This window comes from Salmo salar, chromosome ssa01 (assembly GCF_905237065.1).
Source record: "Salmo salar chromosome ssa01, Ssal_v3.1, whole genome shotgun sequence".
NCBI classification, from domain to species: domain Eukaryota; kingdom Metazoa; phylum Chordata; class Actinopteri; order Salmoniformes; family Salmonidae; genus Salmo; species Salmo salar.
Genome location: NC_059442.1, coordinates 45,206,915 through 45,328,810, shown reverse-complemented (window position 1 = coordinate 45,328,810; position 121,896 = coordinate 45,206,915). Strand labels below are relative to the sequence as shown.

At 42.7% G+C, this 121,896-nt stretch overlaps 2 protein-coding genes across 7 annotated transcripts in view; one reads left to right on the top strand and one right to left on the bottom strand.

Moving 5' to 3' along the window:
• Nucleotides 1–267: 267 nt before the first annotated feature.
• Nucleotides 268–94,842, bottom strand: efcab11 (EF-hand calcium binding domain 11). Of its 4 annotated transcripts, none has more exons than XM_014196395.2 (6): nucleotides 94,657–94,834; nucleotides 73,337–73,432; nucleotides 70,351–70,399; nucleotides 67,419–67,520; nucleotides 53,047–53,137; nucleotides 269–1,082 (listed from the first exon to the last, which is right to left on the bottom strand). In XM_014196395.2, the coding sequence occupies exons 1-6, from the start codon at nucleotides 94,732–94,734 to the stop codon at nucleotides 1,001–1,003; spliced, it is 498 nt and encodes a 165-aa protein (XP_014051870.2). In that variant the 5' UTR covers nucleotides 94,735–94,834; the 3' UTR covers nucleotides 269–1,000. The 4 variants fall into 4 exon arrangements, with proteins under 4 accessions (XP_045574376.1, XP_014051870.2, XP_045574379.1 ...); XM_045718417.1 differs by lacking the exon at nucleotides 269–1,082 and adding an exon at nucleotides 33,935–34,068 and having other exon boundaries at nucleotides 94,657–94,839; XM_045718420.1 differs by lacking the exon at nucleotides 73,337–73,432 and having other exon boundaries at nucleotides 268–1,082; nucleotides 94,657–94,842.
• Nucleotides 94,843–104,061: 9,219 nt separating this feature from the next.
• Nucleotides 104,062–121,896, top strand: part of tdp1 (tyrosyl-DNA phosphodiesterase 1) — an 81,335-nt gene continuing 63,500 nt past the window's right edge. For all 3 annotated transcript variants that reach the window (XM_014196409.2, XM_014196417.2, XM_045718414.1), the window contains exons 1-10: nucleotides 104,062–104,310; nucleotides 104,979–105,661; nucleotides 105,759–105,802; nucleotides 105,913–105,968; nucleotides 110,043–110,139; nucleotides 110,631–110,665; nucleotides 114,540–114,632; nucleotides 117,232–117,402; nucleotides 117,588–117,666; nucleotides 117,818–117,994. In XM_014196409.2, the coding sequence (XP_014051884.2) occupies nucleotides 104,986–105,661; nucleotides 105,759–105,802; nucleotides 105,913–105,968; nucleotides 110,043–110,139; nucleotides 110,631–110,665; nucleotides 114,540–114,632; nucleotides 117,232–117,402; nucleotides 117,588–117,666; nucleotides 117,818–117,994 (1,428 nt within the window). In that variant the 5' untranslated portion in view covers nucleotides 104,062–104,310; nucleotides 104,979–104,985. The remainder of the gene's footprint in view (nucleotides 104,311–104,978; nucleotides 105,662–105,758; nucleotides 105,803–105,912; nucleotides 105,969–110,042; nucleotides 110,140–110,630; nucleotides 110,666–114,539; nucleotides 114,633–117,231; nucleotides 117,403–117,587; nucleotides 117,667–117,817; nucleotides 117,995–121,896) is intronic.

Below are 121,896 nucleotides of genomic sequence, written 5' to 3'. Positions count from 1 at the left end.
TGTGTGTGAGTGAGAGTAATTGAGTGTGTGTGTGTGTGTTAGAGAGAGACTTGTGGGTGTGTTTGTATACAAGTGTGTAAGACTGTTTGTGTTTAAACAACAATGTATGTGTGTTCATATGAGAGTGCATGTAAGCTTTTGACTGTGTGTGTGTATGTGTGTGTGTGTGTATCCCTTTGACTGTGTGTGTATGCATTTGTATGCCGTGTGTGCACTTGCGTCTCTCTGCGTCACACAGATCCAATACTCGGGTACTTTGATTACAAAAACAAATTAATCTTTATTCAGACGGGAGTGCCATCGTCGTAAATCTCTCCAGAACACAAACATTGTATTTACAGTCCTGTAATTGGCGGGAACAAGAAGAGCGCTGGCAAATCCCCTCTGGAGCAGCAGCCCTGGGTCCTGTTCATCAGGCACCAAATGTACTGAAACCTGGGAGGGACTACCTGAACATGTCAAATAAGCGATTTTTTGGATGTTCCATTGCAATGTGTTTTACTACTTTGTGCACTAATGAATATAACCCTGTTCACCGGGGCTTTATAATACAAAGAAGCTATGCAGGCGCAGCTAGGGCCATCCTGGAGCCCTGCCTGATTAAAAATCCAATATTATTACTACCAGGGGTAATATTCAATTTGGATGCAACCTACCCCTTCATCCCTTCTTCTCCCCTCTCTCTCTCCCTCCCTCCCCCTCTCTCTCACTCTTTCTCAGATGGAAGTACATTTGGGAGAGCAGGGGATTATGGATGGGACCTGCTTAATGGGGTTTAGAGAGAGAGAGAGACAGAGAGCAAGGAGGGGGTAAAAAGGGAGACAGAGGTGGCTGGGTCACTGGTTCTCGGTCAAAGTAGCAGAGGCGGCACAGAAGCACGTCAACAGTGGGCTCCAAAATGCATTCTGCACATGTTGTTCCATAGTTGATTTTTATTAGACGTTGGCCAGAACGAAGCTGTCCAGTCCAGGGAGGAGAGGAACGGCGTGTCCACTCTCAGTTAGCTGTTGGCCTGTCCATAGCTGATGACACACTCAAAGTCTCTGAAGCTCACGTGGCCATCACTATCCTGGTCTGCCAGCCTGTAAGAGAGACAAATAACACCGTTAGAGAAGAGGGGCGGGGAAGAGATGGGAGAGGAGATGAGGGGGGAAAAGAGGAGGACAGAAGGAGAGGAGAGAGGAGAAGAAGCAGCCAGTTGTCCAAAGTTGGTTTTTATTCTCTACCCCTGGAGAGCACAGCTAGTCAGCCACAGTACAGCGAAGCTCTGGCACACTGGCTCCTAGCACCACAGGCTGCAGGTCTTTTACAATGGTCCTATTACTCTGTTCTATATCCATAAAATAGCAGTTTTACAAACACATTGACACACACACACACACACACACAAACAGACACACACAATCACACCAGAGGATGAGCCACTCCACTCCAGAGCCAGTGTATGAAGAAGTCGCCACAGCAAATTCAATCATGTCAATGGAGAAATTACAGTACAATAGACCTGACTCTCTCTCTATTTCTCTTTCTTTACATCTCTCATCCCCTCCCCGGGCTCTCTCTCTCCTCCATGTCGCTCTGCCACACACACACCTTCTCTCCCTCTGTGTGATCTCGCCATTCCTTGGCTGTGCAGAGTGTGCGTGTAAACACAGCAGCTGTGTGGAGATGAGGATCAACAGGGAGGAGAATTAGAGCAGCATTAAACAGCCAGCCAGTGGAAAATCACACTTCCTCCTCCCTACCTGTGTCTCATCGTCTCGCTCTACTAACCAAAGCTCTAACGGGGGCTCTAAATGAGAGCACTGTGAGGATCCAATTTGGACTCTACTGCAGGGGGTCTATCTGTATTGTAGAAGAGGGTTAGATAGTGTGACACCCCCATTCACAGCCCATTTATCACTCCTCCGCCGCACCCTCCCACCACCAGGGATGTAGTGGAGGGTGAACTCACCTGCTGCGTCATTTCCCGAAATACCTCTTTACCTGGTGGACCTACTGTACACCTGCAACAGCTACTCTGTGAATACAGGGTTTCCCAAACTCGGTCCCGGGGACCCCAGGGGGTGCACATTTAGGTTTTTCCAGAAGCACTACACTACACAGCGGATTAGTGAGGAGTTGATTAGTTTAATCTGCTGTGTAGAGGCCGGGCAAAAAACTAAACGTGCACCACCTGGGGTCTCCAGGACCGAGTTTTTGGAAACGCTGCACTGCTACACCTCACATACACCCACCCATCCCTCTTCACCCACTCGTTTCCCTCAAGCCCTCTAAGCTCTGCTAAGAGTGTCTAGAACTGTCTACTATGGTTTAGTAAAGACTATCTGAATCCCTGCAGGAGAGCAATGAAAGACGATAATAAAGTGACAAAGAGAGAGAGAGAAAGTGATATGGAAAGACAGCGAGAGAAAGAGAGAGATTGATATGGAAAGAGAAGAGGCAGGGAGGGAAAGAGAAGACCAAACAGGGGATACTGATAGACAAAGATGATGAGGGTGAGCCTGAATAACAAAACTAAGAGCCCACTTTATGTAGAATTAGATGGAAGACGAGAGAGCATCATGACTTAATGCCTGCGTGCTGCTTGTGTGTTTGGGTATGAGTGTGTGTATGAGTGTGTTAGTGTCATTTAAACAAACCACTTACACAGCGACATTTAAACTGACAGAAGCTACGACCATAATCAAGAACGTACCATTAAGACGTGATTAGTGTGTGTATAATCACACATTTGGAATGGCGTGTGTGTGTGTGTGTGTATGTTGACAGTCTAATTAAAGGCCTGACACTGACCGTTCTTGAAACCCTGTGTTGTAGTGACAACTATGAAATTACCATTACTGCTCAGGCTGTCAAACACAGAGACTGATAGTGGGTCAGAGAGAGGGGGATGGAAAGGGAAGGGAGCAAGGGGGCTGGATGGAGAGGGGGAAACAGAGTTGGAAGGAGATTGAGAGAAGGGCGGGGGGGTGGAGAGAAATGTGGTGAAAGAGTGGGATGGGGAGGGAGAGAAAGAGTTGAAGAGAGTGAGAGGAAAAAGGTGGTGTGAAAGTCAACTCCTAGAGGGCAACAGAGTCTGCTGCTTTTCATACTTTCCTTTTAATTAGTGAAACCAGGTGTGTGAACTCCCTAGCCAATCAGTGACATTAAGGGATCAACTAAGTGCCAGAGGGAGAGGAGACCCACCTGACAGACCCTGTAGCGTAGCTCCTGGAGGACTTCAGCTTGATACCATCCCTGCTCTAAGTGGTATGAGCTTGGGCCTGTGGGCGGGGCTGAATATGTCTCACTCACTCACTGCAGTCCGCTTCCACAAGGGGAGAAAGACAGCAACTCCCAGGGGCCAGTGGAACAAGCAGGCTATGACATCATCAGCATGCACCGGAGGCCCAGGAGCATTAATCACAGTATTGTCATTGCTCTAAAACAGGATGGGTAACTCCAGTTGTCGGGGCCGGAGTGGTGTCTCACTTCCCCCCCCCCATCCCAAGCAAACACAGCAGATCAAACTAATTGCATTCTAAACCAAAGATCGTGATTTGTTGATTATTGGAGTCAGGTGTGCTAGTTGAGGCTGGGGCAAACTTGTGACACCAGTCAGCCCCCCGGGGACTGGAGTTGGCCATCCCTGCTCTAAAAGACACACACACAAAGCTCATACACACACAAACACACCATGAGCATAAAAAGAGAGCATGCCCCCCCCAAAAAAAACAGTTTCAACTCCGTCAATGTTGAATAGAGCGGACTCAGTGGTCCAACACTGACTACAAAGAGAAAGAGAGAAAGACTGCTCAGTAGTTGACTGTTCATTCAGTCCATTACAACTGGTTACACCAGACTGGATCCATTCATACCTAATTATATTATCAGTGTGTGGCAGCTGTGTGTGTGTGTGTGTGTGTGTGTGTGTGTGTGTGTGTGTGTGTGTGTGGAACCCCAATCGGGATATTGATGCTCTCATGAGAGCATCTGCCCCAGTTTCTGGCTGTGCATCACAACACACACACAAGCACGCACACAAAGACACACACACACACATTTATGGCGTGCAGGAGCCCAGGGTTTCAACCTAGTCAGTCAGTAACTGCCAAAATAAAGGAAACACACCAAAATAAAGTGTCTTAATTAGTGATGCACTGATATGACATTTTTGGCTGATACCGATATCCAATATTTTCCCTGTTCAAAACAACGATACCAATAACCAATATTTAAAATTTGAGCGGCCTTTTAAGCATTCTAGTACACACAACGGTCTAAGGCACTGCATCTCAGTGCAAGAGGCGTCACTACAATCCCTGGTTCGAATCCAGGCTGTATCACATCCGGCCGTGATTGGGAGTCCCATAGGGCAGCGCACAATTGGCCCAGCGTCGTCCGGGTTTGGCCGGTGTAGGCCGCCATTGTAAATAAGAATATGTTCTTAACTGACTTGCCTAGTTAAATAAAAAGGTTACACACACAAGTTATTTTGTTGGCATTTACATATGTCCCCAATACCAGTAAAACATAATCAAAACCTATTTCTTTCACTTACTTGCTGTGCTGTTTCGTTGTTCATTTGTTCAGTCGTTTCATTCTCAACCAGGATTCCATCGCAGCTGCCCCTAAACCATGCTTGAAACTCCGGTTGTAAATTCATTTTTAAAACAATGCCATACACACAATTGTATGAGAGGTCTTTTTAACAAAGGACAAAAGTGCTTTCAAAAGTGTTTTGCCTAGATTGCATTAAGAAATGTTGCACGTTGGAAAGATACATCCTGAATGGTAAAGTATAAGCTTTGAATTACATTGAACAAAAATATGAACGCAACATGTAAAGTGTTGATCCCATGAGCTGAAATAAAAGATCCCAGAAATGTGTGCCTTGTTTCAGGAAACTAGGCGTATGTCGCGCATCACTACTTTACAGGAGAGACATTTGAATGTAGACATGTATTTTTTTGTGAACTTTCATGTGCCTTAATAATAACAAACTAGTATGCCATCAGTAAATACGAATAATAATAAAAAAATATGAGCCTAGTTGATTTAGACATGGAAAAAGTCTGGAACCTTCCCGCTAGCCATGTTTGGCTGAGATAATGGATGGGCTGGACATGCCGAGATGAGTTTGTATTCGTCTGACATGTAGTACGCTTCTGTCTATAACATGAGCTGCTCAGTATGTGTAGTTGATCCTTTCTAACGCAGCTTTTTTTGACATATCACGAAGAACTGCAAGAAACCCGTCTCCGGATTACATCTTCAAACTAAGGGCAACCATGACATCCGTGACAGAGGGAAAAGCGCTCATCCATGTCTACGAGTAAGACAGTCTAGCTAGCTACATTTTCAGATATTATACATTTGTATTTTGTCAGAAAGTCAAATTCATTGCAATATAAAGCGTACTGTTAGATAACTCGCTAATGTTAGCTGGTTGGCTAGCTAATGTTACGTGTATGATTTGTGTACTAATATTATTCGTATCCCAGAGCCATTTGCATTGCTAGTTATAGCTAGCTAGCTAACATAGAACCTAGTTGGTTAGCTTTAGCCACCTGTAGATTCATACAGGATAGTAGCGTTATGAGTTGGGATTATGGTTCATTGTTTAGCTAGCTAGCTACATGTCTAAACAAAAGACTCCACTATGCAAGTAACCATTTCACTGTACCGGTTATACCTTCTGCATGTGACAAATAAAATGCGATTTTAATTTATATAGTGTGTGTTTACCAGTGACGGTAATGTGACAAATAACATGACCTGCATCAAAGTCAAATTGTGGCTATATCCGGGAAAGCCAAAATTCCAAAAGCTGGACCTAAAATAGAATATAAGAGATCATACATAAGATCTGGCTGTGAGTCTTATGTGGATGATGTTAAAAATATTTGTTGGTCTGATGTGATTAATAAGGAGCATCCAGATGCTGCACTTAATGAATTGATGAAATTCCTTCTTCCAAGTATTGATAAACATTCACATGTTAAGAAACTGACTGTTAGAACTGTTAAGGCTCAATGGATTGATGAGGAATTGAAAAACTGTATGGTTGAAAGAGATGGGGCAAAAGGAGTGGCTAATAAGTCTGGCTGCACATTTGACTGGCTGACTTACTACAAATTGAGAAATGATGTGACTAAACTCAACAAAAAGAATAAGAAACTGTATTATGAAGCCAACATCAATAATATAAAGAATGATGGGAAAAAAAACTTGAGTACTTAAAATGAAATTATGGGCAGAAAGACAAATTCAAGTCATCAAACCATTTTGATGTTGGCAATTATTTTAACGATTATTTCATTGGCAAAGTGGGCAAACTTAGGCAGGAAATGCCAACAACGAACAGTGAGCCATCATCCTCATGCATAAAAATAAAAAAAACAATGAAAGAAAAGTCTTGCAAGTTTGAATTATTTTAAGTTAAGTGTGGGAAAGGTGGGGAAATGTTTGCTATCGATCAACAATGACAAACCTCCTGGCATTGACAGCTACTGAAGATGGTAGCTGACTCTATAGCTACTCCTATCTGTCATAGCTTAAATCTGAGCCTAGAGGAAAGTCTTTGTCAACAGGCCTGGAGGGAAGCCAAAGTCATTCCGTTACCCAAGAATGGTAAAGAGGCCTTTACTGGTTCTAACAACAAACCTATCAGCTTGCTGCCAGCTCTTAGCAAACTGTTGGAAAAAATTGTGTTGACCAAATATAATCCTACTTCTCTGTAAACAAATTAACAACAGAATTTCAGCATGCTTATAGAGAAGGGCACTCAACATGTACTGCACTGACACAAATGACTGATGGTTGGTTGAAAGAAATTGATAACAAGAAGATTGTGGGAGCTGTACTGTTAGATTTCAGTGCAGCCTTTGATATTATTGACGATAACCAGTTGTTGAGAAAACATTCACTACCGTTCCAAAAGTTGAGTCACTTAGAAATGTCCTTGTTTTTTAAAGAAAAGCTAATTTGCTTTCCATTAAAATAACATCGAATTGATCAGAAATACAGTGTAGACATTGTTAATGTTGTAAATGACTACTGTAGCTGGAAACGGCAGATTTTTTAATGGAATATCTACATAGGCGTACAGAGGCTCATTATCAGCAACCGTCACTCCTGTGTTCCAATGGCACGTTGTGTTAGCTAATCCAAGTGTATCATTTTAAAAGGCTAATTGATCATTAGAAAACCCTTTTGCAATTATGTCAGCACAGGTGAAAACTGTTATTCTGATTAAAGAAGCAAAGAAACTGGCCTTCTTTAGACTAGTCGAGTATCTGGAGCATCAGCATTTGTGGATTCGATTACAGGCTCAAAATGGCCAGAAACAAAGAACTTTCTTCTGAAACTCGTCAGTCTATTCTTGTTCTGAGAAATGAAGGCTATTCCATGCGAGAAATTGCCAAAAAACTGAAGATCTCGTACAACGCTGTGTACTACTCCCGTCACAGAACAGGGCAAACTGTCTCTAACCAGAATAGAAAGAGGAGTGGGAAGCCCCGGTGCACAACTGAGCAAAAGGACAAGTACATTAGAGTGTCTAGTTTGAGAAACAGATGCCTCACAAGTCCTCAACTGGCAGCTTCATTAAATAGTAACCGCAAAACACCAGTCTCAACGTCAACAGTGAAGAGGCGACTCCAGGATGCTGGCCTTCTAGGCAGAGTTGCAAAGAAAAAGCCATCTCAGTCTTGCCAATCAAAAGAAAAGATTAAGATGGGCAAAACACAGACACTGGACAGAGGAAGATTGGAAAAAAGTGTTATGGACAGATGAATCTAAGTTTGTGGTGTTCGGTATCACAAAGAAGAACATTGAGACACTGAAAAAAATAAAAAGATGCTGGAGGAGTGCTTGACGCCGTCTGTCAAACATGGTGGAGGCAATGTGATGGTCTGGGGGAACTTTGGTGGTGGTAAAGTTGGAGTTTTGTACAGAGTAAAAGGGATCTTGAAGAAGGAATGCCATCACTCCATTTTGCAACGCCATGCCATACCCTGTGGATGGTGCATGACTGTAGGGTACATAAGAAGTGCCCATCAAGACAATCCAACTTGTGGGAGGTGCTTCAGCAAGCATGGGTTGAAATCTCTTCAGATTACCTCAACAAAATGACAACTAGAATGCCAAAGTTCTGCAAGGCTGTAATTGCTGCAAATGGAGGATTCTATGACGAAAGCAAAGTTTGAAGGACAATTATTATTTCAATAAATAAAAAAAAAAAAGTATAACCTTGTCAACATCTTGACTATATTTCCTATTCATTTTGCAACCCATTTCATGTATGTTTTCATGGAAAACAAGGACATTTCTAAGTGACCCCAAACTTTTGAACGGTAGTGTATGTGTTATGGCTTTTCAACTTCTGCCATATCATGGATTCAGAGCTATCTATCTAATAGAACTCAGAGGGTTTTATTTAATGGAAGCTTCTCTAATGTCAAACATGTAAAGTGTGGTGTAGCGCAGGGCAGCTCTCTAGGCCCTCTACTCTTTTCTATTTTTACCAATGAACTGCCACTGGCATTAAACAAAGCATGTGTGTCCATATATGCTGATGATTCAATCATATACGCATCAGCAACCACAGCTAATTAAGTCACTGAAACCCTTAACAAAGAGTTGCAGTCTGTTTTGGAATGGGTGGCCAGTAATAAACTGGTCCTGAACAGCTCTAAAACTAAGTTCTAGACCTCAGCTGAATCTGGTAATGAATGGTGTTGCTTTTGAACAAGTTGAGGAGACTAAATTACTTGGTGTTACCTTAGATTGTAAACTGTCATGGACAAAACATATATATTCACTGATTGTAAAAATGGGGAGAGGTCTGTCAGTATTAAAGAGATGCTCTGCTTTTTGACACCATACTCCAAAAAGCAAGTCCTGCAGGCTGTAGTTTTGTCTTATCTTGATTATTGTCCGGTCGTGTGGTTGAGTGCTGCAAGGAAAGACCTAGTTAAGCTGCAGCTGGCCCAGAACAGAGCGGCACGTCTTGTTCTTCATTGTAATCAGAGGGCTGATATAAATACTACGCATGCCGGTCGCTAAGAGTTCACGAGAAACGGACTGCATCACTTCTCCATTCTATAAAAAACGTGTTAAATTCAAAATTGTTTGCATAGTCAACTTACACACAGCTCTGACACACACACTTATCCCACCAGACATGCCACCAGGGGTCTTTTCACAGTCCCCAAATCCAGAACAAATTCAAGAAAGTGTACAGTATTATATAGAGCCATTATTGCATGGAACTCCCATCTCAACAGCAAACCTGGTTGAAAAAAACAGATAAAGCAACACCTCACAGCACAACGCCTCTCACCTATTTGACCTAGATAGTTTGTGTGTATGTATTGTATGTATATTTTTAATTGATGCAGTTCTGTCCTTGTCTATTAAAGTTCTGTATTATGTCATGTTTCATGTTTTGTGTGGACACCAGGAAGAGTAGCTGCTGCTTTGCAACAGCTAATGGGGATCGTAAGAAAATACACTCAAAACCATAAGCTATTTTCAATAATTAGCTTTTAAATAATGATCTTGTTGTGAGTTTATTTTCCTGTTATAATGAATACAAATTAGCTAAAGTTAAGACGTTGTCAGCTATGGTCATTATTTGAACTGGCTAGCCAGCTAACTTAACATTAGCTAGCTAGCTAACAAGCTAGAAACGAACCAAAAAATTGTTTAGAAAGAAACTTTTAGTTGCCTGGTTTGCTAGATTGTCATATACTAAAATCATTTTTAAATGGATGGGTTTATTGATGTTATGCTATTTGGACCACCAAGCTGCTGATGTCATGCAGCCTGTCATTTTTGTGTTTCTACTTTTTAATAAAGACAAATTTGATGTCGGACGACAATAGAATGTTCATGATGTCATGGACTGTATACAGACATGTCGAAAGACGTTGTATAAAGCAGCCATTAGTCTTGAAATCTTTGGTTGTTTAGTACACTACCGTACTCACTCTGCTTAGCCCATTGCCTCACATGTGAATACTTAAAGATGTGGGGCTAAGGTTTAACATCTATGGGCTAGGTGGGACGTTAGCGTCCCACTCTATTCAACAGCCAGTGGAATCGCGTGGCGCGAACTACAAATACCTCAAAAATGCTATAACTTCAATTTCTCAAATATATTACTATTTTACACCATTTGAAATATAAGACTCCCGTTAATCTAACCACATTGTCCGATTTCAAAACATTAGATTATGTTAGGAGAGTACATAGCCAAAAACAATCACACAGCCATTTTCAAAGCAAGCATATATGTCACAAAAACCCTAAACACAGCTAAATGCAGCACTAACCTTTGATGATCTTCATCAGATGACACTCCTAGGACATTATGTTATACAATACATGCATGTTTTGTTCAATCAAGTTCATATTTATATCAAAAACCAGCTTTTTACATTAACATGTGATGTCCAGAACTAGCATACCCACCGAAAACTTCCGGTGAATTTACTAAATTACTCATCATAAACGTTGACAAAATACATAAATTATTTTAAGAATTATAGATGCAGAACTCCTTTATGCAATCGCCATGTCAGATTTTAAAAGAGCTTTTCGGCGAAAGCACATTTTACAATATTCTGAGTACATAGCTCGGCCATCACAGGCTAGCTATTCAGACACCCGCCAACTTCGGGCTCACTAAACTCAGAATTACTATTAGAAAAATTGGATTACCTTTGCTGTTCTTTGTCAGAATGCACTCCCAGGACTACTTCAACAACAAATGTTGTTATGGTTCCAAATAATCCATAGTTATATCCAAATACCTCCGTTTTTTTCGTGCGTTCAAGTCACTATCCAAAGGGTAACGCGCGAGCGCATTTCGTGACAAAAAAATTCAAAATGTTCCTTTACTGTACTTAGAAGCATGTGAAAAGCTGTTTAAAATCAATTTTTATGCTATTTTTCTCGTAAAACAGCGATAATATTTCAACTGGACAACGTTGTATTCATTCAAAGAGGGAAAGAAAAAAATGGCGAGGTCTCGTGAACGTGCATCTCCAGTCTCTCTGTCACCAGGCAGTCCACTGACAAACTCTGCTGCTGTTATCTGCCCAGACACAGGAGACGCGTCAATCCGGTTTCTGAAGGCTTTAGAGAGCCAATGGAAGCCTTAGAAAGTGTCACGTAACAGCACAGATACAACAGAAGGACTACAAATTGTCAGACAGGCCACTTCCTGCTTGGAATCTTCTCAGGTTTTTGCCTGCCATATGTGTTCTGTTATACTCACAGACACCATTCAAACAGTTTTAGAAACTTCAGAGTGTTTCTATCCAAATCTACTAATAATATGCATATTCTCGTTTCTGGGCAAGAGAAGTAACCAGTTTAAATCGAGTATGTTTTTTATCCGGCCGTGAAAATACTGCCCCCTAGCCCAGACAGGTTAAGAGGGTGTGAACGATGTTGAATAGGTGTAGACAAAGAAGAGCTCTCCACTAGGTGTACCAAAAATTTCAAGGGCCCTTTTCTCAAAAGTGGGGTTAGAAGTTAATCAACTTTCAAAGCAAAATTACTTTCCATTGTTCCTCAACTGTAGTGTATGATATACTATGTTTTAGCTCGGAGTCTCTACTTTTATCCAATGTAAAAAACACCAACTCAAATTTTGCTGCATAAGACCAAATTGAGCTGGTCGGTCACATTTTCCATATGCACAAAATACTTATTTCTCTCAAATTGTGTGCACAAATTTGTTTTTCCATCCCTGTTAGTGAGCATTTATCCTTTTCCAAGATAATCCATCCACCTGACAGGTGTGGCATATCAAGAAGGTGATTAATCAGTAGTATGATTACACAGGTGCACCTTGTGCTGGGGACAATAAAAGGCCACTCTAAAATGTGCATTTGTCACACAACACAGTCACAGATGTATCACATTTTGAGGGAGGGTGCAATTGGCATGCTGACTACAGGAATGTCCACCAGAGCTGTTTCCAAAAATGCAATGTTCATTTCTCTACCATAAGCCGCCTCCATCGTCGTTATTGAAAATTTGGCAGTACGTCCAACCGGCCTCACAACCTCAGACCACGTGTTTGGCGTTGTGTGGGTGACCGATTTGCTGATGTCAACATTGTGAACAGAGTGCCCATGGTGGCGGAGGGGTTATGGTATGGGTAGGCATAAACTATGGACAACGAACACAATTGCATTTTATCGATTGCAATTTGAATGCAAAGAGATATCGTGATGAGAGCTTGAGGCCAATTCTCGTGCCATTCATCCTCCACCGTCACCTCATGTTTCAGCATGATAATGCACGGCCCCATGTCGCAAGGATCTGTAAACAATTCCTGGAAGCTGAAAATGTCCTTGTTATTTTATGGCCTGCATACTCACCAGACATGTCACATATTGAGCATGTTTGGGATGCCCTGGATCGATGTGTATGACAGCGTGTTCCATTTTTTGCCAATTACCAGCCACTTTGCACAGTCATTGAAGAGTGGGACAGCATTCCACAATCAACAGCCTGACCAACTCTATATCGAAGGAGATGTGTCACACTGCATGAGGCAAATGGTGGTCACATCAGATCCTGACTGGATTACTGATCCACGCCCCTACTTTTTTTTTTAAGGTATCTGTGACCAACAGATGCATATCCGTGTTCCCAGTCATGTGAAATCCATAGATTAGGGCCTAAATTATTTATTTCAATTGACTGATTTCCTTGTATGAACTGCAACTCAATACAATTTTGGAAATTGTTGCATGTTAAGTTTATATTTTTGTTCAGTATACTTTGCCAGCAGGTAGAGTAGGCGACACACTGGTGTTTGAGTTGAGCGCTGCAGTGGTGCTCATAGAATATTTAATTCCCTTCATCTGAACGTCAGAGTGTCAGCAACAATCATGCATGTCAGTTCAGTGCACACAGCGTAACAGAGAAAATTAAATATTTGAGAATACATTTGGGAATTTATTTCATAGAACAGACATGCTTCTGTATTAGGCTATACTGTATCATCTCCAAACCAGCCCCCAGAGATGTTTTATTGCGGATCTACATTGATCTCAAAAAAGACCTCTCCAGAATCCAATGACAGAACTTTTTTCTAGCCATGGTAGCCAAAATAATGGGCAACTGGGCATTTTTATACATGACCCTAAGCGTGGTGAGACGTTAATTGCTTAATTAACTCAGGAACCACACCTGTGTGGAACCACCTGCTTTCAATATACTTTGAGTAAATGAGGGATACAATGCCAAAAAATCCCAATGAAATATATTAAATCCCACTTTGTAACACAACAAAATGTGAAGAAATCCAAGGGGGGTGAATATGAAATCCAATCAAATGTTATTTGTCACATGTGCCAAATACAACAGGTGTTTACTTACAAGCCCTTAACTGCATTGTTGGGTAAGAAAGTAGTTACTAAAATAAACTGAAGTAAAAAAAATTATATTAGAGCATAAAGTAGCATTTACTGTAATCTCTGAACACACTGTCTGCAGTATGTGTGTAATCCTGTAGCTGCTTAAAATGAGAATAAGGCAGGAAGTACAAACCTCTTGTGTTTCCTTATATGACATCACAGATTAGGAGAAAAGATAGGGAAGGTGTGGGGATGGATAGAGGGATATTATGTGCCTGGGTAGCAACAGTTTGTGTGTGTGTGTGTGTGTGTGTGTGTGTGTGTGTGCGCACAAAAGGAGTACGCTCTAAGGTGGGTAGTGAGATACTGCTGGCCCTGTAATGTGAACGCAGAGGAGGAATCAGCCCCCTGCCGCCATTGAAATGACCCACCCCTGGAGGCCATGCTCTAAAAAGGGGGCTGCCCGGCTTTCTCTAGCCCAGGAGACAGGCCCCTGCCTGGGATGTGTCTGGGGAGAGGCAGGGGGTCGCTTGGGTCTCACACAGACTCCATTACTAACTCATTTCACTCACCTGGGGGGGTGGGGGAGGACGACGACATCAAATCACACACATAAAGAAGATGAGGAAAAGGAGGGAGATACAAAGTGAGAGAGGAGGGATGGAGAGTAGAGGGAGAGAGTCTGAATCACTGAGCAGTGAAGAAATACTCTCGCAAGCACACACTCACTCTCTCTGTTCCAATCAGAGGGGACCGGTGCCACTGTGCACATCATACGTTGTTCAGCTCCTGCTAACACAAACAGCTCCATGGGTACCCACAATCTATCAGTGTGGGGGCAAGCCTCTCTGATCAAATGAGAAATATACTCTGAAACAGCCAAGAAGTGAATGGGGGATGAGAGGAAAGGGGGTACGTTACTCTCTTTGTACCCTAAAACACATCTCCATGCCTCCTCGCTGAAACCGTTTCCTTTGTCACAGTCTGAAGGATGAAAAGCCTTCATCTTCACCCACACACACACACACACAGGAGGATGAAAGACCTTCCTGTTCTCCGTTGGGCCCTACAGACCCCAAGGGAGGCCTGTCTGTCACATTTGGTTGGAACCAATGTTCCTTCTAAGCTGCGTCCGTGCAGCTCCCTGGGACTGCCGAGCAGAAATATCAACCCACAGAGAGAAGCACGAGATTGAACTTTACTCAACTTTCTAGAACAGTGGTCACCAACCGGTCGATGGCAATCGACTGGTTGATCTCCAAGGCATTCCTAGTCGATCGCAAAACATTTCTGAAAAAAACCCAACAATAAAGCCGTTTCTTCCAAATTTTTTTATTTATTTGTCATTGTCACACCTGCTCCCCCTCTACCCCCCTGGTGCTTGAAGGCACCAGGCTCCCCAGCATTACGCACTCCTGCCACCATCAGTACGCACACCTGCCTTCCCCCGTCACGTGCATCAGCCATTATTGGACTCACCTGGACTCAATCACCTGGGTCATTACCTCCCTTATATTTGTCTGTTCCCAAGCTCTTCTCTGCTTCAGGATTAATGTTCGTTTGTCTTTGCATACCCGGTTCTGGCGCTGTCTCTGTCGTGTTTGATGTCTGTTCCATATTAAAATGTTCTACTCCCCATACCTGCTTCTCTTCTCCAGTGTCGGTCATTACAGTCATGGGCTGTTGGCAGTAGGTGCACCCTTGTGCGCTGGGTAGGCAAACTGTTGCCATTTTGAACCATTTCATGTGTATGAAGGTAAAACTCTGCCTTCCCCACGGGCCCAGAGATAAAATCAAGCGCACTATAAGCCTAACGCTGACCAATCGGATGGCTCAGATTACCATGTCTGCAGTAAAGTAGCAGGCATAAGAAATCTGCAGCAAAGTTAATACTGTGAAATTTCAAAATGTTTAAAACCATGACTAGAGAGAGACAGTCTACAAATACAGCAAAGAGCTGCTGTTTTTTTCTTACTCAGCATTGTCAACACATTGTATTCAACACCTTTATAAGCCATACCTTTTTAATGGCCTGAACAATAATGCATTATCATTATCATCGCTACAGTACTGTTTTTAATTGGTTAATGTTGCATAGGTGTACGTTTCTTAAGTCACGTTAAAAAAAAAGATCTCGGCTCGCATTTTGACTCAGTGATTTTGACTCAGAAAAGGTTGGTGACCACTGTTCTAGAGTTCTCCCAGTTAACCCTATTCACATTTCCCTTTACTGTGGCAACTGTGGTCGAATCAACACAATATTAGCCACTTTCAATGCAAGGGTTAGTTTTAGGGTTAAGGTTAGGGGTTAGGGAAAATAGGATTTTGAATGGGACTGAATTGTGTGTCACCACAAAGTTAGTTATACAAGACTGTGTGTGTGTGTGTGTGTAGTCGCAGCAGCTCCGGGGGCTTAGATAAGGATTGACATGTCCCCTAGAGGCCTCTATCCAATAAGAGGAGGAGGAACACCCTGCCTTAGGCTATCTGCTTGTCTACTGCGCACGCACGCACACACACCAGAGCCACTCCACAGGAAGAAAGATCTACTTCAGAGGAAATGTAATTACAACAAATGACACTATTCCCTGTTCTGATTACAACATCTTGGACTGTGTTCTTCCGCAGCATTTTAAAACTATAGAGGGCTAGTTAATTACAATGGGAGTGTATTCAGAAAGCCGCTCAGTAAGAGTGCTTGGACAGGTTCCCCCTGTCCATTGTATAATCTTATTCATTATGATCTAAAAGGCTAAACTGACCCTAGATCAGCACTCCCAATCTGAGACGCTTTATGACAGTCATCATCTGAAACGAGTCTGCACACTGGGCAAATTTATATTTTTTCCTTATTTGTCGTTTCTCGTATTTGTTATTTGTTTGTTTGTATGACTCCTTTAGAGTGAGTTCTGGAGGACTTTTATAAAAAGTTAAAACAGAGAGAGATAAAAGATAAACACAAGTAGTAATTAAAATAATTTCAGGGCTGAGTTTCACACCCAAAAAAAATGGGTGTTCGTTAGTGAGCATTCTGGGAGAAGTTGTTGCCTGGGAGCGATCTCAGCATGATCTCTTCTATACACATCTGTAGGAGAGGGAACGGATGGAGGAGGGAGAGAGAACATTTGTTTGTGCACACGTTCATCTATGTGTGTGTGTGTGTGTGTGTGTGTGTGTGTACATGCACCCCATCATGACACGGCTGGCTCTCCCTACAATCAGATACAGAAGCTGGTTCCAAATCTATTGATGTCAATCACTGACAAACCCAGCTACAGTACATTTTACACCATTTAGCAGGACGCTCTTATCCAGAGCGACTTACAGGAGCAATTAGGGTTAAGTGCTTATGCGCACACCTAGTTGGCTTGGGGGGGTTCAAACCAGTGACCTTTCAGTTACTGGCGCAATACTCTTAACCGCTAGGCTACTTGCCCCAGGTACAGCAAGCCCCTGTCAGTGAGACTGCTTTACTCTGTCACAGACATCACGCTAGAGAGAGAAACATGACATTATTGCAGCAAGGACATAACAGGAGCATGACATAGCTAGTCATCTGAAACAGACTTCGTAGCTGATCTGATGTTACTTCCTGTCAACAGATCTACACAGACGTGTCACTTTTATAGAACACACACACTCCCCTCACTCGTCACCCAACCTGGCAATGCCGACACGTTGTTTACCTTACAGGGCCGTGGCTCCAATGCTATTTCCATCTTGTGGGCCAGACAGAGGGCTGTGTGTGTGTGTGTGTGTGTGTGTGTGTGTGTGTGTATATGTTTGTCTGGTACAAAGCTGGTGCAGGGGGTTTAAACAGGCTTCGCTAGGACACGTGCCTGATTGAGTCCTTGTCTGCTCCCATTATTGTTTTAATAAATCACACAACACACACACACACACACACACACACACACACAGAGCCTCCAGTGTTACCCGGGCGTTACGTAAAGAAAAACTTCTGAACGCAGCTCGCTTACTTTGAAACACAACGGGAATCCTGCGATTAGTTCATTAGAATGTTAATTACAGCTATTCAGCAGATTGGAACTACTGTAAACAGAAAATCTGAGTTAAGGAGAAAGGAGAGAGAGGAAGGAGGAAAGGGGGGAGGAATAGGAGCAAGAGAAGACAGAACAACTGAGTTTCTGGAACTTTGGCTTTGATCTTTTTCAAAAACGACATTGGTGGAACCGTATTGGTTTTCCACAGTGGCACAGTATATGCTGAGATACAGTTTGTGATGCAGCACCTTGTAATTACATGGCTGTATCAGCTCATTCATGGGGGCACAGTATACGTTGAGGTACCGTTTATGATGCAGCACCGTATCATACTGTGGTTCAGTCAGAGGGTACTGTGCTGTTTGGTCCCAGGTGCAGTTGAGGTCTTTGTGGATTACCTCAGGCTTAGCTCTGCTGCCGTGATCTCAGCTCTGATACCATTACACACTACCTAACAAATATCATCCCTCTATAGAGTACCCCAGTACGAGTCATAATACCTAGAGGTAATACCTTGAGGTCAAACAGGGAAATGGTTCCAATCATTGTTCCACTATTCATTTTTTTTAGAAACTGGGTTTTGATAACCATGTAAATCTCTCTCTAAAAAGGGGCCTTTTATTAATATATTCGCCTGTATTTACCCCCCAAAATGAAATGCTAATTAGCTGCTAATGTGGCTATCATAAAGAACTACAAATGCCATGATGATCTGAAAGAGACTGCTGAATCGAGGCAAAGGTAAGAATCTATGGATTAACTATCTAATGTTAGCTAAATGTAGTAATGAATAAATTGGCTACATTTCTTTAAATGGACAATTCTGTGAACTGTCTTTGGCGAGTTTTAAATTGACACAATATCTGTTAGCAAAGTTATCAGCTAGAGATGACATACAGGAGCTTGCAGGGATTTGTCGTTTTGCATGTTGTCTACTTTGACGCTAATTAGCATTTTCAAATCTGAGAGTAAAGAGATCCAAATATATTGATAAAAGGCACCTTGTCCTAGAGAGATTTACTAGGTTATAAAAACATCACGCCAGGGTAAGCCTATACGAAACAGCCCTTATTTTAAGTGTTTCTAAAGTCCCCTATAGGAAAAATGAAAGGTGGAAAAACGATTGGAACCATTTCGTTGTTTGACCGCTAGATTTTATGGGTATTATGACACCACTGTGGGGCTCTATCCCTTTCCCTCTTTCTTTTTATGTGTCCCACCCCCTCTTCATCTCTCCCCCTGTCCTTTATCTGGCTACACTGCATCACTTTCTGTATCTGTCATTTTTCTGTTTAAACTATATAGCTGCCTGCTATATCTCTATATCAACTTCTGAATACTGTATTTTACTCCAACACCTCAATCTATCAGTCTCTCTTTCCCCCATATCTATCTCCCCTCCCTCCCTCCCTCCCTCTGGCTCTCTGTATCTGACCCATAGTGCCCACAGTGTATGACCCTATATCAGAGATTAGAAGGGGATAGAATATTTAACGGGCTTCCTGATTTTGCCAACACAGATGCATAATCTCTTGTTGCTATGGCGCAAGGGAGCCAGAGGGCACATGGGCATTCCGGAATGTGATAGGACGACGCGACAGTTGGACGATGGTGCCAGAGCTGACCCCACTCACACATGAGACATGAAAAAACATATACATTGCACGTGCACATACACATTACAGAGAGACATAAACCATGTACACAAACACACAGTAGCAGTGCGTGGGTAAAATCACTGGGGAAGTCAAGCCAGGGGGGAAAAAGCAGTGGTCAATCAAAAGCCACATTACAACCATGGTCAATCAAGTTGATGTTTCCGACATTTTCAGACTAGTAAACAAATATTGATTTAGAACACAGGAAATTCGCAGCCTCTTGCGAATTTAGGGAAAATTATGAAACACCGAGAGATGATTATCTTTGTACATTTTTGGGGGAAGCTTGGCTTTCATGAATACACGCCACTGCATACACACACACTCCCTGTCCTGACCTGAGCCCCTTGTTTCAACTAGAGTGCAGAGATCAGATATGCTAACGCAAACACGCAATCCACTGGCTGCTCAGCTGTCACAGGGCATGGCATTCTTCACATCCCTTCACCCAACCTGTACACTTCAATTCCCCTCTCCTTCCCTCTGTCCATCCCTTATTCCCTTCTCTCCATTATGTCACTTTCCTCATTTACTAAACACAACCCGCCTTCAATCTCTATTCCATACACATTCCCTTCACCCTTATCTGTACATCACATCACCTCTCTGTATCTCTCCCTCCATCGCTTTCTCCCCCCTGCTGGCCCACCTCTGAGTGAGAGATTTTACTCTCAGAGATTAAGAGAAAGGGCTGTGACGGTCATGGAATTTTGGATGACGGTTATTAGTCATGCAAAAATGACAGCGGTCACCATAATAACAGTTTTTTTTTTTTACACACATTTTGCCCTCTCCTTCGCTCCTGACTGCATGTGCTGACACTGAAATCGAATGAATAGAACGGGTGTCCCCATTCAAGTCAATGATGGCCTAATGGGTGGACTAAAAGCAGGAAGTGTACCCATCAATATGTGCTGTGATTTGTTGATTCAACTCAATTGACATAAAAAAATACATTCCATTGCATGAGCCTCATGAGTTTGAATGAACAGTCTACATTACCATGGAAATTATTACCATCACAATACCAGGCAGCCATACTCTGAGTTGATATTCACATAATAATAAGGAATTCCCCTCGACCACACCCACAAATTGGGGAAAAACAAACATTCTTTCCGATTGACATCCATTGTAAAAGAGCCAACTTCGCTGTAAATTGTTTGTTATACAGAAACACGCCTAAAAGCTGCTGTGTGGTTCAATGTACATGTAAACAGGTCTAAAATTCCGACCTACGGTTCACAATGCTCCCACGTAGGGAAAAAGAGCCTGCGAGAAGAGCTCTGTGGCTTCAGGCTATTCTACGTGGGAGAGTGGGAAATGTGGGGACCCGGTGTCTGTGTGCGTGGAAAACATTTCATCACAGGTAAGATATTTTACACCGTCATGAAAAGGGGATACAATATTACGTTTTCTATGTAGTGAGCAAGCAATGTTGAAAAGTCATCTTTAGACATGTACTTTTCATAAACGTAGTTTTTGTAAACAAATCAAAATAGATTTTAGATTCTTCAAAGTAGCCACCCTTTGCCTTGATGACAGCTTTGCACACTCTTGGCATTCTCTCAACCAGCTTCAACTGGAGTGCTTTTCCAACAATCTTGAAGGAGATCACACATATGCTGAGCACTTGTTGGCTGCTTTTCCTTCACTCTGCAGTCCAACTCACCCCAAACCATCTCCATCGGATTGAGTTTAGGAGATGGTGGAGGCCAGGTCATCTGATGCAGCACTCCATCACTCTCCTTCTTGGTCAAGTAGCCCTAACACAGCCTGGAGGTGTGTTGGGTCATTGTCCTGTTGAAAAACAAATGATAGTCCCACTAAGCGCAAACCAGATGGGATGGCGAATCGCTGCAGAATGCTATGGTAGTCATGCTGGTTAAGTGTGCCTTGAATTCTAAATAAATCACAGACAAAGCAAAGCACCCCCACACCATCACACCTCCTCCTCCATGCTTCATGGTGGGAACCACACATGTGGAGATCATCCGTTCACCTACTCTGCATCACACAAAGACACGGCGGTTGGAACCAAAGATCTCAAATTTGGACTCATCAGACCATAGGACAGATTTCCACCGGTCTAATGTCCATTGTTCGTGTTTCTTGGCCCAAGCAAGTCTCTTCTTATTATTGGTGTCCTTTGGTAGTCGTTTCTTCACAGCAATTCGACCATGAAGGCCTGATTCACGCAGTCACATCTCAACATCAACTGTTCAGAGGAGTCTGTTACTTGAACTCTGTGAAGCATTTATTTGGGCTAGCAATCTGAGGTGCAGTTAACTCTAATGAACTTATCCCCTGCAGCAGAGGTAGAGCAGTTTCATCATAGTGCTTGATGGTTTTTGAGTTCTTGAAATGTTTAGAATTGACTGACCTTCATGTCTTAAAGTAATGATGGACTGGTGTTTCTCTTTGCTTATTTGAGTTGTTCTTGGTCTTTTACCAAATAGGGCTATCTTCTGTATACTACCCCTACCTTGTCACAACACAACTGATTGGCTCAAAGGCATTAACAAGGAAATAAATTCCAGAAATTAACAAGGCACACCTGTTAATTGAAATGCATTCCAGGTGACTACCTCATGAGGCTGGTTGAGAGAATGCCAAGAGTGTGAAAAGCTGTCAGCAAGGCAAAGGGTGGCTACAAGTGTTTAACACTTTTTGGGTTACTACATGATTCCATATCTATTATTTCATAGTTTTGATGTCTTCACTATTATTCTACAATGTAGAAAATATTAAAATAAAGAAAAACCCTTGAATGATTAGTTGTGTCCAAACGTTTGACTGGTACTGTATAAATATACACTAAAGTATGTGGACACCTGTTCAAATCAGTTGATTCGGCTATTACAGCCACACCCGTTGCTGACAAGTGTATAAAATTAAGCACACAGCCATGCAATCTCCATAGACAAACATTGGCAGTAGAATGGCCTTACTGAAGAGCTCAGTGACTTTCAATGTGGTACTGTCATAGGATACCACCTTTCCAACAAGTCAGTTCGTCAAATTTATGCCCTGCTAGAGCTGCCCCGGTCAACTGTAAGTGCTGTTATTGTGAAATGGAAACGTCTAGGAGCAACAACGGCTCAGCCGCGAAGTGGTAGGCCACACAATCTCATAACAGAACCGAGTCCTGTAGCTCGCAAAAAAAAAAACAAAAAAAAAAACAAACAAAAAAAAATTAAAAAAAAAAAAAAAAAATCGCCTGTCTTCAGATGCAACACTCACTGCCTCTGGAAGCAACGTCAGGACAAGAACTGTTCATTGGAAGCTTCATGAAATGGGTTTCCATGGCCGAGCAACCGCATACAAGCCTAAAATTACCATGCACAATGCCAAGCATCGCCTGGAGTGGAGTAAAGCTTGCCACCATTGGACTCTGGAGCAGTGGAAACGAATCACGCTTCGCCATATGGCAGTCCGGCGGACAAATCTGGGTTTGGCAGATGCCAGGAGAACGCTACCTGCCCCAATGCATAGTGCAAATTGTAAAGTCACGGTTCGGGCCAGGCCCCTTAGTTCCAGTGAAGGGAAATCTTAACGCTACAGCATACATTCTAGATTCTGTGCTTCCAACTTTGTGGCAACAGTTTGGGGAAGGCACTTAACTGTTCCAGCATGACAATGACCCTGTGCACAAAGTGAGGTCCAATGGTTTGTCGAGATCAGTGTGGAACAACTTGACTGGCCTGCACAGAGCACTGACCTCAACCCCATCGAACAGCTTTGGGATGAATTGGAACGCCGACTGTGAGCCAGGCCTAATTGCACAACATCAGTGCCCGACCTCACTTGGAAGCAAGTCCCTACAGCAATGTTCCAACATCTAGTGGAAAGCCTTCCCAGAAGAGTGGAGGCTGATATAGAAGCAAAGCAGCATATTAATGCCCATGATTTTGGAATGAGGTGTTTGACAAGCAGGTGTCCACATACTTTTGGTCATGTAGTGTATTTTTTTGAATGGTTATGATGGTTAATGAATTTTCATGACGTTCTTCATCCATAACCGTCGGTTAAGCGGGTCTACGGCAATTGTGCCAGCCATACTTAGAAATACCATGTTTAAAACAACAAACCATGCCTTTTATTTCTGTCTTAAACATTTTATATTTCACCTTTATTTAACCAGGTAGGCTAGTTGAGAACAAGTTCTAATTTGCAACTGCGGCCTGGCCAAGATAAAGCATAGCAATTCGACAGATACAACAACACCGAGTTACACATGGAAAAAACAAAACATAGTTAATAATACAGTAGGAAAAAAAAGAAAAAAAAGTCTATATACAAATGAGGTAAGATAAGGGAGTTATGGGTAAGATAAGGGGAAACATTGGAATGGTAGATGTGCAGAAGATGAATGAACAAGTAGAGATACTGAGGTGCAAAGGAGCAAGATAAATAAATAAATAAATAAATACAGTATGGGGATGAGGTAGATAGATGGGCTGTTTACAGATGGGCTATGTACAGGTGCAGTGATCTGTGAGCTGCTCTGACAGCTGGTGCTTAAAGCTAGTGATGGAGATATGAGTCTCCAGCTTCAGTGATTTTTGCAGTTCGTTCCAGTCATTGGCAGCAGAGAACTGGAAGGAAAGGCGACCAAAGGAGGAATTGGCTTTGGGGGTGACCAGTGAGATATACCTGCTGGAGCGCATGCTACGAGTGGGTGCTGCTATGGTGACCAGTGAGCTGAGATAAGGCGGGGCTTTACCTAGCAGAGACTTGTAGATAACCTGTAGCCAGTGGGTTTGGCGACGAATATGAAGCGAGGGCAAACCAACGAGAGCGTACAGGTCGCAGTGGTGGGTTGTGTATGGGGCTTTGGTGACAAAACGGATGGCACTGTGATAGACTGCATCCAATTTGTTGAGTAGAGTATTGGAGGCTATTTTGTAAATGACATCACCGAAGTCGAGGATCGGTAGGATGGTCAGTTTTACGAGGATATGTTTGGCAGCATGAGTGAAGGATACTTTATTACGATATAGGAAGCCGATTCTAGATTTAATTTTGGATTGGAGATGCTTAATGTGAGTCTGGAAGGAGAGTTCACAGTCTAACCAGACACCTAGGTATTTGTAGTTGTCCACGTATTCTAAGTCAGAGCCATCCAGAGTAGTGATGCTGGACGGGCGGGCAGGTGGGGGGCAGTGATCGATTGAATAGCATGCATTTAGTTTTACTAGCATTTAAGAGCAGTTGGAGGCCACGGAAGGAGAGTTGTATGGCATTGAAGCTCGTCTGGAGGTTAGTTAACACAGTGTCCAAAGAGGGGCCAGAAGTATACAGAATGGTGTCGTCTGCGTAGAGGTGGATCAGAGAATCACCAGCAGCAAGAGCGACATCATTGATGTATACAGAGAAGAGAGTCGGCCCGAGAATTGAACCCTGTGGCACCCCCATAGAGAGTGCCAGAGGTCCGGACAACAGGCCCTCCGATTTGACACACTGAACTCTATCAGAGAAGTTGTTGGTAAACCAGGCGAGGCAATCATTTGAGAAACCAAGGCTGTCGAGTCTGCCAATAAGAATGTGGTGATTGACAGAGTCGAAAGCCTTGGCCAGGTTGATGAATACGGCTGCACATTAATGTCTCTTATCGATGGCGGTTATGATGTCGTTTAGGACCTTGAGCGTGGCTGAGGTGCACCCATGACCAGCTGGGAAACCAGATTGCATAGCGGAGAAGGTACGGTGGGATTCGAAATGGTCGGTAATCTGTTTGTTAACTTGGCTTTCAAAGACCTTAGAAAGACAGGATAGATATAGATCTGTAGCAGTTTGGGTCTAGAGTGTCACCCCTTTGAAGAGGGGGATGACCGTGGCAGCTTTCCAATCTTTGGGAATCTCAGATGATATGAAAGAGAGGTTGAACAGGCTAGTAATAGGGGTTGCAACAATTTCGGCAGATAATTTTAGAAAGAGAGGGTCCAGATTGTCTAGCCTGGCTGATTTGTAGGGGTCCAGATTTTGCAGCTCTTTCAGAACATCAGCTATCTGGATTTGGGTGAAGGAGAAATGGTGGGCGCTTTGGCGGGTTGCTGTGGAGGGTGCCGGGCAGTTGACCGGGGTAGGGGTAGCCAGGTGGAAAGCATGGCCAGCCGTAGAGAAATGCTTATTGAAATTCTCAATGATAGTGGATTTATCAGTGGTGCCAGTGTTTCCCAGCCTCAGAGCAGTGGGCAGATGGGAGGAGGTGCTCTTAATCTCCATGGACTTTACAGTGTCCCACAACTTTTTTGAGTTTGTACTACAGGATGCAAATTTCTGTTTGAAAAAGCTAGCCTTAGCTTTCCTAACTGCCTGTGTATATTTGTTTCTAACTTCCCTGAAAAGTTGCATATCACGGGGGCTATTCTATGCTAATGCAGAACGCCACAGGATGTTTTTGTGCTGGTCAAGGGCAGACAGGTCTGGAGTGAACCAAGGACTATATCTATTCCTAGTTCAACATTTTTTTGGAATGGGGCATGCTTATGTAAGATGGTGAGGGAGGCACTTTTAAAGAATAAACAGGCATCCTCTACTGACGGGATGAGGTCAATGTCATTCCAGGATACCCCGGCCAGTTCGATTAGAAAGGCCTGCTCTCAGAAGTGTTTTAGGGTTTTAGCGTTTGACAGTGATGAGGGGTGGTCGTTTGGTCGCAGACCCATTATGGATGCAGGCAATGAGGCAGTGATCGCTGAGATCTTGATTGAAAACAGCAGAGGTGTATTTGGAGAGCGAGTTAGTTAGGATGATATCTATGAGGGTGCCCGTGTTTACGTATTTGGGGTTGTACCTGGTAGGTTAATTGATAATGTGTGTAAGATTGAGGGCATCAAGCTTAGATTGTAGGATAGCCGGAGTGTTAAGCATGTCCCAGTTTAGGCCACCTAGTAGCACGAGCTCAGAAATAGATGGGGGGCAATCAATTCACATATGGTGTCGAGGACACAGCTGGGGGCAAGAGGGTGGTCTATAGCAAGCGCAACAGTGAGAGACTTGTTTCTGGAAAGGTGCATTTTTAGAAGTAGAAGCTTGAATTGTTTGGGTACAGACCTGGATAGTAAGACAGAATTCTGCAGGCTATCTTTGCAGTAGATTGCAACACCGCCCCCTTTGGCAGTTCTATCTTGCCGGAAAATGTTATAGATAGGGATGGAGAATTCAGGGTTTTTGGTGGTTTTCCGAAGCCAGGATTCAAACACGGCAAAGACATCCGGGTTGGCAGAGTGTGCTAAAGCAGTGAGTAAAACAAACTTAGGGAGTAGGCTTCTAATGTTAACATGCATGAAACCAAGGCTTTTACGGTTACAGAAGTCAACAAATGAGAGCACCTGGGGAGTGGGATTGGAGCTAGGCACTGCAGGACCTGGATTAACCTCTCTAGGGGAGGTGGGACGAAATCGTCCCACACTATTCAACAGCCAGTGACAAATCAGATCGCCAAATTAAAACCACAAAATGTCATAATTCAAAGTTCTCAAACATAGGACTATTTTACACCATTTTATAGATACACTTCTCCTGAATCGAGAGTACATAGACAAAAAAAACACACAGCCATTTCCAAGCAACTTGCATGCATCACAAATACCCAAAACACAGCTAAATGCAGCACTAACCTTTGATGATCTTCATCAGATGACACTCCTAGGACATTATGTTATACAATACATGCATGTTTTGTTCAATCAAGTTCATATTTATATCAAAAACCAGCTTTTTACATTAGCATGTGATGTTCAGAACTAGCATACCCACCGAAAACTTCCAGTGAATTTACTAAATTACTCACGATAAATGTTGACAAAATGCATAACAATTATTTTAAGAGTTATAGATACAGAACTCCTTTATGCAATCGCTATGTTCGTGCAATCGCTATGTTCGCTTTTCGGCGAAAGCACATTTTGCAATATTCTGAGTACATAGCTCGGCCATCACAGCTAGCTAATTTGATACCCACCAAGTTTGGGACAACCTAAACTCAGAATTACTATTAGAAAAATTTGATTACCTTTGCTGTTCTTCGTCAGAATGCACTCCCAGGACTTCTACTTCAACAACAAATGTTGTTTTGGTTCCAAATAATCCATAGTTATATCCAAATACCGCCGTTTTGTACGTGCGTTCAGGTCACTATCCGAAGGGTAACGCGCGAGCGCATTTCGTGACAAAAAAAATCAAAATATTCCATTACCGTACTTCGAAGCATGTCAAACGCTGTTTAAAATAAATTTTTAGGCTACTTTTCTCGTAAAATAGCGATAATATTCCAACCGGGCAATGTTGTATTCATTCAGAGAGAGAAAGAAAAACATGGAGAAGCCTCGTGAACGCGCATCTCAGTCTCACTGTCCCCAGGGCTGACCACTCACAAACAGAGCTGCTGTACTTTGCCCAGAGACAGCAGACACCCCATTCCACTTTCTGGCGGCTTTAGAGAGCCAATGGAAGCCTTAGAAAGTGTCACGTTACAGCACAGATGCTGTATTTTCGATAGAGATGCAACAGAAGGACAACAAATTGTCAGACAGGACACTTCCTGTATGGAATCTTCTCAGGTTTTGGCCTGCCATATGAGTTCTGTTATACTCACAGACACCATTCAAACAGTTTTAGAAACTTTAAGGTGTTTTCTATCCAAATCTACTAATTATATGCATATTCTAGTTTCTGGGCAGGAGTAGTAACCAGATTAAATCGGGCACGTTATTTATCCGGCTGTGAAAATACTGCCCCCTATACCACAACAGGTTAACCTCTACATCACCAGAGGAACAGAGGAGAAGTAGGATAAGGGTACGGCTAAAAGCTATACGAACTGGCCGTCTAGGAAGCACACAGGAGACAGTACCTGAAATGTCAACCACAGAATGCGTAGAGCTATCTAATGTAATCTATTACAAAAATAAAGCATATGGAACATGGAGAAAAATCCACCAAATTCTTCCTGAATCAAAATCATTTGCAAAAACTCATGACTAAAGATGGAGTCATCCATGATTCCCCGAATTATATTTTAAAAGAGGAAGCTAATAGATGTTTTCTTTTCTGTCTCATCCTCACCCTCTGGATGACGATTAATAAAACAAATAGAAAATTAACAAATGAAAAAAAAGATCAGTGCGAAGGTCAAATTACAGAGGAATAACGTTTTCAGGCTATTAAATCCTTTCAGTCTGGAAAAACCCCAGGGCTTGATGGTACAGATATATCAAGCCTTTTTTGATATACTTAAAGCTCCATTATTAGCTTGTTTTAACTACTCCTATAGAAATGGTCGTTTGTCAGGTACTCAGTAGGAAGGTCTGATTTCACTATTATTAAAACAAGACCCAGATGGTAAATATAAAGATCCAGTCTAACAAACTGGAACCCCTTACACTTCAATGCTGTGATGCAAAAATACTAGCAAAATGCATAGGATTCAGAATTAAAAGGTTTTACCAGGTACTGTTCATCCTGATCAGAGAGTTTTTTTTTACATGGGCGACACATTGGAGATAATATACGACAACTACTGGAAATAATAGAACAACATAGAACAACATGAAACATCTAAGAGGCCAGGCCTGGTAATCATAGAGGATTTTGAAAAGGCATTTGATAAAGTAAGACTGGATTTAAACATTTTGGTGAGTCTCTTATTCAATGGGTAAAAGTAACGTATAGCAAAACCAGGTGTAACATAGTAAATAGCGGCTCCTTCTCAGAGAGTTTTGAACCATCAAGAGAAGTTAAACAAGGGTGTCCGCTGCCACTATATTGATTCGTTATAACCATCAAAATGCTAGCTATTAAAATCAGATCAAATAACATTAGAGGATTAGAAATCCAAGGCTTAAAAACAAAGTTGTCCATGAATGTCGATAAGTTTTATATGAAGTCCACAATCTAGATCCCTGCAATGTCTCATTGAAGATCTAGATAACTTTCCTGGCCTCGCTGGACTAAAACCTTTGATAAGTGTACAATATTACTTATTGGATCTTTAAAAACACAACATTTATATTACCCTACAGTTTACCTATAAAATGGGCTGACGGTGAGGTAGACATACTTGGGATTCATATCAGAAAATATGTAAATGAGCTCTCCACAATGAATTTCAATAGAAAACGAGTAACATAGACAAGATCCTGCAACCATGGAGAGGTAAATATCTGTCTATTTATGGAAAAATGTGACTGGTTAAGTTCTCACTTATGGCGCTGCCTACTCCTGATGATTCGTTTTTCAAATTATATGAGCAAAAAATATTTAGCTTTATCTGGGATGATAAACCAGACAAGATAAAGTGTGCCTATCTATACAATGAATATGAACTGGTTGGGTTGAGATGATTAAATCTAAAAACACAACCTCGCTCTAAAAGCTTCATTTTTTCAAAAGTTTTATTTGAACCCTAAATGGTTCTCAAGTAGATTACTAAGAAAAGCTCATCCATTGTTTAAAAATTGCCCTTTTGCAGATTGCCATGTCTCATTTTCAATTACTTTCAAATGAAACCTTGTTCAAATTATCTCTCTTTTTCAAACAAGCATTGCAGAGCTGGTTACAATTTCAATTTCATCCGCCAGAAAAGACAGAACAAATATTACCACAAATATTATGGTTGAACTCAAATGTGCTGGTTGATAAAATACCTGTATGGAATGGTAGACTTATGTCTTTAATGGAGTTGTGTGGGAAGGTCTGCTCAATCCAAGATTACAACCAATTGATTTTAGCATTACCCCAAAAATGGAGGCAGGTGTCAGCGGTAGGAGGTAGGGAACTGGTCTGTCTGTCCAATATACTGTAAAGGCTCAAAACTGGCAGAGGAACAAAAATAGCATAAATAGTATACCAGTTTCATATGAGGAACAGGATGTTGACAGCTGTGCCATACAGTTTGCAAAATTGCTGGGAAGAGATTTTTGATTAACCGATTCCATGGCACAAGGTGTATGAGTTGATATATAAAATGATACAAGATTCAAGACTTCGTGCCTTTCAGCTAAAATTATTGTACAGAATTCTTGCCACCAACAAGGATATAGGATATAGAATCAATAGACCATTTGTTCTGGTATTGCCCTCAGGTAGCCTGTTTCTGGAATGGCTAAAAGAAGAATAACAATAATGTAAAATTGACCATAGAAATAGCATTGTTGGGAGATCTGGAGAGACCTAGTCAGTCAATTACTAATACTCTTAGTAAAAGTATTTATCTTCAACTCGCAATCTGTGGATTCTATTCGAATAGATTCAAATTGTATGTTAAACATCACAGCATAGTTGAAAGATATATGGTGTGTAGAAAACCAAAGAGGATTGCCAGCAGAGATAGGTGAGACGGGCTGAGGGAAACTGAGGGTTGGGATGTGGAACTGGAGACAAGTTGGAGTGCAGTTGCTGGGCAGGGGATAGAATGATGGTCAAAGATAAAAGTAAAACATATGGTTGATGGGCAGCTCTCAGGGAACTGTGGGAGGGATCTTGAACGGTTGGTGGTCTGGCAGTTGTGAGCTGGTTCAGACCCCCATTTTGACTTGGTGGGAGATCTGTCGACTTGCCCTTGGGTGGGGCGCTTGACCCTGGTTGCTCTGGATGGGATTCTGTTAGATAACGGAATGTAATGTAATGTTGAGCGGCTTCACTGCAGGTACATTGTATGTTTTAATATTTAATAAAATAAAAGTTATAAAAAATGTATATGTGTGTGTGCACCCTGTACCTTTGATCTAAGAGTAACTCCTGTTTTACTTCCTCCCAGCAGGAGGGGGGGATTCTTGTCTTTGGGTTTTTTGTTGTTGTTCCTGTTTTCTAAAACACACACGGTACACACAAACGTACACACACACAGTGCTCAAGTGGAAAGCCCTCCTTGACCAGGGTTTCCCAAACTGTTTTTTGTCCCAGCACTACACAGCTGATTCAAATAATCAACTAATCATCAAGCTTTGATAATTTGAATCAGCTGTGTAGTGTTAGGTCAATAACCAAAACGTGCACCCTTTGGGGTCCCGAGGAATGAGCTTTGGAAAGGCTGACCTTTTCCAAAAGCATCCCAGGCAACTAAACAGCCTCAGTTAGAAGATGGCAGTGTTTAATATCAGGTGACAACACACACACACACAAACGCCACTTCCCAGCGCACTGACAGCTGTGTGTTTGATAGGGAGCGACCAATAATCTTTCATCACCCACAGAAAGGTGAAATCTCAGGAAAAGTCAATACCGTGAGTTTGTGTCTCACTCTTACTGTCTCAAACTCTATTGTCACATTTCCTTCTCTCTTCCACAACGTATTTTCTTCTCCCTACCCGTCGCCGTCTCTCCCCCACCAATCTGTCATTACGTCAATCTCTCGATCATACCCTCTTCCTTCTTCTGTCGTTCATCATCTTTGGCTCCCTCCTTCACCCTCTCCCAGCGGCACATACACGTCAAAACACACACGCATGCACACCAAAACACACATAGTGTGTGTCCAATGGGAGCACTGTGTGTTTTATCACCGACCAGCAGCAGTATTTCCATGGATCTACTGGACGGATTAACCACACTGCTAAATGTCCAGGAGAGAGGGATGAGAGAAGCGGAGTAACAAAACGAGAAGAGACGAGAAGATAAGCATGCGCTCCATGTCTAAAGCCCCTGAACAGCGCTCATTGAGAACAGAACTCTGTTACCAAGACAACAGCTCCCAAAGCCAGACAGACAGTGCATGCTAAAGCTGTCTCTGCTGCTAGGCTAAATCCTGTTTTTAACTGGGCCAACACTCCAGGACCATCATAATAAGCACATTGTCCCAGTCCACACAACCATCCAACACTTCCTTCTCCTCTTGAGACATTCTCCTTTGAAAGCTATCCACGGGCTAATGTGGCTACGCTGACCAGTTCTGGCCTGTTAAGGGATTTTACTGGATTTTTAGACTTTCAGAAACAGGGAGCTTTTTTCTGAGGGAAGAGAAGTATATTGGGCTGAATTGTTATGTTGGACCTCTCTCTCAATCAGTTTCTTCCTATACATGATTAACCTATGTATATCTGCTCCTGTGTAGCTACCGGTAACTCACACTGTGAGGAATGGCTTCCAGTCAGTCACTTTACATCTACTGCTCCCCTCACAAAGAAAGCTGGTCTCCAAACATTCGCAAGTCAGAGAACTCTGATAGTATACTCATGTAGCCAAGACCAATTGGTTTCTCATCCATCGCTCTGTAAACTGGCATCCATGTTGTTCGGCACCAAATGTCCCATAGATTTGGTGCAAACATAGCATAAAGGTTGTGTTACACAGAGGACAGAGTAAAAGGACTGATGGAGTAAAAGTTAAAACTAGTTGAGTGCAGTGACAGATCAGCATTGACCTTCGGAGGGCAATGGCTGACGCAGCTCTGACCAAGCAGAATTAGTCAAATCAGCATAGACCTCCCGCCAAGATCTAAGAGGCCACCACACCTCTGGGAGAGAGGTTTAGAAAGACAGAGAGAGAGTAGAAAGAAAGGAGAGAAAGGTTTAAAAAAAAACAGTATAAAAAGAAAGAGGGCTAGAGAGTGTGAGAAAAAGAGGAGAGAAGAGAGATAGCTAGGTTTCCATCCAATTGGCGACAGATTCATGTACATATAAAAAAGTCTGCATATAGAAAATAGGCGAATATTCCCACCAGTGGTGTGTTTCCACCAAACTGTCGTGTTGCAGATAAGTTAAAGTTTTCAAGTAATGAAATAAAAATAGAATGTTTAATGCGTTTCCATCACATCACTCATTTTCAACTCAACTGATAGTCGTCACAAAAACGGTTGCGTTAAATAGCAAAATGTGTCTACTCTGTTCTTGGCATGTGCACTTTAGTGAACATCTTGAAGATACAGTGAGGGTAGGATAGTCTATATGATGAGATTGTGGATAGAGCGAGATTGTTTTTATTTGTCAAAATGGCCGTCAAGCATCGATCATCATGTCACCAGAATAAGCCCCTCGACATTTATTGGAAAGGAGCATCAAGCTCATACCATGCACTTTCACCACCCTGTGAAGTTCATCATAACTTAAAAGGTGGCTACTTTGAAGAATCTCAAATATAAAATATATTTTGATTTGTTTAACCTCTATGGGCTAGGTGGGACGCTAGCGTGCCACCCGTGGTGCACTCCATCAACAGCAGGTGCATTTCAAGAGCGGCAAATTTGAATCCAAATAAATGTCAAAATTCAAATTTTGAATGCAGGCCACTTCCTGCATGGAATCTTCTCAGGTTTTGGCCTGCCATATGAGTTCTGTTATACTCACAGACACCATTCAAACAGTTTTAGAAACTTTAGGGTGTTTTCTATCCAAAGCCAATAATTATATGCATATTCCAGTTACTGGGCAGGAGTAGTAACCAGATTAAATCGGGTACGTTTTTTATCCAGCCGTGTCAATACTGCCCCCTAGCTCTAACAGGTTAATGGCTGCTGGTTCACAGGAAGTTGTTTAATTTTAAATAACTTACTGTCAACTAGTTGCAAGTGGATTATTGTAAAATGAACAGTAATTTACAGTAGCTAATCCATCACACTCACTGACCTGATGGTTTGGTAAGGAAGTGAGACCAAAAAACGCCTGCAATATTCTGATAGGCTGCTGCTGCTACAGTATGCTGCCAATCAGCAAGTGATGTGCATGTTGCCAACAGAAGATTCTGTGAAGAAAACATGCAACAATTTTAAAGATTTTACTGAGTTACAGTTCATATAAGGGCATCAGTCAATATAATCAATAGATTAGGGCCTAATTAATTTGATTTCACATGACAGGAAATACAGATACCATAAAGAAATGAGGTGCGTGGATCAGAAAACCAGTGAGTATCTGCTGTGACCACCATTTGCCTCATGCAGCGCGGCACATCTCATTCGCATAGAGTTGATCAGGCTGTTGATTGTTGCTTGTGGAATGTTGTCCCACTCTTCAATGGCTGTGCGAAGTCGCTGGATATTGGCGGGAACTGGAACACGCTGTCGTCCGTCAATCCAGAGCGTTCCAAACAAAAACGCCCCTTTTAAACAATTAACAGTTAAAGATAGCTCATACCCTTGGTTTTCTTCATAGTTATCTAAGCTCATTCAGAGAAGAAATCAGGCATGGGCCAAAGCAAGGAAAACTGACTTTGTAGTTGACTGGCAATCTTTCAGACAATTGAGAAACAGATGTACTGTATCGATTAAGAAAGCTAAATCAAGCTACTTTTTAAGCTCTGACTGCTGGTGATCCTACAAAATGTTGGAAAACAGTAATTGCCCTGAAGTGTAGAAATTCCTCTTCTTCCCTGCCTAAGCAAGTCTGTCTGACTCTGTCATCATAACTGAGAAGAACGGGATAAGAGATGCTCTTAATATTAATTTTATAATCTTGGCAGGTTTTTCATTTGAGAGAAACGGTGGTGTAGTTGACCCTGGTCAGTCAATCGACTGCTCCTTCCTCTGCCAGCCTCTAGCTGACTCGACGGTTAACCCGTCAACTTCTAGTGAATATTTGTTTTCAATACACTTAACTATGTGTTATGTCCTAGATGCCTTGCTTAAGATTGATGTAAAAAAAAATATTTAAAAAAATCCACTGAAGCTGATATGCTTGATCCCTTTTTGCTGCAGCTCTCTGCCCCCCGATTGCTGAATCATTAACCCATATGTTTAACCTATTATATCTGGTACTATCCCCAAGATTTGAAAGGCGGCCCATGTACTCCCCCCTTCACACAGGTGGTGACCCTTGTGACTTAAATAATTAATCTGCCTATGTCTAAACTTTCTTGCCTAGCTAAAATATTATAATCCTTGATTCATTCTTTCCCACTAGTAATTACCAGTTGGAGATGATTCTTCTCAGTCATGTGTGGTAAATTTCCACTTGGTTACCAACACAGAAATTACGCTGCGTTCACGTGCTAGTCGAAACTAGGAAATGTCCGACTTGCTAACTGTTTGTAGTTAATCGCGTGCCGCGTTCAACGAATTAGCAAATTGGAAATTTCAGAGCTTCCTAGCATGTGAACGGGGCTATAATAGTGATGTTACGTTTGATACCGGAGCTCCGAGGCATGCAACTAACTTCGAAACAAATAATTAAAATCGGCCTATTTCTAAACTTTGTTGCCTAGCTAAAATATTAGGGTATGGGCTGCTCTACACACACACACACACACACACACACACACACACACACACACACCTACCTGGAGTAGTGGAATGCTTTTAATAAAGAACCTTAGACATCAAAGACTTGAGCTCACGTTAGTGGGCGTGTGTGTGTGATGCTGGAGGGCATATCAGTGCGAGACGAGACACACGCAAGCGCTGCAGAGCACTGTTCACATAACAGCCATCTGATCCACTCCGCGTCTCACACACACACACACAGGTTCTCTAAAAGAGCACTGCAGTGGTTTCTAGGATCCATCAGATATAGATGCCCTCTCTTTCCCCTCTTTAATTAATGTATTCACTCGTTTATCTGATCCCTTCTTCCTCTCAGGCTTCTCCACTCATCTCTGTGATTAGAATCTTTCCTCACAGGTGGACTGCAGGAGGAGGGAGGGTGGGAGAAAGGGAATGGTGAGAAAGAATGGGGAGAGAGGAAAGAAGGGGAGGCGAGATGGAGAGAGGACGAGATCTCTCGGAGCCTAAGGCAGGTAAATAGTATTCTCCACACCTTGTTATCATGTTATACGCGTGTTAACGCACACACAGACCTGGGGTTCAAGAGCTCAGAGAGGACAGAAGACACACACACACACACACACACACACACACACACACACACACGTATCAGGGAGCAGGAAATGGGGCAACTCCTCTGGGACTTGTTCGCTACTGTACGGAGTTACCATGACGATTACATTAGCCTTCTACCACATACCCCCACCACACAGGAATTCTAATGAGATGTGTGTGTGTTTTACTGCCTATTGGGATCCCAAGCCAGGGAAATTGTCAGCCTCAATGAAGACAACACATCTGGAAAAAGAAGGGGGCGACCTTGATAACAAAAGCTAAAACCAGCACACTTCTAGTTTTAGAAATCTGAACATGTTCAAGACAGACTTAAACCTATCGGAAATATTAAGTTAGCCGGAAGAAGACTACTGTGATTGCTAGCTTCTACATCAGAGATGCAGGTGTTTTTTTTTAATAGACTGATAATAGGCTAGAGGAAGCTGCTTCCCTACAAATAACCAGCAAATGGAAGAACAGACATCTGCTAAACAAAGGGACAATTCAATCATAAAAATAACAAAATCGGATAGGAAACTGATTAGACAAACAAAGGAATACCTTGAAGATTAGGGAGCAGAGGAAACATTAATGAAAGAAAAAAAGGGGGAGACTGGGCTGGGCTGTGCTGATAGAGACATCTCCTGAGCAGGTAAATAGGAGAGGTTTGAAAGACAGAAAGAGAAAGTGAGAGAGTGATAAAGATCAGCTAATATCTGCCCCATTAAGAGCACTCACTGATGAGGAATGGAGAGAGTGAAGAAAATAAGAAACATTTATTTCCAGAGGATAAGTCAATTCCATAGCCATGGTAATCAGGTTCAAGGTTTTCCTGAGAGGCTTTACATCCTTCCTTCCTTCTTCATCTCCACTAAACAAAACAATCACGTAAAAGAGCATAGACCCTAACATGGGAGGCACATGGCTGGTTCTATATGGTCGAGATGGCCAACCATCTCTCTACCCCCCCCCTCTGTCTTTCACACTCATACTGTATGCACAGAAAAAGGAGAGGAGGGGGGAGAAGAGAAGAGGAACTTAAATAGTGAGGGGAACAGAACGAAGGGAATAAATAGTTGCAATGTAGCGGCATTAGCTAAGTTTGAGAGGTACTCCGTGTAACCTCTTAAAGTAGCTGGAGGGGTAGAACTGATGGTGGGGGAAATTAGCATATTCTCTCTTTCTACCACACAGTTAACAGAGCAGCCTCCTCATTGCACTGCTTTAATAGGACCCAAACTACAGCAGAAAGTTTAATTTAGGAATGATAATTAATTCACTTATTCATCAGGCTCCATTTCCTGCAGATTACACACACACACCAGTTTTAGTCTTTGGTTAAACTTCCACTAATCTTTCCCACTCAAGTGCTGCACTCAGATATAGTCAATTAAAACCAGCCACTGATAAGAGTGAAATGTTTCAATTCACAACAGTGTAATGTGATCCATTCTCTTCACTACAGTGGATTTGTAATAACAACAGTTAGCCGAGGGGTCTGGAGAAATCATGTTTATGAAAAAGTAGAAATGAAGAAATTGTAATTTGTTCATTTTAAAAAGGAACATGTTTAAAGTGAAGGTACCCTGAAGTTCAATCTCCACTGTAGAAAGTCCAATTTAACTGTTCATTGGGTCCTCAGTGTATGAATAGCGTGAGTTTTTCTGCAAACAATTTGCAATGTCGATTTAATTCAATTAAGGAGTGAGAGATGAGAAAGGAGAGAGGGAGAGGAGAGAGGTGAATATCCCTCAGTGCAGTAGGTGTTTAACCCTTTATACTTGTGGGAATTAGTCTATATGGACAGGGCTAAATGTAAATGTTTCTTAAAGAAGAAATATGAAAAGCATATGCATAACCATGGTAGCAATTAAAGGGAACAGTTTGGAGATAATGGGCAAATGATTAGACCAAAGGTGAGTACGTAATAGTTCACCTGAAAAGACTGGATCCAAACATTACACTGGATTTTATGTAATATGGACACATTCAGTAACATGATAAACTCTAGACCATCTTTACGCCACACACAGAGGTGCATACAAAGCTCTCCCTCACCCTCCATTTGGCTAATATGACCATAATTATATCCTCCTAATTCCTGTTTACAAGCAAAAACTAAAGCAGGAAGTACGGAAGTGGTCAGATGACACGGATGCTAGGCAACACAACTGTTTGCGAGCACAGACTGGAAAATGTTCTGGGATTCATCCAATGGCATTGAGGAGCATACTACCTCAGTCACCGGCTTCATCAGTAAGTGCATCGACAACGTTTTCCCCCCACAGTGACCATACGTATATCCCAACCAGTAGCCATGGATTACAGGAAACATCCGCACAAAGCCGGCAGGGGAGAGATACTCGGAGTGGTCTTCTTGTCCGACTTACACGGAACCCAAACCGGTTGCGCGCGTGTGCCATCATGCATAAATGTATTTTGTCCCCCCACACCAAACGCGATCACGACACGCAGGTTAAAATATCAAAACAAACTCTTAACCAATTACATTAATTTGGTGACAGGTCAAAAAGCATTAAACATTTATGGCAATTTAGCTAGCTAGCTTGCACTTGCTAATTTTTCCTATTTATCTAGCTTGCTGTTGCTAGCTAATTTGTCCTGGGATATAAACATTGAGTTGTTATTTTACCTGAAATGCACAAGGTTCTCTACTTCGACAATTAATCCACACATCAACCGAATCGTTTATAGTCATCGCTCCTCCTTCCAGGCCTTTTCTTCTCTGGACTTTATATTGCGATTGGCAACTTTCATAAATTAGGTGCATTACCGCCACCAACCTCGTTCGTCTTTCAGTCACCCACGTGGGTATAACCAATGAGGACATGGCACATGGGTACCTGCTTCTATAAACCAATGAGGACATGGGAGAGACAGGACTTGCAGCGCGATCTGCATAACAAATAGAACTGACTTCTATTCTTGCAATTGGCAACGCAGACGATCGTTGGTGCGTGCGAGCAGTGTGGGTGCAATAATTTAATAATATAGATCTCTAAATGTATTTTGTAACACTCGCGCACGGTGTAGTTAGGGTATTAGAAAGTGCGCACACCACCCACCGCTTCAGAGTATATTACTCACGAATGTTCAGTCTCTGGATAATAAAGTTGCCGAGCTCAGGGCGAGGATTTATTTCTAGAGAGACATCAGGGATTGTAACATACTCCGTTTCACGGAAACATGGTTCTCTCGGGATATACTGTCTGAATCCGTCGAGCCAGCTGGGTTCTCAGTTCATCGCGCAGACAGGAATAAATATCTCTCCGGGAAGAAGGCAGGCGGGGGTGTATGTTTCATGATTAACGACTCATGGTGTGATTGTGAAAACATACAGGAACTCCTTTTGTTCACCCGACCTAGAATACTTCACAATCAAACGCCGACCGTATTATCTCCCAAGAGAATTCTCTTCGGTTATATAGTCACAGCCGTATATATCCCCCCTGAAGCCGATACCATGATGGCATTTAAGGAACTACACTGTAGTTTGTGCAAATTGGAAACCACATATCCTGAGGCTGCATTTATTGTAGCTGGGGATTTTAACAAAGCAAATTTTAGGAAAACGCTACCGAAGTTCTACCAACACATGACTGCAGTTCTCACACTGCTAAAACTCTACCACTGCTATACCTACAAGGCCCCCCGCCACTCTCCTTTCAGCAAATCTGACCAATACTCCATTTTGCTCCTCCCTTCCTATAGGCAGACACTCAAACAGGAAGTACCTGTGCTAAGGACTATTCAACGCTGGTCTGAACAATCGGAATCCACGCTTCAAGATTGTTTTTATCTGCCACCAGAGATTCTGGGTTTGAGCCCAGGCTCTGTCGCAGCCGGCTGCGTCCGGGAGGTCCATGGGGCGACGCACAATTGGCCCAGCGTCGTCCGGGTTAGGGAGGGTTTGGCCGGCAGGGATATCCTTGTCTCATCGCGCATTAGCGACTCCTGTGGCAGGCCGGGCGCAGTGCACGCTGACCAGGTCGCCAGGTGTACTGTGTTTCCTCCGACACATTTGTGCAGCTGGCTTCCGGGTTGGATGTGCATTGTGTCAAGAAGCAGTGCGGCTAGGTTGGGTTGTGTTTTGGAGGACGCATGGCTCTCGACGTTCACCTCTCGAGTCCGTACGGGAGTTGCAGCGATGAGACAAAACTGTAACTACTACCAATTGGATACCATGAAATTGGGGAGAAAAAAGGGGTAGAAAAGAAAAATAATTGTTTTTATCACGCAGACTGGGATATGTTCTGGGTAGTCTCTGAGAATAATATTGATGACTATACTGATACGGTGACTCAGTTTATCAGGTAGTGTATAGGAGAAGTTATACCCACTGTGACAATTAAAACCTACCCAAACCAGAAACCGTGGATAGATGGCAGCATTCGTGCAAAACTGAAAGCGCAAACCACCGCATTTAACCATGGCAAGGTGACTGGGAATATGGCAGAATACAAACAGTGTAGTTATTCCCTCCGTAAGGCAATCATACAGACAAAAACATCAGTATAGAGACAAAGTGGAGTCGCAATTCAACGGCTCAGACACAAGACATATGTTGCAGGGTCTACAGACAATCACGGACTACAAAAGGAAAACCAGCCATGACGTCTTCCTTCCGGACAAGCTAAACACCTTCTTCGCTTCGCCCAGACGTGGCCCGCTACCAACGACTGTGGGCTTTCCTTCTCCGTGGTCGACATAAGACATTTAAGTGTGTTAACCCTCGCAAGGCTGCCGGCCCAGACGGCATCCCTAGCCGTGTCCTTAGAGCATGCGTAGACCAGCTGGCTGGGGTGTTTATGGACAAATTCAATCTCTCCTTATCCCAGTCTGCTGTCCCCACATGCTTCAAGATGGCAGCCATTGTTCCTGTACCCAAGAAGGCAAAGGTAACTGAACTAAATGACTATCGCCCCCCGTAGCACTCACTTCTGTCATCATGAAGTGCTTTGAGGGAGTAGTCATGGATCATATCACCTCTGCCTTACCTGTGACCCTAGACTCACATCAATTTGCTTACAGCCCCAATAGATACACAGATGATGCATTCGCCATCATACTGCACACTGCCCTATCCAATCTGGACAAGAGGAATACCTATGTAAAAATGCTGTTCATTGACTATAGCTCAGCATTCAACACCATAGTACCCTCCAAGCTCATCATTAAGCTCGAGGCCCTGGGTCTGAACCCTGCCCTGTGCAACTGGGTGCTGAACTTCCTGACAGGCCACCCCTAGGGAGTGAAGGTAGGAAACAGCACCCCCACTTTGCTGATCCTCAACACTGGGGCCCCACAAGGGTGCGTGCTCAGCCCCCTCCTATTCTCCCTGTTCACCCATGACTACGTGGCAACGCATGCCTCCAACTCAATCATCAACTTTCCAGACGACACAACAGTAGTAGTAGGCATGATTATCAACAATGACGAGACAGCCTACAGGGAGAAGGTGATGCTCTGGGAGTGTGGTGCCAGGTAAATAACCTCTCACTCAACGTCAAACAAAACAAAGGAGATGTTCTTGGACCTCAGAAAACAGCAGAGGGAGCATCCCCCTATCCACATCGACGGGACCTCAGTGGATAAGGTGGAAAGCTTCAAGATCCCCAGCGTACCCATCACTGACAAACTGAAATGGTCCACCCACACAGACAGTGTGGCGAAGAAGGCGCAACAGCGGCTCTTCAACCTCAGGAGGCTGAAGAAATGTGTCTTGGCACCTAAAACCCTCAAACTTTTACAGATGCACAATTGAGAGCATCCTGTATCACTGCCTGGTACGGAAACTGCACCGCACGCAACCGCAGGGCTCTCCAGAGGGTGGTGAGGTCTGCCCAACGCATCACCGGGTGAAAACTACCTGCACTCCATGACACCTACAGCACCCAATATCACAGGAAGGCCCAGAAGATCATCAAGGACATCAACCACCCGAGCAACTGCCTGTTCATCCCGCGATCATCCAGAAGCCGAGGTCAGAACAGGTGCATCAAAGCTGGGACCGAGAGACTGAAAAACAGCTTCCATCTCAAGGCCATCAGACTGTTAACCTCTCTTGGGTAGGGGGCAGTATTTTCACGTCCGGATGAAAAGTGTGCCCAAAGTAAACTGCCTGTTACTCAGGCCCAGAAGCTAGGATATGCATATAATTGGTAGATTTGGATAGATAACTCTAAAGTTCCTAAAACTGTTCAAATAATGTATGTATGTGAGTATAACAGAATTGATAGGGCAGGCAAAACCCCGAAGACAAACCATCCCCCCAAAACAAAATTCAGCCTACCACTATTTTCAATGGCTGTCACTGGCGCCAGCTAAACTGAATTTTTATGCATATAAAGGACATTATCGAACAAAAGGACCATTTGTGATGTAACTGGGACCTTTTGGAGTGCCAACAGAAGAAGATCAAAGGTAAGGCATTTATTATATTGCTATTTCTGACTTTCGTGTCGCACCTGCCTGGTTGAAATATGTTTTTCATGGTTTTGTATGCGGGGCGCTGTCCTCAGATAATCGCAAGGTGTGCTTTCACCGTAAAGCCTTTTTGAAATCTGACACAGCGGCTGGATTAACAAGAAGTTAAGCTTTATTTTGATGTATTACACTTGTGATTTTATGAAAGTTAAATATTTATAATTCTCTAATTTGAATTTCGCGCTCTGCAATTTCACCGGATGTTGGCCAGGTGGGACACTACCGTCCCACCTGCCCATAAGAAGTTAAACACCAATCAGTAGCACATTAGAGGCTGCTGCCTATACACATAGACTTGAAATCCCTGGCCACTTTAATAAATGGAACACTAGTCACTTTAATAATGTTTACATATTTTGCATTACTCATCATATACACTATTTTTCAAAAGTTTGGGGTCACTTAGAAATGTCCTTGTTTTTGAAAGAAAAGAAAAATGTCTATTGTAGATGGAAACAGCAGATCTTTTAGGGAATATCTACATAGGCGTACAGAGGCCAATTATCAGCAACCATCACTCCTGTCTTCCAATGGCAACGTTGTGTTAGCTAATCCAAGTTTATCATTTTAAAAAGGCTAATTGATCATTAGAAAACCCTTTTGCAATTATGTTAGCACAGCTGAAAACTATAGTTCTGATTAAATAAGCAATAAAACAGGCCTTCTTTAGACTAGTTGAGTATCTGGAGCATCAGCATTTGTGGGTTCTATTACAGCCTCAAAATGGCCAGAAACAAAGACCTTTGTTCTGAGACTCGTTAGTTTATTCTTGTTCTGAGAAATGAAGGCTATTCCATGCGAGAAATTGCCAAGAAACTGAATATCTCGTACAACGCTGTGTACTACTCCCTTCACAGAACAGCACAAACTGGTTCTAACCAGAATATAGAGAGTGGGAGGCCCCGGTGCACAACTGAGTAAGAGGACAAGTACATTAGAGAGTCTAGTTTGAGAAACAGAAGCCTCACAAGTTCTCAACTGGCAGCTTCATTAAATAGTACCCGCAAAACACCAGTCTCAATGTCAACAGTGAAGAGGCGACTCCGGGATGCTGGCCTTCTAGGCAGTTCCTCTGTCCAGTGTCTGTGTTCTTTTGCCCATCTTAATCTTTTCTTTTCATTTCATTGGCCAGTCTGAGATATGGCTTTTTCTTTGCAACTCTGCCTAGAAGGCCAGCCTCCCGGAGTCGCCTCTTCACTGTTGACGTTGAGACTGACAACGATGAGACAGTCTATAGGGAGGAGGTCAGAGACTTGGCAGTGTGGTGCCAGGACAACAACCTCTCCCTCAAGGTGATCAAGACAAAGGAGATGATTGTGGACTACAGGAAAAGGAGGGCCGAACACGCCACCATTCACTTCGACGGGGCTGTAGTGGAGCAGGCCGAGAGTTGCAAGTTCCTTGGTGTCCACTTCATCAACAAACTATCATGGTGCAAACACACCAAGACAGTCGTGAAGAGGGCACGGCAACGCCTTTTCCCCCTCAGGAGACTAACAAGATTTGGCGTGGGTCCCCAGATACTCAAAACTTTCTATAGCTGCACCATCGAGAGCATCCTGACTGGTTGCATTACCGCCTGGTATGGCAACTGCTCGGCATCCGATCGTAAGGCGCTACAGAGGGTAGTGCGTACGGCCCAATACATCACTGGGGCTAAGCTTCCTGCCATCCAGGACCTATATATTAGGCAGTGTCAGAGGAAGGCCTAAAGAATGATTCCAGTAACCCAAGTCATAGACTGTTCTCTCTGTTACTGCATGCAAGTGGTACCAGAGCGCCAAAGTCTAGGTCCAAAAGGCTCCTTAACAGCTTCAACCCCAAACCATAAGACTGCTGATCAATTAACCAAATGGCCACCCAGACTATTTACATTGACACGCCCCCCCCCTTGTTTTTACACTGCTGCTACCTGCTGTTTATTTTCCATGCAGTCACTTTACCCCTACCTACATGTACAAATTACCTAGAATAACCTGTACCCTCACACATTGACTCGGTACCGGTACCCCCTATATATAGTCTCGCTATTGTTATTTTATTACTTTAGTTTATTTAGTAAATATTTTCTTAAAACCAAACTACAGTTCAAGAAATAGAGTTAAGGCCTCGTAAGTAAGCATTTCACAGCTAGGTCTAGATCTGTTGTATTCAGCACATGTGACAAATACAATTTGATAAGACTGTTCCTGGAAGCTTCCCGAGTGGCGCAGCGATCTAAGATGTAACTACAGTCCCGGGTTCAATCCCAGGCTGTGTCAAATCCGGCCATGACCGGGAGTCTCATAGGGAGGCGCACAATTGGCCCAGCATCGTCCGGGTTAGGGGAGGATCTCTTTGTAATAATGACAATTACAACAATACTGAATGAACACTTATTTTAACTTACTATAATACATAAATAAAATCTATTTAGTCTCAAATAAATAATGAAACATGCTCAATTTGGTTTAAATAATGCAAAAACACAGTATTGGAGAAGAAAGTGAAAGTGCAATATGTGCCATGTAAAAAAAGCTAACATTTAAGTTCCTTGCTCAGAACATATGAAATCTGGTGGTTCAATATTCCCAGTTCTTCAATATTCCCACTTAAGAAGTTTTAGGTTGAAATTATTATAGGAATTATGACACGTCGACTATTTCTCTCTATACCATTTGTATTTCATATACCTTTGACTATTGAATGTTCTTATAGGCACTTTAGTATTGCCAGCCTAATCTCGGGAGTTGATAGGCTTGAAGTCATAAACAGCGCTGTGCTTCAAGCATTGCTAAGAGCTGCTGGCAAACGCAGTAAAGTTTGAATGAACGCTTACGAGCCTGCTGCTGCTGCCTACCACCGCTCAGGCAGATTGCTCTGTCAAATATCAAATCATAGACTTAATTATAATATAATAAACACAGAAATACAAGCCTTTGGTCATTCATTTGGTCAAATCCGGAAACTATCATTTCGAAAACAAAACGTTTATTCTTTCAGTGAAATATTGAACGAACCATATTTTATCAAACGGGTGGCAACCCTAAGTCTAAATATTGCACAACCTTCAATGTTATGTCATAATTATGTAAAATTTGGGCAATTAGTTCGCAACGAGCAAGGTGGCCCAAACTGTTGCATATACCCTGACTCTGCGTGCAGTGAACGCAAGAGATGACAATTTCCCTAGTTAATATTGCCTGCTAACATGAATTTATTTTAACTAAATATGCAGGTTTAAACAAATATACCTCTGTGTATTGATTTTAAGAAAGGCATTGATGTTTATGGTTAAGTACATTCATGCAACGATTGTGCTTTTGTTAAATCATCAACCTTTTGGCGAAGTAGGCTGTGATTCGATGATAAATGAACAGGCACTGCATTGATTATATGCAACGCAGGACAAGCTAGTTAACCTAACAATATCATCAACCATGTGTAGTTAACTAGTGATTATGTGAAGATTGAATGTTTTTTATAAGATCAGTTTAAATGCTAGCTATCAACTTACCTTAGCTCCTTGCTGCACTCACGTAACAGGTGGTCAGCTTGCCACGCAGTTTCCTCGTTTTTGGACGCCATAATCGGCTTCCAAAAATGCTGATTACCGATTGTTATGAAAACTTGAAATCGGCCCTAATTAAAATCGGCCATGCCGATTAATCGGTCGACCTCTAATTTGCAGCGATTGGATCACAATTGGATATAATGAAATTGGGGAGAAAATGTGGGGTTGGTGCAACAGAAGACAAAAAAATACAATGGTTTAAATGAGAGGAATAACTGGTGCCTCCAAGTGGCCACACACCTTTCCAAAGTGTGCACAGTTCCTAAGCAATTTCAATGCACTTTTATGACTCATAGAAAAGTCTTCAACCGAGGAACTTTTTTTTAGCTCTCCTAGCTGTGCCATTGAGGAACTACAGCAAGCACACTTGTAGTTGTTTAATCTGGAACACAACCCTGCTCCCCAGCATCACACAATTACCGTCGTTGTATACATAATCCAAAAACAGTCCATTAAAAATTGCAATCTGGGTCATGTGGGCATGATATGAAAGCTTGTTCTATTGCCAACATGACTAGCTAAGTTTTAAAATACGATGTCAAAGTTTTAGCCTTTCACAAGGCAATTGGTCATTTTGGTGGGCATAGAAAGGAGTCATGAGTGCATCCAGGTGTGTATGCAGCAGTGAATTTCCTTCAAACAAACAAACATTGGCTCATTCTGTTCAGAACAACCCAGGGTATAGTGACATGTCATCTTGTATAGTGACATGTCATCAAACATACTGATCCTAAACATTGACACTATATATGACATGAAATGTATGATTTGGAGGTGAAGTGGACATTTGGACTCACATGCGTTTGGCTTGCTTGTATGACACCAAAGCTGTGTTCATTATAATCCTCAATATCTTTTCTTTCAAAATACATCGAGCCATCTTACATCGAGCCATAGCATTTCCATCACTCAGACAACAAAAACATTTGCAAAAGTTGCCCAATTAGCGGGAGGGATGGGGGCAACTTCTTGTCAGGTGCGGTGCTCAAGTTCAGAACGGCTGTCATTGAGAACCCATACAGCAGAGCCAGAGCTCTGACGCCTTGTACATATGTTGCTGTACAGCCACTATGTTCCAATTTAAGAGCTTATTACCGCCCAAATCTGTCATGTTTAACCCGTATAAGGTTACGAGTGTAAAGGGCTACCACAAGACTGATAGTTGCTGTGGAGACAGAGAGAGGAGCAACAAAGGAGAAGCAGAGGAAGAACAACAAAAGAGGTAGAGAGAAAGATCGAGAGGGATGGGTGAGGAAAACAGAGAAGAAAAAAAAGGAAGGAAGGGGGGAGAGGTAAGAGAAAAAAAATAAAGGAGGAAGGATAGAAAGAAAAATAACAAACAAAAAAGAGAGAAAGAAAAGAAAGGGTCAAAGAGAGAAAGGAAAAGGGGGAAAATAACTGCAGGTTCTGCTGAAGGTGCGATGGTAGGCACTGCGTTGCCACGTTGTCATGGAGACAGTAACCAGGCGAGCGGTTGCTGTGTTAATGGTGTGTGTGAGCAAGAGCTCGGCGGCACGCGGCCGTAAATCTGGAGCAAATAAAAAGGAGGCAGCAGGTGCACGCCGTAAATGTGTGTGTGTATTTACACGTGTGTGTGTGTGTGTGTGTTAGAGAATGTTTGTGTGCACAAACACACACACTCGCTTGTGTGGTGTTAATGGTGTGATTCTGTGATCCATTGTTCTGTGATTATGACAGAAAGAACATGGCAAGGGACTGAAAGGACAGAGAGAACACACACACACACACACGATACACACAACACATTGCTGCACACACACTTAAAACACACACCGCAACACATACGAACTGCTTTAGTTCTATTCCGAGGTGTATGAAGAACAAGCATGTTCTCTCTTCCTCCCTCCTTTGCTCCTTCCCTCAGGGCAAGTGTTATTATTTATCACTTTGGAGAGATAATCTGGACTAAACACAGCCCTAGGCACACAGATAAACTCTATGCACACGCATATATACACAAACACACTTTAAAAAAGCTAAACTCCCCACTTTCACACTAAATATTACTCTTTTCCCTTTCTTTTGCTCACTCCCCCTTTCTCCTCCCCCTTTCCCTGCCAGGCCCCCTCCCTTCTCCTCTATTCATTCCCTTTGCTCTCTGTCATGCTGTTTTAAAGATAGCCTAACTGAACACCGGGGAGGAGAGAGGGAGGAGGAGACCAGGGAGGAAGAAGAGGGAGAAGGAGACCAGGGAGGAAGAAGAGGGAGGAGGAGACCAGGGAGGAAGAAGAGGGAGAAGGAGACCAGGGAGGAAGAAGAGGGAGAAGGAGACCAGGGAGGAAGAAGAGGGAGAAGGAGACCGGGGAGGAAGAAGAGGGAGAAGGAGACCGGGAGGAAAGAGGGAGAAGGAGACCAAGAAGGAAGAAGGCGACAAGGGATGAGAGAGGGAGGAGAGGGGGAGAAGGAGACAGGGGGAGGCAGACACAGAATGAGCTCAGCATTGCCTTCTATGTCTGCGTCCGAAATAGCACCCTATTCCTTATTAAGATTCCCATAGGGCTCTGGGCCTGGTTTCGCAATAGCGATGGAATTTTAGTTTACGAGTGTTTTAACGATGCATCGTTGCTATAATGGCAGAACAACTCGCATGCGTTTCCCAAAACACTACATAAGGAGAACTTTCACTAAGTGCGTCGTTGGAGCAATAGCAGCGCTGCTCCCTGATCAGCTTTCTCCATTCACATCTTCAATACTGACATGTTAAAATCGCCACTTTTGATGACAGATCAGCTGCTAGATATATTATCCCTGATGGCTGCAAATATTGAGGTGGCTTATTCTAATGCTTACGCTATAATAATGCACCATCGTAGATTTCGCACATCATTGCGCATATGATTTTACACAGTAGCCTACAATTACAAAATAGAACTCAATTGAATGGACATTAAATTGATCCCAATATGATTGAAATATACTGCTCAAAAAAAATAAAGGGAACACTTAAACAACGCATCCTAGATCTGAATGAAAGAAATAATCTTATTAAATACTTTTTTCTTTACATAGTTGAATGTGTTGACAACAAAATCACACAAAAATAATCAATGGAAATCCAATTTATCAACCCATGGAGGTCTGGATTTGGAGTCACACTCAAAATTAAAGTGGAAAACCACACTACAGGCTGATCCAACTTAGATGTAATGTCATTAAAACAAGTCAAAATTAGGCTCAGTAGTGTGTGTGGCCGCCACGTGCCTGTATGACCTCCCTACAACACCTGGGCATGCTCCTGATGAGGTGGCGGATGGTCTCCTGAGGGATCTCCTCCCAGACCTGGACTAAAGCATCCGCCAACTCCTGGACAGTCTGTGGTGCAACGTGGCGTTGGTGGATGGAGCGAGACATAATGTCCCAGATGTGCTCAATTGGATTCAGGTCTGGGGAATGGGCGGGCCAGTCCATAGCATCAATGCCTTCCTCTTGCAGGAACTGCTGACACACTCCAGCCACACGAGGTCTAGCATTGTCTTGCATTAGGAGGAACCCAGGGCCAACCGCACCAGCATATGGTCTCACAAGGGGTCTGAGGATCTCATCTCGGTACCTAATGGCAGTCAGGCTACCTCTGGCGAGCACATGGAGGGCTGTGTGGCCCCCCAAAGAAATGCCACCCCACACCATGACTGACCCACCGCCAAACCGGTCATGCTGGAGGATGTTGCAGGCAGCAGAACGCTCTCCACGGCGTCTCCAGACTCTGTCACGTCTGTCACGTGCTCAGTGTGATCCTGCTTTCATCTGTGAAGAGCACAGGGCGCCAGTGGCAAATTTTCCAATATTGGTGTTCTCTGGCAAATGCCAAACGTCCTGCACGGTGTTGGGCTGTAAGCACAACCCCCACCTGTGGACGTCGGAACCTCATACCACCCTCATGGAGTCTGTTTCTGACCGTTTGAGCAGACACATGCACATTTGTGGCCTGCTGGAGGTCATTTTGCAGGGCTCTGGCAGTGCTTCTCCTGCTCCTCCTTGCACAAAGGCGGTGGTAGCGGTCCTGCTGCTGGGTTGTTGCCCTCCTACGGCCTCCTCCACGTCTCCTGACGTACTGGCCTGTCTCCTGGTAGTGCCTCCATGCTCTGGACACTACGCTGACAGACACAGCAAACCTTCTTGCCATAGCTCGCATTGATGTGCCATGCTGGATGAGCTGCACTACCTGAGCCACTTGTGTGGGTTGTAGACTCCGTCTCATGCTACCACTAGAGTGAAAGCACCGCCAGCATTCAAAAGTGACCAAAACATCAGCCAGGAAGCATAGGAACTGAGAAGTGGTCTGTGGTCCACACCTGCAGAACCACTCCTTTATTGGGGGTGTCTTGCTAATTGCCTATAATTTCCACCTGTTGTCTATTCCATTTGCACAACAGCATGTGAAATGTATTGTCAATCAGTGTTTCTTCCTAAGTGGACAGTTTGATTTCACAGTGTTGTTTAAGTGTTACCTTTATTTTTTTGAGCAGTGTATATAAGCCTAACCTATACTGTATGTCTTTTAATGCAGTCACCTCGATTTTCATTTGAAGCATATTTTTAACAATTGCAAAGACATTGGCAACTTTGTATTTGTAGTCAACTTTGTTCTGTAGTTATCGGCGGACACAGAGAGATTATGTTTAGCCGAGATCTTCTGTATATAAAGTGATGCGGAAGGGCAAAAAATGATTTAACGATGCACTTAGCTGTTCGACGAGTGGTCTGAGGCAGTCCGTAAACAACAAGCATTTTCAAGTGCAACTTTAGTAACGATGGTTTGGGGAAACATCTGAGATTTAATTATGCTCCTACAAAAGGTTCTTACAATGAACTTAGCCTTGATATGCTTTAGGGAAACCGGGCCCTGGTCACAAGTAGTGCACTATGTAGGGCAGGGGGTACTATTTGAGAAGGTCCGGTCACATACTGTAAATGTCCTAGGTGGCAAAGGTCCGGATGGATATTGTCATTTATCGGCATAGTAACAAACCCCCATCTCGCAACCCATGCAACCCCAAACTGTTCACACCCCTATTTTTGGCAGAGATATATTTTAGCAGTTTTAAAGCCAATTTCCTGCAATTCTACACATTTTGCCATGTCTTATATGATACCAGAAAAATGTGTTAAAAATAATTCACAGCTAAATAAATACAAAGTATTTGACTGGACTGAGAACATCTGTGTGAACAACTAAACCCACCATTTGGGACACAGTGGCCATGTCTACCAACATTGATTTACAGTAAGAGAGAGCCTGATGGCATTCCCAACCCCTTTCCAAAACCATTTCCCATCCCAAAAACCCTTTCTATCCCCTTCTTCCCATTTACATTCCCAAACCTTTCCCAACCCATTACCAACTCCTTCACATTTCCATACCCAATCCCCTCCACACTGACTCTCAACACATGGGCCCCTAAGGCATGCGCCCTCAGCCCTTTGCTGTACTCCCTGTTCACCCACGACTGCCAGGCTAAGCATGACACCAGCTCCATCATCAAGTGTTCTGATGACACCATGGTTGTAGGCCTGATCACTAACAATGACGAGTCAGCCTACAGGGAAGAGGTACAGTGCCTTCAGAAAGTATTCACACCCCTTGACTTATTTCACATTTTGTTGTGTTACAGCCTGAATTCAAAATGAAAACATGTTTTTGATGCGGCCACCACTATGCCTGAAAATATGGAGAGTGGTACTCAGTAATGTGTTGTATTGGATTTTTCCTAAACATAACACTTTGTATTCTGGAGAAAAGTGAATTGCTTTGCCATTTTTTTATTTTTTACAGTATTACTTTAGTGCCTTGTTGCAAACGGGATGCATTTATTTATTTATTCAATTTGCCAAGTAACTGAAGATCAGCTGTTTCCAGCTACAATAGTCATTTACAACATTAACAATGTCTACACTGTATTTCTGATCAATTTGATATTTGAAAATGGACCCCAAAAAAAGTGCTTTTCTTAAAAAAATAAAAAATAAGGACATTTCTAAGTGACCCCAAACTTTTGAAAGGTAGTGTATGTGTGGGGTAAAGAGATGAGGTAGTCCTTCAAAAATCATGTTAAACACTATTACTGCACACAGAGTAAGTCCATGCAACTTATTAAGCACATTTTTGGGCTTGCCATAACAAAAGGGGTTGAATACTTATTGAGGAGACACTTCAGTTTTAAAATAATATATAATTCCACATGACAGCATATTTTTGGGCTGTGTAGGCTGTTGATACATTTTAAATTCAGGCTTTAACAACAAAATGCAGTGGAGAGAGTCCGCAGTTTTAAGTTCCTTGATGTACGCATCACTAAGAACTTGATATGTACCAACACCACTATCACTCTTGTCAAGAGGGCGCAACAGCACCTCTACTTCCTAAGGCAGCTGAAGAAATTCGGCACGCCTCCTCTCCAAATACTACCACTGCACCATCTAGAGCGTCCTGCCTGGCTGCATCACTGCCTGGTATTGGACCTGCTCCGCCCACAACCGCAAGGCCCTCCAGCGAGTTGTGAAGACAGCCCGGTACATCACTTGGGCCGTGCTCCCACCCATTCATGACATCTACTCAAAATTGTGCCTGAGGAAGTCCCGCAGCATCATCAAGGATCCTACATACCCCAGCCACAGACTGTTCACTCCCTTACAGTCGGACAGAAAGTATCGGACCAACAGGCTCAGAAATATTTTCTATCCACAAGCCATCAGACTGCTGAACACTGACCACCTACACTGACTCTCCGTACCTTACCATACATGCACTCACTCAGGCACACACATATAGTACGTTCATCACTCACACGACTTTTGCTACTAGAATTGTACTTATTTCTAAATACCGCACAATTTAAAGATTTATCCTCCAGTCCCCCACACATGTAAATATTGTACTATAAATTGCTGAGTGTCTTCCTGTATTTACACTAAATGTTTTATTCTACTCTACCGCGCCATTTACTTTTTATTCTTTTACTTTATTATTTCTTACTGCATTATTGAGAGGGAACCTTCAAGCATTTCGTTGGACGTTGTATATCATGTGTATGCTGTATATATTACTAATGAAACGTGAAACTTAAACCCATTCCTAACTCCTTCCCAACCCTATCCCCATCCCTTCTTCCCATTTCCATCCATTTTCCCAACCAATTTCCAACCCTTTCCCATCCCCTTCCCAATCAATTGCCATCCCCAGTACCTGAAGGCCTCCAGGACAGTCCTCTCAGGCAGACGAGGAGCCACTCTACTGAAGGCTGCTCTAAAGTCCTCCAGCTTCAGGAAACCACGACCTGCAGAGAAGAGAAAACACAGGAGTAAACACACATAGTGTACGTACGCACAGGCATGCATGTGCACACATACGCATGGGCGCACACACATACACACGAAGTGGTAGTGCGAGGGAGAGAAAGAAAGAGAGCCGAGTTGGCTGTGGAACAGAGACATCCTGTCTGTCTGAGATAGAGCTACAGTGCCTTCAGAAGGTATTCATACACCTGAACTTACACATTTTGTTGTGTTACAGCCTAAATTCAAAATGGATTAAATAGATTTATTTTAATGACAAAGTGAAAAATAGTTTAAGAGTTTTCTGCAAATGTATTGAAAATGAAATACAGAAATATCTCATTTGCATAAGTATTCACACCCCTGAGTCAATACTTTGTAGAATAACCTTTGGCAGCGATTACAACTGTTAGTCTTTCTGGGTATTTAAGAGCTTTCCACAATTGGATTGCCCATTATTCTTTTCAAAATTCTTCAAGCTCTGTCAAATTGGTTGTTGATCATTGCTAGACAACCAAACACATTCTGTATTTAGGACAAAAAGTTAATTGCTTGCCACATTTTTTGCAGTATTACTTTAGTGCCTTGTTGCAAACAGGATGCATGTTTTTGGAGTATTTTAACAAAAGTTCTGAACCTTTCTATTGTCATAGTTTCTACAGATTGCAAAGTAAAGATACATTTCTGCTAAGTGTATTATTGATCGATTGACTATGACTTTCCAAATCACCCAGCAGTGCTATTATCACACCAACCTTCGCTTTGGCAACCCCTCCTGTCCAGCTCAGGCGTTGCCGGCCTTCTAGCGGTTGCTGAACCTGCTGCTAGCAAACGCCCTTCACTCATCGACCCCATACTTGTCTCATCAACATTACACACACACACACACACACACACACACACACACACACACACACACACACACACACACACACACACACACACACACACACACACACACCTGATTCCAATCCCCACTCTATATATACACTCCCTGTCATTTGCTTTGTCGGTCATTGTAAATGTTGCTTGTTTTCCTGAGAGGAATCTCTCCTACTATTTCCTGAGTACTTATTATTTTTGCACTTTGGGTTTCGTCCCGCTTTTTTGTGTGTGTGTGTGTGTGCATGCATATGAGTGCTTTAATAAATTCAGTAGTTCTAAACCTGCGACTGCCTCCTGCCTACTCCTCTCAACACTTGTGACAGCTATTTGCAGAGCTCCAGGTAAATGTTGCAATTCTTCAGCCATTCCTGGACCTGCGACCAAAAACAAGCTACATATGGACAGTACCAGAATAAATGATCTAGACTCTGCCTCCTCGCAGCAAAATCTGCAGAGCTGGGATGGTTGTATCCCCCAAATACTGTATGTAAAATCATTTGGTTGCAAGAATAATGTAAAATAATTAAAACTGAAAACCTTAAAGTTTTGAATGTGCCATGGAATCGGTACATCGAAAATCTCTTCCCAACTATTTTGCAATCTGCATGGCACAGCTGTCCATTTTTTGGTCCTTAAATGAAACTGGTATCGTTTTTTATTTATTACAATTTTCCTTAACCAATTTTGGTCTTTAATGCAGGGCCGACAGAAACGCTCCTTACTTTCTCCCCCTTCCACTTGCCTTTTCCATTTTTCTGTTTTTTATTTTTATTTAACCTGTTGGGGCTCGGGGGCAGTATTGAGAAATTTTGAAAAAAATATGTGCCCATTTTTAACTGCCTCCTACACCAACTCAGAAGCTAGGATATGCATATTATTAACACATTCGGATAGAAAACACTCTGAATTTTCTAAAACAGTTTGAATGGTGTCTGTAAGTACAACAAAACTCATATTGCAGGCAAAAACCTGTGAAAAATAGATCAAAAAAAAAAATGTGAATTTTGTGACTGTACTATTTAGTGTCATTGTTTTATAGATACCATAGTGAGAAAGGATTCATTTCGCAACACCTACGGCTTCCACTAGATGTCAACGATCTTTATAAAGTTGTTTGAAGCGTCTATGATAAACAGAGAGCAAATTAGAATGCAAGGAAGTTGACATGTCATCACTTCATTTTTTTGCGCCTGCGCATAAATCTGAGAAGCGTGAGTTTGTCATTATTGTTTATCTAGACATAGGTTGTGTGAAAATATTACTGATGTTTAACGTTAAAAATGGACCAAAAGATGAATGCTAAACAACGTTTGACATGTTTGAACGAACGTAAATAGATTATTTACTAGGTTTTTTTAGCTTTTCGGCGTGATTTTACAACCCCCCACCACGTTTTGTGGGAGCATAATGAACGCTAACTACTTGGTGTTATTTGGACATAAATTATGAACTTTGTCAAAAGAAACCACATTTGTTCCGCACCTGGGATTCCTGGCAGTGCCTTCTGATGGAGATAATCAAAGGTAAGGGGATATTTACAATGTTATTATCGATATTAGATGATGCTAACTGTATAGCATAGCTTATTGTTCTTAGCATACCACCCCGTTTATTGCAAAATGTGATTTCCCAGTAAAGTTATTTTGAGATCTGGCCATTCGGTAGCAATTACGAGATGATAATATATAATTCTTTGAATGACAATATTATAATTTACCAATGTTTTCGAATAGTAATTTTGTTATGTTCACCGGAAGCATTTCAGAGAAGAAAAAAATCTGAATTTCACGCTACTGTAAAATGCTGTTTTTGGATATAAATATGAACTTGATGGAACAAAAAATGCATGTATTGTATAACATAATGTCCTAGGAGTGTCATCTGATGGAGATTGACAAAGGTTAGTGCATAATTCTAGCTGGTTTCTGCTTTTGGTGACGCCTGACCTTGAATTGAAAATGGATGTTTGTACATTTGTGGCTATGTACTGTCCTAACATAATCTAACTTTATGCTTTTGCCGTAAAGCCTCTTTGAAAAAAATCGAACAATGTGGTTAGATTAAGGAGATGTTTATCTTTTAAATTGTGTAAAATAGTTGATTGTTTGAGAAATTGAAACTATTAGATTTTTGATGTTTTGAATTTCCAGCCTTGTTAGCAATCCCGACTCGGGGTTCATTGCTAACCTGTAGCCCCAACAGGTTTTAACTAGGCAAGTCAGTTAAGAAGAAATTCTTAATTACAATGACGGCCTACCGGGAACAGTGGTTTACTTGCCTCTTTGGGGATCTCAGATGATATGAGAGGTTGAATAGGCTAGTAATACAGGTTGCAACAATTTCGGCAGATCATTTTAGAAAGAGAGGGTCCAGATTGTCTAGCCCAGCTGATTTGTAGGGATCCAGATTTTGCAGTTCTTTCAGAACATCAGCTGGATTTGGGTGAAGGAGAAGCAGGATTTGGGCAAGTTGCTGCAGGGGATGCTGAGATGTTGGCTGGGGTAGGGGTAGCCAGGTGGAAAGTATAGCCCAGCCTTGGGAAAATGTTTACTGAAATTATCGATTATCGTAGCTTTATCGGTGGTGACAGTGTTTCCTATCCTCAGTGCAGTGGGCAGCTGAGAGGAGGTGCTCTTATTCTCCATGGACTTTACAGTGTCCCAAAACTTTTTGGAATTAGTGCTATAGGAAGCAAAATTCTGTTTGAAAAAGCTAGCCTTCGCTTTCCTAACGGACTGTGTATATTGGTTCCTGACTTCCCTGAAAAGTTTAATATCGCGGGGGCTATTCGATGCTAATGCAGAACACCACAGGATGTTTTTGTGCTGGTCAAGGGCAGTCAAGTCTGGGATGAACCAAGGGCTGTATCTGTTCTTAGTTCTGCATTTTTTGAATGGGACATGCTTATTTAAAATAGAGAGGAAAGCACATTTGAACAGCAACCAGGCATCTTCTACTGAAGGGATGAGGTCAATATCCTTCCAGGATACCCGGGCCAGGTTGATTAGAAAGGCCTGCTCGCTAACGCGTTTTAGGGAGCATTTGACAGTGATGAGGGGTGGTCGTTTACCTGCGGACCCATAAAACATGCAGGCAATGAGGCAGTGATCGCTGAGATCCTGGTTAAAGACAGCAGAGGTGTATTTAGAGGGCAAGTTGGTCAGGATGATATCAGGTTGTACCTGGTAGGTTCCGTGATCATTTGTGTGAGATTGAGGGCATCTATCTTAGATTGTAGGACGGCCGGGGTGTTAAGCATGTCCCAGTTTAGGTCACCTAACAGTATGAACTCTGAAGATAGATGGGGGGCGATTAATTTACATATGGTGTCCAGGGCACAGCTGGGGGCTGATGGGTGTCTAAAACAAGCGGCAGCGGTGAGAGACTTGTTTCTGGAAAGGTGTGTTTTTAAAAGTAAAAGCTAAAATTGTTTGGGCACAGACCTGGATAGTATGACAGAACTCTGCAGGCTAACTCCGCCCCCTTTGGTAGTTCTATCTTGTCGGATGTTATAGTTAGGGATGGAAATTTCAGGATTTTTGGTGGTCTTCCTAAGCCAGGATTCAGACAAGGCTAGGACATCCGGGTTGGCGGAGTGTGCTAAAGCAATGAATAAAACAAACTTAGGGAGGAGGCTTCTAATGTTAACATGCATGAAACCAAGGCTATTACGGTTTCAGATGTCAACAAATGAGAGCGCCTGGGGAATGGGAGTGATGCTGGGGGCTGCAGGCCTGGGTTAACCTCTACATCACGAGAGGAACAGAAGGATAAGAGTACGGCTAAAGGCTAAAAGAACTGGTCGTCTAGTGCGTTCGGAATAGAGAGTAAAAGGAGCAGGTTTCTGGGCGCGGAAGAAAAGATTCAAGGCATAATGTACAGACAAGGGTAGGATGTGAGTACAATGGAGGTAAGCCTAGGCATTGAGTGACGATGAGAGAGGTTGTCTCTAGAGGCACTATTTAAGCCAGGTGTGGTCACCGCATGTGTGGGGGGTGGAACATAAGGGCTGGAGGCTCTACAGTCAAATAAGACAAAAATTACTAACCAAAGCAGCAACAGACAAGGCATATTGACATTAGGGAGAGGCATGTGTAGCCGAGTGATCATAGGGTCCAGTGAGAAGCTAGGCAAGCTGGAGGCACGGCAATTCAGACAGCTAGCAGAAACACCCTCGGACGGTTACGTCGGCAGACCAGTCGTGATGGATCGGCGGGGCTCCGTGTTGGCAGCAAAGGGTCCAGGCCAATTGAGGTAATTGAAGCCCAGGAATTATCTGATGGATTTCTTCGGCTACCCGGGAGATGGGCCTAGCTCCAGGCTAGCTCTAGGCTAATTGGTGCTTGCTTTGGGACAAAAACCCCTTCGGATGGTTACGTTGGTAGATCAGTCGTGATGGATCGGCGGGGCTCCGTGTCGGCAGCAAAGGGGCCAAGCCAATTGAGGTAATTGAAGCCCAGGAATTGCTTGACGGATTTCTTCGGCTAGCCGGGAGAAGGATACTCAACTCATCTGAAGAAGGCCAGTTTTATTGCTTGGTTGCTGATTATGGGCCTCTGTACGCCTATGTAGATACTCCATAAAAAAATCTGCTGTTTCCAGCTACAATAGTCACTTACAACACTAACAATGTCTACACTGTATTTCTGATCAATTTTAAGTTATTTTAAATGGACAAAAAAAGTAGCTTTTCTTTCAAAAACAAGGACATTTCTAAGTGACCCCAAACCTTTGCACGGTAGTGTAGGTATTGGTGAAAAGCTGAAAGTCCGGGTAGCGATTTGATTAACAGCTTTGGGGTAGAAGCTGTTCAGGAGCCTTTTGGTCGAAGACATGGCGGTCCAGTACGGCTTGCCGTGCGGTAGCAGGGAGAACAGACAGTGACTTGGGTGGCTGGAATCTTTTACTCTTTTTAGGGCCTTCTTCTGCCACTGCCTGGTATAGAGGTCCTGGATGCTCATACACACTACCCTCTGTAGCGCCTTGCGTTCGGATGCCGAGCAGTTGCCATAACAAGCGATGATGCAGCCAGTCAAGATGCTATCAATGGTGCAGCTGTATAATTTTGAGGATCTGAGGGACAATCTTTTCAGCCTCCTGAGGGGAAAGAGGCATTGTCGTGCCCTCTTCATGACTGTGTTGGTGTGTTAGGACTAGGGATGCACCGATATGACGACATTGGCCGATTCCGACTTCCAATATTTTCCTTGCCATAAAATCTTGTACCGATATTTCAACATTTTAGCGACCTTTTAAGCATTCTAGTACAGTTAAATAGTTGAAAACACACACACACACACACACACACACACACACACACACCAAAAACAGTTTTTTTGTTGCCAATTACATTTGTCCCCATTACCAGTAAAACAATCAAAACCTAGTTCTTTCACTTACAGCTGTGCTATTCCATTATTAATTTGTTCAGTCATTTCATTCTCAACCAGGATTTCATCATAGATGTCAAGCAGTGAAGTTTCAGCTGTCTGTCTGTCTGTGGGTCCTCTTCCTCGGTGCGCACTGTCACTGTGGCTGTTTCCATCCTGTCCAGCTGTGTCTAACATTTCACGTAAATCCTGTTTCTTGTCTGCATCGAAGTAGCCGTCCTTGTACCTAGCATCGAGCATGGTGGCGACACAGTAAAGAGGCTCAGAGAGAATGCCACCGAATCGCTTATTCACAGCCTCTAGTAGAGTACTTTTTCAAGTTTTAACCCTACGGTCTGTGTCGGAAGTTTTGTTGAGCAGGCGTTTCAATGCCATGACAGAGGGTTTAACGTCTGCTGCAGACGCAGTTGATGAGTTTATTTCTCGAGTCAGTTGTTCGAATGGAGCTAGGATTGTGTTCATGGTTTCAAGTTTCAAACATGTTCTCAAATGCCATTGAAATGGCAGCAGCGGTATGAGAACCAGCAAATTCCTGAGCATGCAGACTCAACATGCTCATGGGGCTGACATCGCTGGTCCAAATGTCAGTCGTGAAACTAATAGCAGTGATGCCCATAGCAAGTAGCTCATGGATGTGAGTTTCAACAATACTGTGTAACTCCGGTAGGAAAACATCTGAAAAATAGTGCCTACTTGGTAGTGTGTACCGGGGCTCAAGGTGATCGATCAGTCGGCGAAAGCCAACATCATCCACAACAGAGAACGGTTGATTGTCAAGGGCAATGAATTCCATTATCTTGGCGTTGATAGATTTCGCCTTTCAGCTGTCTCGCTTAAATTGTCTTACTCTTCAAGTGACTGCTCGACTTGAACTTGTTGGAAGTGTGCGCTTAGTTTATTTAGTCGCTGAACGTGGGGGTGATGCACTTTCAAATAAGTAATTAGGATTTAACTTTCTCCCCTCCTCGGGAAATAATAACAGCACAAACGTTGCATATGGCCTTTTATCTTCCTTTGAAACTTCAAGATAGATCCACACAGCAGACATTGTGGGCTAGGTTAGGAATGCTGTGTTGCACATGTAGCGCTGCATTTTTCCTGGAGCCATTACGTCCTCTGCCTACGTTATATAGGTGTGCACCTCAGCTTTGACATCGGTTTTGCACATCGGCGTTAAACTAGACAGACATCGGGGCGATGCCGAATGTCATTTTAGCTAATATCGTCCGATTCAGATAAGCTTACCGATATATTGTGCATCCCTAGTTAGGACACTGAGGAACTTGAAGCTCTTGACCATCTCCACTACAGCCCCTTCGATGTGAATGGGGGTGTGCTCGGCCCTCTGTTTCCTGTAATCCAAGACCAGGTCATTTGAGGGAGAGGTTGTTGTTGTCCCTGACCTCAGCCTTATAGGCCGTCTCGTCGTCGTCAGTGCTCAGGCCTACCACCGTCACGTCGTCTGCAAACTTAATGTTGTAGTCGTGTGTGGCTACACAGTCGTGGGTGAACATGGAATACAGGAGGAGGCTAAGCATGCACTCCTGAGGGGCCCCCGTGTTGAGGGTCAGCGTGGCGGATGTATTTTTTCCTACCCTCACCACCTAGGGGTGACCTGTCAGAAAGTCCAGTATCCAATTTAACCTGTTAGGGCTAGGGGGCAGTATTGACACGGCTGGATAAAAAACGTACCCGATTTAATCTGGTTACTACTCCTGCCCAGTAACTAGAATATGCATATAATTATTGGCTTTGGATAGAAAACACCCTAAAGTTTCTAAAACTGTTTGAATGGTGTCTGTGAGTATAACAGAACTCCTATGGCAGGCCAAAACCTGAGATGATTTCAAGCAGGAAGTGGCCTGTCTGAGAAGTAGTGTTTCATCTTGGCTCTTTTTATTGAAGACTCAGGATCTGTGCAATAACGTGACACTTCCTACGTCTTCCATAGGGTCTCAGAGCCCGGGAAAACGTTGAACGATATCGAGGCAGGCTCTGGCTGAAACACTTTATCGCTTTTGGCAAGTGGCCACTCGGAGTACTATGGGCTTAGGGGCGTGCCCGCTTCGACCGAATGCTTTGTTTTCCTTTGTCTGTTTATCTAAACGCAGATTCCCGGTCGGAATATTATCGCTTTTTTATGAGAAAAATGGCATAAAAATGGATTTTAAACAGCGGTTGACATGCTTCGAAGTATGGTAATGGAATATTTAGAATTCTTTTGTCACGTATTGCGCCATGCTTGTCACCCTTATTTAGCCTTTAGGATAGTGTCTAGAACGCACGAACAAAACGCCGCTGTTTGGATATAACGATGGATTATTTTGGACCAAACCAACATTTGTTATTGAAGTAGAAGTCCTGGGAGTGCATTCTGACGAAGACAACAAAGGTAAGAACATTTTTCTTATAGTAAATCTGACTTTGATGAGTGCTAAACCTGCTGGGTGTCTAAATGGCTAGCCCTGTGATGCCGGGCTATCTACTGAGAATATTTAAAAATGTGCTTTCACCGAAAAGCTATTTTAAAATCGGACATATCGAGTGCATAGAGGAGTTCTGTATCTATAATTCTTAAAATAATTGTTATGCTTTTTGTGAACGTTTATCGTGAGTAATTTAGTAAATTCACCGGCAGTGTTCGGTGGGAATGCTAGTCACATGCTAGTCACATGCTAATGTAAAAAGCTGTTTTTTGATATAAATATGAACTTGATTCAACAAAACGTGCATGTATTGTATAACATAATGTCCTAGGGTTGTCATCTGATGAAGATCATCAAAGGTTAGTGCTACATTTAGCTGTGGTTTGGGTTTATGTGACATATGCTAGCTTGAAAAATGGGTGTCTGATTATTTCTGGCTGGGTACTCTGCTGATATAATCTAATGTTTTGCTTTCGTTGTAAAGCCTTTTTGAAGTCGGACAGTGTGGTTAGATTAACGAGAGTCTTATCTTTAAAATGGTGTAAAATAGTCATATTTTTGAAAAATTGAAGTAATAGCATATCTAAGGATTTGAATAACGCGCCACAGGATTCAACTGGCTGTTGAGTAGGTGGGACGCAAGCGTCCCACCTAGCCCATAGAGGTTAAGAGGGAGGTGTTTAATCCCACGGTCCTTAGTTTAGTGATGAGCTTTCTGGGCACGGCTGTGTTGAACACTGAGCTGTAGTCAATGAACAGCATTCTCACGTAGGTGTTCCTTTTGTCCAGGTGGGAAAAGGCAGTGTGGAGTGCAATAAGAGATGGTGTCATCTGTGGATATGTTGGGGCAGCATGTGAATTGAAGTGGGTCTGGGGTGTCTGGGATGATGACGTTGATGTGAGCCATGACCATCCTTTCAAAGCATTTTATGGCTATAGATATGAGTGCTACGGGACATTAATAATTTAGACATGTTGCCTTGGTTTTGTGGGGCACAGGGACTATGATAGTTTGCTTGAAACATGTAGATATTAGACTGGGTCAGGCAGAGGTTGAAAATGTCAGTGAAGACACCTGACAGTTGGTCCGCGCGTGCTCGGAGTATGCGTCCTGGTAATCTGTCTGGCTCTGCGGCCTTGTGAATGTTAAGCTGTTTTAAAAGGTCTCACACCGGCTACAGAGAGCGTGATCACACAATCATCCAGAACAGCTGATGCTCTCATGCATGGTTCAGTGTTTGCCTCAAAGCGAGCATAGAAGGCATTTAGCTCATCTGGTAGGTTTGCGTCACTGCGCAGCTCGCAGCTGGGGTTCCCTTTGTAATCCGTGATAGTTTGCAAGCCCTGCCACATTCGACGAGCGTCAGAGCTGGTGTAGTAGGATTTGATCTTAGGCCTGTATTGACACTTTGCCTGTTTTATGGTTTGTCAGAGGGCATAGCGGGATTTCTTATAAGCGTCCAAATTTGTGTCCCGCTTCTTGAAAGCGGCAGCTCTACCCTTTAGATCAGTGTGGATGTTGCCTGTAATCCATGGCTTTTGGTTAGTACGTGCGGTCACAGCGGGAATGACGTAGTCAATGCACTTATTAATGAAGCCGGTGACTGATGTGGTAAACTACTCAATGCCATCGGATAAATCCCGGAACATATTCCAATCTGTGCTAGCGAAACAGTCCTGAAGCTTAGTGTCCGCTTCATCTGACTACTTCCATATTGAGCGCATCACTGGTACTTCCTGTTTGAGTTTTTGATTGTAAACAGGAATTAAGAGGATGGAGATATGGTCAGATTTGCCAAATGGAGGGTGAGGGAGAGCTTTGTATGCATCTCTGTGGTTAGCTTAGTATTGTGGAGTAACTACAATGTTGTTGATCCATCCTCAGTTTCCACCTATTACAGCCATGATACTGTAAACTGTTTTAAAGTCACCATTGGCCTCATGGTGAAATCTCTGAGCGGTTTCCTTCCTCTCCGGCAACTGAGTTAGGAAGGACGCCTGTATCTTTGTAGTGACTGGGTGTATTGATACACCATGCAAAGTGTAATGTAGAACTTTACAATGCTCAAAGGGAATAGGTGCCCTTTTCTGCGAGGCAAGGGGTGTGAATACTTTATGAAGGCATATAAAGTTATAATAGTGAGGCACATACATACATGATGAGTGGGTGTGTATATACAGTATATAAACTCAGCAAAATAAGAAATGTCCTCTCTTGTCAACTGTGTTTATTTTCAGCAAACTTAACATGTGTAAATATTTGTATGAACATAAGAGTCAACATCTGAGACATAAACTGAAGAAGTTCCACAGACATGTGACTAACAGAAAATGAATAATGTGTCCCTGAACAAAGGGGGGGGGGGTCAAAATCAAAAGTAACAGTCAGTATCTGATGTATCCACCAGCTGCATTAAGTACTGCAGTGCATCTCCTCCTCCTGGACTGCACCAGATTTGCCAGTTCTTGCTGTGAGATGTTACCCCACTCTTCCACCAAGGCACCTGCAAGGTCCCGGACATTTCTGGGGGGGAATGGCCCTAGCCCTCACCCTCCGATCCAACAGGTCCCAGACGTGCTCAATGGGATTGAGACCCGGGCTCTTCGCTGGCCATGGAAGAACACTGACATTCCTGTCTTGCAGTAAATCACGCACAGAACGAGCAGTATGGCTGGTGGCATTGTCATGCTGGAGGGTCATTTCAGGATGAGCCTGCAGGAAGGGTAGCACATGAGGGAGGAGGATGTCTTTCCTGTAACAGACCATGTCGGACCCTACACCTCCAAATCGATCCCGCTCCAGAGTACAGGCCTCGGTGTAACGCTCATTCCTTCGCCGAATCCGACCATCACCCCTGGTGAGACAAAACCGTGACTTGTCAGTGAAGAGCACTTTTTGCCAGTCCTGTCTGGTCCAGCGACGGTGGGTTAGTGCCCATAGGCGACGTTGTTGCCGGTGATGTCTGGTGAGGACCTGCCTTACAACAGGCCTACAAGCCCTCAGTCCAGCCTCTCTCAGCCCATTGCGGACAGTCTGAGCACTGATGGAAGGATTATGCGTTCCTGGTGTAACTCAGGCACTTGTTGTTGCCATCCTGTACCTGTCCCGCAGGTGTGATGTTCGGATGTACAGATCCTGTGAAGGTGTTGTTACACGTGGTCTGCCACTGTGAGGACGATCAGCTGTCCGTCCTGTCTCCCTGTAGCCCTGTCTTAGGCGTTTTACAGTAAGGACATTGCAATTTATTGCCCTAGCCACATCTGCAGTCCTCATGCCTCCTTGCAGCATGCCTAAGGCACGTTCACGCAGATGAGCAGGGACCCTGGGAATCTTTCTTTTGGTCTTTTTCAGAGTCAGTTAAAAGGCCTCTTTAGTGTCCTAAGTTTTTATAACTGTGACCTTAATTGCCTACCGTCTGTAAGCTGTTAGTGTCTTAACAGTTCCACAGGTGCATGTCCATTAATTGTTTATGGTTCATTGAACAAGCATGGGAAACAGTGTTTAAACCCTTTACAATGAAGATCTATGTTTCTTTTTTTGCTGAGTTTGTGTGTGAACACACTATTATTCCAGACCCCAATTATTATCATGCTGTTGTCAAAAGAGCCAATTAACTATTAATGCAGTAGAGCAGTGTCATGAATCACACACACGCAGTGCGCGCACACACACACACACACACACACACACACACGTGTGCAGTGCGCACACACAGACACAGTGTCTAGCATCACACCATAAAACATGCTTTGAGGATGCAGTTTCAGGCAGCCATTAAAGAAACCAGCCGTGTCACACACAAAGGTCTTCGTCTGTAATGGCGGGTGAGAGGGTTAATGAAGACAGTCCCTGGGCCATTTACTACAGAGTTAATCATCACAGTCACCTGACACACACACTCCCCTGCGGATATAAAACTCTGCCAAAAAATGTTAAATTAGTGAATTATACTCATGCTTTCCAATGGAACACCCAGAAAACAACTGTCGGAACAAAGAGCAAGAATGATCTTCTACAGAGTGCACACACACACCGGAGGATTAATTTCAGTGTTCTGTTTTTCAGTTTAGATACAAAGGGAACTATTTGCAGAGGAAGTGTGTGTGTGTGTGTGTGTGTGTGTGTGTGTGTACACAGCGCATTCGGAAAGTATTCAGAACCCTTGACTTTCCACATTTTGTTACATTACATCACATGGTTATTGTAAAATTGAATAAGGCTGCCACTCAACGACATTCAGAGGCTTGTCCCAAGTCCCTGCATTGTCTTGGATGTGTGCTTAGGGTTGTTGGAAGGTGAACATTCGCCCCAGTCTGAGGTACTGAACACTCTGGAGCAGGTTTTCATCAAGGATCTCTCTGAACATTGCTCCGTTCATCTTCGCCTCGATTCTGACTAGTCTCCCAGTCCATGCCGCTGAAAAACATCCCCACAGCCACCACCATGCTTCACCGTAGGGATGGTGCCAGGTTTCCTACAGACGTGACTCTTGGCATTCATGCAAAAGTGTTCAATTTTGCCTGAATCAGAGAATCTGATTTGTCATGGTCTGAGAGTCTTTAGGGGCTTTTGGCAAACTCAAAGCGGGCTGCCATGTGCCTTTTACTGAGGAGTGGCTTCCGTCTGGCCACTCTACCATAAAGGCCTTATTGGTGAAATGCTGCAGAGATGGTTGTCCTTCGAGAAGGTTCTCCCATCTTCACAGAGCAACTCTAGAGCTCTGTCAGAGTGACCATCGGGTCTTGGTCACCTCCCTGACCAAGGCCCTTATCCCCCGATTGTTCAGTTTGGCCGGGCGGCCAGCTCTAGGAAGATTCTTGGTGGTTCCAAACTTCTTCCATTTAAGAATGATGGAGGCCACTGCGTCCTTGGGAATATTCAATGGTGCAGAAATTTGTTGGTGCCCTTCCCCAGATCTGTGCCTCGACAGGATTGTGTCTACGGACAATTCTGTCGACCTCATGGCTTGGGTTTTGCTCTGACATGCACTGTCAACTGTGAGACCTTATATAGACAGGTGTGTGCCTTTCCAAATCATGTCCAATCAATTGAATTTGCCACAGGTGGACTCCCAAGCTGTAGAAGCATCTCAAGGATGATCAATGGAAACAGGATGGACCTGAGTTCAATTTCGAGTCTCATAGCAAAGGGTTTGAATACTTATGTAAATAAGGTATATGTTTATCATATTCTATACATCTGCAAAAAATTCTAAAAGCCTGTTTTCACTTTGTCATTATGGGGTATTGTGTGTAGATTGGTGAGGAAAAACATGTATTTAATCAATTTTAGAATAAGGCTGTATTGTAACAAAATGTGGAAAAAGTCAAGGGGTCTGAATACTTTCAGAAGGCTGTGTGTGTGTGTGTGTGTGTGTGTGTGTGTGTGTGTGTGTGTGCGCGCACGTGAAGGCCTAGAGCACCCTCTTCTGGCGAAAGAAAAGCCAAAGAGTATGGGCAACAAAGAGAAAGAAAGGGGGATAGAGAGAAGGGGTGGAGATAGATGGATAGATGGAGGAACAGAGAATGAGTGATAGAGAGATGGGAGTAAGAGAGAGATGGAGGGGGTGTACAGTACATACAGTTCACGTCAAAGGTGTTGAAGATCTGTCTGGTTTTCTGGTAGTGGTCATCTGATGACAACTTCCTCCCCATGAGACACGCAAACATCTCTATACACACCCCTAGAGAGAGATTTGGGGGGGGTGATGGAAAGCGAAAGAGGGAGATAAATAAAGATAGTCTTCCTTTACATGGTGGTAACAGTAACAAACATATCACCTTACAAATGCACGCACACATACAAATGTGAGTGTCTGGCAATGAATGAAAGCGTGCTGTGTGGGGGCTTCTTCAGCACAAGTCTCGCTCAGGGCTTCAAAACAAGGTGGAGAAAAAGAGCCAGAGCTGGGGAGAATAGAGCGAGCGAGAGAGAGAGCAAGAGAGAGCGAGCGCAAAAGAGGGAGAACTGGAAAGAGCAGTGCCAAGCTTTCACAGGAAGGGAAGAATAGAGGTGTGTTTGGATTAGGGAGGGTGTCGGTGTGTGTGTGTGTGTGTGTGTTTTGAATCTGATTCTGTTAGCCGCACGGTGGCCCCTACCAAAGATCTGTGACTATGACTGACCACATGGCAAGCGTACCCAGCAACCGTGCCTAGCTAACAGAGTACTTCACGCATGCGGGTCTCCCCCAGACCAACGTCTTGACCATTAGACCAAGATGAAATTATTTTGTGCTGAGGGGGACACTGATTTTGAAGTTGCAGGCAGGGCTACCTCATCACAAGACCATGAGCCTGACTCATGTCCCCTATACTTAGAACACCAGTTAGGGGTGAGAGAGAGAAGGGGAGGTGGAGGCTAAAACGTCCTACAGGACTTCCTATAGGGATAGATAGATTTATTTGACAATTTCAAACAATACAACCACTCAGAGGACAACACAAGAAAAGTTTGAAAACGTATTTCCAAATAAACATAATAGTCCTAGGCTAGACATTAGACCTAACCTAGTAGGCATACTCGGGTTCCACATGTAACACAACAATGCATAAGACAACACTGTCATAGGCTAGAGCAGGACTCCCTTAGTAGATAAGCGATCTCAGGCTCCTAAACGGAGTTAGATGATGCTCGTATCTCGCAAAAGGTTAATAGCTCGAAAGTGTTCGGGTAAGAAAATGGCATCATCAGCAGAAAATTAGTTAGTAATGGTAAACAAAAACAGTTAAGATTTCGTTGGCAGCTCAAAACCTTTAGCTAAACTGTTTCTCAGCTAGCTCAGTCAATAGATATAGCTTGTCAGCTGTAATCTGCAAATTGTGATTTAAAGCAGAGTTAACGTTAACATTCTAAAGCTAACTGCTGTTTATCCAGTTAGCTAGTGTTACTAGCTAGCCAGCCAGTGTGCCATAGCATAGTGCTAGTAGCCTAGAGTTGATAGGTTCCTTACTTTAGCAACACCACAAAAAAAATATCATATGGCAAAAATTGAAGGCACTATGTGTCTGCTTTTCGTGTAGTAGCACATAAGCATGCAACCTAAGATCAGGGCAGGCGGAATCGATCAGGGCAGGCGGAATCTTGCCAAAGGCCTCTGTTTAACCCCTATGAGGGGCTGTGCTTTAAATGATCCAGAGAGAGAGACAGTCTAGCCAAGCCCACACCCACACTGCCTGGCCCCATTCACTCTTAGCCAGCCACACACATTCTCGATCTCTCCCTCTAGTTAGCCACCCACTCTTTTCTCTTCCCACCATCACCACCAATTTACTAATCATACCACATTCAGAGGAGCTGTTTAATTCATTGCTCTCTCTCTATTCCACTCTTTTCCCACTCTCTCCCAGACAAATTTAACGGATGGTGAAATATTTAATTGCATCAACCATGCCACTATCTAAATTCTTTCTCTCTTCCCTCCCTCTTTCCCGTCACCCCCCTTATCCTCAATCCCCTCCCTCGTTTTCTCTCTCTTACTGGGCAATGTACAGATTAAAATTTTGCTCCTGGCTTTAAAAACAAAAGAGAAATGACTTCCTAATCTTTAACCGTTTAACATCTTCCTTCAATAGCCCCGTATCTGTCTAGTCAGCCACCTTCTCATCTCCACTCTCTCTATCCCCCTCCCATCTGCATGTCAAGAAGCCCCCAGTTAAAGCGTTGGCCGCATGTAGTCACAATAACAATTACACCGCAAGCCTTTTGTGAGGCATTCTTTTAATTACTGGAAATGTGTAAAACGATTACACCCAATCTAAATCAAGCGTTCCCTCTTGTTTTATCTCGTTTCTTTCCATTTCACCAGGATGGATTGGAATGATACACTGAATAGGTTGCTTTGTTTGGTTTTGTCTTCCACCATCCCATTTTAAATGAAGATAGCAGCTAAATGCTGCGCGGTGGATGTTTTGCTGTGTGTGTGTGTGTGTGTGTGTGTGTGTGTGCTTACACATCAGCATGGGTCCCCCTACTTTGCGTCTCAGTTGGAGGGCTGCCTGTCGTGGCCATAAGTGGTACTGTGATGAACAGCGTATGAAACTGTAATGACGTCTAAACTGCGGGCACGCTATAAATTAATCTAAAAAAGCCATTGAGGCTGTCAGAGGATAGCTGCAGGCAGGCACTCGTGTATGTCTGTGTGTGAGTGAGTGAGAGAGAGAGGTTGAGCCACTCGTTCTCAAATTAAATACGGTCTGCGATGGCTGTTCAGAGGCTATGTCCTGTGGCTATATCTTCCACTTGTTCATTAACACACACACACACACACACATATATATGGAGTGCTCCAGTTCAGCACGACTGGATGTGGGAAGATTGAGTCACTATCATATTTACATAAATCGACACATCAAGGATATACAGTATGAGCTAAAATTGCAGATGGTGTACATATTTTCTCATTTCTGAGTGCTCGTATGACACACACAGACACACAGTAATATGTACTCATTCTGTCACAACAGCATTGTGCTTGTTAGAGAACTGAGAACGGTTCCTGGTCCTGTCAGACTTACCTGGTGAATCTTTTGCCTGGGCTTGATCCATTAACATGTTGGTTTCAGACTGCAACATACAAGCACAAGGAAATTAAAGACTGACCCGATAGATGGCTGAGGAAATGTCATCTATTTTAATTTAAGTGATAGAAAAATTATTAAGAGATCCCATTTGATATTTATCAGTGTAGTTTTTGTGAGGTGATTATCATGCAAATTAGCTAGGTCACAAAGAAAGGTTAGAGAATACTTTTTAGATAAAACAGTACAACGGCCCCATCTTGTGGAATGAAATGAGCATTGCTTCACTGCTCCTCAAATTCAATTTGAACTATGCTGGATACAACCACACAACTGTAGCTCTGGTCCATTGCGTGACACGAGGCAACTCGTTGTCTTCGTGCGATGGACCAGAGCTAGCACAACTGTACATGGGGTCTATACGGTATGAAAGTGGTACTTCCGGTTGTGTCGTTTTGTAGGCTAAGAATTGGCTTAACATTTTCATCGTCAAATTCATGAAACCACAGTCATATAAGATATATATAAAAATGTATACGTGTTTCCGTGTTACCATATGCCGGTTTTCAACATAGTTGATGGCCAAGAAGCATGAAGCCAAAAAGTTACAGTACCACTGTTTCATTAGAACTACAACTCCCACCAGCCGTCTCACTTTCGATACCTTAACGGTCTACAAAAAAAAGTATATATGTGTGTGTGTGTGTGTGTATGTGTATATATATATATATATATATATATATATATATATATAATATATATATATATAATATATATATATATAATATATATATAATATATATATATCTCTATATATATATATCTCTATCTATCTATCTATATCTATATATAAATTTTTTTCAAAAAAGTACTGGCTGGCAATGTAAAGTAAAAAAAATCTAACACACACCAAACGGCATCTAACTAACGGGTTCTTACCGGCATGCTATCAAGGCTGCAGCTGTGGCAACCCAATGAGCACTGGTTACCCTTTTCGCACAGGGACCTTTGTTAGCAAGGTTCTGTCACCCCCATAGTGAAGAACTATGTTGTTTTGATGCGTGGCTACCCTACGTAGCTACAGTGGCATGATCTTATCTTGTGCACCTGCTTGATGATGGCTAACGTTAGCTAGCTAACTGATTAGCTAGATTGATCAATGACAACCCGGGGTGTAGGTTTAACTACTTTTAATAACTAGATACATCAGCTAGCAATACAACAGTGTGTAGCCATGTAAGGCACACTATCAACAACCACTGTCTGGGTGGCGCATTGTATTATGGTAGCGCAGTCTTTGTTATTAACACACTACATACTACCTACCTTGTTTTTCTAGCTAGCCACATACTTGTTGTTTATACCTTATTTAAACTGGCTGACTTGCTATCTAAAATGAGAATGTATTAACAAGTTGGTTAAAGTCTATACAATATAAAACCACATAGCCAAGTAGAGCAACACAACGTCATTTGTCACTATGGGGGCCACGGAACTTTGCTAACAAAGGGCCCCATGCGAAAAGGGTAGCCCATACACATTGGGTTGCCACACAGGAGTTCAACTTTCAGTAATGTGTCTTACTCCTTGAGCATCAAATATGTTGATAGAAGCCATCGGATATGAACAAATCAATACACAAATATAATTGTCTCTCTCTCTTATATGACCGCACTTTCATGAGTTTGATTATATAAGCTTGAAGCTCATTCAAAAACAATACAGAATGTGGGAAGGATTAAGCGAGGGAGAAAGAATGGAGCTAAGAACGAACGGTACAAACCAACGTCTACCGAATACAAGCCTAGTAATTTCACTTATGAATCAACAACAGGAGTGCTGGTTACAAGCTCCTCTCCTGAAAACCCCGAGATGGAGGCGGTTAGTGAGAACTCAGAGATCAAACCTGACAAAAGTGAGGAAGTACCTGCAGCGACAGGTTGGTTGAAGATTTCCAAGATTCACCACAACGATCAGGACAATGCCAGAGATGTTTGAGCCAGTGGGAGTAATATATTTGTGGGGAAAGTGGATTCATGTCTTTTGGCCGACCCATTTGTGGTATTTTGCTGGGTGGAGGGAAAAGCTGGATATTGTTAACTCGCGTGAGACTGAAGAGACTGTTTACCTGATAAAGTCATACTAGGATATGTCAGGTACCCAGTAAGAGCTTTTTTTCCCCCCAAACCCACTACAGTGTTTCAGGTGCCAAGCTTATGGTTATGTTGCACCAGTATGTAGGAGAAAGATTTTGAGGATTGAGAAGTGTGCATGAGGGCATGGGACAAAGGAGTGTGTAGTTTCGGTGGTAGAAGTGTGTTTTAATTGTGGGGGTGAATTGTGTTTCAATTCTGGGGGTGACCATGTTGCTGGGGATCAGAAATGTCCTGTGCGAGTGAGACAGGTTGAGGTTGCCAGGGTGAGAGCAGTGCAGAAAGTGTCATATGCTGAAACAGTAAGGGAAGTAGAGGATGGTGGGCAAAGGGTGAGGGAACCTGAGAGGATCCCTGTGAGTACCAGGCCAGTACAAAGTGAACGGAACAATGTGCTTTAAGGAGGTTTGCCTCTTGGAGTTTATTGCTTTGGTCATTAATTGTACCGCACAGATGGAAAGGAAATCCCAGAAGATTTGTCTGGTAGTAGCAGCAGCAGCAGAGAAGTGTTTGTGTGTCAGAGATTTTAGTGCAGAGGAACAACAGGGGGTTTGAGAGAAGGGGCCAAAGTAGTGGGTAGAAGTGGGGAGTTTGTTGGGGATAGTGGTGTATATCTAGGGTTAGATGGTGGTGCCATTTTTTTCCCCCCCATTTGTGAACAAATCGTGCACCCTTTCAGTTTGTTTGCCAGCTCATAGAAGTGGTAGGATAAGAAAAGCAACTACTTCCAGATGGATATGGCCTCAATGGCGCTGCCCATGCTCTCAGATGCCATAACGGAACAGATACAATGGCTATCTAAGTCTATGATACCATCTAGTTTCCACTACCTTTGATGGTTTATATCCAAACAGCATGACCACCGCCATTTTTAAGTCTTCTCTGTTCAGGTAGCCTTTCTTCTCCGTGTCACACAGCTCATAAACCTTTGGAGGAAATACATTGTCATGTTACAAAAAAAAGTCTACCTTGTAGGGGCGAGAGAGGGGGATGGGGTGTAATCAATGATGTGTGTGTGTGTGAGATATACACACACACACACACACACACACACACACACACACACACACACACACACACACACACACACACACACACACGATTTATATATACTGAGTGTACAAAACATTAGAAACACCTTCCTAATATTGAGTTGCACGCCCTTTTGCACTCAGAACAGCCGTAATTTGCCGGGGCATGGACTACAAGGAGTCGAAAGCATTCCACTGGGATAATGGCCCATGTTGACTCCAATGCTTCCCACAGTTCTGTCAAGTTGTCTGGATGTCCTTGGGTGGTTGACAATTCTTGATACACACGGGAAACAGTTGAGCGTGAAAAACCAAGCAGCATTGCAGTTCTTGACACACTCAAACCGGTGCCCCTGGCACCTACTACCATACCCCATTCAAAAGTCATTAAAAGAATTGCCCATTCACCCTCTGAATGGCTGGCACACACACACACACACACACACACACACACACACACACACGTCTCAATTGTCTCAAATCCTGTTTTAACCGGTCTCCTTCCCTTCATTTATACTGACTGAAGTGGATTTAACAGGTGACATCAATAAAGGATCATAGCTTTCACCTGGTCAGTCTATGTCATGGAAAGAACAGGTGATCCAAATGTTTTGTACACTCAGTGTATACAGATCATTAGGTGTAATCCAAAGTCTGCCCTCACGAAAAAAAGACTGCAGTCAGAGTGCAGTATAAATGCAGTATGCCGAAAATACTGCATCCAAAATAATTTTTTTACGGCAGTAATTTTAATTTTAAAGTATAACTGCAGTTACATGTAATGATGATTAATTCTGCAATTACTGCGTCCAAAATACCATAGTCGATAGCAATTACTGCACTTTTACTGCTGTTTCAAAACCGCAATATTTTTCTGCAAGGGTGGCGGCAGTAGGTTATAGTAATAAGGGACTAAAGGAGCCTAACATTGCTCGTTATAGTCCAAGTACCTTACAGGAAGCCAAAACAGCCAAATACTCCATCTTAACGTGATTCGATTCTCAACTGCGGTACGGTTCTAGAAACATAAATCCCTCTACCCTCATATCAAATCAAAATGATTTCACAAATGCAAAAAATACACACTTACTGTACACTGTTTTAACTGGTTTGAAACACAGTTGCAGCCAATGTTCCCTCTACTAGCAAAGAATATGAAGAAATGTGCACATTTGGCTACATGTAGCTCTCGCTTTGATCTCAAAACAAGCGCATATACTCACAACCACTCATGCTGTAAACACAGTCCAGTTCAAAGTGAATGGCACAGATCCATATATTGCAATGGTCTATTTGCATATAGGGATACTGCAGCTCTGATTGGTTATGCCACACTGGTTGGTAGAGTATGGGCTGAGTTGTGCATGTCAATGTAATACAATCCTACTCCGGTGTGTTCCGCCTACAAGAAAATCTCTTTCATAGTTAGTTTTGCATAGTTTGTTTTGGTATGTTGCATTGAAAGTGGCTAATATTGGCAATTTCCACAGTTGAAGGAAACATTGATAGTGTTAACTAAAGGGGAAAACTAGAAAGTCGAGTGTAGTTCAATCTCTTGCTTCTCTGCATGGGCTAATATTTCTTCTGCACGGCAGTCCCGGGGAGCTGCGCAGCTTAGATGGAACATTGGTTGCAACTGACAGTATGCTTCAGTGACAAGTTTTGTTGAGTCTGTCCAACCTCTTCCGTTTACATACTGGAGTTCGGAGATGCAGATAGAGTGGACTACCTGTGCTAATTAGTGGTCTTCCGTCTGTTTTCTGTAAACAAGCACTGTAACATATGGCTTTGCAAGAACCCTAACCCTATAAAGATGTGTAGTCATTAAACTTGATCATTATTTCACGCTGATATGAAAGACACGTTCCTTATGTTTCCAAAACCGTACCGCAAGCGATGCGTATTAAAAAGGAAAGATTCACCCATTTTGAATGTTATATTGTTTTTGTGCATCTCTTAGCGGTTCTTTATTTCATTTTGGTACTTTTATCCCCAATTTCGAGATATCCAATTGGTAGTTACAGTCTTGTCCCATCACTGCAACTCACGTTTGGACTCCGGAGAGGCAAAGGTTGAGAGCCATGCGTCCTCCGAAACACGACCTTGCCAAGCTCCACTGCGTCTTCACACACTTCTCGCTTAACCCGGAAGCCAGCCACACCAACGTGTTGGAGGATACATCATTACAACTGGCGACCGAAGTCACCGGCCCACCACAAGGAGGTCGCTAGAGTGCGATGGGAGAAGGACATCCCCGTCCGGCCAAACCCTCCCCTAACCTGGATGACGCTGGGCCAATTGTACAACGCCTCATGGGTCTCCCGGTCGCAGCCTGCTGCGACATAGCCTGGGATCGAACCCGGGTCTGTAGTGATGCCTCTAGCACTGCGATGCAGTGCTTTAGTCCGCTGCGCAACTCGGGAGGCTCTGAGCGATGTTCGATCAATTACCGGGGTCATTTCATGTTTATCTGAGCTATTGCTGTTCAAGCAGGCAAATATTTGTCCGGAAATGAGGTAGCATTACGATAAAGTCACTCACTACACTTGAAGTTAATAGGAATACGACTTTTCAATCGTGAAAACATCTATCACACATGTCAGATTTCAATAGTGTCCGATGTCATAACACGAGAGGTTGTCTTCTCTCGAATGAGTCATTGATCATATTTTTGCCATATTTCTACCATGAGAAATGTGTAATTTAAAAAATATATAGTTCAAATATTAAATGTTATTCAACACTGTAAAATCTGAAATTACATCATAGGAATTTGATGGATTTTTCCTTTAACGCTTAAAGCAAGCTTTGGGGCTCTTACCAAAACTCGGTCAGAAATATGGGGCAAAACAGACAGGGTTGGCTTATATTGTTGATAACATGTTAACTATATTTCATCTTCAATGTTTATTGAAAACAACTACAATTGCACAATGAGCACTTCATGTTGGTTAGATAGCGAATTTTAGCCATTTCATTGACATGAAATCAGTAAAAATAAAAGACATGGTATCAGGAACAAGATGAAACGAGTCACTTATGTTTACCCACATGGCAGTTTGTCAATGTTGCTAGCTATCTGTCCATCCACAATTACAACAATATACAGACTTCTGCCCCATTGAAATGTGCGCTAGTGATGTTACGTTTGATACCGGACCTCTGAGGCATGCGAAATCGCTAAGCAGTTAAATTCGAAGCACTGTGCCGATGCGTATCACTTTATCAAAAGCGTAGATTGATCAATTGATTTCTCAAACCGTGTGTTTGCAAAACATGAGATCCCACTGAATTTGCCATGGTTCCAGTGCTTTCTTCGATTCCAAGCTGGTTTCAAACACCAACCTTTACTGGACAATGTACTTATTTTTTTGTATTGTATTTACTATGGATCCCCATTAGCTGTGTCCGACAAAATTAAGGCAGTTATACAATTTCAAAAAAAACTACTTTACAATACATTCATCACAGAATTCACAACACAAAGTGTGTGCCCTCAGGCCCATACGCCACAACGCAAAATCCGTGTGTACACGTGTGTATAGTGCGCATGTTATCGTGCATCTGTGCCTCAGATGCATGCATCTGTGCCTCAGATGCATGCATCTGTGCCTCAGATGCATGCATCTGTGCCTCAGATGCATGCATCTGTGCCTCAGATGCATGCATCTGTGCCTCAGATGCATGCATCTGTGCCTCAGATGCATGCATCTGTGCCTCAGATGCATGCATCTGTGCCTCAGATGCATGCATCTGTGCCTCAGATGCATGCATCTGTGCCTCAGATGCATGCATCTGTGCCTATGTTTGTGTTACTTAACAGTCCCCGCTGTTCCATAAGGTGTATTTTTACTTGCTTTTAAAATCTGATTCTACTGCTTGCATCAGTTACCTGATGTGGAAGAGAGTTCCATGTAGTCATGGGTCTATGTAGTACTGTGCGCCTCCCATAGTCTTCTGGACTTGGGGACTGTGAAGAGACCTCTGGTGGCATGCATGGGTGTCCAAGCTGTGTGCTAGTATTTTAAACAGACAGCTCAGTACCTTCAGCTTGTCAACACCTCTCACAAAAACAAGTAATGAGGAAGTCAATATCTCCCACTTTGAGCCATGAGAGATTGACATGCATGTCATTAAATGTTAGCTCTCCCTGTCCTTTTAAGGGCCAGCCGTGCTGCCCTGTTCTGAGCCAAATGCAATTTTCCCAAGTCCCTCTTTGTGGCACCTGGCCACACGACTGAACAGTAGTCCAGGTGCGACAAAACCAGGGCTTGTAGGAGGTGCCTTGTTGATAGTGTAGTTAAGAATGCAGAGCAGCGCTTTATTATGGATGGACTTCTCCCTATCTTAGCTACTACCGTACCGTATCAATATGTTTTGACCATGACGGTTGACACATTTTTTTTATTTGACATTTATTTAACCCTGGAGGCTAGTGAAAAACAATCTCTCATTTACAACTGTGACCTGGCCAAGATAACGCAAAGCAGTGCGACACAAACAACAGAGTTACACATGGAATAAACAAACATAGTCAATAATACAGTAGAAAAAGGTCTTTATACAGTGTGTGCAAATGAGGTAGGATAAGGCAATAAATAGGCCGTAGTGGTGAAATAATTACAGTATAGCAATTAAACACTGGAGTGATAGATGTGCAGAGGATGAATGTGCAAGTAGAGATACTGGGGTGCAAAGGAGCAAAATAAATAAATAAAACAGTATGGGCTATGTGCAGGTACAGTGATCTGTGAGCTGCTCCGACAGCTGGTGCTTGAAGTTAGTGAGGGAGATATGAGTCTCCAGCTTCAGTGATTTTTGCAGTTCGTTCCAGTCATTGGCAGCAGAGAACTGGAAGGAATGGCAGCCAAAGGAGGAATTGGCTTTGGGGGTGACCAGTGAGATATACCTGCTGGAGCGCATGCTACGAGTGGGTGCTGCTATGGTGACCAGTGAGCTGAGATAAGGCGGGGCTTTACCTAGCAGAGACTTGTAGATAACCTGTAGCCAGTGGGTTTGGCAACGAATATGAAGCGAGGACAAACCAACGAGAGCGTACAGGTCGCAGCGGTGGGTAGTGTATGGGGCTTTGGTGACAAAAACAGATGGCACTGTGATAGACTGCATCCAATTTGTTGAGTAGAGTGTTGGAGGCTATTTTATAGACTGCATCCAATTTGTTGAGTAGAGAGTGGTTGGAGGCTATTTTATAGATGACATCGCTGAAGTCGAGGATCGGTAGGATGGTCAGTTTTACGAGGGTATGTTTGGCAGCATGAGTCTAGGGTTACTCCAAGCAGTTTAGTCACCTCAACTTGCTCAATTTCCACATTATTCATTACGAGATGTAGTTGAGGTTTAGCGTTAAGTGAATGATTTGTCCCAAATACAATGCTTTTAGTTTTGGAAATATTTAGGACTAACTTATTCCTTGCTACCCATTACGAAACTAATTGTAGCTCTTTGTTAAGTGTTGCAGTCATTTCAGTCGTTGTAGTGGCTGATGTGTATAGTGTTGAGTCATCCACATACATAGACACACCGGCCTTACTCAAAGCCAGTGGCATGTCGTTAGTAAAGATTGAAAAAAGCCGGGGGCCTAAACAGCTACACTGGGGAATTCCTGCTTCTACCTGGATTATGTTTGAGAGGCTTCCATTAAAGAACACCCTCTGTGTTCTGTTAGACAAGTAACTCTATATCCACATTATAGCAGGGGGTGTAAAGCTATAACAAGTTTTTCCAGCAGCAGACTATGATCGATAATGTCAAAAGCCGCACTGAAGTCTAAACAAGACAGCCCCCACAATAATTTTATCATCAAGTTCTCAGAGCCAATCATCAGACATTTGTGTAAGTGCCGTGCTTGTTGAGTGTCCTTCCCTATATGCGTGCTGAAAGTTGTTTGATCATATACAGAAGTTTACTACCGGTTGGTAACAGACTGATTGGTCTGCTATTTGAGCCAGTAAAGGGGGCTTTAGTATTCTTGGGTAGCGGAATGACTTTAGCTTCCCTCCAGACCTGAGGGCACACACTTTCTAGTAGGCTTAAATTGAAGATGTGGCAATATCATCCGCTATTATCCTCAGTCATTTTCCATCCAGATTGGCAGACCCCGGTGGCTTGTCATTGTTGATAGACAATTTGTTTCACCTCTTCCACACTGACTTTATGAAATTCAAAAGTACAATTCTTGTCTTTCATAATTTGGTCAGATATACTTGGATGTGTAGTGTCAGCGTTTGTTGCTGGCATGTCATCCCTAACGTTTATCTTGCCAATGAAAAAGTAATTAAAGAAGTTGGCAATATCAGTGGGTTTTGTGATGAATGAGCCATCTGATTTAATGAATGATGAGTTGGCTTTTTTCCCAAAATTTCATTTAAGGTGCTCCAAAGCTTTTTACTATCATTAATCTTTGTTTCATAGAAAAGTTTGTTTATTTAGCTTAGTCACATGATTTCTTCATTCGCAGTACGTTTGCCAATCAGTTGAGCTGCCAGACTTATCTGCCATACCTTTTGCCTCATCCCTCAACCATACAATTTTTCCAATTCCTCATCAATCCAAGGGGATTTAATAGTTTTTACAGTCATTTTATAAATGGGTACATGCTTATTACTAACTGGAATAAGCAATTTCATCAAATGTGTCAAGTGCAGTATCTGTTTGCTCCTCATTACACACCAGCAAATATTATTTACAGCATCACCATATCAATCACTACAAAATGTATTGTATGACCTATTATACACTATGTTAGGGCCCTTCTTTGGAACTTTGGTTTTCCTAGATATGGCCACTATATTGTGATCACTACATCCTATGGATTTGGATACCGCTTTAAAGCAAATGTCTGCAGCATTAGTAAGATGTGATCAATACATGTTGATGATTTCATTCCTGTGCTGTTTGTAAATACCCTGGTAGGTTGACTGACAACCTGAATCAGGTTGCAGGTACTGGTTACATTTAAGTTTTTTTTCTTGAGTGGGCAGCTTGATGAGAGCCAGTCAATATTAAAAAATAAAAATAAAAAAAATAAAAATCACCCAGAAAATATACTTCTCTGTTGATACATTACACACACACACACACACACACACACACACACACACACACACACCCCTACATTTAATACAGCATTATGACGACTCATTGTCACAATGGTAGGGATTAACTGAGCTGGTCTTGGGTCATTGATAAGTCGTTTCAACGCAGCCGAGTCCAGGAGCCAAGATGATTTGGATGGACCCTGTCATTCCTGTAGAGTATCTTCTGTTTCCAGAAGGTGTCAAAGTTATCAATAAAAGTGACTCCAGCAGAGCTACAGTAGTCTTTTAGCCAGATGTGTAATGCCAGTAGCCTGCTGAATCTTTCACACCCGCGTCCCAACGATGGTACTGGACCTGAAATAATTGGCAGTTTTTGGAGTCTTAATGCTAAAAATCAGTTCTTTAAAGTCCATTTTCAGATGTTCCGAGAAAGCCCTCCTGATGTCGTTTGACCCCACACGGACTACGACAGTGTCCAACAGGGTTTTTGCCTTTGGAACCGAGATGTTTCTCACCATAGAGCTGCCTATGATGACAGCTGGCGATGTTAAATGGGCCGGTCTCTCAGGCAGCCTCACGGTCTGATGAGGGTGGGAGCACCGAGGATCTGAACCCGAGGTAGAAGATACCGGAGAGGGAGACAGAACAGAGGACGATGACAGGTACGTCCGGATCCGATCTTGAATGGGAAGCCCCGAAGGAAGAAGGCACTGGAACCTCCAGATCCAGGGCAGCAAAGCCGTTTCTGGTCGGTGTCAGGTCCGGGCTCAACATCTTCAAGGAGACCCCCATTGCCAGAGGACGCTGTCTTCGATGTCCACGGCAAGTGACATATCTCCATGGCTAGTTGGTTGGGTCGGGAACAGCTCCGTTCTCCAGGGAAAGGGGAGACCCCTTTGGAGATGGAACCTTGCTGAGCAGCGGCCAGTTGGCTGTGGAGAGCTAACAAAACGGCAACACTTCCACCAGACCAGAGCGGGGTCCGGCTACTGGGGTGGAAGAAAAAGTAGGCGGGCGTGGATTCCCAGTAGATTGTGTAGGTTTGCTACTTGCTTGCTAAGAGTAGCTACTTCACCCCTGTAGTCCTCCGCAAGCAAGCAGTTGCTACATTGAAAGTCAGCACCGTCCACATTGCTTTTTTCCGGGACAAAGTAAACACCGCTCCTGCAGCGCTGGAAACGTTCGATAGCAACCTCCATTTGAGACCGCTGAGCCAGCTAGGCTAGCTGGGCTTCCGTGTCTCTCCCCCTCTGCGGAATCTGGAGGAATCCCGGGACAGACAGCAGCGCACACAGTAACTAAGCCCAGAGCCGCAGGTTCCAAAATGAAAGTATATAAAAACACTGTCAGCTTTACAAAAACAATAATCCGAGGTCTCTTGTTCAGCGTTCAACAACAAACATGCGTTGCGCTCAGATGACGTCACTTACAGTGGGGGGAAAAAGTATTTGATCCCCTGCTGATTTTGTACATTTGACAAAGAAAGGATCCGTCTATAATTTTAATGGTAGGTTTATTTGAACAGTGAGAGACAGAATAACAAAAATATCCAGAAAAACGCATGTCAAAGATGTTATAAATTGATTTGCATTTTAATGAGGGAAATAAGTATTTGACCCCCTCTCAATCAGAAAGATTTCTGGATCCCAGGTGTCTTTTATACAGGTAACGAGCTGAGATTAGGAGCACACTCTTAAAGGGAGTGATCCTAACCGCAGCTTTTTACCTGTAAAAAAGACACCTGTCCACAGAAGCAATCAATCAATCAGATTCCAAACTCTCCACCATGGCCAAGACCAAAGAGCTCTCCAAGGATGTCAGAGACAAGATTGTAGACCTACACAAGGCTGGAATGGGCTACAAGACCATCGCCAAGCAGCTTGGTGAGAAGGTGACAACATTTGGTGCGATTATTCGCAAATGGAAGAAACACAAAAGAACTGTCAATATCCCTCGACCTGATGCTCCATGCAAGACCTCACCTCGTGGAGTTGCAATGATCATGAGAACAGTGAGGAATCAGCCCAGAACTACACGGGAGGATCTTGTCAATGATCTCAAGGCAGCTGGGACCAGTGTCACCAAGAAAACAATTGGTAACACACTACGCCATGAAGGACTGAAATCCTGCAGCGCCCGCAAGGTCCCCCTGCTCAAGAATACATATACATGCCCGTCTGAAGTTTGGGTCATTCAGATGTTCGTTGGCAGAGGACAACTGGTGAAAGTTTTGTGGTCAGATGAGACCAAAATGGAGCTCTTTGACATCCACTCAACTCACCGTGTTTGGAGGAGGAGGAATGCTGCCTATGACCCCAAGAACACCATCCCCACCGTCAAACATGGAGGTGGAAACATTATGCTTTGGGGGTGTTTTTCTGCTAAGGGGACAGGACAACTTCACCGCATCAAAGGGACGATGGACGGCGCCATGTACCGTCAAATCTTGGGTGAGAACCTCCTTCCCTCAGCCAGGGCATTGAAAATGGGTCGTGGATGGGTATTCCAGCATGACAATGACCCAAAACACACGGCCAAGGCAACAAATGAGTGGCTCAAGAAGAAGGACATTAAGGTCCTGGAGTGACCTAGCCAGTCTCCAGACCTTAATCCCATAGCTGAAGGTTCGAGTTGCCAAACGTCAGCCTTGAAACCTTAATGACTTGGAGAAGATCTGCAAAGAGGAGTGGGACAAAAATCCCTCCTGAGATGTGTGCAAACCTGGCGGCCAACTACAAGAAACGTCTGACCTCTGTCATTGCCAACAAGGGTTTTGCCACAAAGTACTAAATCATGTTTTGCAGAGGGGTCAAATACTTATTTCCCTCATTAAAATGTAAATCATTTTATAACATTTTTGACATGCATTCTGGATTTTTTTTTGTTATTCTGTCTCTCACTGTTCAAATAAACCTACTATTAAAATTATAGACTGCCCACTTACAAAGAAATTATCAAACGTACAAAATCAGCAGGGGATCAAATACTCCCCCCCCCCACTGTAGAAATATACACTGAAGCAAAATAAATTTAAAAAACGCAACATACAAAGTGTTGGTCCCATGTTTCATGAGTTGAACTAAAAGATCCAAGAAATTTTCCATACACAAAAACCTTCTCTCCAATTTTGTGCACAAATGTGTTTACACCCGTTAGTGAGCATTTCTCCTTTGCCAAAAATAATCCATCCAATTTACAGGTGAGGCATATCAATAAGCTGATTAAACAGCATGGTCATTACACAGGTGCAACTTGTGCTGGGGACAATAATAGGCCACTATAAAATGTGCAGTTGTCACGCAAAACAATGCCACAGATGTCTCAAGATGAGGGAGTGTGCAATTGGAATGCTGGCTGCATGAGCCAGAGAATGGAATGTTAAATTCTCTACCATGAGCCGCCTCCAATGTCATTTTAGAGAATTTGGCAGTACGTCCAACAGGCCGCACAGCCGCAGACCCCGTGTATGGTGTTGTGTGGGCAAACGGTTTGCTGATGTCAACGTTGTGAACCGAGTGCCCCATGGTGGCAGTGGTTATGGTATGGGCAGGCATAAACTATGCACAACAAACACAATTGCATTTTAGCGATTGTGATTTTAATACACAGAGATAACGTGACGAGATCCTGAGGCCCATTGTTGTGCCATTCATCCGGCTCCATCAACTCATGTTTCAGCATGATAATGCACGGCCCCATGTCACAAGGATCTGAACACAATTCCTGAGCACTGAAAAAGTCCCAGTTTTTCCATGGCCTTCATACTTGGACATGTCAACCATTGAGCACGTTTGGGATGCTCTGGATCAACTTGTACGATAGCGTGTTCCAGTTACCGCCAATATGCAGCAACTTCGCACAGCCACTGAACAGGAGCGGGAAAACATTCCACATTCAAAAACCTGACCAACTCTATGTGAAGGAGATGTGTCACGCTGCATGACGCAACTGTTGGTCACACCAGCTACAGACTTTTTTTGATACACACCACTACTTTGTTTTTTTTAAGTTATCTGTATTCCTAGTCATGTGAAATCCATAGATTAGGACCTAATGAATGCATTTCAATTGACTGATTTCCTTACAGTTGAAGTCGGAAGTTTAAATACACCTTAGCCAAATACATTTAAACTCAGTTTCTCACAATTCCCGACGTTTAATCCTAGTAAAAATTCCCTGTTTTAGGTCAGTTAAATCACCCCTTTATTTTAAGAATGTGAAATGTCAGAATAATAGTAGAGAGAATGATTTATTTCAGATTTTATTTCTTTAATCACATTCCCAGTGGGTCAGAAGTTTACATACACTCAATTAGTATTTGGTAGCATTGCCTTTAAATTGTTTAACTTGGGTCCAACGTTTTGGGTAGCCTTCCACAAGCTTCCCACAATAAGTTGGGTGATTTTTGGCCCATTCCTCCTGACAGAGCTGGTGTAACTGAGTCAGATTTGTAGGCCTCCTTCTGCCCACAAATGTTCTATAGGATTGAGGTCAGGGCTTTGTGATGGCCACTCCAATACCTTGACTTTGTAGTCCTTAAGCCATTTTGCCACAACTTTGGAAGTATTGTCATGACGTTGCCCTCTTTGGGTACAGCGAGCCCTATTCCCCCTCCCTCTGCACCATCCCCCTCTCTCTGTCTCTCCTACACCCAGGCTGCTGCGACCTCAGGTCGTAAATTCCTGGAGGAGAATCCTGCCTCATGGCCAGACAGTATAGAGAGAGAGAGAGAGAGTTTTCATAGAGAACAAAGGAATTTCTTCCACCTCACAGAACTTGACAACCGAACAATATTCATGTTCTGGAGAAGGTATAAAAAGATCGGTGAAGAATCCAGCTACGAACTGGCCCATTTGGTACAATTTTGTGAAACTCATGAGACAATACAGCCACATTACCATAATCCTGTTGATAGAAAAGTCTCAGTTATGAGGCTTACATCTAATTGTTGTATAGAATGAATGAGTAAAGATGGAACTATTTGTGAAATTATGTAATGTGATTTTAGACTGTTTAATGAAAGAAACTCCAATTCCCTTTGGGGTTTAACTGAGTCAGAGGACCGCCCATGAGCACAGTTCTGATCTGGCGTCATGGGACAGCCCTTTTCTATGTTCCGAATAAAACCCCCACCTGGGTTTCCCCACTCCAGACCGAGCTTACCTCAATTACGAGAGAGCTAAGGGTTGAGACGAGACCAGTACCTCTATCACAGAGGGAAATAAGGTTCGAGTAGATTGCTGAATCTTTTAACCATCCCATGTGGTTAAACTCTTAGACTATCGATACCGACAGAATAAGAACAAGTCTTTGATATTAATTACTAGTCTGCAGCTAGGAATTCGGTATCATTGAACGCGAAGACCGACAACCGCCGAAACATCTATTCTATAACGACATGAATGAATGTTACTCTGAACTATCCATTCTAACCACGACAGAGGGAGAGAGGGCGGACACTCTCTCCAACAAACTTTAACCTCTCTGGGCTAGGCGGGACGAATTCGTCCCACCTACGTAACAGCCACTTTAAGCCTGTGGCGCGATTTTCAAAACCTTAAAAATCATATTACTTCAATTTCTCAAACATATGACTATTTTACAGCTATTTAAAGACAAGACTCTCGTTAACCTCTTGGGGCTATGTGGAACGCTAGCGTGCCACCCGTGGTGCACCCTATCAACAGCAGGTGCATTTCAAGAGCGGCAAATTTGAAACCAAATAAATGTCAAAATTCAAATTTTTCAAACATACAACTATCTTACACCCTTTGAAAGATAAACATCTCCTTAATCTAACCACGTTGTCCGATTTCAAAAAGGTTTTACGGCGAAAGCATAAAGTTAGATTATGTTAGGAGAGTACATTGACAATAGCTGTGTGTAATGTTTTGTCAATTCAAAGACAGGGTCACCAAAACCATAAAACCAGCTAAAATGATGCACTAACCTTTTACAATCTCCATCAGATGACACTCCTAGGACATTATGTTAGACAATGCATGCATTTTTAGTTCTATCAAGTTCATATTTATATCCAAAAACAGCGTTTTACTATGGCATTGATGTTGAGGAAATCGTTTCCCTCCAATAACCGGCAGTCAAGTCAGCACCACAAATTAAATAATTAAAATTAGAAAACATTGGTAAAATATTATATTGTCATTTAAAGAATTATAGATTTACATCTCTTGAACGCAATCAACTTGCCAGATTTAAAAATAACCTTACTGGGAAATCACACTTTGCAATAATCTGAGCACTGCGCCCAGAAAAATATGCTTTGCTATACAGACAAACGGCCATGTTGGAGAGATCTAAAATCGAAAATACTATGTAAATAATCCATTACCTTTGATTCTCTTCATCAGATGTCACTTCCCGGGATCCCAGGTCCATAACGAATGTAGTTTTGTTCAAAAAAGCTCATCATTTATATCCAAAAAGATCCGTGTTGTTAGCACATGATCTAAGCCAGCCGGACTTCTCGTCATGAACGAGGGGAAAAAATATATTTACGTTCGTTCAAACATGTCAAACGTTGTATAGCATAAATCATTAGGGCCTTTTTTAACCAGAACATGAATAATATTCAAGGTGGACGAATGCATTCTCTTTTAAAACGTTTTGGAACGAGGGTACACAACATGACCTCGCGCGCCAGAGTCTAATCGGCCATCACCGTTCCAAGGCTCTTGTTCGGTCAGATCTCATAGTAGAAGATTCAAAAACACTTTGTAAAGGCTGGTGACATCTAGTGGAAGCAATAGGAAGTGCCAAAACATTAATCAGCCCCTGTGTGTTTCAATGGCATAGGCTTAAAGGTAATTCAACACATCAGGTATCCACTTCCTGTCAGAAAATGTCTCAGGGTTTTGCCTGCCAAATGAGTTCTGTTATACTCACAGACACCATTCAAACAGTTTTAGAAACTTTAGGGTGTTTTCTATCCATATATAATAAGTATATGCATATTCTAGTTACTGGGTAGGATTAGTAACCAGATTAAATCGGGTACGTTTTTTTATCCAGCCGTGAAAATACTGCCCCCTAGCCACAACAGGTTAATCTAACCACACTGTCCGATTTCAAAAAGGCTTTACAACGAAAGCAAAACATTAGATTATGTCAGCAGAGTACCAAGCCAGAAATAATCAGACACCCATTTTTCAAGCCAGCATATAATGTCACCAAAACCCAGAAGACAGCTAAATGCAGCACTCACCTTTGATGATCTTCATCAGATGACAACCCTAGGACATTATGTTATACAATACATGCATGTTTTGTTCAATCAAGTTCATATTTATATCAAAAACCAGCTTTTTACATTAGCATGTGACGTTCAGAACTAGCATACCCCCCGCAAACTTCCGGGGAATTCGCTAACATTTTACTAAATTACTCACGATAAACGTTCACAAAAAGCATAACAATTATTTTAAGAATTATAGATACAGACCTCCTCTATGCACTCGATATGTCCGATTTTAAAATAGCTTTTTGGTGAAAGCACATTTTGCAATATTCTAAGTACATAGCCCAGGCATCACGGGCTCGCTATTTAGACACCCGGCAAGTTTAGCACTCACCATAATCATATTTACTATTATAAAAGTTTGATTACCTTTTGTTGTCTTCGTCAGAATGCACTCCCAGGACTGCTACTTCAATAACAAATGTTGGTTTGGTCCAAAATAATCCATCGTTATATCCGAATAGCGGCGTTTTGTTCGTGCGTCCCAGACACTATCCGAAATGGTAAAGAAGGGTCACGCGCATGGCGCAATTCGTGACAATAAAATTCTAAATATTCCATTACCGTACTTCGAAGCATGTCAACCGCTGTTTAAAATCCATTTTTATGCCATTTTTCTCGTAGAAAAGCGATAATATTCCGACAGGGAATCTCCTTTTCGGCAAAACAGAGGAGAAAAAAAAAATCACAAAGGCGGGGGCGGTCGGGTCATGCGCATAAGCCCAGAGTCCCTTGATCGGCCACTTGAGAAAGGCGATAATGTGTTTCAGCCTGGGGCTGGGATGACGACATTCTGTTTTTTCCCGGGCTCTGAGCGCCTATGGACGACGTAGGAAGTGTCACGTTAGAGCAGAGATCCTTAGTAAAAGATAGTGATGGAAAAGAAGTTCAAGAAATGGTCAGACAGGCCACTTCCTGTAAAGGAATCTCTCAGGTTTTGACCTGCCATTTGAGTTCTGTTATACTCACAGACACCATTCAAACAGTTTTAGAAACTTTAGGGTGTTTTCTATCCATATGTAATAAGTATATGCATATTCTAGTTACTGGGTAGGAGTGGTAACCAGATTAAATCGGGTATGTTTTTTATCCAGCCGTGTCAATACTGCCCCCTAGCCCTAACAGGTTAACAGAGATCCCGATGACACACTGAGCGTAAATATATATATTGATTGCAATTATTCCCGAATGAGTGAGCGTTCATGTGGAATGGATTAGCATTTCAATTGTTATAATTAACAACTTTGTAGTGTCTCTTATCAGTCCCTCTGTCTAACAAGCCGCCATGCCGGTTTAGACCACTAGGGCACATTCCCCTATCATTTCTTTGTAACCGTATCTACTTTGTTTGTGTTATGCATTTGTCAGTACTTAGTTAGTAAATAAATGATTTTAAGACAATTGATGTATGGATGACTCAGTGGAGACTGGGTTCGTGCAGATAACCAACAATTTACGATGTTTGGAATGAGACTGACGTGAGGTAAAGATTACGTCATTAATCAAAAGACCAATTGATCAGATATTAAAATATCTGAAAGTTATATTAGGAAAATTATAACTTTGTAATCTGAATATTTTCCTTGGTGCCCCGACTTCCTAGTTAATTACAGTTACATGATTAAGAAGTTTAATCACGTAATAGAGAATTTTTGATAAAGATTAATCTTCAGTTTAATGATGCCAAAGACACGACAGTATGCTTGCGGTCCTTGTCCATTTGGAAGACCCATTTGCGACCAAGCTTTAACTTCCTGACAGATGTCTTGAGATATTTTTTCAATATAGCCACATAATTTTCCTTCCTCCTAATGCCATCTATTTTGTGAAGTGCACCAGTCCCTCCTGCAGCAAAGCACCCCCACAACATGATGCTGACACCCCCGTGCTTCACGGTTGGGATGGTGTCCTTCGGCTTGCAAGCCTCCCCCTTTTTCCTCCAAACATAACGATGGTCGATATGGCCAAACAGTTCTATTTTTGTTTCATCAGACCAGAGAACATTTCTCCAAAAAGGACGACCTTTGTCCCCATGTGCAGTTGCAAACCGTAGTCTGGCTTTTTTATGGCGGTTTTAGAGCAGGGGCTTCTTCCTTGCTGAGTGGCCTTTCAGGTTATGTCGATATAGGACTCGTTCTACTGTGGATACAGATACTTTTGTACCCGTTTCCTCCAGCATCTTCACAAGGTCCTTTGCTGTTGTTCTGGGATTGATTTGCACTTTTCGCACCAAAGTATGTTCATCTCTAGGAGACAGAACGAGTCTCCTTCCTGAGCGGTATGACAGCTGCATGGTCCCATGGTGTTTATACTTGCGTACTATTGTTTGTACAGATAACGTGGTACCTTCAGGCGTTTGGAAATTGCTCTCAAGGATGAGCCAGACTTGTGGAGGTCTACAATTTTTTTTTCTGAAGTCTTAGCTGCTTTCTTTTGATTTTCCCATGTCAAGCAAAGAGGCACTGAGTTTGAAGGTAGGCCTTGAAATACATCCACAGGTACACCTCCAATTGTCTCAAATTATGTCAATTAGCCTATCAGAAGCTTCTAAAGCCATGACATCATTTTCTGGAATTTTCCAAGCTGTTTAAAAGGCACAGTCAAATTACTGTTCGTAAACTTCATACCCTCTGGGATTGTGATAGTGAATTATAAGTGAAATAATCTGTTTGTAAAATGACCTGTGTCACGCACAAAGTAGATGTCCTAACCGACTTGCCAAAACTATAGTTTGTTAACAAGAAATTTGTGGAGGGTTGAAAAATGAGTTTTAATGACTCCAACCTAAGTGTATGTAAACTTCCAACTTCAACTGTATATGAACAGAAACTCAGTAAAATCATTGAAATTGTTGCGTTTATATATTTTTGTACAGTGCATTCGGAAAGTATTCAGACCCCTTACCTTTTTCCTCATTGTTAAGTTACAGCCTTATTCTAAAATGGATTAACTAAATAAAAATCCTCAATCTACACACTACCCCATAATGACAAAGCTGAAAAAAAAAGTTTAGAAAATGTTGCACATTTATACAAAATAAACTAAAATGCCTTATTTACATTAGTATTCAGACCCTTTGCTATGAGACTCGACATTGAGCTCAGGTGCATTCTGTTTTCACTGACCATCCTTGAGATGTTTCTACAACTTGATTGGAGTCCACCAGTGGTAAATTCAATTGAAAGGACATGATTTGGAAAGGCACACACCTGTCTATAAAAAGGTCCCACAGTCGACAGTGCATGTCAGAGCAAAAACCAAAGCCATGAGGTCAACAGAATTGTGTCGAGGCACATTGCTGGGAAAGGGTACTAAAACATTTATACAGCATTGAAGGTCCCCGAGAATACAGTGGCCTCCACCACACACCAAGACTCTTCCTAGAGCTTGCCACCCGTCCAAACTGAGCAAATCGGAGAAGGGCCTTGGTCAGGGAGGTGACCATGAACCCGATGGTCACTCTGACTGAGCTCCAGATTTCCTCTGTGGAGATGGGAGAACCTTCCAGAAGGACAACCATCTCTGCAGCACTCCACCAATAAGGCCTTTATGATAGAGTGGGCATATAGAAGCCACTCCTCCGTAAAAGGCACGACAGTCCGCTTGGAGTTTGCCAAAAGGCAAAACAATATTCTCTGGCCTGATGAAACCAAGATTTAACTCTTTGGCCTGGATGCCAAGCGTCACGTCTGGAGGAAACCTGGCACCATCCCTATGGTGGTGGCAGCATCATGCAGTGGGGATGTTTTTCAGCAGCAGGGACTGGGAGACGATTCAGGATCGAGGGAAAGATGAACAGAGCAAAGTACAGAGAGATCTTTGATGAAAATGTGCTCCAGAGTGCTCAGGACCTCAGACTGGGGCGACGGTTCACCTTCCAACAGGACACTTAAAATAAGGGCTGTGTTTCGTGTAGGCTTAACCCTGGCATGACGTTTTGATAAACATGTCTGAGAGAGATTTACAAGGTGACTTATCAATATATTAGACTATTTAACGCTCAGTTTTGTAAATGCTAATTAGCATCAAAGTAGACATCATGCAAAAATACAAATCCCTGCAAGCACCTGCACGTCATCTCTAGCTGATACCTTTACTGACAGGTATTGTGTCAATTTAAAACTTGCACAAGACAGTTCAAAGAATTTTCCATTTTATAGAAATGTTGCCGATTTATTAGTTGCTACATTTATTTAACATTAGATAGTTAATCAAGAGAATCTTACCTTTGACTCACTTCGGATCATCACGGCATTTGTAGTACTTTATGATAGCCACATTAGCAGCTAAGTAGCGTTTCATTATGGGGCGGGGGTAAATACAGGCGAATATACACTACATGCTCGTCGAACATCTCATTCCAAAATCATGGGCATTAATATATAACATTGATGTTGAAAAATTGCTGCAGGGACTTGCTTTTATTCAGCCACAAGAGCATTAGTGAGGTCATGAACTGTTCAGCAGTCTTATGGCTTGGGAGTAGAAGCTGTTAACCTCTCTAGGGTAGGGGGCAGTATTTTCACATCCGGATAAAAAACGTACCCGATTTAATCTGGTTATTGCTACTGCCCAGAAACTAGAATATGCATATAATTGTTTGATTTGGATAGAAAACACCCTAAAGTTTCTAAAACTGTTTGAATGGTGTCTGTGAGTAGAACAGAACTCATATGGCAGGCCAAAACCTGAGAAGATTCTGTACAGGAAGTGCCCTCTCTGACCATTTCTTGGCCTTCTATACCCTCTTTATCGAAAACAGAGGATCTCTGCTGTAACGTGACACTTTCTAAGGCTCCCATAGGCTCTCAGAAGGCGCCAGAACGTTGAATGATGACTTTGCAGCCCCTGGCTGAAAAACAGTAGCGCATTTGGATAGTGGTCGATCTGAGAACAATGAGACGGGCGTGCACGTGAAGAGTCCATTTTACATTTTCAGTCTTTGAACGAAAAAGACGTCTCCCGGTCGGAATATTATCGCTATTTTACGAGAAAAATCGCATTAAAAATGTATTTTAAACAGCGTTTGACATGCTTCGAAGTACGGTAATGGAATATTTAGAATTTTTTTGGCACGACATGCGTCCGCACGTCACCATTCGGATAGTGTCTTGAACGCAAGAACAAAACAGAGGATATTTGAACATAACTATGGATTATTTTGAACCAAAACAACATTTGTGGATGAAGTAGAAGTCCTGGGAGTGCATTCTGACGAAGAACAGCAAAGGTAATCCAATTTTAGTGAACGCCAAACTTGGTGGGTGTCAAATTAGCTAGCCCGTGATGGCGAGCTATCTACTCAGAATATTGCAAAATGTGCTTTTGCCAAAAAGCTATTTTAAAATCTGACACCGCGATTGCATAAAGGAGTTCTGTATCTATAATTATTAAAATAATTGTTATGTATTTTGTGAACGTTTATCATGAGTAATTTAGTAAATTCACCGGAAGTTTGCAGTGGGTATGCTAGTTCTGAACATCACATGCTAATGTAAAAAGCTGGTTTTTGATATAAAATGAACTTGATTGAACAAAACATGCATGTATTGTATAACATAATGTCCTAGGAGTGTCATCTGATTAAGATCATCAAAGGTTAGTGCTGCATTTAGCTGTGGTTTTGGTTTTTGTGACATATGCTAGCTTGAAAAATGGGTGTGTGATTATTTCTGTCTGGGTACTCTCCTGACATAATCTAGATGTTTTTCTTTCGTTGTAAAGCCTTTTTGAAATCGGACAATGTGGTTAGATAAAGGAGCGTCTTTAAAATGGTAAAAAATAGTCATATGTTTGAGAAATTGAAGTAATAGCATTTAAGGTATTTGAATATCGCGCCACTCGATTCCACTGGCTGTTGACTAGGTGGGACGATTTCGTCCCACAAACCCTAGAGAGTTAAGGAGCCTTTTGGACATAGACTTGACGCTCCGATACCGCTTGCCGTGCGGTAGCAGAGAGAACAGTCTATGACTCGGGTGACTGGAATCAGGTCGGGCACTTATGTTGGGCGATTAACATTTAGCTCTCGGGGCGTTCAAAGCGCACACTGGACGCTCTGGCAGAGTAGGGTTGATCCGAGCGTTAAAACGCCAGTCAAGCACCCAAGCTAACTGGCTAACGTTGGCTAGCTACTTCCAAACACAAATGAGAAAACACCTCACTCTGACCATTTTACTTGCCCTAGTAGAGATGGTTAGGCTGTTTTCATGTTATCTAGTGCATTGGTGACTAACTGTGCTGCTGGCAACAATTTAATTAAGCTTTTTTTTGCCGACTTTTACTGACACCGGCCATATTCAACAGGTGATGAGCGTTCGTAAAATCATCAGTTATTCTGCACGAGAGTGCTCTGAAATCGGAGTAGATAGCCAGAATGAACAATGTCGATTGAAACGCACAACGACTATACCACTTAGCTAAGAATGTGAATAATAAAGTCAATAAACGCTGGGTAGTTAGTTAGATAGCAGATAGTTAACAATACTGACTGGCAAGTTCGCGGTCTGGTCAGCATGTAAGAGATTAGCCGTGTAACGTTAGTGTCGCTCACCTGTGAACTGAACTTGGCTTGCCTTGGCAGCCCGGACCCTCTGGTCTCTGAACACGAATGATACTAGTGTAGACGGAAATTATGGGATGTGCTTTTACAGAACTTGACATGGTAAACTTCGGTACCCTAAACTGTACTCCCACACAAGGGGCAGCCAATTACGGAGCCATTCTGCCTCTATCAGACAACCGCAAAAAATCAGTTACCTACAGTAGAGTCAATGAATCTGTACAGTACCGTTAGTTCTTACCGTTTCAAACTTCATCTTGTCGATGTCGGTGATTTCTCTTTGTTTTCTGGCAAAATGTGTTAGAGAACACATTTCCATGTTGGTACATTACACAGACGTTAAGTTTCCTTGGAGACCGTATGAGATTCACGGTTGGTTACCTCTTCTTCTTCGGTGTCATGGTGTTCGCACGTTTTGTTTGTGCATGCCGCCACCTACTGTGCGGTAGTGTGTGGTCAATCACGTTACATTTTGGTTACCTGTTTGATAGTGGTGGAAAAAGTACCACCCGCTAAACGAGAATAGTGTAACAGGTCTATGCATAGAACAACATAATAGCAGCCCCATTCATTGGCCTACACTTCATATTAAACACAATTAACACTCTGATTAGTAGGCTATATAATCAGTTCAATGTCAATAACATATCCTAATATTTTAGGTCTCATTACACTGATAAAATCACAAGTCTCTATTAAATTCGTTTTTTATATTTCTTTATCCGTTGATTGTGGGAAGACAGCTTGCAACCAAGAGAATATGTCACCCTGAAAAAGTCTCAAAAGAAAAGTGGATAGTTTCAGGGAAGAATGGACAGAGAAATAGGTATTCTTACCATATTTCTCCAATGTCAAACCACAATGTCTTGTTTCAAACTAAAATGTTTCTGTTTGCAAATAATCAAATATTAGACATCTGTATGAATCTAAGTATGGCACTTCCAAGTTACCTTTCCACGCATACAGAGGCTCGACTGAGGCAGAAAAATGTAAGCTTCAACCCATGGCTACTCATCCGTTGCTTAACCCAACAGAAGTAAAAACTGCCTGGGTTTAAACATCCTATTTTCAGAAAATGAAAAGCTCAATTAATAGAGACAGAATAGCAAAGTACATTTTTTGACTCCCCGAATATTGAAGGCCGCAGCTCCTCTTCAGAATGTCATAGAGCGGAATCAATACAGTGCCTTTGGAAGGTATTCAGACCCCTTGACCTTTTCCACATATTGTTAGGTTTACAGCCTTATTCTAAAATGTATTAATAGTTTTTTCCCCTCAATCTACACACAATACCCCAGTGGTGTGGAGGCTGTGCTTTGGCAAAGTGGGTGGGGTTATATCCTACCTGTTTGGCCCTGACCGGGGGTTTCATCGGATGGGGCCACAGTGTCTTCTGACCCCTCCTGTCTCAGCCTCCAGTATTTATGCTGCAGTAGTTTATGTGTCGGGGGGCTAGGGTCAGTCTGTCACATCTGGAGTATTTCTCTTGTCTTTTCCGGTGTCCTGTGTGAATTTAAATATGCTCTCTCTAATTCTCTCTTTCTCTTTCTTTCTTTCTTTCTTTCTTTCTTTCTTTCTTTCTTTCTTTCTTTCTTTCTTTCTTTCTTTCTTTCTTTCTCTCTCTCGGAGGACCTGAGCCCTAGGACCATGCCTCAGGACTACCTGGCTTGATGACTCCTTGCTGTCCCAGCCTCCAGTATTTATGCTGCAGTAGTTTATGTGTCGGGGGGCTAGGGTCAGTCTGTCACATCTGGAGTATTTCTCTTGTCTTTTCCGGTGTCCTGTGTGAATTTAAATATGCTCTCTCTAATTCTCTCTTTCTCTTTCTTTCTTTCTTTCTTTCTTTCTTTCTCTCTCTCGGAGGACCTGAGCCCTAGGACCATGCCTCAGGACTACCTGGCTTGATGACTCCTTGCTGTCCCCAGTTCACCTGGCCGTGCTGCTGCTCCAGTTCCAACTGTTCTGCCTGCAGCTATGGAACCCTGACCTGTTCACCGGGCATGGTACCTGTCCCAGACCTGTTGTCCCAGACCTGCTGGAACCCTGACCTATTCACCGGACGTGCTACCTGTCCCAGACCTGCTGTTTTCAACTCTCTAGAGACAGCAGGAGCGGTAGAGATACTCTCAAAGATCGGCTATGAAAAAGCCAACTGACACTTACTCTTGTGTTACTGACTTGTTGCACCCTCAACAACTATTATGATTATTATTATTTGACAATGCTGGTCATTTATGAACATTTGAACATCTAGGCCATGTGCTGTTATAATCTCCACCCGGCACAGCCAGAAGAGGACTGGCCACCCCTCATAGCCTGGTTCCTCTCTAGGTTTCTTCCTAGGTTTTGGCCTTTCTAGGGAGTTTTTCCTAACCACCGTGCTTCTACACCTGCATTGCTTGCTGTTTGGGGTTTTAGGCTGGGTTTCTGTACAGCACTTTGTGATATCAGCTGATGTAAGAAGGGCTATATAAATACATTTGATTTGATTTGATAATGACAAAGCAAAATAAGGTTTAGAATTTTTTGCAAATTTATATTTAAAAAAAAATGATATCACATTTACATAAGTATTCAGACCCTTTACTCAGTACTTTGTTGAAGCACCTTTGGCAGCGATTACAGCCTCGAGTCTTCTTGGGTATGACGCAACAAGCTCACCAGTATTTGGGGAGTTTCTCCCATTCTTCTCTGCATATCCTCTCAAGCTCTGTCAGGTTCGATTGGGAGCTTTGCTGCACAGGTATTTTCAGGTCTCTCCAGAGATGTTCAATCGGGTTCAAGTCCGGGCTCTGGCTGGGCCACATCAAGAACATTCAGAGACTTGTCCCGAAGCCACTCATGCATTGTCTTGGCTGTGTGCTTAGGGTCATTGTCCTGTTAGAAGGTGAAACTTTGCCACAGTCTGAGGTCCAGAGCGCTTTGGAGCAGGTTTTCATTAAGGATCTCACTGTACTTTGCTACTGTTCCCCCGGGCGCCGAAGACGTGGATGTCGATTAAGGCAGCCGCCCGTACCCCTCTGATTCAGAGGGGTTGGGTTAAATGCAGAAGACACATTTCAGTTGAAGGCATTCATTTGTACAACTGACTAGGTATCCGCCTTTCCCTTTTCGTTCATCTTTGCCTCAATCCTGACTAGTCTCCCAGTCGCTGAAAAACATCTCCATAGCATGATGCTGCCACCACCATGCTTCACTGTAGGGATGGTGCCAGGATTCCTCCAGACGTGACGCTTGGCATTCAGGCCAAAGTGTTCAATCTTGGTTTCATCTGACCAGAGAATCTTGTTTCTCATGTTCTGAGAGTCCTTTAGGTGCCTTTTGGCAAACTCCAAGCGGACTGTCGATGTGCCTTTTACTGAGGAGTGGCTTCTGTCTGTCCACTCTACCATAAAGGCCTGATTGGTGGAGCGCTGCAGAGATGGTTGTCCTTCTGGAAGTTTCTACCATCTCCAAAGAGGAACTCTAGAGCTGTCAGAGTGACCATCAGGTTCTTTGTCACCTCCCTGACCAAGACCCTCCTCCTCCGAATACTCAGTTTCCCCAGATCTTTGCCTCGACACAATCCTGTCTCAGAGCTCTACGGACAATTCCTTCGACCTCATGGCTTGGTTTTTGCTCTGACATACACTGTCAACGTTGGGACCTAATATAGACAGATGTGTGCCTTTCCAAATCATGTCCAATCAATTGAATTTACCACAGGTGGACTCCAATCAAGTTGAAGAAACATCAAGGATGATCAATGGAAACAGGATGCACCTGAGCTCAATTTCAAGTCTCATAGCAAAGAGTGAATACTTATGTAAATAAAGTATTTCTGTTCTATTTTGAATACATTTGCTGAAATGTCTAAACCTGTTTTCGCTTTGTCATTATGGGGTATTGTGTGTGTAGATTGCTGAGGAAATGTTTTTATTTAATCAATTTTAGAATAAGGCTAACGTAACAAAATGTGGAAAAAGTCAAGGGGTCTGAATACTTTCTGGAGGCACTGTATACCCATATTCATAAGTCACTTACTTTGTGGACATTTTAAACTTTGTTTCTAGCATAAGGCATCACAGAGATAAGGAATGTTATAGAACACTTCATATTATCTGGATACTTTTTTTTCAAAATATAAAGCTAACAATCCTTTTCCCCTTTTAACGAAGGGTATGGCATACCCTCACTCAATTTGAGCCCTAGTTTTAACCAAACACACCAAGCCCTCTGGAACTGGATTCTGGACTTCCTGACGGGCCACCCCCAGGTGGTAAGGGTAGGTAACAACACATCCGCCAGACCAATCCTCAACACAGGGGCCTCAGTACCCTCCTGTACTCCCTGTTCACTCATAACTGTATGGCCAGGCACGACTCCAACACCATCATTAAGTTTGCCGATGACACAACAGTGGTAGGCCTGATCACCAACAACGACTAGACAGCCTATAGGGAGGAGGTCAGAGACCTGGCCGTGTGGTGCCAGGACAACAACCTCTCCCTCAACGTGATCAAGACAAAGGAGATGATTGTTGACTACAGGAAAAGGAGGACCGAGCACGCCCCCATACTCACAGATGGGGCTGTAGTGGCGCAGGTTGAGAGCTTCAAGTTCCTTGGTGTCCACATCACCAACAAACTAACATGGTCCAAGCATACCAAGACAGTTGTGAAGAGGGCACGACAAAACCTATTCCCCCTCAGGAGACTGAAAAGATTTGGCATGGGTCCTCAGATCCTCAAAAGGTTCTACAGCTGCACCATCGAGAGCATCCTGACTGGTTGCATCACTGCCTGGTATGGCAACTGCTCGGCCTCTCGACCGCAAGGCACTACAGAGGGTAGTGCGTACGACCCAGTACATCACTGGGGCCAAGCTTCCTCCCACCGTGGACCTCTATACCAGGCGGTGTTAGAGGAAGGCCCTAAAAATTGTCGTCATAGACTGTTCTCTCTGTTACCACACGGCAAGCGGTACTGGAGCGCCAAGTCTTGGTCCAAGAGGCTTCTAAACAGCTTCTACCCCCAAGCCATAAGACTCCTGAACAGCTAATCAAATGGATACCCAGACTATTTGCATTGCCCCTCCTCTTTTACGCCACTGCTACTCCTAGGTAATTATCTATGCATAGTCACCTTAATAACACTACCTACATGTACATAATACCTCAATTACCTCGACTAACCGGTGCCCCCACACATTGACTCTGTACCGGTACCCCCTGTATATAGTCTCGCTATTGTTTATTTACTGCTGCTCTTTAATTACTTGTTCCTTTTATTTCTTATTCATATTTTTTAAACTGCATTGTTGATTAGAGTCTTAAGCATTTCACTGTAAGGTCTACACCTGTTGTATTCGGCGCATGTGACTAATAGAATTTGATTTGAGATACGGAGGTATATAAGGAGTGCATGGTGACAGTATTGGAGGATTTGGCTATACTGACACATCTATGGATAGAATAATTGCTTCTGTCAAACAGGTAGGCCTAGCTCTTTTTTTTAATTGGAAAAAATAGGCTCCAACAGGGGCTTAGTCTAATACAGTGACAACTAAAATATCCCAATAACAATTTAGTCCAATCAATGTAAGCTAAATATGATGTCTGTCCATGTTTCTGATTTCAGTGCGCGTTCCTGCATGTAGAATAAACATGTTGACTCACCCTACTTATAGAGAAACGCCAATGCCATCCTGCTCTCTTTCATGTTGAGGAAACGGTCTATCACTCTGTCATACAGTTCAAGCTTAAAAAAAAATGTCTTAGGTTACCTGGCTAAAATGCTTGCTCGCTAGCCTAACTTCCTTTCATGGGCAACATTAGCTAGTTAACATTAGCCTTCCACATCTAGCTACATATTGAACTTCCATCCTCTTAGGCCAGGGGCACAATGTACGAATTAATGGATGGATCAGAATCACAGTTCTAATCATTGGCCAGCACAGAGAATAAAGTAAAACCACAAGTCTAAATCCCTATCTCCATCCATTGCTAATTTAGGAAAGGGACAATTTTAGCGAGCTAGTCACTGGAGGACAACAATACAATGAGATGCAACAATTCAAGTTGTTTCTGTAAATGATATATGCTCTCGATGCAATTTGATAGGAGTGACACCAAATCCAAACCGGCTTCCCTTGACACCTTTTTTGGTGTGTCAGGACCATTCACAGTTGAGCTCAATGCTGATTGGCTATTATTTTATAAAAAATGTTTTATCAAGGGAGACCAAATGCTATCTAGCTTCCCTTGCATTCAATGCTACGGGCGACAACAATGTCATACTCTTTTGGACCAGACAGCATCAGATAGATGGCATACACATACAGCGACAGAGGGGCACTGTATGCTCGCTCGGATGCATTCTCCGGTGAGATACGTTCAGCCTCTTGCGAATTGAAGGAAAATTATGAAACACAGAGAGACTAAATGTCACATCTGCTCCTGCTACGCCCTCTTGTGTTCATCCGGTGTCTTCTTGAACTGCTGTTACTTCCCCAGTACACTCGCACTCTCTCTCCCTCTCTGTGTGATTGGAGACAGGTGTGCTGGAGTCAGAGCAGATCCCTACCAGCTGCAACTCGTTCCATAATCAAGACCTCTACAAATACTCAGTCCTGCCTCTTCCACTCTGCCAGATTGTAATCTCTGCTCAGTCAGTTCATGCTTCTAGCTATTTATAATTTTTCAAGATCCTGTTACTCTGCTGTGCCTGTTTCCCTGCCTGATGCTGTTTATCCTCTCATTGCAGTTTACCTCTCTGGCTCCTGTCTTCTGTTCCACACCTCACTACCCTGTTCTGGATTTAGCTCACCAGCACTACCTTGGATTCCCCTCTGGACCTGTTTACCCAGTTCTACCCAGCTCACTCCAACCTCAGTCTCCACATCTGGTTTTCTACAACTCATCCAAGCTTCCCCGGATATGCACTCCATATCTCCCTGTGTTACAATAAACATTTTGGTTCATTCATCCCTGTTTCCTCGTCTGAGTCTGCTCTTGGGTTCCCCTATGTCGTTCCGCCTAACACGAAAGATACATTTAATGTTTTTAATTATTTTTTTATAATTTGGGGGGGAAGCCTGGCTTCCCTTGGCATCCTCTGGCCTGCTGGCCCCCCTACCTCTGCGGAAGCACAGTTCCCGCTCAGCCCAGTAAAAACTGTTCGCTGCTCTGGCACCCCAATGGTGGAACAAGCTCCCTCACGACGCCAGGACAGCGGAGTCAATCACCACCTTCCGTAGACACCTGAAACCCCACCTCTTTAAGGAATACCTGGGATAGGATAAAGTAATCCTTCTAACCCCCCCCCCCCCCCAAAAAAAAAGATATAGATGTACTATTGTAAAGTGGTTGTTCCACAGGATATCATAAGGTGAATGCACCAATTTGTAAATCGCTCTGGATGAGAGCGTCTGCTAAATGACGTAAATGTAAATACACGCCACTGGTTATATAGCAATAGTGCTCACTCTGGTCTTGGCATGTAGGCTCTTGCCAAGAGTTTGCAGATACAGTGTGGGTAGCCTACTACATAATGAGATTATTATGGACAAAATATTATTATTTGTATTTGTCAAATGACAGCCAAGCATTGATCATCATGTCACCATAATAAGACCCTTGATATTTATTGGAAAGGAGTAATTGTTTAATTTGAGGCATTTGACCCAAGTTGTTAGAAACATGAATACTTAAATAGGCCTACATTTTGTCAATCTGACAATCATTTTTAATAGTGTTAGAATAACAAATTAAGTAAATCTGTAATAAGTAAAAAAAAAAAAATGTTTTAACTGTTTCCATTAGATGTAACTACTGTCCAACATTTAATGAAGTAGATCCAAATACTTAACAAAAAAAAACATGTTTTACATAAACTTATATCCTTGCACTTTCACCACCCTGTGAAGTTCATTATTTATTCTGTAGCCTAAAACGGCATGGTTTCCTGAGTCATCGCGGGACTCCCAAGTTGACTTAAATATTTAGGTTCTTAGGCTATATCAATATTGGCACATGAAGGCGTTTCCACCGCCATTTATTTTCTCGTATAATTCATTTTACTGACACAAAGATCCCACCATGTCGAACAAACGAATTAACTGTCAGCATTTATAAAATTGTTCCGAAACTAAATGTTTCCATCACAGCTGTTGTGATTTTTTTTTTAGATATGTTATTACTTGCATAAAAACTGTGGACGGAAACGTGGTTACTGACCTCCATACAAAAACTCCTCGCTCAGTGAGCGGGAAAAACGCCACCTGCTGGAGAAGACAGTATTTTGGCCCCAGTTATCACTCTCCCCAGGGGCGGTAATCCCGGGGGGGACGGGGGGGACACGACCCCCCCATCCTGGGAAAAATATGATTTGTCCCCCCCAATATATCACTGAAACATAAATATGTAATTTAAATAATATTAATAATACGCAATGAAAGCAATTGTGCTGATTATAGACACTTAATAGCGCGTTTTTAAGTTTCAAAAGATTGCGACACCCCCACCCTTTGCCTCACAATGGTTTGATCCAGTGCCAGTTCCTTAGCTTGCTAGGTAACGTAGAGGTCGTATCTACTGTCTGAAAGGCACTCAATACACGTAACTGACAGTACACTTACTAATTATTTATTTAATGTTATTTTATTTAAAATTGCATACTTTGTGTGACATACTTGTCCATAGCTGCTGTTTGAAGAGTTGAGACACAGACTGAAGGATATTTTGGTTGATTTATTTGGGTTATTCATTGAAGTAGTTATTTTGCTTTTAGAACTGTACTTATTTTTAGCTTTTTGTTCTTGTAAAGCTATTGTAGTAGACTCAGGCCAGTGGCACATATTTAATGACTTTATAAATGTATCAGAAAAAGTAAAATTAAAAGGTCAATTCAATACGGAGAACAACTTTGTGATGTTACTCAATGGAGATTATTTTAGACGAGATCACACCATGTTCATTGTATTTACGAAAACTGCACCCATACAGTGTACAGTACCATTGCCACCTACTGGCCTTTCTTGGTATTGCTGGTTGTAAATACAAATACCTGCAGACATACTGGACTGATAAGGAACACTGCTATAACTATTATTAGTAGTAGTATTATGATGATTTAAACATTTGAACAAGTTGGGACAATCCTTCTGTTAACTACTGTACCTATCAATTATCCAGTAGTAGTAATTATGGTTCCTCAATATACATTTAACATATTACAACGTAGGCTATGTGTTACAGCACTACTTTTGGTGTCCCCCTCAGGAATTGCTCTTGAGAAAATGTAATGTAATTGTCCCCTCCAAAGTTGATGTCAGATTTTCGCCCCTGACTCTCCCTTTGCCTCAAGTACTGAAAATGTGGGTTAGACTTCCGGAAAAACAAAACAAAACGCATATGCATCTGCTGGACATCTGGCATAACTTGGTCTAACAATGCTGAAGCTGAATCACAGTAAATGCTTTAAAGCAAATGTTTGCTTGAACTGGAAATGCGAGGTAAATGCTGTGGGGCCTTCGCATTCATCGGATTCACCTGCAGAGCCTTGTACGGCCACTGCAAGATGTCAGATTGTAAAAGGCTACATGGTCAGTGTCGTGAAAAGCGATTGGACTGAAAGTCAGCTCGGGTCGCGAGATAGGAACTAATATTACTTACTTCATGTTTCGCTGGGGATGGACGTTTCAGTACACCGTTTAGCAAAACATGACAACGAGACGCTTCTAAAAATCTAAACATTTAATAATATATTACATAGCTATCAGACTGGGTTATGCAATAAGCCACTTACGTTGGAAGTATTCGCGCTCCTGGTATTATATCAAAGATTTATGCATTGTTGTAGCAATATCTTTTGAGAAATTTGTCTAACCCGTAACTGCAACAATTCAACTCCTGGCAGTGAGTATTTCGCGCCACCACATCATTGAATTGTTAATGACATTCTTCTTGCTGGCTGGCTAGTTAAATCATTACTTGCAATTAGTCTTGCATGTAGTTTTGATGTAGTTTGACTTTGAAAGCTATTTTCTCATTATCTTTTTTTGCAAGAATGTGCCTAGAAACTAAGTGGGCGTGTACGGTTTACAAAACAGTTCAGTGTAGTTGTGAGTTATAATATGTGTTTTATTAAAGTCTGTGTGGCACTGCCACTTTGCTGTACAGTGCAATCTCTTTCAATGTAGCAGTTATAGTAACGTAAGTGTTTCCCTTCTAATAATTATATGCTGAATTATTGGAGAATATCCAGTCCACCTCTGGGGATATCTTCCCCATGACTAGTGTAATGGCTATCATAGTCATACCCTGCTGTAGTATGTATACCAGTAGCGGTAAAGGCCAGGTTATGTCGATAACATGTACTTGCCCTATATATGTGGCCCCGAACCACAGTTCTAGGATCAGCCTTTCACCTCAATCCTAAACATAATATAATTCACTCGGGGGGGACAAAACTCACTTTAGATCAGTGACCAATTGTTCCTTTGATTGTGAAGCTGGCAACCATTAGCCTCCTGTTGCTAACTTCTGACCATGACCAATCAACGTTGACCTCTCACCTCTCGCAGATCAGAAATGTCACAGGCGAGTCAGCACGGGAAATGGACACTCTCCAGCAGCGATGACGACAACGATGACCCACTCCCTTCTGCCTCAAACAACAACAACAGCCCTCTGTTGTTTGGCAGCCCCCCGCCTGACCAACACACATCTTCAGACTCTAACCACAACCCGCCCAAGATAGCCTCCAACTTCCACCAACCCAAACATGATCCTGATCCTCCACCTTCCATAGAGGTGAAACCTGAACCTAAATCTGACACAGTGACTGCTGTCCCCCCCCTCTCTATTGGCTCTGAGGCCAGACAGGCATCCCAGGCCAGCCAATTGAAGCCAGTAAAGTATGAATCCAACCAATCCAGACCCTTTCTGGCTGGTAAGAGGAAGAAGGATGATGATTCAATTTCCGGCTGGGCTCTCTCGGACAGTGATGATGATGATGATGATGATAAGGCTAAAGGTCAAAGTTCAGGACAGAAAGACCCGCCACCCAAGAGGTCGAGCCCCAAGCTGAAGAAGGCAAAGGTGGAGGAAAGGCCTCCCAGCCCCCATGGCAGAACCTACTACATAGACGAACCAGATGACTTCTTTGAGACTAGTGTGCCTCCTGTCAATGACACCTACAGGTTCTACCTCAACAAGGTCACAGGGCTGGAGAAGAGGTACAACACTGGGGCTCTGCACATCAAAGGTGAATGAATACTCTCTCTGCTCTCATTTCTGTGTTGACAGTAGAGACTTGTATGACTCCCCAGGTAATCATCAATGGTTTTGTGTCCTTATTTCAGAAATCCTCTCTCCTTTGTTCGGGACACTGAAGGAATCTGTGCAGGTATGAGATCATTGAGATGCACTAGTACTGAAATATATTGCTCGGTTGACTCAAGGAGATGAAAGACAGTTTGCCTATTTTAGTTATGTTATCTGTCCTTTCTTTTGTAGTTCAACTACTGCTTTGACATTGCCTGGATGTTGCAGCAGTACCCACCTGAGTTCAGGTAATGCCCTACTCTTTGTTAATCTCAAACTATATACAGCAGACAACCATCAGATTCGCTTCCAACACCCCCAGAACCGAAAAGAAACACCCCGTGGCCCAACCTGCAGTTCATATAAGATGACCCCAGAAAGCCAGATGGAGATGTGTAAATTAGACTTTCATTCATATTAATCTATCATTTAGATATATTAGGCCTAATATTATTGTAATATAGGCTATAGCTAGGTTTCCATCCAATTGGTGACATATTTCACGCGAATAATCTAAAATCCGCAACAAAACAATATGGACCTTTTCCTACCAGAGATGTTTCCATCAAATTGACTTGTTGCAGATAAAAGAATGTGCGTGATGACGTAGTGCACATGAGATTATTATGGACTAAAGAGCGAGATTATTTTCATTTGTCAAACGGCAGCCAAGCATCGATGATCATTTCACCAGAATAAGACCCTCAATATTTATTGGAAAGGGGAATCAAGCTCCTCAACTTGCACTTTCACCACCCTGTGAAGTTCATTTATTTAATCTGTAGTGGGAGGACCACACAGCATGTCATTTTATGACTCCAAGTTTACTTTGATATAAGGGTTATTATATTAATATTTACGCATAAAAGCGCTTCCACTGACCTTTCTCGCATTAATACATTTAACGACACAAAATAACCCACCTTGTTTTGTGTATTTTGTTTTGCCGACATTTACACACACATTTTCTGTTTCCATCAGGCCTGTCATGACGTTTTTTTATCTGACATGAAAAGGTTGGATGGAAACCTGGTTAATGCTGCAGTAAATGTACCTGTCACAAGGAATAAAGTTACCAGCTAAGATGATACATACATTGTGAAATTTGCTCCATACTGAGATGTGGTGTCTTTCCCCACGAAAGACAGCACCAACGATATGGTTTGGGAACACACCCGCATTCTGTGGTGATCGGCTCATGATTTGCTAGTGTAAGAGGACGCCGAACCGACGAAAACATCAAATTCTCCGGGAGAATTTCATCCAACGGCCTGCAACCTGTGGAGGCTCATCAGAGGAAAGGGACCGCCATCCTCCTCAGTGAATTTCATTATTTTTAAAATAGTGAAACATTAAAGTTATCCTTTTTAAATAAAACTATACTAAATATATTCACGTCAGCAAATAATTGATTAAAACACACTGTTTTACAATAGCCTCAATAGCACTCTGTAGGGTAGCACCATGGTGTAGCCGGAGGACAGTTCATTTTCGTCCTCCATAGACTTACACAGTAATTATGACACGTTCCGGAGGACGTTCTCCAACCTATCAGTTCTTGCAGCATGAACTGACATGTTGTCCACCCAATCAAAGGATCAGAGAATGAATGTAGTACTAAAAACATAAGCTACAGCTAGCCAGCACTGCAATGCATACAAAGTGGTGAGTATTTGACTCAGAGAGAGAAAGAGAATAGTTGAACAGTTTAACAAATTAATTTCTTTAAAAATGTAAGAGTAGTGAGAGAGAGCTAGCTCTATTTAGTATTTTGACACTTTCACATTCACTTACTTAGATAGCTAATGTAGCTAGCTAGTTTAACCTACTCAAACACCAGACTCAAACAGAGAGGGATGCCATGTTGCTTAGCTGGCTATGGCTGTCCAACACTGGAACTCTTCCAAGTCAAGATCAGAGCTGTTGCAGTGACCGTATTACCGCCACACCGGCAGTCATTAGTCATGACTGCAGTAAAATCCTAGGTGACCGTTGAGTCACCGTAATCTCTTTTTATGCACTCTGGACATGTGTTGCTAATGATCATCAGGTCTCTAATGGCCTGGTACTCATGTCTCTGTTGTCCCTCTAACCACTCTGACATCAATGCAAATGCTCTCAAAAATCACATCAAACTTATCATCAAAACAGTATGTGCTTTTAAAAATCACCTCACAGTGACATGGGTCTACCAGATGAGCTAAATACACTACGTTCAAAAGTTTTTGAAAGAAAAGCAAAAAAAATGGTCCATTAAATTAATCAGAATTACAGTGTAGACATTGTTTTTATTTATGATTTTTTTTTTATTTTATTTTTTTCACCCCTTTTTTCTCCCCAATTGGTAGTAGTTACAGTCTTGTCTCATCGCTGCAACTCCCGTACGGACTCGGGAGAGCCGAAGGTCGAGAGCCATGCATCCTCCGAAACACAACCCAACCAAGACGAACTGCTTCTTGACACAATGCCTATCCAACCTGGAAGCCAGCCACACCAATGTGTCGGAGGAAACACCGTACACCTGGCAACCGTGTCAGCAGTGCACTGCGCCCGGCCCGCCACAGGAGTCGCTAGTGCGCGATGAGACAAGGACATCCCTGCCGGCCAAACCCTCCCCTAACCCGGACGATGCTGGGCCAATTGTGCGCCGCTCCATGGGCCTCCCGGTTGAGGCCGGCTGCGACAGAGCCTGGACTCGGATCCAGAATCTCTAGTGGCACAGCTAGCACTGCGATGCAGCTTTAGACCACTGCGCCACTCGGGAGGCCATCAGTGTAGACACTGTTAATGTTGTAAATGACTACTGTAGCTGGAAATGGCAGATTAAAAAAATAAAATAATGGAATATCTACATAGGTGTACAGAGGCCCATTATCAGCAACCATCACTCCTGTGTTCCAATGGCACGTTGTTAGCTAATCCAAGTTCATCATTTTAAAGACTAATTGATCATTAGAAAACCCTTTTGGAATTATGTTAGCACAGCTGAAAACTGTTCTGATTAAAGAAGCAATAAAACTGGCCTTCTTTAGACTAGTTGAGTATCTGGAGCATCAGCGTTTGTGGGTTCGATTACAGGCTCAAAATGGCCAGAAACAAACAACTTTCTTCTGAAACTCATCAGTCTATTGTTGTTCTGAGAAATGAAGGCTATTCCATAAGAGAAATTTCCAAGAAACCGAAGATCTCTTACAATGCTGTGTACTACTCCCATCACAGAACAGCGCAAACTGGTTCTAACCAGAATAGAAAGAGGAGTGTGAGGCCCCGGTGCACAACTGAGAAAGAGGACAAGTACATTAGTGTCTAGTTTGAGAAACAGACGCCTCACAAGTCCTCAACTGGCAGCTTCATTAGTAGTTCCCGCAAAACACCAATCTCAACGTCAACAGTGAAGAGGCGACTCCGGGATGCTGGCCTTCTAGGCAGAGTTGCAAAGAAAAAGCCATATCTCAGACTGAACAATAAAAGATTAAGATGGGCAAAAGAACACAGACACTGGCCAGAGGAACTCTGGCCAGCATCCCGGAGTCGCCTCTTCACTGTTGACGTTGAGGCTGGTGTTTTGCGGGTACTATTTAATGAAGCTGCCAGTTGAGGACTTGTGAGGCGTAGTACACAGCGAGGTTCAGAAGAAAGTTTATTTGTTTCTGGCCATTTTAAGCCTGTAATCGAATCCACAAATGCTGATGCTCCAGATACTCAACTAGTCTAAAGGCCAGTTTTTTTCTTCTTTAATCAGAACAACAGTTTTCACCTGTGCTAACATAATTGCAAAAGGGTTTTGTAATGATCAATTAGCTTTTTAAAATGATAAACTTAGCTAACACAATGTGCCATTAGAACACCGAAGTGATGGTTGCTGATAATGGGCCTCTGTACGCCTATGTAGATATACCATTAAAAATCAGCCGTTTCCAGCTACAATAGTCATTTACAACATTAACAATGTCTACACTGTATTTCTGATAAATTTGATGTTTTTTTAATGGACAAAAAATGTGATTTTCTTTCAAAAACAAAGATATATTTCTAAGTGACCCTAACCTTTTGAACTGTAGTGAATATATTTATTTTCCAGACTCTGACATTGCTTGTTCTAGTATTTCTATATTTCTTAATTCCTTTTCTTTTTGGGGGGGATTTGCGTGTATTGTTAGTTATTACTGCACTGTTGGAGCTAGTAACATAAGCATTTCGCTACACCCGTGATAACATCTGCAAAGTATGTGTGCTCAACCAATAAAATGTCATTTGATGTGTTTAAACCCTGCTACTATTACTACTGGTGAAGGTGATGCCCTGGCCTGTCTGTCCTACAGAGACAAGCCTGTTCTGATTGTCCACGGAGACAAGAGAGAGGCCAAGGCCCGTCTGCTCCAGCAAGCCCAGCCGTACAGTCAAGTCCGCTTCTGCCAGGTAACACATCTCTAACCTTGTTATCTTTTTCTCCTCTCCTCTGCAACCTCTTTTTTTACTTGCCCTTCTTCCGGGCTTCCCCTCTTATCTCAATTTACTTTCCTCATGCCTACTTCTCCTCTACCTTCTTCTCACTCTCCTCTTGCCCTTGTTTCCCATAAAAATATTCATATTGTGTCACATTGTAATTTACACCGTAGCCCACCAGAGGGAGACATTGATAAGAGACATTGACTCCCAACACACTCAAACGAATCAAATCGACTTAGCCTATTTCTTCTGCTCCATTCTCCTATTCTTTCATTCCTGACCTATTTTGAGGTATTATTTAAATCACAGTCTTCTGTAAAAGTTTTTGAAGTTAAGTAATTTACCTAATCACCAAAAAGCAGTCTCTTACTGCTAGTCAGCCAACTGTAATGCATTATCCTAATGAGCCATCCCAGTGCCTCATCTGTGTTCATTTGGATTTCCTGTTTGTCTCCTAACAGGCCAAACTGGATATTGCTTTCGGAACACACCACACGTAAGTGTTCCTTTTCTCCCCTTGCACCATATATCATCCACGTACCTTTGTAATTTGATCGGGAGTTTTGAAGAATTGTCCCACTGAGTTGGTTATGCTTATTTTCTACATCAAACGGTGGAGACGCATAAGGCCTGAGCGGAATATGGTTTCATAGGTAAACGTGTTTAGTTGGTCTCTGAAGAACTAGCTCACAAAAGTCACCTATCATACCCCCACTCAACATCCAAGTGAGCCTGCATCAGTATTCTGTACTATCGCCTTTCCACCACCATTATACCACTCAATAACTACTCTAAACGTCAACATGAGAACCAACTGAAAGCCACGTCTGTCTGTTACATGAGATGATAACTGATTCGTGGGAAACTACTTTGCATGCTACTTTCGTCTGATCTCTCTGAGCAACACTGCTTAAGTCTTCATCTTAACTATTATGTTTTTAATTCTAAGTGTTAAACGCTCTCTGTTTCCATTGTTGCATATTTATACGTTTGATTTCTCCCTGCTCCCCTGTCGCTGGGTTGAATGATTCTTATGGTTTATTCAGGTACGTGGAGACTGAGGTTGGATGCCTCGGGGGTGATCTCTCCCTGTTTTTGAGAGAGTTTGAAAGATTTCTGTAGCGGGTAAATAAAATATTGATGCCTAGATAATCCTCGTCTAACACCCGTGTCTGCTCTGGTGGGTTGCACTTTGCTGCTCCGTGATTAGTTCGACCTCGGGCTGAAGACACACACACACACACACACACACACACACACAGTTATTTACACAATGTTAGGCATACACACACACACACACACACACACACACACACACACAGGCTACACATACACAGAGGGGTACATACACACAGTCACAAACACAACAAGATGAGCAATCAGAGGAGCTCTCTCTCCTCCTCTCGTCTCATTGAATCATGAAGAGGTTTTCCTCCAAGAGATTAATAGAAAGGATTTTTCAAATCCTCTTAACACAGGGTCTCAATTTAGTCTCCGTAGGAGTGTTTGACATTCATATATTTCGCTGCCTGGAGTTTCTAAAAGGCATCTAATGGTATATTTTTCAAACTTTGAAAAACACCAAACCAATGTCTGTGAAACATAAGTGTTTGTTACCTTCAGCTCCTCCAGTTCAATAGAGTTTTAACACATTAAACTGCTGGGTATTTCCATGCCAGAATGGCAAGTAAGTTATCATACATTTTATGCGCACCACCAACACAATGAATGGGAAAATGGATTCAAAGGAAACGGTGATTTGCTGAATGTGCAATACTAAAGGAGGGCTGTGATTGTTTAATGGCCAATACAGTTCCTTCGGAAAGCATTCAGACCCCTTGAATTTTTCCACACTTTGTTACTTTTCAGCCTTATTCTGAAATTGATTAAATATAAAAAAAAATCCTCAGCAGTCTACACACAATACCCCATAACGGCAATGCAAAAACAGGTTTTTATACATTTTTCCAAATGTTGTAAACAAAAATACCTTATTTACATAAGTATTCAGACACTTTGCTATGAGACTAGAAATGGAGCTCCAGTGCACCCTGATTCCATTAATCATCCTTGTGATGTTTCTACAACTTGATTGGAGTCCACCTGTGGTAAATTCAATTGATTGGACATGATTTGGAAAGGCACACACTTGTCTATATAAGTTCCCACATTTGACAGTGCATGTCAGAGCAAAAACCAAGCCGTGAGGTCGAAGGAATTGTCCATAGAGCTCCGAGACAGGATTGTGTCGAGGCACAGATCTTGGCAAGGGTACCAAAACATTTCTTTAGCATTGAAGGTCCCCAAGAACACAGTGGCCTCCATTTTTAAATGGAAGAAGTTTGGAACCACCAAGACTCTTCCTAGAGCTGGCCGCCCGGCCAAACTGAGCAATCAGGGGAGAAGGGCCTTGGTCAGGGAGGTGACCAACAACCCGATGGTCACTCTGACAGAGCTCTAGTGTACTCTGTGGAGATTGGAGAACCTTCCAGAAGGACAACCATCTCTGCTTGAGAAACAAGATTATCTGGTCTGACGAAACCAAGATTGAACTCTTTGGCCTAAATGCCAAGCGTCACGTCTGTAGGAAACCTGGCACCATCCCTATAGTGAACCGTGGTGGCAGCATCATGCTGTGGGGTTGTTTTTCAGCGGCAGTGACTGGGAGATGATTCAGGATCGAGGCGAAGATGAATGTAGCAAAGTACAGGGAGATCCTTACTCCAGAGCACTCATGACCTCAGACTGGGGCGAAGGTTCACCTTCCAACAGGACAATGACCCTAAGCACACAGCCAAGACAACGCAGGAGTGGCTTCGGGACAAGTCTCGGAATGTCCTTTAGTGGCCCAGCCAGAGCCTGGACTTAAACCCGATCGAACATCTCTGGAGAGACCTGAAAGTAGCTCTGCAGCGAAGCTCCCCATCCAACCTGACAGAGCTTGAGAGGATCTACCGAGAGGAATGGGAGAAACTCCCCAAATACAGGTTTGCCAAGCTTGTAGAGTCATACCCAAGAAGACTCAAGGCTGTAATCGCTGCCAAATGTGCTTCAACAAAGTACTGAGTAATGGGTCTGAATACTTATGTAAATGTGATATTTCAGTTTTTATTTTTAATACATTTGCAAAAATGTCAACCTGTTTTTGCTTTGTAATTATGGGCTATTGTGTGTAGATTGATGAGGGGAAAAAAATATTTAATCAATTTTAGAATAAGGCTGTAACTTAACAAAATGTGGAAAAAGTCAAGGGGTCTGAATACTTTCCGAATGCATTGTAATGCCAAATTTTTGTATAAAGAGAGCCCACTCTGGAAATTAATGTGCTTGTGGAGTATATTGTCAAAAAGGGTACTTTTGAGAGATTTACGTTTATATTTTTAATTGTCTGTAAAGAAATGTTATTTTTAACACTACTCATATTTCAGAGCACACGGTAAGGTTTCAAATGGCACCAAGACTGGCTTTGTAGCATCGACAGACTCATTGTTGTTTAAGGCCCAAAAGATGCCCTGTGTAAGGCCCAAAAGATGCCCTGTGTAAGGCCCAAAAGATGCCCTATGTAAGGCCCGAAAGATGCCCTGTGTAAGGCCCGAAAGATGCCCTGTGTAAGGCCCGAAAGATGCCCTGTGTAAGGCCCGAAAGATGCCCTGTGTAAGGCCCGAAAGATGCCCAGGGTACGGCCAAAAAGATGCCCAGGGTACAGCCAAAATGTCACACGTTTTCTTAAACTTGAATCAATTGTTTCTCAATAGTAATGTTGAATACAGACTTTGAAGCTATGCCAAACATTCTTCCCCCAAAGGACCTTTTATTTATTTTACTTCAGGAAAATCCAAAACATCATAAATATCTTTGAGCCATCCTGGCGTGAAATTGCCCTAGTGGCTAAAATGCACTTAGTGTGTATCTCCCTCAGAATACTGATGTGGTGGAATTATACATTTACATTTACATTTAAGTCATTTAGCAGACGCTCTTATCCAGAGCGACTTACAAAATGGTGCATTATGTACTCTCTTCGTTCTATAAGGGCTATTACTTTGTATTAATGCTTCAGGATAGATTGTATGAATGACCCTGGAAAGGTATGGTAGATTCGCCAGCTGAGGTTTAGGAAGGTTTCAGGAGTTTGATAATACAGTACATTGATAATACATGAGGTACATTATACTAAACAGAGCAGTGAAGATGGTGTTGCATCTTAATCAGATTCACTGGATGAATACAGAATACAAATCTGCAAAGTCTCTTGAAGTTGAATGTTGTTGTGGTTCAGTTGTACGTTGCCTGTGTGTTTGTATGTGTGTGGTGCATCTGCGTGCACGTTTGTGTCTGAAATTGACGTGTCCTCCATCTTGTGTTGTCAGGAAGATGATGTTGCTGTGGTACGAGGAAGGCTTCAGAGTGGTCATCCTTACCTCCAACATGATCAGAGCAGACTGGTACCAGAAAACACAGGGGTGAGTCTCTGACAGTGGCCATGTTTGAAGGCTACCGTTTCTATAGTCTGGTTAAGACTGATTGCTATGCTAGGGGACAGTTTCAACACTCTCAGTTGAGATAAGGTGAACTTCAACTTCATAATTCTGTTGTTAATTATTAAGTTATTGATTTCCTGTTTTTTCCCCGGTTTCTTGCATTGCCGGAGAACCAGGTGTCTTTAAAGTTGTTCGTTTGTGGTTTAAAAAAACAACAACATTAGTCTCATATCTGAGTTGAATAGCTGTCGTCGTGATGCCTATTCATTCCCACGTTAATATCACATTTTCTCTTGGTTTCCATGACAACTCACTCAGCAAGCTGAAATGAGGTGCATTTTGTACCCAAATAGTAACGGGGAACAAGTTCTTCATCTTTTGGGGGCCAAAACCTTTCATAGGAAGGAACCTGCCCTGATTTATTTTACAGAAACACATAGGCCTATTCAGTATCTCTGCAGTTCATCTCTCTACTCTCTTACACAAACAGTAGAGATGTAATCATCCCATTTTTTGTTTTATTCTTTCATTCAGCTGATCCCTCAGATCATTGACTTTCTACTCCCTCTCCCTAACCCTTGAAACCAGTTCCATTAGAGAGACTTACAGAGAGAGCAGCATTTACAGAACTATAGTTTGGCTTCTCCTCTGCCGAACTCCTCCCTTACCTGAATACGGTTTCTCACTCTCTCTTCTCTCCCTGTCTCTCCACACACACAGAGATACTCTCAAAAATCACATTCACTTTTACTCTCTCAATCTGATCATCATGTTGAAGTAGTTGTAGTATATATATGGTTTTGGCATCTACCTAGAATGGCTTCCTGGTGTCTGGAATACATATTGATGAGCTCTGTTTTGTTCTATTTTGTAGCAGCCTTCCCTGTCATTGGGGTCACATCTAGGGATGCACCGCTGTGACCTTTTTGGCCGATACCAATATCTGATATTTTCCTTGCCAAAATCCTAATTCCTATAACCAATATAATTTTTTTTGCTGCCTTTTAAGCGTTCTAGTACAGTTAAATAGTTGAAACGCACACTGGCCAAAAAGTTATTTTGTTGGCATTTATGCATGTCCTCAATACCAGTAAAACATAATCAAAACCAATTTCTTTCCCTTACTTGCTGTGCTGTTTTGTTGTACATTTGTTCAGTCGTTTCATTCTCAACCAGGATTTCATCATGCATGTCAAGCAGTGAAGTTTCAGCTGTGTCTGTCCGTGGCCTTTCTTCCTCGGTGTGCACTGTCACTGTGTCCGTGTCCAGCTGTGTCTGTAACATGTCACGTAAATCCTGTTTCTTGTCTGCATCGAAGTAGCGGTCCTTGTACCTAGCATCGAGCATGGTGGCGACACAGTAAAGAGGCTCAGAGAGAAAACTTGAAGTACTTTTTCAAGTTTTAACCCTACGGTCTGTGTCGGAAGTTTTGTTGAGCAGGCGTTTCAATGCCATGACAGAGGGTTTAACGTCTGCTGCAGACGCAGTTGATGAGTTTATTTCTCGAGTCGGTTGTTCGAATGGAGCTAGGATTGTGTTCATGTTTCCGAGTTTCAAACATGTTGTCAAATGCCATTGAAATGGCAGCAGCGGTATGAGAACCAGCACATTCCTGAGCATGCAATATGGCTTTCCTCAGTACGAAATCCTCATCGACCCACCATTGCTGGTCCAAATGTCAGTTGTGAAGCTGAAAGCAGTAGCTCATGGATGTGCGTTTCAACAATACTGTGTAACTCTGGTAGGGCAACATCTGAAAAATAGCGCCTACTTGGTAGTGTGTACCGGGGCTCGAGGTGCTCGACCATTCGGCAAAAGCCAACATCATCCACGACAGAGAATGGTTGATTGTCAAGGGCAATGAATTCCATTATCTTGGCGTTAATGGATTTCGCCTTTGAGTTGTCTCGCTGAAATTGTCTTACTCTTTCAAATGACTGCTCGACTTGAACTTGTTTAGTTGTTGGAAGTGTGCGCTTAGTTTTTTAAATTTTTTGTGCTTTTGTTCTAAGTAGTCGCTGAACGTCTGGGGGTGAATCACCTTCAAATGAAACTTCAAGATAGATCCACACAGCAGACATTGTGGGCTAGGTTAGGAATGCTGTGTTGCACGTGTAGCGCTGTATTTTTCGTGCCGTCATTACGTCATCTACCTACGTTATATAGGTATGCACGTCAGCTTTGACATCGCCGTTAAACTACACATCAGGCCGATGTTAGCATTCTTTAGCTAATATCGTCCGATTCCGATATGCTCACCGATATATCGTGCATCCCTAGTCACATCACACACGCTTGCAATGTCTGTCACCCCACCCTGGCTTTCAGCCTCTCTCATGCTGCGGATGACTAAGGAAATATTATGCAGGGTGTGTTGATGTTGTGAGATTGTCTCGCTGTGTTTATTTTGTTTAGAATGATGAATGAAAAACACGTAATTGATCCCCCTGAGGGGAAATGCAGGCTCATGGGGATTCATCAGAACACTGATGACTAGGGGTTGTATTATTGTAATGTGTGCAGTAATATTTATCAGATGTTGTATTGTGACAGTATCTTTCTCTGTGTGTGTGTGTCTCAGGTTGTGGATGAGTCCTCTGTATTTACGGTTACCCAAAGGGAGTCCAGAGACAGCGGGGGAGTCTCCCACCCTTTTCAAGCGGGACCTCCTGGAGTACCTGGGGGCCTATCGTGCCCCCGAAATCACAGACTGGATCCAGAGGATCAGAGAGCATGACCTGTCTGAGACCAGGTGAGACTATGTTGAACGATGATCATGTTCTATTGGCACGACACAGCTGAAAACATTTGACACATATTAGGTACTAGCGTGTCCATAATAACTCTTTTTTTCTTTTGGGGGGGGGTTTCCCCACTTCATGCCAACTGAACTGGACCCATGTGAGATGTTGACAGCTCCTCCTCTCTTCTCCTCAGGGTGTATCTGATAGGTTCCACTCCAGGGAGGTACTTGGGCTCAGACATGGAGAGATGGGGTCACCTGAGGTTGAGAAAAGTAAGAGTTCTTCTCTTGCTTCTATCTTATACATTATGCTCTATATCGGGGTTGGATGGCTGCATTTTGTTTGCAGGCTTTTGTTCCAGCCCAGCACTAACCCGTGTTTTCCTCAGTTCTGACCCTGTCTCTGTCTCTCTCTCTTGTATAGCTGTTGCACGACCACACACGGCCCATCCCCAACGAAGAGAAGTGGCCTGTCATTGGTCAGTTCTCCAGCATCGGCTCCATGGGGGTGGACAAGACCAAGTGGCTGGCAGGGGAGTTCCAGCGCACTCTGACCACCCTGGGCAAATCGTCTCTTCGCCCAGATCCCCCCATGCACTTGGTACGTTCTATAAAACACCCATATTGTACTAGTCCCCCTCTGTATATATTTAGTTGGTACTTTCCAAAAACCTGCCACTGTAACTCTATCGTCTCTAACTGGCCACACTAGAGAGGGTGGCAATCAGCACCGGCCCTGAATACACAAGGGTTCGAAATTTGGTTAGTTATGACAGTGACTCAATTAGCCCATGTCAGCAAACATTTTTTAGATTGGTAAGTTAGTATCTAAACCTTGTTATAATTATAGCCAAATTACCAACCAGCCACGCAGGGCACGTGCCAAGGGGCCCTGACCTCCAGAGGGCCCCCATTGTGATTTTGTTAGTCACTCTCAGTCAGATATCATATTAACATGGCATAAGTCATGGAAAAATGTGTAGAATTGCAGGAAATTAGCTTTTAAACGGCAAAAATGTCTCTACCCCATGGCAAAATGTGTACAATTGCATGATGTTAGTTATAAAGTTTCAAAATGTTCTCTCTGCCCTTTGGCAAAATGTGTAGAATTATAGAATTTGCCTTTAAACTGCAACATTTTCTCTCCTCTGTTAAGAGGGGGGTCACTATAATGTTTTGCCAGCGAGGTGGGGGGCTCCCCCAACCAAATATCGCTTCAGGCCCCCAAAAGGCTGGAGCTGGCCCTGGTGGCATTCAATGATTTATATATACACTAGATGACTGATATTGGGCGCTGCTCCTTTCTTGTACTTGATTGATGAATTAAGGTCACTGATTAGTAAGGAACTCCCCTCACCTGGTTGTCTAGAGCTGTGTTCGAATACCCATACAAACATACTGTATACTACATACTTAATGAGTATATACAAATACATATACTATTAGTTAATTTTAGTATACTGTAAACGAACAGTATCCTTTCAGTTGAGCGTACTAGTTGATGCTGTTGCTATGCAACCTCTTGCTAGCTTGTTAGCATAACATATTACTAGCTACACATTTTACAACTTTGGGTGTTGTCTTAAAACCTTTTAGGGACAGACGGAACGCCTCACCAATATCCAATGGTAGAGCGTGGCGCGAAATACAAATACCTAAAAAATGCTATAACTTCAATTTCTCAAACATATGACTATTTTACAGACAAGACTCTCGTTAATCTAACCACATTGTCCGATTTCAAAAAGGCTTTACAGCGAAAGCAAAACATGAGATTATGTCAGGAGAGTACCCTGCCAAAAATAATCACACAGCTATTTTCAAAGCAAGCATATATGTCACAAAAACCAAAACCACAGCTAAATGCAGCACTAACCTTTGATCTTCATCAGATGACACTCCTAGGACATTATGTTATACAATACATAAATGTTTTGTTCAATCAAGTTCATATTTATATCAAAAAACAGCTTTTTACATTAGCATGTGATGTTCAGAACTAGCATACTTCCGGTGAATTTACTAAATTACTCATGATAAACGTTCACAAAAAACATTACAATATTTTAAGAATTATAGATACAGAACTCCTTTATGCAATCGCGGTGTCAGATTTTAAAATAGCTTTTCGGCGAAAGCACATTTAGCAATATTCTGAGTACATAGCCCCCGGCCATCATGGCTAGGTAATTTGACACCCACCAAGTTTGGCCCTCACCAAACTCAGATTTACTATAAGAAAAATTGGATTACCTTTGCTGTTCTTCGTCAGAATGCACTCCCAGGACTTCTACTTCAACAATAAATGTTGTTTTGGTTCCAAATAATCCATAGTTATATTCAAATAGCTCCGTTTTGTTCGTGCGTTCAGGTCACAATCCGAAGGGTGACACGCGAGTGCATTTCCTGACAAAAAAATTCAAAATATTCCATTACCGTACTTCGAAGCATGTCAAACGCTGTTTAAAATCAATTTTTATGCTATTTTTCTCATAAAATAGAGATCATATTCCAACCGGGCGACGTTGTATTCTTTTAAAGGCTGAAAGAAAAAAATGGAGCAGTCTCGTGGACGCGCATCTCCAGTGTCACTGTTCCCAGCCTGACCACTCACAAACAGAGCTGCTGTACTTCGCCCAGAGACTGCAGACACCCCATTACACTTTCTGGCGCCTTCTAAGAGCCAATTGAAGCCTTAGAAAATGTCACATTACAGCACAGATGCTGTATTTTTGATAGAGATGCTACAGAAGGACGACAAATTGTCACACAGGGCACTTCCTGTATGGAATCGTCTCAGGTTTTGGCCTGCCATATGAGTTCTGTTATACTCACAAACACCATTCAAACAGTTTTAGAAACTTTAGTGTTTTCTATCCAAATCTACTAATTATATGCATATTCTAGTTTCTGGGCAGGAGTAGTAACCAGATTAAATTGGGTACGTTTTTTATCCGGCCGTGAAAATACTGCCCCCTATCCCAAACAGGTTAAATTCAATCTGGAGTGCCAGAGTGTAGTCAAATTGTCAGTTTGTAAATTCAGAGCGTTTTGCTCTCTGAGCGTTCAGAGCGCACACTGGACGGAGTATGGTTGATCTGAGCGTTCTGACCTTAGAATGGCAGTCAAGCACCCAAGCTAACTGGCTAACGTTGGCTAGCTACTTCCAAACACAAATGAGAAAACACCTCACTCTGACCATTTTACTCACCCTAGCAGAGCTGGTTAGGCTGTTTACATGTTATCCAGAGTGTGGTGACTAACTTTGCTGATGTTTACTGACACCGGCCATATTCAACGAAGGTTGAGTGTTCGTAAATTCATCAGTTATTCTGCGCTCTGGTACACTCAAACGAGAGTGCTCAGAAATCGGAGCAGATAGCCCGAGAGAATTTACAAAAGCACCCGAATGTCCATTGAGAACGCACAACGACTATACTATTTAGCTAAGCTAAGAATGACGGGAATAATCAAGTAAATAAAGATTGAGTAGTTACCCTATAGTTAATATACTGGCAAGTTTGATATATTAGTAGACAACTAACGTTAGGTAGCTAGCTGACATACCGGTACATATTGCTGTAATGATATGTGGTTCGTTATGATAGCGTAGCTAATAAATTGTCAGCCAACATAACGTGTAACGTAACTTATTTGAAAAGTCATTACTTTATTACATTGCTCAACATTTTCTAAACTTTTGTCATAATTAGTTAAAGCAATGAATTTGTATCTGCTCTCGTTGGACTTCGGCTGTATATATTCAGCAATTTTCTTCAAATCGCCAATTTCAAACCGCCCATTTTCTGAAGAATTGCATGATGGGCTCTAAAAGCACGGAAATAGTGCCACTGCTTGTATACTTTGTATTTTGGCTAATGTACAACATCCGGGAACTTTTTGGCATACTAACTATATCCATACTCTGACCAATAAGCATGCTATATAATCAATTTACATCACAAATAGCACAGTTATTGCGGTTAGTATGAGTATTTGAACACAGCTCAGGTCTTATTTGAAATGAAAAAGCCAAAACCAGCAGACACTAGGCCCTCCACGGAATGAGTTTGACACCCCTGCCATGCATAATGTTATCGCCCCCTAGCGGCCATTCAAAATATTGTACAAAAAAAGTAGAGCGAGTGAGTCAGCCTGGGCTGCAGTCTCTGCTGTCCTCAAAACTGCATAATTAGAAACTGTTTTGCATTTTATCCTCATCCCTTTCTCTTATTAGGCCTAGGATACTATATGTGTTGTAGGTAAGGTTGCACATTGCTAGAATAATATGGCAATAGGCCTAAGCCAACTACGCATTTCTTTCATAAGCTTCCCTCAGCTGTTGCCTAAATTCTTTTTCTTTTGACTCCTCATCAGATTTTTCTAGTATTGTTTGCTCAATTTCACTTCTTGTGGCCTAAAATAGTTGTCATTCAAAATAAATCTGTGAATGAGAATAGCATAGACTCAGATTTTTATAATTATTATTCTTAAAAGCTACAG

Coding starts and splice junctions, on each gene's coding strand:
- efcab11 (XM_014196395.2), bottom strand. CDS start 94,734: ATGGAAATGTGTTCTCTAACACATTTTGCCAGAAAACAAAGAGAAATC. Junction 53,138..67,418: donor CAACACCTTTGACGTGAACT/GTATGTACTGTA, acceptor TCTTCTCTGCAG/GTCGTGGTTTCCTGAAGCTG. Junction 1,083..53,046: donor ACTGTCCTGGAGGCCTTCAG/GTACTGGGGATG, acceptor TCTCTCTTACAG/GCTGGCAGACCAGGATAGTG.